This window comes from Saccostrea echinata, unplaced genomic scaffold (assembly GCF_033153115.1).
Source record: "Saccostrea echinata isolate AGI-Se365-2 ecotype Australia unplaced genomic scaffold, CSIRO_AGI_Sech_v1 ptg000009l, whole genome shotgun sequence".
In the NCBI taxonomy this organism is placed as follows: domain Eukaryota; kingdom Metazoa; phylum Mollusca; class Bivalvia; order Ostreida; family Ostreidae; genus Saccostrea; species Saccostrea echinata.
The window spans coordinates 25,355,549-25,477,728 of NW_026889758.1; the positions used below are offsets into that span (position 1 = coordinate 25,355,549).

General features: G+C 33.6%; 6 protein-coding genes and 2 long non-coding RNA genes across 14 annotated transcripts; 2 read left to right on the top strand and 6 right to left on the bottom strand.

The window, feature by feature from the left end:
• The first annotated feature begins 8,534 nt into the window (after window positions 1–8,534).
• LOC133183505 (uncharacterized) lies at window positions 8,535–23,847 on the top strand. 2 transcript variants are annotated; one of them, XM_061318458.1, is made up of 5 exons: window positions 8,535–8,675; window positions 12,208–12,266; window positions 13,218–13,443; window positions 13,601–13,666; window positions 23,725–23,847. In XM_061318458.1, the coding sequence occupies exons 1-5, from the start codon at window positions 8,618–8,620 to the stop codon at window positions 23,811–23,813; spliced, it is 498 nt and encodes a 165-aa protein (XP_061174442.1). In that variant the 5' UTR covers window positions 8,535–8,617; the 3' UTR covers window positions 23,814–23,847. The 2 variants fall into 2 exon arrangements, with proteins under 2 accessions (XP_061174442.1, XP_061174443.1); XM_061318459.1 differs by having other exon boundaries at window positions 13,317–13,443.
• A 3,815-nt stretch (window positions 23,848–27,662) lies between these two features.
• On the bottom strand, window positions 27,663–28,597 carry LOC133183506 (uncharacterized). Its single transcript, XR_009720656.1, has 2 exons — window positions 28,484–28,597; window positions 27,663–27,951 (listed from the first exon to the last, which is right to left on the bottom strand). It is a non-coding gene; the product is annotated as an uncharacterized LOC133183506 (long non-coding RNA).
• A 1,083-nt stretch (window positions 28,598–29,680) lies between these two features.
• LOC133183507 (uncharacterized) lies at window positions 29,681–33,996 on the bottom strand. The gene is made up of 3 exons (XR_009720657.1): window positions 33,904–33,996; window positions 33,520–33,644; window positions 29,681–29,892 (listed from the first exon to the last, which is right to left on the bottom strand). It is a non-coding gene; the product is annotated as an uncharacterized LOC133183507 (long non-coding RNA).
• Window positions 33,997–35,934: 1,938 nt separating this feature from the next.
• LOC133182586 (uncharacterized) lies at window positions 35,935–49,022 on the bottom strand. Its single transcript, XM_061317434.1, has 6 exons — window positions 48,920–49,022; window positions 39,827–40,054; window positions 39,125–39,376; window positions 37,795–37,923; window positions 37,334–37,471; window positions 35,935–36,107 (listed from the first exon to the last, which is right to left on the bottom strand). Exons 1-6 carry the CDS (start codon window positions 49,020–49,022, stop codon window positions 35,962–35,964), a joined length of 996 nt encoding a protein of 331 aa, XP_061173418.1. The 3' UTR covers window positions 35,935–35,961.
• A 4,552-nt stretch (window positions 49,023–53,574) lies between these two features.
• On the top strand, window positions 53,575–72,373 carry LOC133182098 (nuclear cap-binding protein subunit 1-like). The gene is made up of 23 exons (XM_061316821.1): window positions 53,575–53,664; window positions 54,967–55,058; window positions 56,273–56,373; window positions 56,556–56,640; window positions 56,871–56,942; window positions 59,357–59,464; window positions 60,201–60,248; window positions 60,818–60,891; window positions 62,367–62,436; window positions 63,114–63,329; window positions 63,565–63,662; window positions 64,567–64,630; window positions 64,920–65,030; window positions 65,224–65,288; window positions 65,452–65,589; window positions 66,909–67,132; window positions 67,765–67,864; window positions 68,003–68,096; window positions 68,339–68,442; window positions 68,722–68,836; window positions 69,610–69,735; window positions 69,972–70,085; window positions 70,919–72,373. Exons 1-23 carry the CDS (start codon window positions 53,625–53,627, stop codon window positions 71,030–71,032), a joined length of 2,373 nt encoding a protein of 790 aa, XP_061172805.1. The 5' UTR covers window positions 53,575–53,624; the 3' UTR covers window positions 71,033–72,373.
• On the bottom strand, window positions 72,220–75,011 carry LOC133182099 (succinate dehydrogenase assembly factor 4, mitochondrial-like). The gene is made up of 2 exons (XM_061316822.1): window positions 74,908–75,011; window positions 72,220–73,067 (listed from the first exon to the last, which is right to left on the bottom strand). Exons 1-2 carry the CDS (start codon window positions 74,945–74,947, stop codon window positions 72,775–72,777), a joined length of 333 nt encoding a protein of 110 aa, XP_061172806.1. The 5' UTR covers window positions 74,948–75,011; the 3' UTR covers window positions 72,220–72,774.
• Window positions 75,012–76,008: 997 nt separating this feature from the next.
• LOC133182100 (coiled-coil domain-containing protein 171-like) lies at window positions 76,009–97,130 on the bottom strand. Of its 5 annotated transcripts, none has more exons than XM_061316824.1 (31): window positions 95,633–95,752; window positions 95,181–95,228; window positions 92,603–92,771; window positions 92,159–92,238; window positions 91,813–91,987; window positions 91,585–91,697; window positions 90,877–90,965; window positions 90,681–90,721; window positions 90,454–90,548; window positions 90,195–90,287; window positions 89,782–90,081; window positions 86,653–86,767; window positions 86,370–86,473; window positions 86,126–86,215; window positions 85,874–86,035; window positions 85,727–85,765; window positions 85,243–85,410; window positions 84,948–85,136; window positions 84,303–84,816; window positions 83,881–84,021; window positions 83,555–83,769; window positions 83,248–83,427; window positions 82,782–82,973; window positions 82,361–82,506; window positions 79,946–80,000; window positions 79,728–79,850; window positions 79,351–79,497; window positions 78,978–79,048; window positions 78,737–78,823; window positions 77,113–77,128; window positions 76,009–76,772 (listed from the first exon to the last, which is right to left on the bottom strand). In XM_061316824.1, the coding sequence occupies exons 1-31, from the start codon at window positions 95,750–95,752 to the stop codon at window positions 76,716–76,718; spliced, it is 4,134 nt and encodes a 1,377-aa protein (XP_061172808.1). In that variant the 3' UTR covers window positions 76,009–76,715. The 5 variants fall into 5 exon arrangements, with proteins under 5 accessions (XP_061172808.1, XP_061172807.1, XP_061172811.1 ...); XM_061316825.1 differs by lacking the exon at window positions 77,113–77,128 and adding an exon at window positions 77,350–77,394 and having other exon boundaries at window positions 76,695–76,772; XM_061316823.1 differs by lacking the exon at window positions 77,113–77,128.
• A 17,136-nt stretch (window positions 97,131–114,266) lies between these two features.
• LOC133183508 (L-threonine ammonia-lyase-like) lies at window positions 114,267–119,537 on the bottom strand. 2 transcript variants are annotated; one of them, XM_061318460.1, is made up of 9 exons: window positions 119,399–119,537; window positions 119,160–119,297; window positions 118,523–118,656; window positions 117,432–117,590; window positions 117,229–117,296; window positions 117,028–117,142; window positions 116,803–116,928; window positions 114,746–114,847; window positions 114,267–114,579 (listed from the first exon to the last, which is right to left on the bottom strand). In XM_061318460.1, exons 2-9 carry the CDS (start codon window positions 119,287–119,289, stop codon window positions 114,436–114,438), a joined length of 978 nt encoding a protein of 325 aa, XP_061174444.1. In that variant the 5' UTR covers window positions 119,290–119,297; window positions 119,399–119,537; the 3' UTR covers window positions 114,267–114,435. The 2 variants fall into 2 exon arrangements, with proteins under 2 accessions (XP_061174444.1, XP_061174445.1); XM_061318461.1 differs by lacking the exon at window positions 119,399–119,537 and having other exon boundaries at window positions 119,160–119,302.
• Window positions 119,538–122,180: the final 2,643 nt, after the last annotated feature.

Genomic DNA, 122,180 nt, shown 5'->3' on the forward strand with positions numbered 1-122,180 from the left:
TTTATGGGGTCAGGCCCATGGAAAGCAATTTAAATGTGGGGGGGGGGGGGGTTTCAAACATTTTCAGTTCAAGCTTGACATGCCCCCCCCCCCAAAGGATCATAGCGTTTATATTTATCATATTAATTAGACAAACTTTGTTGTCAAACCTCATCCTACGATGGGACTGATAAAAACTTCCGAGTATTCAAGATATCAAGTATAAAATATCGTACTTCAAGAGTATTCAAGTGGTGGGGACTTCCAAATCAGGCCAAAATAAAATTATTGTTTGTTTGGAATTGCCTCCCGCCTCATTGAAATGACCCCTCCTGGAAAAATTTTATTAACCAAAACAAGAAGATTTTTTTTATTCAATCAATTCTTGGCCTGTTATCACATGTGCCACCCAGTCACTTAAAGTAAGTGTCGGATTTTTAGCAAAAAAGGGTTTCTTGCTGATGGGAAATACCCTTTACAAAAAAAAAAAAAAATGTGTTCACTACTTATTGAAATTTTTATCATAAATTTTTAATTTAAATTTAATTTTGAAAAAAAAAATAATAATTTCCCTCCCAGGCGGCAATTCCAAACAAACAATTTTTTAAGGATGGCCTCACTTTGATATGAGATATCAGTGTTCAAGACACAAAGTTTCATAATTTACAACTTCTGCCTTGCAAATTAAATTCATACTGTGAAAATTGTTATAAAACTTGAATTACAAGTTAAAAAAAAATAACAAATCTCATAAAGATATCAAATCTCATATTACTTAAATCTTAAATTAGTGAAATTAGAGGGTAAAACCACACAACATACTATGTTATTTGTAATTCTATTTGAACTGTTTTCGGCATTTTAAGTATATTTGAAAAATATTCCAAGAGGTAAATGAATTGTCTATCCTATATTTATTAAGATTATCTTACAGATATTCAGACTGAAGAAGAAATGAAAGTAAAATGCTCAGTGCTGCAACTTGCAGGTGTCTATGGTTTGAATGTCAACTGGTACAAAAGAAAAGTCATATGACTCGTATTGGACATAATAAACATGAAGCCGAGGTGAGAAACAACATCTATGAATGGATTAGAAAGTGAGTATTTTTCTCTCCATTATATCACTAACAATTCTATTTGTGTCTGGCTCATCAAGTGATCACTACTGGGCAAACTATCTAGTCATCTTTGGTTTAGACTATTCTTTGGGCCTGAAAAAGATGACAATAATACACATATTAACATATAAACTGTCATGAAGATTCTGGTGACTGAAAAAAAAGAACTTTAAAGCCTCTGTAAAGTGAAATTAAGGAATAATGAAAATTCAAATGATTTCATTTGTACATGTATCATGTTAACATGAATTCTTTCTGTACATATGAAAATACGTGATGATTTTTCATTTCAGATACCAGGCCAAGTATACACTTCAGAAATGAAAAAAGACATTTTCTCTTATATTCATATATGTACTTACTGCCCAGACCATCCAGAAGAATGTCCTGAAACTTGTTCATGTATATGTTTCATCCAGATGAACTCCAAACACTTTATTCTGAAAATTTGAGTGGATTGTCCTTTATGTGCATGTGCGCCTTCTCATCTTGATGTCTGCTAATCATAACAATGTATTCCAATTAATTAATACCTTCAAAATATTTTTTTTAATTAATAAAGACATAACAAGGTAAATTTTGCTTCTTTATTACAATTCTTTAATCAATTATTAGGCCTTCAAATGGAATAAACTGAAAAAGGGACACAAACCAGATCAGTGATGTGCCCATTTACAATTTAAATGATCTCTGATTTTTTACCTTTATTATGTTAGTGTTTTGAATTGACCTTTTATTTATTGTGCTAGAATACTGTTCATAGTTAATTACATGAATGATGAACTTTTGCACATGTATGAATTTTTGCTTTATTTTCTTTTTGCACATAAATTTGGGTGTTTGAACAAAATGAGTCTACTATGGGGGATGTAAGTAATAAAGCTAATAACTTTTTTTAAAAAATCTACCAAGGGTACATAAATAGACATCTCAAGGGTTGTATGTCGGGTAAACTTGCATTATATTTCGACAACAAAAAATTTCTTGAAATAAAAAAGTCATTTTTTGAAAAGTTATAAAAGTAGAAAAATTAATTATTATACATTAAATTGAACATACATGTAATCACAGAATTGAAAGTGAATTACATGTATATATAAAATTGTAAACACTGAGAGACAAAAAAATCACACATGAGAGAATTTGAATAATGTGAGACATGAATTGTGTTAAAGATTCATTCACTGACTGATTGTCCTTTATTTAAAAGTTAAAGGATATTTTGAGGGTAATGGACATCAATAATAATAACAAAGTTTATCAAATAGTGGAAAAAGATTCTGTGGATTATGTCAAATAAAGATAAATAAATGCATTGTTTATTTAGCTAGGACTTTTTTTACTCGACATTTTTAAAATGAGAAATACTGCATTCAGTGCATTTAATGTATAACCTTAAGCCCCCCCCCCCCCCCCCCCAAAAAAACCCAGCTGTAAAACAGATAATGTGAATCTCCAATATATGCAATTAATGTTACAAATTTATATTTTTTATAGCATGTTTTAAATGCAATATAATACAAATAATCCTTATATGGTATTTACCATATGCACTTGTGCCTAGGTGAAATATTGCATCTTGACTTTCATGCAATTTTATCAATGCAAGTATTTTAGTGGATAATTATGTTGTCATTTTCTTCCATCATATTTTCATCTTGGGCCAAGCATGCAGTAGATAAGTAACTCTTGAAATATAGTTAAATCTGGACTGCATCAGTCAACATGTAACATTTATTTAGTTTGGGTCGTAGATATCGATCGGCCTGGGTAGCTCAATCGGTAAAGAACCTGATTAGTGATACAGGGGCCCCGGGTTCGATTCCCGGTCCCGCCATACATTTTCTGGTCTCCTGTTACAGGTTTATACCCCTAGCAATATCTGAATTTATACACCTAGCAATATCTGATAGTTCTGTATGTTAAAACACAAAAGACCCTTAGAACTTAGTCCTGTAAAATTAAACTAAAAAGTTCAGAAAAAATCTTGAGTGTCCATGTATAAAACAAACTGTATAGTGATTCGTCAAGGTGCTGACACTTCACATAAATGTAAAATTTTTATGGATCATGTAGGTAGTGACTGCCAAATGCATGAAGTGTTCAAAGTGAAAGTAGATCGACCTACAATGCTACATGATCATACATTTAAATGAATAAATAAAAATCTACCAGCTTCTAATAAAAGAAAAAGAGTCATTGTCATTATAATTAAAAGGTGTATTTGTACGTTTTCTTTTTTCCTAATAGTTTTATGATTTGAAATAAGTTGATAAAAATGTCTTCGTTTTTTTTTTTCTTTCTTGGACATGTAACATCATAATTATGGGGCACTTATGCGCACTTTTTGACTTATTCTTAGCATTTGAAATAGTTCTTTCTCGAGTGTATGTTGGTGTGAAATAAAGAAAAGGACAACAACTTACCATCTTGCTACGTTTTCAACAGATGAAGCTGTAAGTAACACGCACCAGACCATATATCAACATCCGTTTCTAGAGGAAATGCGTGACCTCAATATCCACAAATTGTACTGCATTGAGTTCGGATTATTTTCTCTCATTTTATGAGAAAACTCGTCAAAAATATATTTGAATGCAAAACAATACTTATATTATTTACCAAATCACACTGAATTACTTTCGTTGAATTTTTAAGATTTTTTGTAATTTTAATTTGGCAAGAACGACTACTCCCTCGATAAACTGGTTTTCTGCCCCGTGATCTTGATGCTAATGGACGAGTTTACCATGTTAAATCCCCGTAGACTTTAAATTTGCCGCCGTGTCAATACACCGGTTGAACTCGAGGGTTCGAATAAATGCAGGAAGTTTGGGAAAAAAAATGATCTATCGATCGAACCTAGCTTGAAGGCCAAGGTATTTATACATTTTGAGATATGAGGCGAAAAGTGAGGTCCTTGGTACCGGGGGACAGACTTATGGTAATACAATACACAATGTACAAAAATATTAAATTTAAAAGAAACAAACGTGAAAGAGGGAAGAACTGCACATGCACAATAGATCCATTCTTAACTCTTTATCTAAGTCCACACCCTCCCCATTTTGAGAAATGGCGTCGTCCCAGCCCTATAACGATGTAACCGACAATAATGTACAGATCAATCCATGTTTGTAAAACCTTCCACAGCAATATTACAAGTAACACAATGCTATTAACAGTGTTAATAAAATTATTACACAGAAGTTTCCTCAGTTAATGCTCTTCAACTTGTCATGGTGTTAAACATCACAGAAATTGCTTTGAAAGAAATACTGAGGGAAAACTGCACACGAATTTACTTAGATTATTTACGTTTTATACACAAGCTTTTTGACGAGTTATAGATTTTGGAGAGTTGCTCTTAACGTTCAGAAGTATAAATTTGCTTCAAAATCTACTTGTTTTATTCTTTTTATTGAAATTTTAACGCATACCGGTATTAAAGTTCATTTTTTGATGTTATTGTGTATCCTCGGAGACCTATGGTTGATTTAGATCTGATTGTATTCCTACTGTGGAATATACGTAGTACTGTCATATCGTATATAATAATTACGTGTTTCGTTTGTCTAGCTGGTGAAAACTTTTGCCCTAGAATGTTGATTGATTGATTGTTGTTGTTTTACCTCCCTTGCGAGAATTTTTAATCCAACGGAGACGTCACCAATACCTGTGAAGGGCATATACTCGGCACTCAGGACGATTGGGCAGTGAGATTCTTTATCATACCAACGCCTTCCGTGACACACGCCCTACCACTAGGCTACCGCGACCGATCACTAGAAAGTTTAGAAAATTATAAAAGACCCCGCAGTATATTCATATCAATAATTTCTACATTATGAATTTTCAAAAATTAAATTCAGGCCGTAAGCGTTTCATGATAAATATTGGAGGCTTGAAGCGTTGTAGTTCACGTACCTCACGGATTTTCAAAAATAAAATTCCTATCTTATATCTACAATATTTACTTAATGAATAGCCCCAAATAGTCATGCGTTTTTTGAAAAAAAAGGTTGCACTATATTTTTGACGTCATGGAGATATCTATGCGAGTTCACGAGGAAATGAATTGCGTCCGTTAATCTGTTTGTTTGTCTTTAAACAATTTTAATAAAACCAATCCCCCTTCTCAATAAGAATTTTCATGGCAGCGAAAAATAAAAGTTCATTTCCAGTACCTTTACAAAATCACATCATTACATTCAAAGTTTTAATCTTCCGTCAAATTTCTTGTCTTCAATGAAATACTTCAAAGTACATTTTATGTTTAAAATTAACGACAACCATGCCTCCTAGCCCCCACCCCGCCCCTTTCTTAATGCCCAAATTGTGTCTGCTGGAAATCTTGAAAAACACGTGATCCATTGAAAGGTGTAAACGCACTTGCACAGCATTTCTCAAGAACTTGACACGAGGTTGGCTTACGAGGTTTAATTTGCTGCCTTTATGGATTATTAAAAGCACGCAAGATAAAGGTAAACAGTATCTTGTATAGAGATCATATTAATATAAAATTATTTATTTAGTGATTTATTTTTATCATTTCAATATATTAATGATACTTGATTTCTTAACAAAAGGAAATCGCATGCTTGCACAGGCACTTGACGTTTTAATTTTTCTCTTCATATATAAAAAAGATCTCGATATTATAATACTATTGAGAATTGTTAAAATTGTTTTCATGTAATTAACCTGATATATAACCTTAACTGAACATAATATTCATTTCTTTTTTTTAAATTTTCACACTTTTTTTTTGTTACTACATAAAGCAAAGAAGTAAAATGCAACGTATATGTTAACAGCTGAGAACATGTTGTTTAATATTATGTATTTGATAGAGACTCAAAGTAAACGTGGTTTATCTTTCCTGTATAAATAGATCACGTCAACACCAGTTTTTTGACTCACTAGAGAACAAAAAATATAGGTTACATGTACATACCTATTTAAGCTTCTCCCTATCTCTGCAAGTTGAAAAATTGTATATCTGAAAAATTGCAACTTAAACAAAGAGTCGACAACATCTGTGAAATAAATAATTGTTAGTCATGTATTGTTATCTCAAGACCCAATGAATAAAAGAAATTGCAGATTTGGATTCTAACTCATTCTTAAGACACAACTCATTTTGACCTTTTCAAACGCAACAATATATCTTTTGAAAAAATCTTACTATTTGACAGAAATTGACGCTAGTATATCGTTTCTCTATAATAACTCCACTATCATGGCTTACACTGTAAGAGAAACACTATGATGAGTAAATCAGTGGCTGTACTAAAGTTATACAATACACAATGTACAAAAATATTAAATTTAAAAGAAACAAGCGTGAGAGAGGGAAGAACTGCGCACGACACAATATATCCATTCTTTCAATTTCTCGTGTGTTTATACATCTTTACATAATCAATGTAGTAAAGAAACGCGTCTATCAGAGTGCGGTTATACTTATAGCGCTCTACTTGTCCTTTACCAGAGGGTCTTTTAAAGGACTTATTGCATGTTTCTAAATTATTTGAAATTAAAAGCATAAAACGTTCCTTATGACCACAGTTTAAAATTTTGTGTTTTTACTGCAGATAAATCGCGGTAGTTAATCAATTATTAACTCAAATGAAAACCCCTGATTTAAAAATCCAAGTTAATTAGATAGCGATCACGTGACCCTGTGACGTCAAAGGCGACAATGGCTGATCAGCTCCACGTTAATCTTACGAAAATATACGCGATACAACCTGAATTTTCTGCGTTGTGGATGACCAAATCGCTTATTTTATCGATATGAAATTGAATATCCAACCTTATATGTTAGAATTGCAGCAAGAAAAATCTGTTTACATTGTATTTAAATAGCATCGACGATAGCGAGGAAGACGAAGAAACTCGCCATCAGAATACGATTTGATTTGTCATCTTATCACACGTATTTACTTATTTGATTCACAAATTTAACACTATATAACTTTGTTGTTCTTTATTTTTAACATAATATTAATTTATGCAAGTCTTCATATGTTTTTTTAAAGGATGGCGATCTTGAAAGATAATTTCCCGATCACGAAACATTGCCGTAATCAAAGCTACAGTTTCTAAATGTTTGGAATAAAAAAACGAAAATTTCTCAGAAGCCTTATACCATAGAACTAGTTAATGTTTCTATAGTAATTGAGAAGCACGTTAGGCATTAATTTTTTCAGCATTTTTCGTAATTAAGCTGCATTTGTTGTTGATAACTCCGTAATTAGTGTGCATATTCTCATCTCTCTATCACTGAATTGTCGCCTATGACGTCAGAGCAGTATTTCGCCGAAATCCGACTGAAATATGCATATTGCCATATTTGAATTTCAACTCCTAATATCTCTTAAAATATGCTTTCAACAACGTTTATTCTATTCAGTATTTTAATAAACAAGGTTGTATATAATATTTTTCATAAAATTACGATTTTTGAAAGATCATGCGATAAGTCCTTTAAAAGGAGTTAGGCGTGTGTCCCTAACATGTCGTAAACCTTAAGGCCAATACACTCGGTGATTTCTATTATAAAACTTACTTACAAAATCTTATTGTGTGTACACTCTTAATACAGTGTATCATAAGATTTTTCGAATCTTATAAAATTTTGATAAAGAAATGTTCTATTTCTAAATACAAAACTAAGCTGACCTTTTATCCTAACCAATCAGATGGTTCTTTATGTATAGCTGGTCATGTATTAAGCATACTATTTTATTATATTACCTGTTGCTTTGACTAAAAAAAATTCTAATTAAAAAGTTTGCTAGGAACTGATTCCCATAATTTTAAAGAATATTATAATATATACCAGAAACTTCTTTCTCTTATTTAAGTGAGTTAGATAAATGCAAAAATACCAAATTTTATGCTTTTATGGTAGAGAACTGAAAAAAAATATAAAGGAATTTATAACAAAAAATGGTTCAAACATCACCGAAATTGTTTTGAGAGAAATATTGAGGGAAAACAGCACATGACTTTATCTACGTTTATTTACAATCTTATAAAATTTGTATTAGCGTCTGTACAGAAAGTACTGTACTACAAAAGTATTATAATACTTGTATTATAATTCAAATCTACGGGCCTTTACGGTGAAGCTAATTTTCGAAATTACGGCCCTGGTCCTTAGCTATCTCAGAGTGATGTCCAAACCTTAATGATAGAAAGTTGTTAAAAGTAGTAATTCAGTGGGATGCTAGGCATGGGAAATACATGGGGGGATTTTTGTCTCGTGTCTATTATCTGTATGAGAGGAATTACACTTTCACAAAAAAGAGGAAAAACATGAATGCTAGTACGTGACATGCTCTTTACTTATATAATGAGCTCTTCCTGTTTGAAACTACAGTAGTTTCAAACTACTGTTTCCCGCGAGTAATTCAGGGAAAACAAGTATCAAGTAAATATAAACTGCTTATAAAACTCACTTCACATTTGTATGACAATAATTGAACTTTTTTCTAACTTGATAAAGGGATGGTCTTCACAGAATGTTTGATTGTTTTATGGATCTGTACGAACACACAAGCTGTAGGTATGTATACATACATTTTATATATACACAACGAAGGAAGAAGTGAACAAACTGACAATTCTATATTTTTTCAAGTAAACTCTAAATTTAACTGCACTTAGTCTTGTGTAAACAGTGCATAGCATCTTCAGATTCAAATAATTTTCGTACATTGCAACTCATTGGATTAATTCACTTTTTAGGTATGTAAGGTTGAATCTTTATTCAATAAGTTATCCCTAATTAAAATGGTATGTTAAAAAAAGAGGAAAATCAGAAAACTCATCATGTAAGTTGCTGAATTTCCATCAAAATATCAACTTCTTTTTCCATGTGATTCTTGTAAAATGATACCATAGATATCAAATTTATTTGCATACAATTATACATGTAAATGTATTTGTCAATATAGAATCGAATGAGACGAGATTTCTTGAAAAATCATGTCACCCACATTTTGTAATCGGTATCTTCTTTTGATTCTACAATTTACGATTCAACAAAGCACTCGATATTCTTATGATGTCTTTTTTTAAAGGTTAAATCTTATGAAAGAACATGAAGGGGAAAATATCTTTTGGGGGATAAAAGATAAATTACAAGTGTCATGAAACAAGCAAATCAACAGAAAGAGTGCAACTGTGAAACAAACTTACCACAAACATTTGTATATTATTTTGGAAAAAAGTTTTTTTTAATATCTTGGTGCTTTTGTTTTCTTGAAAAATTATCTCGATTTATTATGCAATTCTTCATCAAAATGTTTCTCAGCAGAAAGTTTAAAAGTGAACAGTCTGAAAAAGCATGAGAATTATCAATTTCCTTTTTTCAGTCGAGCACTTCAGACAATCATCATTTTGCTTGTCAGTATAGTAATAACGAGGGCTGTTCGATATGTAATGTGTATAGCACCTTGCACGATTTAGTGGATGATGATAAGCTTGCTCTATTCAATACCTTTCCAACGTCCCATCCGACGGACATGTCCGTCGGAAGGGGCGTTAAATGGTGCCCCCTGTCAAGGATGACAACCCCCTTCGCACCCAAATGTTCGTTTCTCTGGTTTATGAAAAAGAGTAGGCTCACTGAGGGCCGCCAGTGAAACCAAAAATACTTTCAACCCGGAACGTAAACTTTAACCACCGAAATATGGCTGAAATATTGCCGACTCGGCGTTAAACAATCCAGCGGTATAAATACCCTTCAGCGCCACATACTTTTAAGCTTATAGTCATTTCATTAGAGCCAGTCGTTGATCACTGTCGGAAAAAATGCTTGAGAAATGGGTTGAGAATATTGAAGAAATTAGAGCTTATATGAAAGTTCGCACAAAACTCGGTCATTCGGTCATGCAGATTTTTACTGAATTGGAGGAAGTTTATGGGTCTGATAAGGTATCTTATGAGACAGTTCGTGTGTTGAGAAAAATTTCTGACTGGCACAGAGTTCGTCAAAGATGCAGCAAAATCTGGCCGACCTTTGACTGTAACAGGCAAGGCAAATGTCTCAAAAGTCAGAGAAATGATTGAAAGTGATTGCAGATACATGATTCGTGATATTGCCAAAGCTGTTGGCATATCGGCATCCCGGGTGCATTTTATTTTGAAGCGTATTTTGAAAGTACGAAAGATTTATGCCAAATGGATACCGCGTATATTGACAGATGACCAAAAACGGGTACGAGTACAAACCGCTAAGCAATTGCTCAAAATATTTACCAAATTCAATCAAATTAAAGACAATTTGCAAACATTGTTACTGGTGACGAAACGGTTCACTATTTCGGACCAATCAGAAAAATTGGATACAAAATACGGCTAACTAAACACGGCAGAAGACCTGTAGTTGCCAAAAGAACCATAGGCACAACGGAGGTTCTTCTCATGTGATGGTATAGCCGTACAATTTCCGGTGCGGAAGGGAAAATGTGTAACAGGTCGGTATTACCGAGAAGTTATAATAAAAAAGCTCAAGAAATATTATCATAAACGACGCCCTTTGTCAGGTTTTATTCATGTTCGTCTACTTCATGATAATGCTCTACCGCATACATCTGAGCTTGCGAAGCAATTTTTGAAGTTGCGATCAGGAAAGGTTAGTTACCGTCTTGCCACACCCTCCATATTCTCCTAGTTTAGCCCCATGCGACTGTTCCTTTTCCCAAAACTTAAAAAGTTCTTATCTGGTCGTCGTTACAAGTCTTGACAAGCCCTTGGCTCAGCCATCAGTCAGTGCCTCAGAGGTCTACTTGAATCAGCGTGCCACGACGCATTTCAGAAATGGATTCAGAGATGAAAATTAATTTAAATTATGTATTTCAAACCTCGGAGAATGCTTTGAATGGACGTAATGTTCATTTCACTATTCGAGTCGAATGCCGAAGAGATATCATGCAATACACATTACATATCAAACAACCCTCGTAGGTCTTTACATCTTCTGGTGGGAAGACCTCTTGATATTGTTCTGAAGATTTATACACCCGTAATCAAAGACCTTGGACTTATTGACCTACTTTTGAAAAACTTTAACTTAAGCCATAACTTTTTTATGCCCCCGTAATCGACCATTCATGGGCATATAGTTTTAAGTCTATCCTTTCGTCTATTCGTTTGTTTGTTTGTCTGTAAAAACTTTAACATTGCCCTTAACTTTTGATTGGCTTTCATATTTCACGTGTATTTCTTTAACAAGACCTTTCTCCGGGTACCAACATACTTGACCTTGGAGTTGACTTACTTTTCCAAAATTTTACCAAAGTTTAACCTTGGCTATAACTTTTGAACGGATTGCTAGGACTTTCAAACTTCACATGTGTATTCCTTATGATAAGACCTTTCTTTGGGTGCAAAATGTTTTTTGCCTTTTTCCTTGACCTTGGGCTATGACCAACTTTTATAAAAACTTGAACCTTGGCTGTAAGTTTTGAATGATTATAGCTATTCACATGTGAGTACACTTGCGTACCACTTATTGTGACCTTTTGACCTACTTTTGAAATACTTTATCCTTGGCCATAATATTTGAACGGTTGGTGCTATGTATGTCATATTTCATTGGTGTATTTCTTGTGACAAGACATTTTCTTAAGTACCAATATTTTTTACCTCATGAAGTAAAGATCGAAGTTTGACCTACTTCATTTTGAAAACTTTAGTCTTGACCATAATTTCTCAGTGGTAACTGCAAGGAATTTCATATGTCACAGGTGATTTCTTGTGACAAGACCTTTCTTAGGGTACCAACATTTTTTTTATCTTTTGATCCTGATGTTGGAGTTTGATTTGAATTTAAGAAACTTTTGAGTTAGAGAAACCTTCGCCATGAGTTGCCATGTGGGGGGGGGGGGGATCAGTGTTTCATAAACACATCTTGTTTCTTTCTACTTTCTATAATTCTTTTAAGTATATCGAAAAATATTATTTTGTTGAAGAGATCCTAAGAAAATATGAAGACATTTGACCAAACATTTTTCAACCATAACCCATTTCAGAAAAATCCTATCCTCAACTCTATGTTCATTTTTTTCTCTTTTAACTCCCTTTTTCTTCAGAATACCAAATCGGAGACACCATTAAACTTCAATGCAATCTTCCAGCCTCATTTACTCAGGTAAAAAGCTATATATATATATATATATATATATATATATATATATATATATATATATATATATATATATATATATATATATATATATATATATATATATATATATATATATATATATTAGGGATGGCAATCGATTACAGAATTGCTAATCGGTTAACCGCAAGACGTTCCGACCGATTAACCGGTTAATCGTATCAAAATGCACGTTTTCTTGACAATTTTTTTCAAGTAGCTCTGTCCATATACACAAATAGACCCAAATAAGACGATAGAAGTTAAAACATTCCATTAGTCTTGATTCTGGATCAGAAAACTAAGGGTGCATATTTTTTATTCAGATTTCAGTAGACAAGAAAACATTGTGAAAAACCATGAAAAAAGCCAAAGAAATCTTTGATAATTTTCCAGAGCAGATGTCACAAAACTTCTTTCAGAATCTACATTTTCACATGATAATCAAAACTACATGTGAACTCTATAGCCCTTAATTTACAATGTTTGTTTAATGATTAAATTGGATGGAAAACTGAAAACGACAAACACGCCCATTCAAAATTCTCAAAGATTCAATTATTATCTTTAAAGAATTACAGGACAGTCGGGGTAACGACATGGTGTTTTCACAGTAATTAACACTATAAACTTACCAATTACGCTACGGTCTCAATCTGGAGCTTCATAATTACATGTACGTCCAAATTAGATCCGTTAAATCTTAAATGACCATCCTTTGTGCAGAGATTTCTTTTTATTAAAACAAATTTTTAAAAAATGTGTTCAATATAACAAATATTTTATTTTTTTCCGATTAAACGATTACAGATTTTCTAATCGATTGCCATCGTTCCGACCGAGTAATCGGTTAACCGGTTACAAATTGCCATCCCTAATATATATATATATATATATATATATATATATATATATATATATATATATATATATATATAGTTCTCATGGACAAGGTCGGGGACACTTTTAGCAGAATATAATAATGTGACCGGTGAATTATTTGTCAGCAAGGATAGTAGAGTAGAGATCACTCTTCAGAAAGATGGCAATTTGGGAAAGTTGATCATCAAGGAAATCACAAGCCACGACACAGGAAACTATACCTGCACCGCCTACGTTTCTAACGGACCATCAATCCACACGCTACTTAAAGTCACTGTTGTCGGTAATGTTTATCATTACCCTTGATATTGGTAGATTTATTCAATATTTAAAATACAACAATACCATATTTTCTCCTTGAGGAACTATTATTCACATCAAGCATTATAATGTTCCTATTTGAGAGGAAAAATCATTCTTGGATAATTTTTGGTTTTCAGAGTCAACGAGTACAAAATTAACCACCGTTGGGACAACTTCTTTCAAAATGACAACGAAAGAAAAAGGTAATTAAAAAAAATAACCCTCAATAGAGAATTAATTTCTGATCTATCTTTGTATTGTTTAAGTTTAATCTATAATAAGTTAATAACACAAGAAATGGTCTAGATCCTTCCTTTTCCCTGAAGCAAAGGGATCACAGATATTGCTCAGAGTAGTTTGACACGAACTTTGACCACGAGACCTCAAAATCTGTATTGGTAATCTCCTTTGGGGGGAGGGGGGCAGTTAATTTAACTTGATGACTGTCAAGCAAAGGATACTCAAGTATTATCGGACAACAGTTGATAAACCGATCGACGAAAGATGAACCAGTATGACCCCCTTTTTTCAAAAGGGGGCATGACTTTATTACTGACACAAGGGCCCCATCGGCTATTACGCTTACCTAAATCACATTGGCCATGCTGATTTTGAGGAAAGGATTTTATCCTCCTATATTCCTATAAAAAAAAAATTGGACCCCATATTGTGACCCACCCTCCCCCTTAAGGCAATGATTTGAACAAACTTAAATCGGTACCGATCCCACCGATGCTTGTATATATATACCAATAATCATGCCTTGGTAGTTCTGGAGAGAATATTTTTCTCCTATATGTTCCAATGCAAGAAAACAGCCAAGCTTTATGATAATCGTGATGACTTCAATTTTTCAATCGTCAACTTTTCTTATGTAGCAATATACCCTTATAACCTGCATGTGGGTTTTTGTCTCTCAGTTGATTCGATACGTAAAAGCATGCTCTATGAATGAATAAATTCTAAAACGAGGCAAGCTATTGACAAACAAGTTGATGAAACAGGGATATCAACAGTCTCGTTTGAAGTCATCATTTCACAAGTTTTATGGTCGATACAATGACCAAATACAACCTATCATTAACTAAAATGTTGACTGACATTTTTCATAATAATTGTTAGCCCACTATGTACACACTGAAATGTCTACGGATTTTTTCCCATTTTTTCCCGATCATCACAAGGAACATACGGCGGGTGTTACCGGTCGGCAGGTGATGCTCACTCCTTCATGGCACCTGATCCCATCTCTGATGTTTTTGGAGGTCCGTGTTTGATCTGCTCCCGATTTGTATTGTTTCAATGGACTTAGCTTTAATACTGTTTGTTATCTGCATATTTCACCTTGTCATACGTGACACTCTTTTTTCTCATAAAACCATCTGAAAGCTGACCTGGACATTAGCAAATGGAAACAATAAAAGCCAGATAGATCACATTATCATCAACAGTAATTGCAGGCATTCTCAGCAGGACGTGGGGACATTGTGCCTAGCAACTATCGGTAGTAACCACAACTTCGTGATTATAGCAAAGATTAGTCTCAAGCTTAGAAAGTAAAGATCGGAACTAGTAAGCGCAGAAAGAGATTCCATGTTACCAGGCTGAAAAACCCGAGCGTCAGAGAAGAAATCAATAGCACGCTCAGGAACTGATACAGTACACTCCAAGATGAAACAGCTATCACTATCGACCGATTTCACAATACCATGAATGATGCTGCTGCAGAAGTCATAGGCTACAAGAGATGAGTCAAGACAGAATGGTTATCCCAAGACACATTGTCAATCATAGGAGAGAGAAACAACTAAAAAAAACTCGTACCAAGCAACCAAGATGTAAAGAAAAGGAAGCCACTTTTACAGAGAGAAAGATAAAGAAAAGTGAAAGTAACGAACAGTGATCGATCTCAGAAAAAAAATCTACAAACAATACTTATCTGTGAACGGGACATAAAACACGGACCCCCGGAAATTCCAAAGGTGGGATCAGGTGCCTAGGAGAAGTAAGTATCCCCTGTTGACCGATCACACCCGCCGTGAGCCCTATGTATTGATCAGGTAGTCAAAACATTCCGTAGTCATACTTGGTATAAAATATTTGTTGTTTAACGTCCCTCTCGAGAATTTTTCACTCATATGGAGACGCCACCACTTGCCGGTTGGGGGATGCAAATTTTGAACTGTACTCGGCACTCAGGGCCACTGAGCAGTGAGGGATCTTTTTTGTGACAGCACCCACCGCGACACGGAACCTCGGTTTATACGGTCTCATCCGAAGGATCGATCTCTACGTCGCGCAGTTGTTTCGAAACCGCGACGTAAGGATCAATTCCCCACGCCGCTACGCAAGAGCAAACGCTCTAACCACTACGCCACGCAGGCGACCTTAGTATAAAACAAAGGCTTAACAATTGGTATGAAACTCGTCAGCCAAAAAACGACCAAGTGATAGGTAATATTTGTTTACAAGGTCATTATAAAGACCATAAAATTTACGAAATGTTGGCTTTAAACAAGGTTGTTAAAATCTTTACTCAAAGTTTACGCTGTCCCTTTGAAAGTTTTAAATGGCCTATTTGAAGGGGTCAAGGAAAGTCCATAATTGGATTCTTCGACACCAGAATACAGGCTAGGATCTGTGATTATGGATATTGCAAATTTTAGGCTTTTTAAACCGCCATGTTTTGCGGAAGAGAATGCTGCTCAAACAACCTTTGTTCCTTAAATTTTTTTTGTCAACTAAGGAATTGACGCAATAAATATTAATAATACATGTTTTTCTTGTACAAAAAGTATGCAGTCTTGTATTCAACCATATTTCACTTCAAGTTGAAGTCCATTAATGTTACAAATATACATCGAATTTTGCTTTCAAACCTTTTAATTACAAAAAGAAAACTAGTGACAATCTTTTATTTTTATGTTTTTCTTCTTCACCCTACAACTATTGTCCTTCTGGACACGACATTACTGGTGGCGTAAAAATGATTACCTTAAATAATTTATTTTAACCAAAATTTAGGGACCCAGATTTTTCATTTGGTCATTCGAACAATTTTAGCATAGCTTGTGGGGCAAAATGAGACAAAAAAAGTCATTTTATGAAGGAATAATAGACGTTTATCCCATTAAGAGTTACCTCTCTTATCAGAATATCAATGAATCTTATCAGCATTAGTCAGTATTCCAGACTTGTCCTGGTAGCCTAGTGGTAGGGCGTTCGCTTCGTGATCGGGAGGCCCGGGTTTTGATTCTCGTTCGCAGCGCCGCGTCAAACCTTAGATGTAAACATAGGTAGTGACTGTTCCTTTGCCAATCTCGCGGCACTAGAAGTGAAAGTCGTCTTTTGGATGAGACCTAAAACAAGAGGCCCAAGAGGCCCAAGGGCCTTGAATCGCTCTTCTGATAAACTTTACAACCTATCACTTCCATTTGAAGCCTCTAAGTATCCTGTATATTTAGATAAACCCTTGAAATTCCAAAGGTAGGTCATCATGACCTACATTTTAGATGAAACACTCTGAGAACCCAAGATTATTCTATGCCAATAAGAACCGGAGAGTAGGTCATGGTGACCTACTTATCACTTGTCATTCTCTGAGGACCCAAGATGCATCAACTAAGTTTGATGATTCTAAGCCATTTAATACCTAAAATATTTTTAAAATTATAACCATAAAATTTCAAAAGAAGGTCAAAGTGATCTACTTTTCAGCCGACTAACTCTGCGGACCTAAGATGCATCAACTGACAAAGTTTGATGATTCTAAGCCAATTAGTACCTGAAATATTTAAATAAAGCCATAAATTTTCACGGTGACCTACTTTTCAGTCGAAGTACTACGAAGACCCAAGATGCATCAACTGACAAAGTTTGATGATTCTAACCCAATTAGTACCCGAAATATTTAATTATATATATAAATTGAAAAGTAGGTCACGGTGACCTACTTTTCAGTCGACCTACTTCGACGACCCACGATGCATCAACTGACAGATTTTGATGATTCTAAGCCAAATAGTACCCGAAAATATTAAATACAGCCATAAAATTTAACAAGAGGCCCAAGGGCCTTAACGGTCACCTGAGTATAATACAACAATTTAGAGGATCCATAGAGTATAAAATGAACTGAAGGTGAAGCTTTATTGCCCAAAAGCAAGAAAAATAGGGTGATCATGATCAACAAAATAATTAGTCTAGTATTCATTAACAGTTCATAAATGAGGTTCTAGCCTGTTCCAAATTTATCACCTATTACCACACAAGATATTAACAAACTATCAGTGCTTCTGTACTATTTTAATTCCTTGTTGAAATCTCCTACATTGGCCTCTCTTGGTCTTTGATTAACATTTAATATAAAGACAAGTTATTTTTGTCTCATTTTTATTTATCTATTACTTACAAGTCTACCTGATCATTAAAACTTTGAAAGTATTTTTTGTATTATACAATAAAAATTCTTACATAATTCTTTTATTCTATTAACCTTTCAAGTACATTATTTACAGTGATTAATTATCAAAAGTAAATGACAAAGGGGAATAACTCCTCTCAGTAGAATACAAATTAATAGAGCCCTGGCCAGGACCAGAACACTTGACCAAATGGTCCAGATGTTCAAAAATCCGGTAAAAATACCCTGTTTATTTTAAAAAAAAAACTTTTACTCTTTTTGCCTCTGATATGCCCAAGTGCAGAGAAGATTTTCAAAGAAATAATGCATTTTTGCTACAGATTCACTATATTATCAATAGAGCCCCCCCCCCTTCCCCACCGAGAAACACCAGAGCCTCTCACCCTGGGACCAGAAGTTTGCTCATCATAAGAAATCACTTTGTTTATCTCATAAAACTAAGGAGCAGACAGGAATATTTAATAGAATTAATGCATTTTCACTATATTATCAAGAGCCCCACCCTTACACCAGCAAATCTGACCCATCTAGGGGTCATGCAATTCACTACTCTAGAAGAAGCACTCTTGCTCATCATAACTATACACTTAATTCTTTGCTTTTTAACTAGAAGCAGATAGGAATATTATCAAAGAAATTTTGCCTTTTCACTATATAAACAATAGAGCCCCCCCCCCCTTTTTCACAAGAACCCTTGACCCTGGGGCTATGAAATTCATCATTTTGGAAGAGGCATCCTTGCATATCATAACAATGTACTTAGTTTGTTTAAATAATATCCAGGGGCAGAAAAGATTTTCAAAGAAATAATTCACCTTCACTAAAGGATCTATATAGCCCCGCCCTAGCACCAGAACCCCTGACCCTGGGCTATGAATTTCACAATTTTGGTAGAGTCACTCTTTCTTATCATAACTTTGTATTTAATTTGTTTAAATAATACCCAGGTGTAGAGAAGAAGATTTTCAAAGAAATAATGCACTTTCACTAAATAATCTATATAGCCCCGCCCTAGCACCAGAACCCCTGACCCTGGGGCTATGAATTTCACAATTTTGGTAGAGTTACTCTTTCTTATCATAACTATGTATTTAAATTGTTTAAATAATACCCAGGAGTAGAGAAGAAGATTTTCAAAGAGATAATGCACTTTCACTATATGATCTATACAGTCCCGCCCTAGCACCAGAACCCCTGACCCTGGGGCTATGAATTTCACAATTTTGGTTGAGTCACTCTTTCTTATCATAACTATGTATTTAATTCGTTTAAATAATACCCAGGAGCAGAGAAGAAGATTTTCAAAGAAATAATGCACTTTCACTATATAATCTATTTCGTAAGTTCTATGGTCGATACAATGACCTTGTCAGCAAATACAATTTATCATTGAGTCAAATGCTGACTGACGTTTTTCATACTAATTGTTAGGCCACTATTTACACACTGAATTGTCGACGGATTTTTCCGTTATTTCCCGATCATGACAAGGAGCACACGGCGGGTGTGACCGGTCGGCAGGGGATGCTCACTCCTCCATGGCACCTGATCCCACATCTGATGTTTGGAGGTCCGTGTTTGCTCTGCTCCTATTTTGTATTGTATAATGGAATTTTGAGCTTGAATACTGTTCGTTATCTCCATATATTTCATGTAGCCCCGCCCTAGCACCAGAACCCCTGACACTGGGGCCATGAATTTCACAATTTTGGTAGAGGGCTCAATGCTTATTACAATCATGCCAACAGTTTGACTGCTTGATGTCCAGGAGTAAAGAAGAAGATTTTTAAAGATTGCATTAATTTTGATGGTTTTACCCCCACCCCTCAGGCCCCAGAGGGGCAGGGACCATGAAATTCACAAATTTTGTTCCCCTTCACACATAGATGCCATATGCTAAAATTGGCTGAAATTGGTTCAGCAGTTTCAGAGAAGAAGCTGAAAATGTTCAAATGTTAACACACGACGGACGACTGACGACGGACGACGACGGACGAAAACAGATAGCAATAGGTCACCTGAGTGACTCAGGTGACCTAAAAAGTAGGTCAGGGTGACCTACTTTTCAGTTGTCGTACTCCAAGGACCCAAGATGCATCAACTGACAAAGTTTGATGATTCTAAGCCAATTAGTTCCTGAAATGTTTAATTAAAGCCATAAATTTTCCAAAATAGGTCACGGTGACCTACTTTTCAGTCGACCTACTCCGAAGACCCAAGATGCATCAACTGACAAAGTTTGATGATTCTAAGCCAATTAGTACCTGAAATATTTAATTATAGTCATATAAATTGAAAAGTAGGTCACGGTGACCTACTTTTCAGTTGACGTTTTTTGAGGACCAAGATGCATCAACTTACAAAGTTTTATGATCAAAGGCCTTAAAATGTCGAAATTATGCCTCTAAAACGCTTTGAAATCGTATGCCTTCAATTAAAGTTCAAAAAGTAGGTCACTGTAACCTTATTTTTAATAAATATGTTTTATGGCCCCAAGATGCATCATCTTACAAGATTTAATGATTCTAAACCTCTCAGTATTCGAATTAGTAACCTTATTTGTTTTGAAAAAGAGTAGCCATAAAATTCAAAAAGTAGGTCAATGTGACCTACTTTTTAGTCGACGTACTTTGAAGACCCAAGATACATCAACTGACAAAGTTTGATGATCATAGGCCTTAAACTGTTCAAAATATGCCTCTAAATCATTTTGACCTACTTTTGAGTCAACATGATATGAGGTCCTTAGATGCATCAACTGACAAGATTTGATGATCCTAGTCCTTATAGTAAGTAAAATATCAACATTTAATAAAATGTAATTTTGATCAATTTTGAAGTGACCTTGAGACCATGCCCTTTGTCCAAAGGGTAAATCCCCGTGCAAATTCTACAACATATCCTCATCCTTTTATGTAAGTTTGGTGATAATCTGCCCAGTGGTTTTTGAGAAGAAGATTTTTTAGCAACCAGTACCTTTGTTTCTATTTTCCTAATTATCTCCCCTTGTTTAAGGGTCACAACCCTAGTTTTAGTATACACAGGAGTCCTTGGGCCAAGAATACCCTGTGGCAAATTTGACAATAATTGGCCAAGGGGTTCTTGAGTTATTCTAAAAAGTTTACGCAGAACTGCACAAATGGCCTTAGCATTAGCTCTTTGGGCCTTTGGCTCAGAGGAGCTAAAAACGAGGTTCCATGACACGGTAGGAAGAACCCTCACTGTACAATGGTACTGAGTTGCGAGTATAGGTCTAAATTAGAAGCCCTTCACCGGTATATGATGAAGTCCCTATATGAGTGAAAAATTCTCGAATTGGACGTTAAGCAACATCCAATCAATCAGTTACCAATGTTAAAATTTCGGTCCCTTATAAGGCTCCATCTTACCATCTAATCAAAAGGGCTATGATTTAAAGAAAGTTCACTTTGTTCAACTGTTTAACTTAGCAAGCTATTGTGAAAAATTAAATGCACATTTTTGAAAGAAATGTAATGCTTTTAAACGAAGAAACAAATAAAGGATATGAATTTTGCAAAATTATAATAGTGTTTAAATTTATAATTGATATTTTTGCTTTTTAGTACTTAGTTGCTCCAGCTTGCGCACAAATAAGAGCCTTAGGATTACAGCATGTTATGAGTTAAGTTTTCGGAGACTGTTTTTGTTTGGAATTAAGTACTATTCTCACTGATGTACATGTACCTTCCACATATATTTTTTAGTCAACGACATGTTCTTTGCAAGGACCTTCTTTACTCGACCCTCGACCCCAAATGTTTCACATGGGTTACTCTGTTCCTTCGACGTCATTGGCGCCTTTTTCAGCTCTTCCAAGTCTTTTTTTACTTAAATATTTTGGATTTCCAACGTCTCGGCTTGGGCATCACTGAAGAGACATAATTTGTCGAAATGCGCATCTGGTGCATCAAAATTGGTACCGTATATGATTTACATTTTGACCCCTGGGTCGAGGCCTCTGCTGGTGGACTGTTTGTTCCCGAGGGTCTCTACAGCCCAGTATTCTAGTACTTCGGTACTAGCTTGAAAATACGGATATATATTTAATTGCTGTGGTAAAATTTATAAATTTATTTCAAAATTAAGGATTATCTCCCTCATGCACAGCTCTGATCCTTCGACGTATTTGGCTCCAGTCTTTGGCACCTTTTTCAGCTCTTCCAAGTTTTTTTTTATGCCCTCATATCGAAGATTCGGGGTTATATAGTTTTTGCCCTGTCCGTCTGTCTGTCTGTCTCTCTGCAAAAACTTTAACCTTGCCCATAACTTTTGATTGGTTAAAGCTATGCCTTTCATATTTCACATGTGTATTCCTTGTGACAAGACCTTTCTTTGGGTACCAACATATTTGACCTTTTGACGTTGACCTTGGAGTTTGACCCACTTTTGCAAAATTTTAAGAGACTTTAACCTTGGCCATAACTTTTGAACAGTTGGTGCTTGGGGTTTCAAAGTTCACATATTTTTTTCTTGTGACAAGACTTTCTTTGGATACCAACAACTTTGACCTTTTGACCCTGACCTTGGAGTTTGACCTACATTTGAAATCTTTAACCTTGGTCATAACTTTTGAACGGTTTGTGCTAGGGCTTTCATATTTAGTATGTCTAATCCTTGAATTGTGACAAGACCTTCCTTTAGATACCAACAACTTTGATCTTTTGACCTTGACCTAAGAGTTTGACCTACTTTTGAAAAACTTAACCTTGGCTATAACGTTTGAATGGTTGGTACTAAGGCTTTCATACTTCACATATGTAATTCTTGTGACAAGACCTTCCTTTGGATACCAACCACTTTGACCCTTTAACCTTGACCTAGAAGTTTGACTTACTTTCGAAAAACTCTAACCTTGGCCGTAACTTTTGAATGGTTGGTGCTAGGGCTTTCATACTTCACATATGTGATCTATGTGACAAGACCTTCCTTTGGATACCAACATCTTTGACCCTTTGACCTTGGAGTTTGACCTACTTTTGAAAAAATTTAATCTTGGCCATATCTTTTATATATTTGGTGCTACGTCTTTCATACTTCACATGTGCATTCCTTGGGACAAGACTTTCCTTTGGATACCAACAATTTTGGCATTGACCTTGGAGTTTGACCTACTTCTAAAAAAACTTTAACTTTGGCCATAACATGTGATCGTTTGGTTCTAGGGCTTTCACATTTCACGAACATGTGTATCACTTGTGACAAGACCTTTCCTTGGGGCCCCATTGGACCTTGACCTTGACGTTTTTACTTACTTTTAAAAAAACTTTAACCTTCGCCATAATTTTTGAACAGTTGGAGCTGGGGCTTTCAAATTTCACAGGTATATTCCTTGAAAAAAGACCTTTCTTTGAGTACCAACATCTTTGATTTTTCGACCTGGAGTTTGACTTGCATTTGAGAAACTTTAACCTTCGCCATAAGCTGCATTACGGGGGCATCAGTGTTTCACAAACACATCTTGTTTTATTTAAATATTTTGGATTTCTAACGTTTCGGCTTGAGCATCAATAAAGAGACATCATTTGTCGAAATGCGCATCTGCTGCATCAAAATTGGAACCGTATATGATTTACTTTAAACCAGGGCTTTTCCTGGCCAAGGAAGTGTAGAAATGCAATGTGTTAGAGAAACATTCTTTCGTTTTTTTTTTTTTTCAGTTATGGCACAATATCAATAATGAAAAATGAAAATATCACAGTATCGAGTTGAATTTAATTGAACTATTTTAAAATTCATTAGTTTAAACTCTTTGTGAGGGTGTGTGTGTGTGTGTGTTATTTAGCAGATCTGTAATAAACCATTTTTTTGTAATTTAAGGTCCGACTACAGATTACCGGAACAGTGCAGCGTCCTCATCTTTTCCTGTTATGCTGTTTTTGTGTTGTTATGTTATGAACATTTTTTGAAATGAAAATGTCAATAAATAAATTTGAAGTCATATTCTTCGCATTTGTATAAATGTGTTTGTTGAGTTCAAATTTCATTTCACATGAACGTTGAACTTTTTTTTTACAAGTGCTCTGAAAGTTATCGTTAGAATATTAATTATCGGACAGATTCTGGTATTAGTTTTTCTGCACAGAGAATGTTGAATATTGTTGAACAGAATGTCAGATGTATGACTGGAAAACCCAAAGAAAACAAGCATTCTGAGAGTACTGAATAAGCAATACAAGTCCCCTACTGTCAAGTGTAATCTGGTTCCCCTTAAAAATTAAAAATACTGCAATTCCTTTAAAAGTCATTGAGGCGGAACGAAATGCAACTTGATCTGTAACTCATCAAGATATACCCACATAACAAAAATCAGCTCAATATCTGCAAGCTTTAGAAAAAGTGCGGAAAACCAAATAGGACAGACTGACAACAGTCGAGGAGGGAAACTATAGAACCCTCTGTTTCACTGGTTTGGGTATAATAAGAAATAAAAGTAATAAATAGCTACCTTAATAATTTATACTATTATTGGATCGCTTCTTGGACGAGCCGTCCATAAGTTCACGTCCCCTTGTCACAAAATGTGTTGGTCCAGTTTTCTCTATGATATCCCTATAGATCTGAGAAATGCTAGCACAGTAGTTTCTTAAAACGACTGTAATGAAAACAAGAGGCACTGGGGCCTTAACGGTCACCTGAGTATAATACAACACGGTAAAGGGTCCTTAGAAGTATAACTAAAACAAAATAAACAGATAGATGAAGTATTTTGGCCAAAGAGCAAGAGGATAATTAAGGTTCAAGAAAATGATTAGTCTAGTATCCAGTAAAAAATCTTAAAGTATATACTTGCCCCCATTTGTCACTATCACTATGCAATCAAAACAAAATAATGCATGAGCACTATTATTGAACCCATCTCATTCCCTCTCACAATGGCTTCTCTTGTTCCTTCTATATATATATTATTTACAAGTCTATATGGCCGCTAAAAACAATGAAAGTACTTTTTGTATTATAAATTATAAAAAAAAATCCAAAGAATCACAATTCTACGATGGCCGACAGCGGCCGCCACTTTCTGATTAAGAATATCTTACTTTTAACCATGGTTACATATTTATGATTATGATACACAACTTCTGAAAAGGTAAAAATCAGTTTTCTTTAATGGTGCTTTAGCAATTCTTTCTAGTGTATATAGTCTTATGAAGACTATGTCTTCCAACAAACTGTTGGAATTTTGATGGGCACTGTTTTCCTTTATTAGCCGACCTGTTTTTATATTCCTTTGAAGCAGAATTTATTAAAAAACTTCTACATGAGAAGGAAACTCTTGCTGTGGCCTTCTACTCGACATTCAGATATATCGACGACGTTTTATCAATTAACAATAGTAACTTCTACTTTGTCTGCTTGATATATCCAAGTGATCTCGAAATAAAAGACAACGTAGAGTCTGCCACATCTGTTTCATATTTGGATGTTTCACTTACATTAGACGATAAGGGCCAGCTAGCAACTAAATGGTATGACAAACGAGATGACTTCAGCATTTCCATCGTGAACTTTCCTTATGTATGTACATGTAGTAAGATTCCACTATCACCTGCCTATGGTGTTTATATCTCCCAACTTACTCTATAGCTAGACTCAATAGCTCTGAATATAATAATTTTTTTAACCGAGGTCGGCTACTGGCAAACAAATCTGAACTGCAAATCAACTAATGTACCCTTTGTGGGCTTATTTATGTCGGTAAAACCAAGGTTTTACAAAATAGAAGAATATCAGGACAGCAGTAATAGCGGCTATACAGAACTTTTGTTTTTTGAACAATGGGAGGGATAATGTGATACCCTTAGAGGATGACACATTGTGGGGTAAGGTGATACCCTTATAAGATGACACATTGAGGGGTAATGTGATACCCTAATAAGATGACATATTGTGGGGTAAGGTGATACCCTTATAAAATGACACATTGAGGGGTAATGTGATACCCTAATAAGACGACATATTGTGGGGTAAGGTGATACCCTTATAAGATGACACATTGAGGGGTAATGTGATACCCTTATAAGAAAACACATTGAGGGGTAAGGTGATACCCTTAGAAGATGACACAATGAGGGGTAAAGTGATACCCTTAGAAGATGACACAATGACGGGTAAGGTGATGCCCTTTAAAGATGACACAATGAGGGGTAAGGTGATACCCTTAGAAGATGACACAATTATGGGTCAGGTGATACCCTTATAACATGACACAATGTGGGGTAAGGTGATACCCTTATAAGATGACACATTGAGGGGTAAGGTGATACCCTTATAACATGACACACTGATGGGTCAGGTGATACCCTTATAACATGACACAATGTGGGGTAAGGTGATACCCTTATAAGATGACACATTGAGGGGTAAGGTGATACCCTTATAACATGACACATTGAGGGGTAAGGTGATACCCTTATAACATGACACATTGTGGGGTAAGGTTATATCTTTATAAGATGACACAATGAGGGGTAAGGTGATACCCGTATAACATGACACACTGAGGGGTCAGGTGTTACCCTTATAAGATGACACATTGTGGGGTAATGTGATACCCTTATAAGATGACACATTGCGGGGTAATGTGATACCCTTATAAGATGACACAATGAGGGGTAAGGTGATACCCTTTAAAGATGACACAATGAGGGGTAAGGTGATACCCTGAGAAGATGACACAATGAGGGGTAAGGTGATACCCTGAGAAGATGACACAACGAGGGGTAAGGTGATACCCTTATAACATGACACATTGTGGGGTAAGTTGATACCCTTATAAGATGACACATTGAGGGGTAAGGTGATACCCTTATAAGAAAACACATTGAGGGGTAAGGTGATACCCTTAGAAGATGACACAATGAGGGGTAAGGTGATACCCTTAGAAGATGACACATTGTGGGGTAAGGTGATACCCTTTGAAGATGACACAATGAGGGGTAAGGTGATACCCTTATAACATGACACACTGAGGGGTCAGGTGATACCCTTATAACATGACACATTGAGGGGTAAGGTGATATCCTTATAAGATGACACATTGTGGGGTAAGGTGATACCCTTATAAGATATGGTTATTGTTATACTTCCGGTTATTTAACAATATGGGGAGTGATCTGGTACAACTTGGGGGGGGGGGGGAGGTATCAATGGAGGTAGAATGACCTTCAATCAGTAACAGTGTACTTTCCGAGTGTCCACACATATATACCGGGAAGGGAATGGGGGTTAAACAATGGGTGACCTAACTTGTGATTTCACATAATCAGAGTATACTGGGGTAAACAATGGATGTCCCAGTTTACGCAACTATCTTGATTTCACGTGGTGGTCGATATAAATCGACCTAGGATATGTGAGTGGCCTTACACAGCAAATTTACCTTTGAATGAATACAATGATAATTTTATTACTTTACTGACATCAGAAAATACTCTTGTGCGATGGCGGTATAGATAGTTGAACTCCGATATTTTTTTATGCATTGAGTTTTACAACTGTGGTGACAATGTATCAATAAATGGTTAAGTTATTTTAAACAATTGAATTTCACCACGGGATCTGTGGACAGACGACTTGATACAAAAATGTTCATTTATTACGAGATGGTTTGTGCAGTGGTTGTGGGTTTGACCATATACGGTCTCGATACGAAAGCAATACCTTTACAATTACAACTGTCGGGCTGGACACTGTGCGACAATATTTAATTTAATTGAAAAAAGAAAATAATTCAATTAAAAAAAAGAAAATACTGGAACAATATAACATTTTTTAATTGTCATCTTCTGGTTGAAGGCATTCAAAAATATATTTTAAAAATATAAATTAAAATAACAAATGTTTCAGTAGAAAAGAAGCACGCACGTGCGGAGTACGTGCACTCCATCGAACTGTTCCCTAAATTCTGCATTTTCTAACACACAAAAACTGATGCTGCATCTCAAACAGTATAAAATCTATAACTAGTCATAACATGGAATAAAATGAATTTTTTTGTCCCAACACCCTTCTACTCTGTCCTTCTCTTCCTACTCTGCCCTGGGCCTTAAAAAAAACATATTTAACATTTTGTTAATAATTCAGATACCTTTAAATGATTAGAAAAGCAGGAAAAAGGAATATTATATTATAATATATAGTCCCTAATATTTAAAAAGAAATTTTAATTTAAGAATATATGTTCTTAAAGCTATAAATATCTGAGCTAAAAAATAAAAATACGAGATTGAGTGTAAATTAACATTATATTTGTTATTGACGTTCAAATTAAATTGAACTTGAATAACCCCACATTTCTATAGTTAAATTGATTTTAAACTGTTTCTGATATTTAAATGCGGAGTCAGTAAATAAATCGATTATTGTTTTAAATTTCTAATATCTATGAAACGCGATTGATTTAAATTGTACAATTTACAGGAAAGTCTTTATATAAAGTAATAAAAAATAGAAAAATCTTTTTAATTTTAGTTAGTCTGAACTTATCAAAATGATCCATATATGACTTTAATATCCTCATATATGACACATATATCAGAGAGAGAGAGAGAGAGAGAGTTTGAAACATTTGAGTTACCTCTTTGCGGCGCGTTGATTGTCGAGTGGACGCCTGGGAGGTACCCGTGGTATCCCCGTGACTCGGGGAGCGGGTGTCATCTCCATTGTCCGGGGAGGTATAGGCGTCACCCCCCCCCCCCCGGTAGGGTGGGAGGGGGGGGGGGCACAGGTGTCATCTCCATCTATGTATGAAACAAAGATATTATGTAAGAATAAATCTATGCTATAAAAATATACACTTGTGAGATATTTACGCAATATGTTTTTGATGTGACACACGGTGAATAATTTCGCATTTAAATACTGTTAAAAGCAAAACATAGTCTCTTTCTAATTCCATTAACATGGTGGTCCCCCTCCTCACATGGGTGCGACATCTCAACTTTAAAATTTTGTGCAGGAGGAGGACCAGGTAGAGAGTTCCAACACTCAGGTCAAAAGCGTCTCTTGCTGAATTTTTTTTTTAAAAATGACAAATTTACATGTAATTTGATCTCTTTTTTAAAACCAATACATGACGCATTTAAAGATTATAAGTATTTGAATCCACTATTTCGTTTTAAAGGGTTTTTTTCAAGTTCTGCAGTTACTTATATGCATAAGAATTACTTCACTGGGTATTATTATTTCAGGCAAGAACAAGATAAAATATTGGGGAATTTATAAAATTGGAACTTGATGTGATTAATGGGAAGGATAAATCATTCGCAGTTCGATTTATCACAGAGATTAAAATTTGTATTTGTGCAAAACCATGAACCAGTCTTTCTTTAAGTCGTCCGTTAAACAAGGCAAAATATTCACATCCGGTCCGATTTTGATAATATTGCAATCCTGGTAAATGTATGAATTTAAATTAATGCTAAATAAAGTTACCTCAAATGTCGTTGAAGGGCAGGAATTTGTAACATCTCTGACCATCTCTCTATCCAGAGTTGTCGTGCCCGCTTCCTTCCCACATACACCTCTGTCAATGCTCGATGTACAAGATTCTTGTGCAAATTTTAAGCAGCAAATATTTAAAGATAAAACTGTAATTTTAATTGTAATTATTGATAAAGTCGATATCATTTATTATCAATCTATAACCCCTCAAACGATTTATTTCTTATGTTTTCCATTGAACTATTTTGGGGAGGGAAAATTAAAACATTTTGTGGGGGGTAATATTTCTAATAAATCATATTTTCTGTGAAAAAAAAAATTAATTGAAAAAGATGGTGAATACAATTTATCATCATTTATAAAATTTCAAAGAAAATTAAATTCATTAAAGTCATCCGCTGGTCGAATGCAAATTATGTTTTAGAAGTTCCCAATTTAGGTGTTTGGGGACTTTGCGACTTCACCCCTTGGGAACGTCCTCCACTCATACATTAGCTGGAGGTCCCTCCTTTCTGTGTTATTTACACGTGCCATCTCCTCAATCTGCAAATATTTAAAAAAAATGATAAAGGCTTCAGTTATTTTTTATTTAAGACATTTGTAAGAATGATGAGTTTATTATTTAATTTCTAATTAATTAATAAATATCTAAATGCCTTGTTTTCTATTTGTATATATATTATTTCAGGGTGTAAGTAAAATGATCACTCATGTGTAACATGCATTGCTTCCCTGTTTTTGCCTTAAGGTTCATAATTAAGGTTCTGGCCATAAGTTCTATAAGTTCTTTGTTTCTATTGGGTTTTAGTTTTGTGTTCTTGTGTTTTATTGGTTTGCCAAATTCCCTCCAAATATCCTTGTTTTTTCTGGTCACTCTTTGTTCAGATATTTTGCAGAGAGGTCATATAGATTTTGTATCTGACAAATTTGACCAAATGACTGTGACAATATCTTCATCTTATGGTAAGCTAATATTTATTTACTAACTTTGTCATATCTATAATATATTTTAATCAATTGTGAAACCTATAATTTTAGCAATATTAATTTCCATAGCGCAGTTAGAAAGATATTTTGGAAATCAGATTTTTATTAGCTATTAGCATTAAAGCTAGTGTATTTTACGGTCCAGAAAATATGTACATGTGTTTTATGATAATATAATATAAAGTCTATGATAATTTATATAGTCATCATTTGGACTCCCAGTCATGATGAAGATGATTTTTATGCGGGAGATTGCCTATTCCCTCAGAATGGTATGCTATTTTTTTTTTTATGATCTATTGTTTATTCACAAAAGGTATATAATGTTTATGAAGCTATTATAAGCTTAAATAGTAATACATATTTTGTTGTATTTTTTATTCTATGCACAAAGTGTAATTCATATAGGGAGTATTTGAAAATTGAAACTTTTTATTTTACTAAAGCCCCAAACATGGGGTATGTTAGTACAATGAAAGATTACCAATTGAACAAATCAACACGTGAACAGCTAACGTAATGAATTATATATATACAAAAAGATCTATGATATGGACAGTACCTGACAGTTGATAAAAAATCATTTAATGTCTACATTGTAGGAAGTTCAGGTATGAAAAAATATAAGAACAGTTTTACAAAACTAAGCTCACCCTACCATTAGTTTATATATATCAGAAGTATATTCATGAAATGATAAAACGATATTTTGTTTGGGTTCATATGAATACCGCTAGGTATAAATTTCTGTCTTTCATTCTTCAAAAAAGGACACTTAAATAAATAATGAAACTCATCACCAAGTTCATTGTTATTGCAGAGGTTACAATGTCTCTCAGATCTATCAATACTATAAAATCTACCAGCTTCAATTGGCAAGTTATGACTGACACAACGAAATTTACACAAATATAATCTAAGATCAGTTGGTAACATGTTTAGATAATTTTCGAAACAAAAATCACACTTTTACATTCTATAATTAAGGCATTTTGAAGAATTTACTACATTTACATTCCAGCCTTGGATAAAATTATCTCTTAATGTATTCTTAATCAACATACCAATTGTGCATGGTTTATCAACATGCTGAGCATTCCACATTAAATCCAAATTACATTCGTGTAAAATATTCTTTATTTCCACGAGCCATTTTGAATGGTGAAAAGCTTTTGAACTCAACTGATATAAAATTGAGTACAATGTGAAAATTTTCTCATTTTTACAATAAAAAATCCTCTTTAAGAAACCATCTTTTCGGACTACTGGTATACAAAGTGGTATTCTACCCAGCTTTCCATAAACAATACAGTGAGGTACGTGTAGTCTTTTTAATTTTCACTTTTTTTTTTTAACAAAATTCCATATAAAAAGATTCCAAAATGCTGCAGTTTTCAAAACCTCATACTTCTACACCATACAACAAAACAGGAACAACCATGGTGTCAAAAAGTTGCAGTTGCATATCAATAGGTAAATTTAATTTCCTGGATTTTCTAAAAACAATATACATAGGTTTTCTGGCTTGTGGTATCAGATGTGACTTTGCATCATTAAAAGTACCTTTACTAGATGAAAACTGGAGATAACGAACAGTATTCAAGCTCAAAGTCTATTAAAACAATACAAATCGGGAATGAGCATCCCCTGCCAACCGGTCACACCCGCCATGTGCTCCTTGTCATGATCGGTAAATAACGGAAAAATCCGTCGACAATTCAGTGGGTAAATAATGGCCTAACAATTACTATGAGAAACGTTAGTCAGCAGAGGACTTAATGATAGATTGTATTTGCTGAAAAGGTCATTGTATCGACCATAGAACTTACGAAATGATGACTTTAAACGAGACTGTTGATATTCTTTCATCAACTTGTTTGTCAATTCTTTACCTCGTTTTAGAAATTGTTCTTACATAGAGCATGCTCTTGCGTATAGAATCAACTGAGAGAGATACACACCATATGCAGGTGATAAGGGTATATTGCTACATAAGTAAGGGAAATTGATTGAAAAGTTAGTCATCACGTTTCTCATAAAGCTTTGTTGTAAGATTACCATTGACGTCTTATTCTAGTAAAATATCCATATATGAAATAGATGTGTCAGACTCTGTTGTATCTTTTATTTCAAGCTCATTGGGATACTAGCATATCATGTCGACATATGAATGGAAATAACTATTGTTAATTGATAATACGTCGTCGATGTATCTAAATATCGAGTTGAAGGCCACAGCAAGAGATTTCTTTTTCTCATGGATATTATTTTGAATAAATTCTGCTTCATATGAATACAAAAATAGGTCTGCTAACAACGGGGCGCAGTTGATACCCATGAGAATTCCAACAGATTGTTCGAAGACCTGGTCTCCAAAAACCACATAGATATTGTCAATCAGAAACTCAAGCATCTTTTTAATATCAACTTCAGAGTACTTGTGTGTACAATCAGAATGTTTTAATTGAATATTTTTGTAAATGACCAATGACAAGGAAAGTAAATTTACGAGTTCCATTTGTATTGAAAAATCAGCTGTTAATGATGTCAAAAAGCCTGGACTTTACGTTATCGTGGGGAATGGTTGTATACAAATTTGAAAAGTCGGAAGATTTTATGTTATTGATTTTGGTAAAATTTTGTGATTTCAAATTTTCCAAAAGTTCCTTGGAATTTTTAAGTATCCACTTCTCGAATGTATTGTTGCACAGTACTCCTGAAGTTTCTCTTTCACTGCTGTTAATATCTTAATGAGGAGTAAAGAAAGAAGCTTGGTAGGAAATTATTTCAAGATAGTGAAAATTTTTAACAATTTTTAGTTATTTGATTATATTTAATGAATGTAAGAGTTATCTCCCTTTATGCAGTATTGTGTATAGTATTTGATTGTGCATTAATGATTTTCTGATATCCTCAATGTTATTGTTATATATTTTAGGGCAATTATTATTTAACTGTATAATACAGAAGTCAATATTACGAACCCTAACAGGTGTTTAATTCATTCAACATCATATGCAGAAACCCTGTTACAAATACATTGTAGCCGAGGTACATACGCCACTATTTTTATGGGGAAAAGGGGGGACACAAAAAATATGAAGAAAAAATGTTTCGAGGTCCCTGACTCCAAGTGTCTTTTGAGAACAATAAAAATAGGAACTTAATCAGAAATGAACTGACTTGGGTCACCTCCACCGGTCCTAAGGAGTTCCGGACATTGTCGTCATAAACAGAATGTACATTCTACAAAATTTCTGTACAGCCTGCCTTCTTTCTTCACTTATTGTAGAGCTCGTGTCCATGATCTAAAGTAACAAAAATTCTTTTTACACGTTCCATTTACATATTATAACAATTTATAAACAAGTATTCAAAATAAATGGCATTTTGTAATGACACAATGATGTGCGTTGAAGGTCTGAGCTTTTTATTGATAGTCAATTTTTACATTCTTTAGAAAGTCACAGTGCTTAATGAACCGGCCACTTTCTTCATGTAACGTTATTAATTATGTAATGTTATTTGTTTGTGCGTTGTGTGTCCATCGTTTACTCGTAGACTTACCTCTGTCAACTAGACCAACATTCGGCAGATAGCATCTGTGCATGAAACCTGTTGATTATATTGGCCATTGAGCGAATGTGCATTTACTATTTAATTATAAATGTATCTTTCCATTTTAATTTTTTAGAGTTCACTTAATTAGAAATGGTTATAATATGCATTTTAAGGAATACGAATAATACAGGCATATACTTATGTGCTTGATATAAACATTTGAAAAATTAAATGTACAATAATTGTAACGTGTACATGTATACCACGCAGCTCTGTTAAGGCTGCATAAAGGGGGCGGGGCCTAATTTATACGGGAAAAGTTTACTGTGACATCACACAAATATAGCAATTCCTCATTATAACAGAAAATGAAATAATCTGCGAATCTAAACTGCATAAGAGTAATGAACTACATCAAAACTTACCACTGCATTCATTTTTGTCGCTAGTTAAATCCTACACAGCAAGATATAAACTAGTCACTGATCGCTATGCACTTGTCGACATGACGTCATCATGGTAAAGTTTGACGCATTTTATGTGCAGTGAGAGGCGGATCAAGTGATTTTTTCACAGTGAAAAATGCATTTTATTATGAAACAGAATATTATTTGCAAATCTTAGGTAGACTATTAATACAAATCTGAAACCTTTGTTTAGTGCCATTATCTAAAAAATATCGAGAGAATGTATTGAATTAATTCTACCGTGTTTTTGTCTTCAGGGTGTGCATGTTTCACGCCGAGGTGCCTCATTAAATCGCCTTTTCGCAAGGGCATACACTTAATAGATCTTGACCATTTTTTGAATACACATAATTGACATATTCCTTAACTTGAAAAGTGCTGCTGCTTTCCTGAAATCGATAGCATAACTTAATAAATACATAAAATACTTGGTAAAGGTCACACATATTTCGACATTAGCAAGATAACTTGAAATTTAAACTAATAAAATGCGAATTCTATCTAAAGCAGCAGCACTTTCCATAAACTACAAGTTATATAGAAACAATCTATTACTTTAATTTTTAATTTTAACTAGGGTATGCCCTTGCGATATTGAAATGTGTTTGTGACCTACATACAGTACACATTACATGCATTTATCACGTGACTGTCAAATAACGTGACCAAACCAAATTCAGTACAGAGTGGGGTATACAATGTTATTTCAAAGAATGTTAAAGTCATAAGATAATATAAAACCTTTACAAAATTAAAATTCATTTTAAAAATGTATGTATTTATGCAAGTTTATATTGTGTTGATTTCTTCGAAGTACGCCTTAACACTGCTGCGCAGAAAATAGATGCACGTATCGACTCTTCAAGCAGCATGTTATTGTTGATGAACATACCAATCCTGGTGCCACCATTTTCACTGCAACACATCTTGTTAATGTAAAAAAGCATTTTGTACATGTTAACAATGATGTGAATATGATTATACAACAACCCGAAAAGTGAAAACTTTTCTACACATTATTTAAAATTTATGTAATCGTTATCAATACAATAACGCTACTGTAAATATATACTTGCAGTTCTGCTTCACTATCCTCTTCACTTCGCTTCAAAACAGTCCTGTGACATTTCGCGTATTTTGTTTTTTGTTTTGTTTGTTTGTTTTTGCTTGTTTGTTGTTGTTTTTTTTTTTTTTTTTTTTTTTTTTTTTTTTTTTTTTTTTTTTTTTTGCCTGTTTATTTAATGTTCTTGTGTTTGTAAATTATGAAATGAAAACAAGAAGAACAAATTTCAGTCAATCCGTATTTTGTTACTCTTCTTTCAATGTGAAAGAAAGTATACGCTTTGGTTGAATATAAATAAATAGATTTTAAATTTTTTAAAGACATATTGCTGATGATATGTTGAGAACTACAATACAAACCATAGAATCAATCTGACATTTTTACATTTTACACACATTTCATATTGATTTAAAGTCCAAATGGTATACTGATACTCTCAAAATGGATATAAAACTGCTATTTTATTTACAGCCTTGTTTACATATTGATAAAATTGTATTCATAATGACGACTTTGGCGCTTGATATTTTTCTATCACCTACCTGAAATACATAGTTCTCCTTGATAACCAGCAGCACACCCAGTTAAACACTCCCCATCAATATAAGAACACAGGTATAAGTCAAGGCAATGTCCACATGAATTGATGCAGCCCAAACCATATAATCCTCTGTCGCAAGCTTAGAAAATAAAACAAGAGGCACATGGGCCACATCGCTCACCTGAGTACTTTGGCTAGGAGTTCAACCTATCCCTAAGGGGAGGGGGCATAATTTGAACAAACTTGAATCTACACTAACTGAGGATGCTACCATATTCCTTTGACAAATCATGGCTTTAGAGGTGTTTAAAAAAATTTCCCATAAGTTGTATCTTCTATTGTGGCCCCACCCTACCCCCAAGGGTCCTAATTTGAAGAAATTTGAATTTACACTACCTGAGGATGCCTTCTGTATAAGTATGACCAATCATGGCTTTGCTGTTCTTGAGAAGAAGATTTCTAAAGATTTTTCCTAGTATGTATATCTATGTAAACCTTTGATCGTCCATTGTGACCTCACCTATACCAGGGGGTCATGATTTGAACAAACTTGAATCTACACTACCTGAGGATGTTTCCTATAAACATGTCCAATCATGGCTTTGTTGTTCTTGAGAAGATTTTTAAAGATTTTTCCTGTATTCCTATGTAAATCTTTGATTGTCCATTGCGGCCCCGCCCTACCCCCGGGGGTCATGATTTGAATAAACTTGAAAACACACTACCTAAGGATTGTTTCACATACGTTTCATTTTTCCTGGCCCAGTGGTTCTGGAGAAGAATATTTTAAAAGATTTTTCCTAAGTATTGCTATGCAAATCTTTGATGTACATTGCGGCCCTGCCCTACCCCGGGGGTCATAATTTGAACAAACTTGAATCTACACTACCTGCTACCTGAGGATGTTTCAATATAAGTTTCATCTTTCCTGGCCCAGTGGTTCTGGAGAAGATGATTTTTAAAAGATGACATTAATTTTTTACTAATTTCTAATTATCCTCCCTTGGAAGAAGGATTGGCCCTTCATTTGAACAAACTTGACCCCCCTCCCTTTACCCAAAGATACTTTGTGGCCAGCTTGGTTGAAATTGGCCCAGTGGTTCTTGAGAAGAAGTCGAAAATGTTAAAAGTTTACAGATGGACGGACGACGGACAAAATGTGATCAGAAATACCCACTTAAGCTTTCAGCTCAGGTGAGCCAAAAACCGCGTAACGCGTTTCCTTACAAAATGGTGTAAACGTTCAAACCACGAGAAAACTCACTGAATTATTGAAAACTCGTATCAGAATTTAATCATATTTGATTTGTGTAGTCAGACATTCTTACTTAATCTCTAAACCTGTAAACATTGTACAGTACTCACGTGTTTTACACAAGTCGCCCTGGTAACCAGCATCACATCCAGTTAAACACGTCCCGTTGACATGGAAACACTGGTCTACGTCACGACAATGTCCACATGTTTCACTGCATCCATTACCATAAAGACCTTGCTCACATTCTTGGATAAAACATACAAATGTTTCAACAACCTCGTGCAACTGCAACTTGTATTGCATCCATACATTTGTCAACCTGTCTTTATTACATGAATAAACCTGGCTCAGAACACTATTTTGTTACGACAGTTGTAAACATCTGTAGACTTAAAATTGTTCTTTAATCATTGGGTTATTCAATGTATATAAAGTGCAATTTTTTTAAGTTTTAAATGTTTTAGTAATAATGTAAAACACGTCAAACTTCATTCAAAACAAAAAAAAAATGTACATACCCAACACATACAATAAAAATGTTACATGTTACGTAAGGCTTTTGTGTTACCTAGCTCACATCGACGACCTCTGTAGCCAGGTTCACACCCCTGACAGGTGCCCGTCTCTATGTGACAGTACTGACAGTTGACATCTGGACAACAGTCTGATCCGTTATAATAACCCGATGTCGGACACCCTAAATATAATTATAATAGGTATAAAATCGGTCTAATTTTACAAAACGTCCGCTTTAATAATCACTGTGTGGCATCATTAAGATACATATAAAAATAAGTATTAAAACTAATTAATAATTAATCCATAATAATGATTATTTTTGTAATTTTTGGCAGTATTTCGGGCAAAACATATTGCTATTCACATACGACGCGTAATCAATTTTTATATATGTCAGAATCAAAAGCATTTGCAGTTTCCTCATAATCAATTTTTAATTTTTTTTTTTTTTTTGAATCAGTTGCATTTGCCGTTCCCTTATTTTATTAAAGATATGTCGCTCAACTTTTTATTTAGATATTGCAAATTTAAAAAATAATCAGATCAGTTATTTGGCAATCAAATCTTAAACATAACACTTTAATAATTTTCGGAAAATAAATGTGTCCCATGTATTTGAATTAATGTGAAATATGGAGATAACGGACAGTATTCAAGCTCTAAGTCCATTAAAACAATACAAATCGGGAGCAGAGCAAACACGGACTTCCAGAAACATCAGAGGTGGGATCAGGTGCCATGGAGGAGTGAGCTTCCCCTGCCAACCGGTCACTCCCGCCGTGTGCTACTTGTCATGACTGGGAAATAACAGAAAAATCCGTCGACAATTCAGTGTGTAAATAATGGATTAACAATTAGTATGAAAAATGTCAGTCCGCATATGACTTAATGATACATATAGATTGCATTTGCTGACAAGGTCATTGTATCGACCATAGAACTTACGAAATGATGACTTAAAACGAGACTGTTGATAGTCTTGTTTCATCAACTTGTTTAATTGTCAATAAATTACCTCGTTTCAGAAATTGTTCATACGTAGAGCATGCTCTTGCGTATCGAATCAACTAAGAGATATACACCCCAATGTACGTACGGTAATAAGATAATCATAAAATTAAATACAAGTAATATAAAAGTTGAATTTAACTGAATTTAACGCATAGTTAGACAATTAAATATATATTGACATAACCTGAAATACATATTAATATGTCTTTTCAGATCCAATATATTGGTTTCAAAATATAAAAATATTAAATCAATATATATATATATATATATATATATATATATATATATATATATATATATATATATATATATATATATATATATATATATATATATAACATGAATTTTTTTTGTAAATCACTCACCATACACCTCAACTTCACAGAGATCACTGTTAACGTCATCAGAGTAATAGTCAGGGTAGGTTACTCCTGGTCTTCTCTCGTTGTAGAAGATGACATATTGTCCACATACAGGACAGGTGGTGGTGAAGACAGCAGGTAAGGTGTCTACTGTAAAGTGGTCGTCCTTGTAACACAGGGTTCCCTGTAGTTTGAATGTTGTATTGGAGACATACACAGAGAATCCAAGATAGCCAAATTTTTCTTGATAGGAATCTGTAAACAATTTGTTCTCTATTTAAGTTTATACAAGTGCACGACATCATTGTAACCTGTCATTAATTTGTCAGAAATTTACACGGGTCAGAAATATAATTTGCAAAAATATCAATTGGCTTTTGAGTCCCGCTTTGCATTTGATTAACTTTAAACAACCAATAACAAAACACTATCATAATGCTAAAGAAATATGACAAAGTTGCAGGCTGTTGCTTCCATCTGCTAATTTAAAAGAGATAGATGCCAAACATACGCGAATATTTTAGAAAAAAGCTTCGTTTTTACTGGAGATTGGGAAATAATCACGATAGTTTTAATTTGACTGTGTTCGCGATTTATGATTTTTCGGCGAAATAAAACCCATCATGATTAATACCACTGTAAAGTATCAGGTGCAGTGCGTTTTACGCAATTAAATAGAGCGAAACATAATGACTTTAACCATACCCCATTGTATATTGTCCGTCTTGAAGTAGATGGTGATGTGATGGATGCTGTGTGCATTGGTCAGGTTCACCCACCAGGTGGCGTTTTGATCGTTATATGATATTGCACACTGACCTCCATTATAAAACAGGTCAGACTTACGTCCGTCTACAGCATTACTGGCGTCATACGTGTCGTTATCCAGTACAGGATTCAGTTGGTGTGCTGGTTTGTTGAGTGCGATATTGACTGTCAATAAAACAGTTACTAAATTCACATTGTGTATATCGGATCATTTTATTATCCCCTGCGCAAATAACTGCGAAGAGGATACAGCATAGCTAGTGTGGTGTATTAGTGTGTAGGTATGTGCGTGTGTGTGTGTCCACATCTCAAAGGCAAAATTCCTGTCGCGAGGGGATGCTCCGCTTAGCGGTGTTCTTGTTATTAAGGACATGATACAAACTTTTTTCAAAAATCATGAAATTAACAACTTAATGTTTACGTTTATATTAATTCAAGGGGCCTGGACACAGTTGCAGTGTTTACATTTTAAATTTCTATGCTTATTCAAAAAATAAAATCAGTCAATTGAATTGAAGTTACATGAATATTCTAAGAATTCAATGAAAATAAACAGGGCACGAGCTCTGTTATTGTTAATGTTTACGTTTCACCGAGTATGTTCAACTTGTTAAACTCTTTACACATCACTGAGCTCGGAATGACAATACTGGTGAATTGGTTTTGCTTTCTCACATTTCTAATATGAATTTTCTGGATTATAGTTTTGATAGTTTTAATTCATTCACAACGAAATTTCTACTTTTCTTAAGTATTTTAAAAGGATAAAGTTTACTTTGTGAAAGTGCAAGGCTGTGTCAATCAAACGCGTCCCGAAATTAGTAGATTCAATAATTCCCAGATAAAAGAAGTTTCTGAACACGCTTTTATTATATTTCCGTGTGAAATGCTATAGCAACATATAAGTCATGATATTATACAGAAAATTTGAGAAAATATTAACATCAAATCTGTGTCCAGGCCCCTTTAATAAAATGAATAATTATAACCGCAAAGATTTCAACTTTTCATTCAAAATTTCACATTAATGTCGCATAAAGTGAAAAAAAAAATATACATAGATTTATACAGAAAACCGGAGAAAAGTGGAATTTTAAACATCATGCATGCACAGAAGGTCTACAATTTCCTAATATTTTATAAATTTGTTATTTGAACAATTTACAATGAAAACATGTCAAAAAATATATATCAACCCGTGTATCGAATTTTTTTTTTTGGGGGGGGGGTGTTATCATCTGTCCTTAAGGTGTCCCGAAAATATTAAGAAATTCAGAAAACAATAATAAATTAAACTGGGTATACAAAGCACCATTGTGCGGACATCTTTTTTTATACCGCCTTTTCATATTTTATTACATATTTTAATATCTTATCAACGACTTAATAGTCTCGTAAGTTAATGTTTTCTTTGGATAGAAACTTTCTTTTTTAAACAAGCATTCTTCCAAAACGATTAATTTAAGGGGTTTTTTTTAATATCAAATGCATACCTAGTGGCAAAAATTAAATGTTTTAATAAGATTTTATGATAACTTTTATAAAAGAACAAAAAGAAAAACAGTGCTGAGAATATATAGAATAGTGTATAACATTTAGCATGTAGCAATATACCCTAACCACCTGTATATTGAGTTTTTGACTCTCAGGTGATTCAATACGCAAGAGTAAGCTCTACGTATGAATAATTTCTAAAACGAGGCAAGCTACTGACAAACAAATTGTTGAAACGAGAATACCAACAGTAACGTTTACAGTCATCATTTCGCAAATTTTATATTGGATACAATCGCCTTGTCAGGAAACATAATCTTGCATAAAGTCGAATGCTTACTGACATTTTTCATTTTTTTCCGTTTTCTCATCTATGGCACCTGATACTGCCTCTAATTAGAGGTCCGTGTTTGCCCTGTTCCAGATCTGTATTGTTTCTTTGCATTTTTTAGCTTTTTACTGTTCGTTATCGCCATTTTTTTTTAAAGTAAAAGGCAAGAGAATGGTCTATTATTGAATCAAAAGAAACAGATTCATCATCTTTTTGCGAGCTAAATCAGCTAATCTAGGTCCTTTTAGGAAAAAAAATGATCGAGCTGACAAACGTGTTCACGCTGTTTTGCAGTAATAATATCCTGATTAAATTTAGAATTTATTAAAGTCCAAAAATACAGAATAAACAAAACTTCATTTTACAAAGAAATCTGAAGTGTTTTCTAGACAAACTCACGCACGTCTCATATTCGACCACTCCTTCCCCTTTTCCATAAATGAGCCAATGAAACAAGTTTAAAGACAGTACTTAGCAAAATTAGGGAAAGATCAATAACAATATAAAGGACACAGCAGGAGTAAGCAAAACAAAATCAAAGAAATACCAGTCTAAGATCCGACCATAAATCAGTTAATAACAGAGAGCGAATAGCATATACTGTCAGCGTGTGTTGGGGAGAGAGATGAAATTACAAACACGTGCGATAATGCTTTTCTCTTAAGATCAAGCCAAATAAATAATTTCAATTATAAATTTCCAACAAGATTACCAAAAAAAAGGAATGTATATATTTAGATAATGCTCAAATCATTATAATTACATATAAAAAAAAAAAAAATTAAATTGTCTTTATCAATAATACATACGCATGTATATAGCACAAAAGTAAATAAGCGTGCGCAAGACTCACCTTATATTATGTTTTACTTGTTAGAATTTTTTTTTCGTAAAACGTCGAAAAATAAAGAATCGGGTACAAGGAATCTTAAACATTGTTTTACTCACCATAGGCATTTGATACCAATATATTTCCCGAGACTAAATACAAAACGTATAAGTAGTACAAAGGTGAATAAAACAAAACAGGTGACATCCTAATTAACGCGTGTGTTATCGTCCTTGTTTTCTTTTTAAATTTAGTTTTAAACTATGTCTAACAAGACTGCTCTTTGAAAAACAATTGTAATCAGGGCAACTATGATGTTCTGAGTATCTACTTACGCGTGCTTATACATATATGAATCTTCAATAGATTAGCAAAATGTGTTTCTTAAAATGTCTTCACTACACTTAGAAACCATTGATACTACTTCTTTCATATAAACACCCTCTCATATACCACTTTAAACATACTTCCTTATTTGTGAATTTTATAGGATTGTTGCAATATCTAACACTAATAGAGCAATTAAGGTTGATGCTGTCTTTTCAAAATATTGGTCAATCATACATTTCTTTCAATTAGATAGTTTAATTTTTTTCTGCGGAAATGATGCGTACAATTTTCCAGACATTTACTATTGTTATTGTCTGTTAACTTGCTTTATAATCAACACCCTCACCAGCCCTGTAAAGTGGGTAAATCCACGTCCAGATCAAGAGCCGTCATTTTTAAATATAAATTAAGCTTATTCACTCATAGAATTAAAAAAAAAATGACCAAACACATATTTATCAACCTGCACTAAAAGTACAGGTAATGAGAATATATTTCTGTTTCAGCGTATGTCTTTAGATAGTGTCTAAATACCTGCCAAATATCTCTGAAAATCTGTGAAATAAATAATAATGGTTTATGGCGGAAATAAAGACTTTCCTGATAATATTCAAAGTATTAAGCTTTAAATGTAAACTGTAGCAACTTTTGTTTGACCAAGTTGTGGTCATGGCCTATGTTGAAAAAAAATGTTATACCATGTCAGGAGTGCAACAAAAAAAATGTAGTGTTGTCAAAAAAACATCGATTTTAAAGATCTGTAAGACAATTAAGCCAAAAAAGAATTTTTAAAGTGTAAAACATTAACTGATATACAATTTAAAACTAAAAAATATTATATAAATCACAAGCAGCATTAATGAGAGTCAAGTATCTGTGCATACCCAATAATGTCAGGAGGGCAACATTTGATGTTTTGTTCCCCAGCGTGAAAAACTTTTATCAGTATATGATTCTCTGATTTTTATTTTGGAAAATAAAGACACAAAGAACATTTTTACCAAATAGATTTATCAATCACAGAGTCTTTCTGTGTTTCAGATCTTTATTTCTATGGTCAGGAGTGCAATGCATTTTTAAAGATTCAGGACATGTGATGAAAAGACTTCTATTCATGCTAAGAAATAGTTTTTAATTAATAATGATCTATTTGAATAATCTAGTACTAAATTATTGACAGTTTTATTATTAAGATCCTTCTTTTTTTCAATTTTGTCAATTCAGATGTGTTTTATCTTTTCTTTGATTTTTTTTTATGAATGTAAAAAACAAACACTGAAAAAATTGTTATAAAATTCAATTAATTCCACCTCAAATTCACTGAAACAACAGAACAGTTCTGGTGTAATTTTCGCTTCACAGTTCTATTTTAAAGACTGCAATGCTCTTCGTCAGGAGTGCAGCAAATATGTTAGACTTATTGCTGATCAAATATGAATAAATATAAAGAAAGAACTGATGAGTAGAAGGCGTCTAGTTGACCTCAGTTGTTTGCAGTGTTTGTCCTGTGAAGGAAAATATACTACATGTATAAAATATATTTTATCTCCTTAACATACATTTTACTAGTTTTAGGAATAGGGAATAACTCAAGATATAAAGCCAAGTTTAAATACTTTAATGTGTTTTAATTATGAAATATTGGACTATAAATATTGCACACTTTCGTTATCATTTGATGTTGCCAACACTTTATTAATTTTTGTGTACTATGGTTTTAATTTTCAATTTTTAATGCAGTCAGGAGTGCAACAAAACTGTTTTATAATTATCAATGATCTTCATCTATCTTGTTCAAAACATTATGTCTATCAACTAATTACAGACATTTTACAGTCAATTCAGAGAATAGTTTTCATCACCGAACACATATTTTTAAATACAATATAAATATATTACACATTGCAAATAATCATGTTTTGAAGTGAAAATATGAAAAACTTGCCGTAAATGATCAAAAATATCAAAACGACGAACTGATTTACAAACTAAGAATGGGTTATTTTGTGTTATAAGCTTTAAACAATATTAAATAATTAAAATACATATCAGATGTCAGGAGTGCAATACAATAATGTAAAACAGAGTCATTTCAAGATCTAGTATTTTTTGTAAGAAAACTTGTATATCAAAATTCTCTTTTGGCTTAGATTTAAAGAATCGACTTAAATGGACATAAAAATGATTTTGTGGGATTTTCATATTTCTTTCATATTGAAACTTATCAAACCAGAATTGAAAAAATGATGTACAAAAAGCTATTTTTACCAGAGGGGAAACTCAATCAAGGTTTAGATCTCATCATTTATACATGTATACCTGGTACCATTTTGAAGCATAAAAAACTGATTTCTTTTGATTATGTATTTTAGAAAGTCTTGATATTTTCTTTTTTCAAACACAGTTTTACTACTAAAAATTCTGAAACTTTTTTATCCAATTGTCTATATATTCTATTTCAACTTCAGGAATTTTAAATAGAATGCATGTACAATATGATGTTATGAGTGAAAAATATGTTATAGGTAGTTGATTTTTTTTTAATTCAATTTGGTGGTCATTATTTTTAATTCATCCAAATCTAGGTATCCGAAAACTATTATAAGTTTGCGAGATTTTTTACATTTTTTTTCAATATCACACCATAAGAAAACTCTCAGCCAGAATTTATACAACTATTATTCTAATATTTTATTGAACTATGCATCAAAACAAATCATGTCATGATTTATTTGGAAATCAGTGATATTCATTTTATCGGAAATATTTTTAAAATACTCAATGTTTAACAAATTATTATTTTGCCATATTTCATTGACGAAATTGACAGTAAACAGCATAAAAGGGAGACTATATAAAACAATATAATTTTTTCTTTCTTTACAATACTTAGTGAGATATCATAGCAAACGGTAAACACATTTTATCAGCCTAGTGCGTGGTAACCTCCTGAAAATAAATGCAATCTCAACAACAAGTTATTCTTAGCAAAGTAGTAAAACAAAATCTTACCTTAACAATTCAAAAAAAAAAAAAAAAAAAAAAATCTTATCATCACTTCTCTACGGGAGAATTTCGATTCACAGATCGTAGAACTACGTTACCTTCTGTACAAAACACATTTTTTGGACAGTTTATCAGAAGAGCGTTTCTAGAACCCTGGGCCTCTTGTTAATATGTGAAATTAGCTTTATTTATTTTCCGAGGGTTGGAATGAACTTCTATCCTAACATGTTCACCCTTATCCCAAACGTACCAGACCCTCCAAAACAGAATGATTTGAAAAACAAATAAAATTGTCTTAAAACATCAATGTCGTCCAAAATGTCTCGTTTTACTAAATGCAAATCAAACATTTTTTTTCTACTTCAGAACATCAAAGTTTTCATTATTGAGGAGCCCGAATCAAGGATATTACCGTCCAGGTATACGGAAAGTGGAAAAACAACATTCTGCTAGGCGACAAGGTCCGTACTAGCTGCAGAACTGTAGAGGTATGGTTTTATATACGAGTATTAGTCTTTAACCATTAACGCTACAGATCGCGTAATGCAAATGAGGTGCAATTTTGTCGGATGGCATAAAATTCAAAACAAGTGAGTTTATTGGTCTATAGGGTTGGGGTGGAAAAATATACAGGTTGATTCAAAAATGTGTCTAGAATGAGGGGATGAAAGGTAGTTGATTGACCAATGCTGGAAAGTGAAGAAATTCTCCCCAAAAGTGCGCAGAAAATCTTGCGCCGTAAATTGCACCTCATCTGTAGCGTTATGGTCAAAGACTAAACATATAAAACTATAACGCTACAGTTCTGCAGCTAGGTCTGTACAATCAGTACTTTTATCAAACTTAAAGGCAGCAAACTTGCGGGTTCTCAGCAACCCAACATACGGACTAGAGTTAAAGGCCGAGGCAGTTGTAAGTTTCCCTCCTCCTCCTCCAAAATTAATATCTATCTAATTTTTTTTGTTAAAAAATACAATGATGTGCATTAAATGGGTATTTTTTTGTTCGATAGAATATTTAACTTTGTATTAACGCCAGTCATTACACAAAAATACGCCCAATTTCTTTGTAAAGAAGAAAAACAGTATTCGTGTCAATGCTGTAAGAACTACCTTTTTAATATCAACCACGTGGGTTTTGCTTCAATGAGGTCTCATTCTTTTTTCCCTCTTTAATTATCAATTATAATTTGCAAAGAAGTTTCACGCAACTATAATAATTCATACAATAGATTATAATATTATTATTTCATTTCCCTAGAATTAAACGTTTAACTTGCAATTACACGTGCCTTCAAAGAAATTTCAGCTAGTGATTTCAGGAGATGTTACAGACCGCAATGCAGAAAATATCGATTGATATACAATTGATATTGTGTACACTTTACAAGATATTTTTTTTTATAAATTGATCACTTACATATACGGGTGTGCACTTAATTCGTAAAATGCATATGCATGTTTTTGGATCAATTTATTTCATTAAAGTGATTGATTATGTATTTTTTATATTCTTAAACAAATTATATTTTCCACTTAGCTAATACCGGGTAGTAAACGTGTCTTACAAAATCGTTAGTCGTCATGAGAAAGAGAGAGAGAGTGAGAGGGTGGGGGGGAGTCCCCTTCAGAACCTACGTGTTTGTCACATGAAGAAGGTGACCGATTCCTTAAGCATTGTGACTTTCTAAAGAATGTAAAAATTGACTATCAATAAAAGGTTTTGCTTAGACCTTCAACGCACATCATTGTACCATAATTGCAGATGCATAAAAAATTCGATTTATTTTGAATATTTGTTTATAATTTGTTATAATATGAAAATGGAACATGTAAACATTTTTCTAAATTTAGATATGGACACAAGTTCTACAATAAGCGAAGAAGGAAGGAAGGTTGTCCAGAAATTCTGTAGACTGGACATTCTGTCTATAACGACAATGTCCGGATCTCCTTAGGACCAGTGGAGGTGATCCAATTAAGTCAGTTTATTTCTGATTAAGTTCCTAGTTTTATTGTTATCAAAAGACACTTGAGTCAGGGACCTCGGAACATTTTTTCTCCACATTTTTTTTTCTTTTTTTTTCCTTTTCCCATAAAAATGGTTGCGTCTGTACCTCAGCTATACAATGTATGTCTTAAATCAAAAATAGCTGAAGCCTTTATCAGTTTTTTTTTTTTAAATATTTGCAAATTGGGGAGATGACACGCGTAAATAACACAGAAAGGAGGGACCTCCAGCTAATGCATGAGTGGAGGACGGCCCCCCAGCGGATGACATTAATGAATTTAATTTTCTTTGAAAATTTATAAATGATGAAAAATTGTATTCACCATCTTTTTCAATTAATTTTTTTAACAGAAAATATTATTTATTTGAAACATTACCCCCAAAAAATGTTTTAATTTTCCCTTCGCAAAATAGTTCATTGGAAAAGGTAAGAAATACATGTAAATCGTTTGAGGTGTTATAGATTGATAATGAATGATGTCGACTTTATCAATAATTACAATTAAAATTACAGATTTATCTTTAAATACTTGCTGCTTAAAATTTGCATATAAGAATCTTTTACATCGAGCATTGACAGAGGTGTATGTGGGAGGGAAGCAGGTACGACAACTCTGGATAGAGAGATGGACAGAGATGTTACAATTCCTGCCCTTTGACGACATTTGAAGTAACTTAATTTAGCATTAATTTAAATTCATACATTTACCAGGATTGCAAATATTTTAAAATCGGACTGGATGTGAATATTTTGCCTTGTTTAACAGACGACTTAAAGAAAGACTGGTTCATGGTTTTTGTCAAATACAAATTTTAATCTCTGTGATAAATCGAACTGCAAATGATTGATCCTTCCCATTAATCACATCATGTTCTAATTTTATAACTTTCCCATTATATTTTATCTTGTTCTTGCATGGAATAATAATACACAGTGAAGTAAATCTTCAAAAAAGAAAAGAAGAGATCAAATTACATGTTAATTTGTCATTTTTTTAAAAAATATTTTTCAGCAAGTGACGCTTTTGACCTGAGTGTTGGAACTCTACCTGGTCCTCTTCCCGGGGTAGACCATTAGACGCGTGGTAAAATTTTTTGAGATGTCGCACCCCAGTGAGGAGGGGGACCACCATGTTAAAGGAATTGGAAAGAGCCTATGTATGTGCAGTTTTGCTTTATACAGTACTTAACTGTTAAAATATTCACCTGCTTTTCTAATCATTTATAGGTATCTGAATTATTAACAAAACGTTAAGTATGTTTTCGTTAAGGCCCAGGACAGAGTAGGAAGAGTAGAAGGATGTGGGGACAAAGAGACTCATTTTTTTTCCATGTTTACGTTATGACTAGTTATAGATTTTATACTATTTGAGATGCAGCATCAATTTCTGTGTCTTAGAACATACAGAATATAGGCAACAGTTCGACAGAGTGCACTTAATCCGCACGTGCATGCTTATTTCCTACTGAAACATTTGTTATTTTTATATTTTTAAATATAATTTTTGAATGCCTTCAACTAGAAGTTGGCAATTAAAATTTTTATTTTGTTCCAATATTTTCTTCTTTGTTTTTTATTAAATTGAATTAAATACCACAGTATTGTTGCAGAATGTCCCGCCCGACAGTTGTAAATTGTAATGGTATTGCTTTCATATCAAGACCGTATATGGTCAAACCTACTATCACTGTACAAACCTTCCCGTATTAAATGAACATTTTTGTATCAAGTCTGTCCACAGATCCCGTGGTGAAATTCAATTGTTTAAATAACTTAACCATTTATTGATACATTGTCACCACAATTGTAAAACTCAATGCATAAAAAGATATCGGAGTTCAACTGTCTATAGCGCCATCGCACAAGAGTATTTTCTGATGTCAGTAAAGTAATAAAATTATCATTGTGTTCATTCGAAGGTAAATTTGCTGCGTAAGGCTACTCACATATCCTAGGTCGATTTATATCAACCACTACATGAAATCAAGATAGTTGCGTAAACTGGGACATCCATTGTTTACCCCGGTATAGTCTGATGTATGTGAAATCACAAGTTAGGTCACCCATTGTTTAACCCCCATCCCCTTCGCGGTATATATGTGTTGACACTCGGAAAGGTACACTGTTGCTAAGTGAAGGTCATTCTACCTCCATTGATACCCCCCCCCCCCAAGCCGTATAAGATTACTCACAATTGTTAAATATCTGGAAGTATAACAATCACCACGTCTTATAAGGGTATACCCTACCACTCAATGTGTCATCTTATAAGGGTATCACCTTGCCCCTCAATATGTCATCTTATAAGGGTATCACATTACCCCTCAATGTGTCATCTTATAAGGGTATCACATTACCCCTCAATGTGTCATCTTATAAGGGTATCACCTTACCCCTCAATGTGTCATTTTATAAGGGTATCACATTACCCCTCAATGTAACATCTTATAAGGGTATCACCTTGCCCCTCAATGTGTCATCTTAAAAGGGTATCACATTACCCCTCAATGTGACATCTTATAAGGGTATCACGTTATCCCTCAATGTGACATCTTATAAGGGTATCACATTACCCCTCAATGTGTCATTTTACAAGGGTATCACATTATCCCTCAATGTGACATCTTATAAGGATATCACATTACCCCTCAATGTGTCATCTTATAAGGGTATCACCTTGCCCCTCAATGTGTCATCTTATAAGGGTATCACCTTGCCCCTCAATGTGTCATCTTATAAGGGTATCACCTTACCCCTCAATGTGTCATCTTATTAAGGTATCACCTTACCCCTCAATGTGTCATCTTATAAGGGTATCACATTACCCCTCAATGTGACATCTTATAGGGGTATCACCTTGCCCCTCAATGTGTCATCTTATAAGGGTATCACCTTGCCCCTCAATGTGACATCTTATAAGAGTATCACTTTGCCCCTCAATGTGTCATCTTAAAAGCGTATCACATTACCCCTCAATGTGACATCTTATAAGGGTATCACATTACCCCCTCAATGTGACATCTTATAAGGGTATCACCTTGCCCCTCAATGTGTCATCTTAAAAGGGTATCACATTACCCCTCAATGTGTCATCTTATTAAGGTATCACCTTACCCCTCATTGTGTCATCTTATAAGGGTATCACCTTGCCCCTCAATGTGTCATCTTATAAGCGTATCTCACATTACCCCTTCCATAGTTCAAATCAGTGGCGGATTCAGGGGGGTTTGTTGGGTTCGGGAAACCCCCGCCCAATCAATTTTTTTTACAAGTGTCATTTTAACAATATATTTCATAAATGAGAAATATACAGCCACCACGAGAAACCCCTCTCCGCTTGAGCGCACACAATACACTAGTCCGAAATATTTTTTTTTTATAAATATCTGACGTTTTTCCTGGCTTTTTTACTATTTTTATATTTTACGTGCCAGGAAAACGTAAATCGGCGCCTTTACGAAAACTGGGAATTCGCCGCCTCCAACCAGAGGCGGCATTCTCGGGTTGATTTTCGATACTTGCAAATCGAATGTAATGTCAAACTCACAATTTATCAATAGAACAATGCTTTTAGTACTCTCCAACTTCGTTTTTATGGTTTGTTTATAAAATATACAATCCGATGAAAACATTTTATCTGACTGTCGAGATTTGTTTTCATTTCGTGCATTTTAAAATCTATCAAGTCCTGTATCGAAATGATGAGTGATGTTTTCTTTTCATCGATATTGTCGATTACTAGAAGCATTGTGCTATTGATAAATTGTGAAAGGGGCATTTAATTCGGTTCCCAGGTATCGAAAATTAACTCCGATTGGAGACGGCGAAATTTCCCGTTTTCGTAATGGCGCTGGTTCTGACGCTTTCCTGGCACGTAAAATATCAAAATCGTAAAAAAAAGCCTGGAAAACGTCAGATATTTCGGACTAACAATACACAGGTAATCTCATGATAGTCCGTGCAGCTAGTGATGACACAAGGTCATATACTAACAACCAAGACTGCAAATAGTTCACGGTATTGTTTTGGTATTGCTAAATTAATATTCTTTCAAGAATTTTCTTCTTTCTTCGACAATTGAATGTCACTTGAATAAACTGTGATTATTATTATTATTTAGAAAAAAAATACATCAGGGACGTATATACTAGTTGTTTACGTTGTGACCTTTACCAAAAAGCACATTGGAAGTGTTCCTTTTGTAGATGGAAGTTATGTACAATGCAATTTTAAAAAGCAAAAGATCTGCAAATATTCTTTTTGAATTACAGTTGAATGATATTTAATTAAACCCAACTAACGGTTACAACTTTGTATAATGAATTGTGGTAAAACTGATATGTATAAAGTTGAGGTCCTGTCAAAACAAGAATTGGCCACTTTTTTATCAATTGTTTTTCAAGACTTTTTTCCCAAACATTTGGCTGGTAAGTGGGTAAAATAGAATAAAAGAGTGCATTTATGTTAGAATTATAATTATGCCCCCACCCTCCAAATGAATAAGCAATAATTCCAACAATTTCCCCAAATAATTTAATATATTTATTCTTCAATATGAAATATCATTATTTGTTTACATTGCAAATTATATGAACAGTATAGTCAAGTAGTTAAAAAGAGTAATTAGGGTTTCTACACAGAATCCAAATTTTGTAAGTGTTGGGAAATTGCACATCAGTTGTATTTTGGTATAGTCAGAGCTTCACATGCGACACATTGGACGTGCATTTTAAAACGAAGAATTGGATATTATATGTATCAAATGGCGATATTTCTAATTTTATCAGATTTTACATTTAATTTTTTTTTCTTTATAAAAGTCTCATTTTTCATCCTTACATGGAAGTTAAAAATAATCCCAAAATTTTAATTTTTTGTTCAAATTCTTGAAAATTTGGGTAGGTCGGTCTTGAAAATCAACTAGAAAAAAAGTGGCCAAAAACTAACTAATTCAATCTAAAATGCTGGAAAATGCACCATTTGGAGCCATTTTTAAAGGAAATTTCTCAGGGGAGGCCGAACCCCCACCCATGGGAGGGGGACATCCCTCCCATGCCCCCCCTTCGGCCCTACGGGCCTCAACCCCCACCCCCATGAACTTCTGGATCCGCCACTGCAAATAACAATAGCTTTATTGACAAATACTCCTTGTATAGCCGCTATTACTACTCGGGACGTACAATTCAAATCAACAACAGGGCAAGCAGCTTCTCTACAAGCACTTTAATTTACGGTCTGACTATATCTTACTTTGTCAAAATGAAAGTTTAAATTCAGTAAAAGATTTATCACCAAACTAATACCCGTCATTGAGTACATCTTTCCTTTGAAAAAAATGTTCAAAGACAATGAAACACTGATGAACAGAAATCACAGTTGCTTACTTTAAAAGTGGGCAAAATACCTCATTCAGATGAAGTGTTCAATATATATTCATCTTGGCCTTCTAAAATGCTACGAATGCTTGATTTGATCACAAATTAAAAAATAAACTGTACATTTCAATTTATTTCATTCTAGATCAACGGGCAGATTTCCCTATCTACATAAAAATACCATAAAATCAGAATTCTTTAGGCTCTATTAAAGTCTTAAAAATAATCCTCCAGTGGATGAATGTTTTATCGATCGGGCTCGACATCTCGAGAATACCAAATCACCCAAACTGTGGAAAAGCGTTGTCCGACTTGCAACTTGCCGGGGATTTTTTCTACCAATATTTTATTCACTGAGAATGTCTCGTCGTCGAAGAGATTCAAGTGACGAAGAAGATGGTAATTTTTCTTTTACATTGTCTGTTAATATATTTATACTAAAGCATTCGGCGAGGAAATTAAAATCGAAACAATGATTTCAAAGAGGAAATTCTGAACTCAAAAATTTAACAACTTATACAGATATTTGATATTTTAAAGATATGTCAAACCTACTATAATAAATTAACATTTAAAATATCTATACTTTGTTCTCGTATATGTATATATATATATATATATATATATATATATATATATATATATATATATATATATATATATATATATATATTGCTAAACTGTATTTAGAAAAATGTCAGGAATCTGTTAACCTGATAACTGTAATTGCATGATTTGTATTATGCTGTTATGTACAGCACACTGCTACATGTTGTCTTACTAGGTTCCCCTTTTGGGTAAAAAGAATTAATCTTACATTTAAAAACAGCTGTTAGTAAAGGAACTATGAATTGAAGTAAATTGTAAGTTATTACATTGGTGTGCGGTACCAGTAGTTGCATTCAATATTTAAAACCTACTGGTAACCCATTAAAACAATTTTGCATTCCCTTGAATTTCTTGGTGATAACAAGTGTGGATAGCAATAAATATGTTGAGTCAATTTCTAAGTATTTAGTTTTGTCATCATTTATCTTAATCTCGGTGGAGATTCGGCTGGGCTAGATATTTGTTCTGACGCCCACCGAATCTCGGGACAGTCCTTCATAATTCATGTCTGGGAATTCAGCCCCAACTTCGGCCGGCTATAGCAAGAATTATTCACCTAGGCGACACTGTCGTTCGCTTCAATTAAGTCATTTAGTAGTTTAATTAACTCTCTGTCACAATTATTTCTACCTTGCTTACCGTCTAGGCATGTAAATCCCAACATAAAAACATTCACTGAAATATCCGTTCAAAATATGGCTCCCCTGACGTAATTGTTTATCTCCTCGCACTAAAGAGTTCCTCTATGGTCTGTTTTCATTTCTATCAAAAATACTTAAAAGCCACAGTAGAGGTTCAGTATCACATAAAAGAAAACAGACTGTAGGAACTTTTTAGTGCGAGGAGATAAATAATTACGTCAGGGGAGCCATATTTTGAACGCCTAGGTGAATAATTCTTGCTATAGCCGGCCAAAGTTGGGGCTGAATTCCCAGACATGAATTATGAAGGACTGTCCCGAGATTCGGTGGGCGTCAGAACAAATATCTAGCCCAGCCGAATCTCCACCGAGATTACATTTATCTTGGAAAGTAATCTTGAAAAGGAGTCAATATAGATTAGTCATACAGTAAAGAATAATATTTGTTTTAGTGGGACATTCTGCAAGAAAACGCAGACGAGGTTCAGAAAATATTGACATTGAGGAAAGACTGGAATCCCTCATTACCAGAGTTGGTGAAAAGGTAAATATTTATATCTTTTATATATATATGACAAGAGAAAAATATTACATATCTGCAAACCCTCTCATTCTTTGTAGGACATGTAGGAGAAACCCTCCTATTCTATGTAGGGAACCTGGAGTCAATTAAACTAACTCGGAGTTTTGTTATCTCCATAGACACCATATTTCGTGTTACTCAAAACTTTATATGAAATATAATTTTATTACCTCTTGTATAATATTATATTTTATACAATCAATCCAAATGTACAAACATATTTTTACATTGTGATGTCAGAAGTATATTGAAACAGTCTGAACTGCCACAAGGATTACAAAACTGAAGAATAACAATCCACAGAACTTATGAACTATTTTATTAATCATAAAACATAAATATTTCATTTATTTCCTGTATCTCATGTCATAAAAGCTTCAGAGACAACGTAAACTGAATATATATTGTATAAAATATCGTTGTTAAGTAGATCCTCATATGTACAAAACCTTCCACATTTTATTTTGTTTATAGCAACATCATCTGCATTTTTTACTTCAATAGATAAATTTACATGCTTAATTGTTCTGATGATGACCATCCCTGGTCGCAAACCAGTCAACAAAATAAATCTGCTGCATTCTCATGAAGTGTTGGTGATCTGTTTTATATCTTTAAGTTTACAACTTTAGGTACAGAACCTATTGATTACTGTTTGGTATCCACACGTGGGAATCTTACACATTTTCAACCGGACGATGTTTGGTCTCCAGTTTTTCTTTGTTTCAGATAATATAAATATTAAATAAAAAATGTTAAGAATGAATTAAAAAATTTATATTAACATAGAAAGTAAAGTACATATTCATTATTGTAACACATTTTTAATTGATTTCAGAATTTGGTTGGAAAAATTAAAACTAAATCTGTGTGCATGGATTATTATATTTATTGTGTACTTTTAAAGACAATAGATTAATGAAGAATAATGTTTATAAGCAATATATCAATATATCAAATTCTCCTCCGTGCTCCTTAGACAAAGGGAAGGGTTTCCCACATACACAAGCAGTTCTAGGTTGTCAAAATCCTTTTAGTTCAAATAATAAATGAAAGTTGTAGCAAATTGATATACAAATGAAAGTTGTAGCAAATTGATATCATTAATTTTTGTAACTAATCAATATTTGAAGTTTTGTGAAATTATTATCACAAGTTTTGTGACTTTTGTTAAGAGCACATCCTCCTTGGAAAGTAACTTGGAAGGACTTGCGAGTGTGCTGGAGGCAGATCTGGGGAACTACAAAACCAAAATAATGAGAATTCTGTGTTCCTGGTGAGTACTGCAGCAATAATGTACCCCTCTTCAATTGGGGGGGGGGGGGGGAGGGGGAGAAGCATCTATAGGTACATGCATAATTTGTTTATATGGACACAATTATATTTTTCATTACTATACAACATTCATATTAGGCTAAACGCTATTTAAATCTAATAGCTGTTCTTTGTTATCTTTAGTGTTGTTAAACTCCCAGAGAAAATGGCTGTGTACACCACTCTGATTGGTCTACTAAATGCTAAGAATTACAACTGTGGGGGAGAGGTAAGGTACCCTACTGAAAGTAGATCAGTTATCCTTTTGATAAATACATACGTGATCCTTTTAATAAATACATACGTGTATGATATAAAGACTCCTGTTGCCATTCTAATATAAAACCAATATCTCTTGTATGGTTGCTTAGTTTTAATTGTTTCTTAGGAATATTTTCAGAAACTTAACATTCTTACCTTGTTAGGTTCAAGCATATTAGTTCTATACTTTTTTTTCAGTTTGTTGAAATGCTTGTTAGAAATCTAAAGGAGGCTCTGAAGACTGGGGAGTATGAAAATGCTAAGTTACAAGTAAGAAAATATTAATGTATTCACATTTATTGTATTGAAGGTCAGACGGCACATTCCTCAAAAATATATAATTTTTCCCAAGAATTTGTCATTGAAGTATTGCTACTTAAACAAGTTTCCTCACCAAAAATTGAGGTACCTTACTATGCATTTGGGCAAGATACCAGAGGGTGATTATTCTTATATAATCCTTATGGGTAATGTTTTGAATTGCCAATGTAACAATTTTTGGTGTACTTATTTTTTAAAACATATTTAAAAAAAAAAATTAGAAATCACAATAGAATGACAATTATGAACAATTTTTGATATAATATCAAGGTATGTTAAATATATATTCGAGGAACGTGTTGTCTGACCTTAAGATATTGGATTGAAATGCCTGTTATTTCAGTTTTCAGCTCACCTGAGCCAAAGGCTCTAGTGAGCTTTTCTGATCAAAACATTCTGGTGGCTGTCTTTCTATTTGTGTTATCAGTAAACTTTCACATTTTGAACTTCATCTGCAGAACCACTGGTAGAACGAGGCTGAGTATAATTGTATTTCTACCCCAGATATTGTGGTAAATTTTCTTGAATGAATTTTTACTATTAATTATTTTATCAAAGATTAAATAAGGAATGTTTACCATCCTGATTTATTAAAAGGCCATCTCAAAAGTTGTCAAATTTTACTATTGGACCCCTTGAGAATTTGTTGAAAAGTGACAAATTATCACATTTTTCCATATTTTTGGTATTTCTGCCCCAGTGATTTCTTTTTCAGTCAAATACATAAAAGTTACCAGTATTTTAAAAGTCATCAAATTGTGAAATTTCAAAAAAAGTCAAGCATCTGGGTTGAACTAGGAATTATTTCAAAGTCTGTTTTTTTTTTTTTCCAATGCCCAATACCTCTCAATTTGCCATATTGTGATATGTATATTGGTGCAAATGAATTATTTTGGTAAAAAATAACAATTGAAGATTTGTAGTATGTTTCTTTTGATGTTATGTCAACAGTTTTTATAAAATTTCCATGGACATCTTGAAAACACAAGCAAGTCATGTGTCAATCTTTAGCATCATGCATTGCTTAGAAAACCGGAAAACAGTGATGTTGTTAGAGCCATTTCAGCATTTTTTTCCTAATTAAAAGCACAATTTCAGACCCAGAGATATAACAGATAATGTTAATTTTGTATTAAAATTGCAATATTTAGGAAAGTTGCAATGTCGCACCTACGACTGCATGAAATTAAAAAGCTGCACAAAGTCATGTGCACTCGAAATAGACTTGGCCTTGTTAATTTCAACTAAATCTGCCTTAAAGCAATCCTCGGGTGAAGGAGATTCGGTTTTGTATAATTGAAGGACTACACCCTCTGTTGAGTGGAAGTAATTGAAATACAGGGAAGAATTTTATTGCGTCTTTTAAAAATGTTTACAATAACCACTGGGACAGAAAAAACAAAATTTATGAAAGCTGCCTTAACAAATGTTGATTAAGCTTTGTTTTAATCATGGCCCCTCAATGGTAGCGTGGGGCCTTAAAAGATCAAAGTTTTCATGAGGATGTATAGGAAAAAAATCTTTAAAGATCTTCTTCTTAAGAGCAGTGGGTAATGAATAGTAATATTAATAAGCAAGCATCTTCAGAAAGTGCAGATTCAGATTTGTTTAAATCATGACCCTGGGGGCAGGCAGAGGCCACAATAGGTGATCCAAATTTTACATGGAAATATTTACCAAAAATATCTTAGTCTTCTTCACAAGAAAAGCAGGGCCATTATAAGTCACAATGTCATATTAATGAAATGCAAGCATCTTCAGGTAGTGAAGATTCATATTTGGTAACCCCCCCCCCCTTCCACTGGGTATGGGTCCACAATTAATATTGAAGAATACCCATGTTGTGTGATATAAGTTTCATTAAGTTATGATCCCTTGGACTAGGTGGGGTTACATAATTGAGTCAATTTTTTTCATTAGAATAAAGAGGGGGGAAAATCTTTTGAAAATTTTCTGAAGAACAACAGGGTCTAGGTTACTCAGTTGAGCATTGTGGCCCAAGGGCCTTTTGTTTGAATTTTTTTTGGAAAGAAGTAAAATTCTTCTGCTGACATTTGCCATTTGTCATTGCATATTGTACTTTTTTTTGAATTGTAATTTGGAAGGCGAGGAAAAACTTTTGATGTACACATTTGTTTCTTTGAAAAAATATTTTACCCAAGGTAACTTAAAATTTTTGCTAGTTAAAAAAAGACAAATGGTTATTTAATGCCATACATGCAAATACAAATATCAAATGAATAGGACTTTAAATAATATTAAACATGAAAGTAGTGTATCAAACTCTGGATGTAATACCTCTGTCAGTCCCACTGAAGATTTTCTGTAGTAGAACTGATCACTGTACTCTCCTCTGGTTCCAGGTTCGATTCCTTGCTGACTGTGTCAATTGTCATGTGATCGTGGCTGGGTCACTGTTGGCTTTGTTTGACAATTTTATTGAAGTGACACTGGAAGACAACATTCCACAGGTAAAAACCAGTGTTATCTCAGAGATTGATTTCCTTCATTGACTTTTTTTTATTTAATTATTTCTTCCTTAAAGGAAGACATTTTACCCTGAATACATCTCATTGTTCTTCTCATGCAGTCATATCCATCTGTCTGTGTAAACCTATTTATGCCATAACTTTGTAATGGAGGTACAGGTACTCAGAAAGCTTATACTGGACTCAGAGATTGTCTTGATTGTGATCCATTGTCATTTGTAAAAGTTCAAGGTCACTGGTCTGGTTCCTAACTTAATACATTTAACATAGAAAAATTTGAAACTTGTACAAGAGACAAAGATTGCTTTTGGACTGAAGGGTTGTCTGGACCTCAGGATATTTGGATGAGTTCAAGGCCTCTGGCAGAAAAAAAAATTCTGCAATATCCTTGCAATGGAAAACATGGAAGCTCATGGTGACAGAAAATTTTTCAATTATGGTGTGCCATGACCTTGACTGGCAGAAAATATGTTAGATTTGTGTTTGGTCTTATCTTTGTTACTAGGAAACATTTGAAGCACATACTTAACACAAAGATTGCTATCTCTACACATATTTACCATGTTTATATAAAAAAAAATATCACTGAAAAAAATTCAGTTTTAAAATGCACCCGTATAGATTAATTTTTGTCTTAAAAACATTATCTGTTGGAGATTGTAAATGAGTAAATTATTCAGTTTACATAGAACATAAAGCTTTCTTGTAATATGTTCAGGTGCGCTCAGACTGGTACGTTTATGCAGTGCTGTCTGCTCTGCCTTGGGTAAGTATAATTATACAATTTCATATTCGATCATTTCTAATTATATTACATGTGTATTAGATTGGTAAGAAGTTGAATCTCATCATGGATGAAAATTTTCAAGGATGAGAAATGATGTCTTTTGACTGTTATAGGTTTGATGAATATAATATGCAGAATCTATGGTATTATTGATGAAGGGAAACATTATATAAGATCAAATGATATACAAAAGCTGTCTAAGGCCTAAAACAAAATATGTATGTGACTTAAGTGTTTCCAGCTTATAAAAAAGAGGGAAGATCGGTAGAATTTTTCTTTATGAATATATTAGATATATTTACATATATTTATGGAAGGCTCGATTGTGAAGCTCTAAGCTCGGATTCTTTCTATAGCCTTATTCAAGATATTGGTAAAATTTTCCTTCGTTTGCACTCTTTGTTGAAAACATATACATGTACTATGTTACAAGTAGGTACTGGAACATGATTTACTATAGTTAAATTACCATGCATGAAGAAGCTTCACAGTATTTTACATATGTTGTTTTCTAAAAGATCACTTTTCTTAGCTTGTTTATATTGCAGGTTGCAAGAGAATTGCATGAAAAGAAAGAGTCCGAGTTCAACAAACTTTTATCAACTATTGACAACTACATTAGGTTAGAACACCAATTAGGAAAAACAGAGACTTTTTAACATTTGAATACATATCTTGTGACATTTAAATACATATTTCTTGATCAAAGTACATTTAGCTTGTTGATCATTTACATAAATAATGCAAGCATTTGAGATAATATACTGTATGTGTACATAAATTAACATTCAAAATTTAGCGCAGTCACCGAGTATGGAGTGGTTGGCATAGTCATGAATTAGCGCTACAGATGTAGCGCTAAAAATAAAAATTAAAAAATACCTATTGTCTCTCAGTTTAAGTAAAATTTTAATATCTTACTCTAAATAATTTTTAAACATCGTATTAGATTATTGCTGTTCAATAAGCGTGTCCACCTGGCTGAAAATCAGATAGCCTTAAGGTATTTATTGTGCAGTCATAGATTGGTTGTTGAGCATTTAATTACCGTTTACTTTAATTAAAAACAATTAACTTAAGATTTCCTGGTCCAGGATGATCAGTAATATGTAATTATGTTAGAGTAGTATTGTGTAACTAATACCGCACGTACATATACATTGTCGAGGTTCACATATAGAGTATGCGGGTCAACACAGTTGAACTGAATGGTCCAAGTGACAAGTGCCTATAACCCATTTTATATTAAAATTGATGCTAAAAAGTGAATTTGGAAAAAAAAAATCACTTTAAACATGGATATATATTTACATACATTTATATAGGCCTATTGCCTGTTGAAATAGATAATGATTAAATCTGGCTCGGTGTTCGAGGCCTGATAAAATGGTAGATCGAAGCAAGTATTTGAAGTAAATGAAAAACATATTGTATTCATTTATTAACGGTAATCATGAATTAGCGCATCGCTGTCTGTGCCAAAGCCACTGAAATATGAAGCCCGCTATTTTAAGTACACATGCAGTATATTGCTTTCAATTTTTTTTGGGCATTCTATAAAATAAGTGAAAATTGGAAAAGGGGCGACAATGCCAGGGGTAGATACACATGTGATGGTGACAAGAAAAGACTGGGGGGATGACTTAAGGAAGCTCTAAACACTGCTCACTGAAGAGTACTAATTCCAGGGCAGTTTTATGTAGTTAAAGTGATCTGCCCTTTGATGAAAAAGAGAATAAGCTGGAATCTACAGTAAAAAACACAATGTGTACTAGATAATAGTATTCTTAACTTTATATTAGACCAAGATAAAGTAATTGAATGAATTATTTGCATGTATCTTCCCAATGTAAGTAAACAGCAGTAATTTCTGTTCAATAAGACTTCATTGTCTTTGGATTTTTTTTTGGGGGGGGGGATATTGTAGGTACCTTATGTTGAAGTGAACTAGATAAACTTAATATGTACACCTTTATATGACATTATTTTCTGGTAGTCCAAGTTTTTTCACCAAGTGTTTAGAGCTTCCTTAAGTGCTGTCATATAATTTTGCCGATCAGTGTCACAGTAATGAATAAAAAAGCTTCCTTGTTTTAGCAAGAGACAGAAGATACATGTTCCAGCCTTGAGAGTGTGGGTGTCTGATTTTCCCCATCCTCAAGAAGAGGTAAAATAAAATGACCTGCATGATAGATACATGTATTTGTAAATGGAAGTTAATTACATTTGTTAATAGCAAAATGGTATGATTAAAGGAATCTCAATACATGTTATGTATTGTGAAATTACATGTAATTGTCACCTCATTGCACATTCATGAATTTTTTGAAGTATAATTTCACACTTTGTATATAATAATGCATCATTTATTTGGTTTGTCAAATTGATAAAAGATATAAAAACTATAGTCCAGAAAAGTCAAGAAAAAAATGAAACAAAGCAAAACTAACACACTAGTGTTTTTAGTTTGTGGTCAGTTATGTGAGCATTGCAAATCAAACACACCTGATAAAATGTAAACAGTAACAGATCTCGTGCCAATATTTGCAAACACGGGTGTTTGGTGTAAGGTTGTGAAGAATGCTGTTGTCATTGAGTATTAAAATTTTTTGTCTAAGTTCAAGTCATCAAACTGAAGCTGTTTTTCAAATAAAAATAGAAATTTAAAATTGTAAACAAAACCGCACTGCAAGTGTATCAATGCCCCTTTAAAGTGTCTGAAATACCTTGTTAATGGATGACTTTAATTTTGTCTTCATAGAATTTTTTTTGGGTATCTATACTGATTTGAGATACTTGCAGAATAATTAATAAATAAACTTTTCTTGATAACTTTTTTAAAAGTACTTAGACTGCCTTTGGGCCCAGATTAAGAATATGAAGTCCAACAAATGGTCAGAGAAGCAGATCATGAGGCCTTATCTGGCATTTGATGGAGTGTTGTGTGAGGCACTACAACACACTCTACCCCAGATAATCCCTCCCTCACACAATGAAGAGAGTACATATCCCCTCCCCAAAGTCATCTTCAGGATGTTTGACTACACAGATGTGCCAGAGGTAAGCAGTTATGAAGAACTAGCGATAGAATTAATTGTAATCTTTACACTCAGAATATTATTGGAATATCTGACATACTGGGTATGAATAAAGTAAAATCCAGTGAACCTTTATTAATATGTTGTACATATGGTGATTAAATATGCATTGACTAGTTCTGTATTTTTTTTATTCAATGAGACAGATTTAAATGAATAACATCAGGTTTTTAAGAACAGAATGGTTGTCTTAACAGGGCCCTGTATTACCTGGTAGTCACTCCATAGAGAGGTACCTAATAGAGGAACAGATTGACAGAATAATCAGTACATATTACGTGGAGCGCAAAGACTGGTAAATAATATCAACTGTAAATATGTATAATCTCTAGTTCTGATGACACGTTCCTCAAATATCTGTTTTGTTTCTCCTTGTAAAATACAAGAAAAATTCAGAGTATTAACATTATCTTGTGATTTCTAAACTGTTTTCAAAATGTCTTAGAAAATATATAAAACAAAAATTGTGATATTGACAATTCAAGTGATTTCAGACAGGAATATATAGGAAATGCCACCCTCTTGTATCTTGTACAAATGCCTGGTAAGGTACCTCAATTTTTTTTTAGGAAACTTGTTAAAGTAGCAGTACGCCAGTACTTCAATGAAAAATTCTTGGGAAAAATTATATATTATTGAGGAATGTGTTGTCTGACCTTAAAACATGTATGATCTATTGAGAATTTAATTATAAGGCTTCATCAGAATGATGAATATAAAATTATCCAAGAACACAGAGAGTCCCATTATTGATTGATTGGATTTAAGTCTACAGTGCACAAGCTCCCGTACAATTGGGTAACAACAGAATTTTAAAAATTCTCATAAAAAAGTGTTTGAAATGTTCCCGACAAGGTTTCTTATATAAAGTGCACACAACACAAGATTAACAAACACCCACCAAAAATCAGAGCACTGTGATTTCTTTCAGTAAAAACTGTACATTCTCATTATGTGATTGTGACACCAAATTAGTAGTTTTAAAATATATGGTTATGCTCATATCAAATAATTCAAAACTAAAGGTCTCCAGTCCTTCTTTTGAATTTTATAAACCTATAAATAAGATGTAAAATAAAAAAGGACAGTTTTAATGGTTACTGATTCTGTATGTAGATGTATTCTGTAGTTCAGCCATAAAAAAAAATAGGATATACAGGTACAGGTACATATTTTATTACCATTTTTTCTTCTTCCAGTGCTGCAGCTTTACTAAGCTTTCCTTCCAAAAATAAGATCCCCCTCAATTACATGATAGTGGAGGTAAGATTTACATTTACATGTATTTCCAGGCTGATCCCACTAAAAGTTGATTGTGTGAAATTTTTCTTATCAATGATATACTTAACAGTGTCTTTGTAATCTTTGTACAGTAAAACACGGTTAGATTGAACATGCTTATAATGAATTCATGCTTACAGCGAAGTGATTTTCATTTCCTGCAGTTTTTAATCATATTATGAACTAAATGGACACAGTGAATTATGTTTATAACCAATCACTTTGCTATAAATAAGCATGTTTTATTGTATTGTTTGATTTTGTATTTAAGGTGGTGTTTTCTCAGCTGTTTCGACTGCCAGTACCCCCCTCCTTGGAAATTTTCTATGGGTCTTTACTGATAGAGCTATGTAAGCTGCAACCAGGCTCCATGCCACAAGTTGTATCCTTGCTTGACAAAGTTGTGTTATTTTCTGAATGTCAATATAACATTAACAATACAAGATTGTATTTACTTTATACTTTACCCCTGAAGGATATTTTTTAGGTTCATACATATATCACAGTGTGATATGATATAAAAAAGATATTTTAAGATTTCCGACAGGATGCTGTAATTTTCCTTAACCTTGTAGTTAGCACAAGCCACTGAAATGCTGTATGAAAGAATTGACACTATGAATGTTACCTGTATTGAAAGGTTTGTCAAATGAAGTGGTGATTTTATCCTAGTATTTAGTACACATATTTATCTGCATTAGAATGAGTCTTGTGAAGTAAATGTACCATATGTGCTGTAAATTCACAAAATAGCAAAGGAATTTTATTTCCCTCATTACATATAATTACGTAATATTTTACAGATTTGCCAACTGGTTTGCTTATCATTTGAGTAATTTCCAATTCCGCTGGAGCTGGGATGATTGGTCCACCTGTTGTCAGATGGACCCTGAATTACCCAAACCCAAATTTGTCAAAGAGGTCCTTCTAAAATCTTTAAGGTATAGTGTCCGGCATTTTTATGGGATATTAAAAGAAAAAGAATTACATGTACTAGGGGTTATTAAAAAGTTCGTGGACTGGCACCATAAAATTAAAACCACTTTATGTACATCAATGGATTTTTATAAATTTAATAAGCATCATCTTTTCTATCCGTGAAATAAACTATAAATTATAAGTTTTATTTTTTAGTGAATCGTAAATGTTTTTGTAAGCAATGGTATGTCCAGGCGGCGCAACCTTGAACATGACATATTTTCTACCTGACTGTAACTGAGAAAAACTCTTCTAATATGAGCATTTGTCATCCAAAAATCCCATTAATTCACTCATGTGATATGACACAATTTTCCTATAAAAGTTGCATTTTTTACCTCATTCTGTACATTCTGTGAAATTTTATCGCAGATTTTATATTGATTGTCCAAATAATAAAGGGGTTAAAAATGACATGGAAAGGGGGTCGGGTGTCATTTTACATCATTCTATAAAGTTTCAGCCTTTGGAAAACCTGGCATAGACTTAATTAGAAAATGTTTAAAAAGGCTACAGAGAAATAAAATACATCCAGAGTACTTGTTTTAAATACCAAAACAGATTCAGCAGGAAAAGAGACACACAGTTAATGTCGATTTGTAGTCAGGTTGTACAAAGTCAGTCGCATCGAAAAGTGAAGTTGATCATTGGTAGACATTGAACTCCGACAAGAAAATTATGATGGCAAAATCAAGCGAGGATCTTTTCCTATGTATAGATCTAATATTTACAATATTAATGCATTGAAATCAGGTGTTCATGACATTGTTAAGTCATATAAACAAGACAGGTTTAGGTCTTTACTTTACTCCAGTGAATCTCATCAAGATAAGTGTATTGAGGCAGAAGGAGCAGGCATTGAGAAATGATAACGTTGTCAGACGTCATGAAACTTAATGGCGACAGCGCCGGGTGATCATATAATACCCTTTTTATTAAATTACTAAGCTGAATTTTTCAACACTTCTCAAACTTTTGGTGTTTATGTTTCCTATAAATTTTGTAATCAACGACTACATAGTATTAATTTTATCGCATCAGTCCACACACTTTTTGATAACCCCTTGTACATGGATATGAAATAAACTAACAGAATTGGACAAGTTTTGGATCACTTAAGATTTAATTGTAAGTTAATTTTCCAAGATTTATTAGTACTGTACTGTTGTAAGAAGGTACCAGTATTGCCTTTAATTTGTGCTATACATTTATTGTTTCAGGGACTTTTTTTTCGAAAGAAATTATAATTTTGCTTCAATTTGTTTGTTTCTTTGTTTTGCAGATTATCGTACCACCAGCGAATAGCAGAAAATGTCCCTGAAAGCTTTGAAGCACTAATCCCTGAGAAACCCCACCCTCACTTCAAATATGAGAAGGAGGGAGCAGGTTCAATGCCTGGTACTATGGTGGCCCACCAACTGATGGCTGCAATCAAGTCCAAGTGTACCCCAGAGGAAGCTATGGTATTGCTGAAAGATCTGCCGAACCCACTCAGCGAGGAGGAGAGTAAGTTCATCTATTTATAGTCAGTGGATTACCTAATCCAAATCAGATGTAAACTGTAACATATGTAGAAAAAAAAAGAGTTAATTCAAAAAAGTAATGTTGTCTAGAAATCAGTTTGTAAATATCTTTACCTCAATAAAATAACATAGATACATGTATCTTTACCGCAGTGAAACAACATATGTATACATGTACTACTAGTAGAAATAAGAAATACAAAACTGCATAAATGTCATACAGGTCTTATTCACCTACATTTTCTTGTACTGTTAATATGGCAAATATTGACTACATCAAAATGTCAGACAAAATTATTGCATAAATTATGGTTTTGTGACATGTGATTTTTAACTTATTTTAATTTCTGTCACCAGCTGAAAATTTTCAGTCATTTGCAAAAGTATTTCGTAACTGTACACCCTAATAAGTGTGGCACATTAAGAAAAATGACAATTTCCTTAAAATTTGCATTATTTCGTAAAATACTGGGTTCATAAGAATTGATGTACAGTACTGCTTTGGTCATGACCTGAAATAATAATCAAGTCATCTGATCACTTCTTTATCAAACAATCTTAGCTATGAATTGGATTGTGTACATGTAAAATCAGATTAATATTTTTTTATTACAGGTGACCCTACGTATCACCCTCTCAGAATAGATGTCTTTGTCTCAGTTTTACTTTACCTTGGCAGCAAGTCATTCAGTCATTCATTTGCTGCTATAGCTAAGTAAGTACACACTGGTTGTCATCCTCAATTATATGTACGGAAATTCACCCCAAAACACTGTATACTGGAGTAAAGTGTATACATTAAGTTTAGATAAGAAAACATTTTCAGTCATAATGTGTATAATTTGTTTTGTAGATTTCATCATATTTTAAAGCTTCTAGCTGACACAGAGGAGGGACAGATTTGGTTACTCCGCACAATGTTTGAAATCTGGAGCTCACATCAGCAGGTTAATAGATTTATAGGTCAATATTAGATGATAAAAAACATGTCATTCTGTAAATATTTTGTGGGAAACTACATGTATTTTAGCAGTTTCCTAACTGTCTTATACATGTGAAATGATGTGGTTACAGAACCTTCTAATATTACATGTGTGAAATGATGTGCTTACATAACTTTCTAATATTACATGTGTGAAATGGTGTGGTTACAGAACTTTCTAATTTATGTGAAATGATATGGTTACAGATGATGGTTGTTCTTGTTGACAAGTTACTGAAGACTCAGATTGTTGAACCCTCAGCTGTGGCTAATTGGTTGTTCTCAAGTGAAATGCAACCAGAGTTTACCAAGTCAGTACAGTTATGAATTTAAACATGATTTTTTAACTTTCCTCAGATGCTGGTATCCTCAATTACAAATGTTATTTTATACCAAGAATTTACTTTTCCTCTTTGTGAAAAGATTTAATGTTTGGTTAATAATGCATGTGACAAAAAGAAATATCTATAATTTAAAACCTTATTTTAATCTTTCCTCAGATGAATTATTGTAAACATTGTAATATGGAAACTGTTATCCTTGCTTCTGGATTACAGATGAATTTAATTATCTTCTTTGTTTGTGAACAGATTTTATGTTTGGGAAATAATGCATGCGACAATAAGAAAGATGAGTAAACAAGTGGACAAACTACAGCAGGATGTGGAGGACTCAAAGGACAAACTGGAGGCAGCAAAAAGAAAGGTCAATAGAATATGATGGTTTTATTAAAATTGAACTGATTTTAAAGCATGCACATTTATCAGTCAGGAGCATAATGCAAACAGGTTATTAGAAAAATAGCTTACATAAGTTATTTTACACACACAAAATGTTTTTTAATGATAACCTATATAAGTTACTTTTATATCTTACCTGGACATAGATTTCTTGGGGGATTTGAATTTCCTGCCAATATGCATTGCATTTTGGGATTCCATTATGTAATAAAAGATGGAGTGCTCAGACTCCAATGGAGAATTGGTGAGAAGGTGGAGATAAATAGCATTTTACTTCTTATTTTGAAGTGTTATTTATATGGTTTGGATCAAGTTTTTATCATTAAATTAACAATTTTTCCTAATTTTCCCAAGACTTTGAACAATTTTTCTGGATTGTATTACTTACTTACTGCCCTTGGTGCCTTTGGCGTATAGGGCAGTTTTTCTGGATTGTGCAAGGTTTAAATTTTAATCAAACATTTGTTTTTGTCTTGGTGCACGAGCAAAAACCTTTGGTGCACGGAGTCTGAAGTTAGGGAGGAATGACACAAAATAACTTAAACAATTTATCATTTTTTTGAAACTGTTTTGGAAAGATAACTTGAGTTACTAATGCTAGGGAAAAGTAGGACAGAAGCAAAGGGAGGTAACTCATTGTGACAAAAAAAATAACTCATTTGAGTTATTTTTGACAATTTTTAAACTTGTTTGCATTATACCCCTGACTGTTTATCAACAGCTTTTTCATTGTTTTAGCAAGCAGATGGTTTGATGGAGGATGAAGATGAAGAAGTGCCAACAGACGAAATTATCGAAAGAATGGAGGAAAGGCTGGAAGCTGCTCAGAACCAACAGAAACGACTCTTTCTGATTATTTTCCAGGTATCAGTGCTCCTTCAGAAGACAGTGACCTATCTCTAAAATTAGTTATTCAAGTGTACTTGATATGTGTGCGAAAATCATAAGAAACCATACATGGTTTAGATTGTCTTTAAAGTGCTTTTGTGAAATTATTTGGGCAAGTTCATTTTACTGCAGAACATCCTTTTCTAGGTTCACTTTCCTTCCTTTTTCTCAGTTGAAGTACATATAATAGAGAAAAGTTATGTATTTTACAGCGATTTATTATGATCCTGACTGACCATTTAGCAAAGTGTGAAGGAAATGGGATTGATTACAATACACCATGGTACAAGTGGGTTATTGAACGATTACAACAAATATTTTTGCTGGTAAGCTACATATACCTTGGTTTTGAAAAAAAACTCTATACCATTAATTTATTCCATTTACTTCTGTGTTACATTTTGAATTACTGGTTGTAAAATATTGGTTCATTTGATTTCTTGGAATTGTATAGTTTACTTGGAAATTTTTACACTATTAAATGTTATTTACAAGTATTATGTAAATGTTTGAACATTTTAAATCTGTAAACATTGCATTTTGCAGGGTAATGTATGCATGTTTTAAATTATTAGTTTTCAAATACACCTATCCATGATGAGACTAAATTAAAACTGAACATGAATCATAAATATCCATACTCCATATTATTTTTCCTATCTCCAATATCAGCTCTGGGGTATACCCTTCGATTTTGCTACACCATATTACTTTCTAGCCGCTGTACCTGGCATGATGTGTGTTGATCTTACATTGCCGTTTTAAAATACTGCATTCACATGCATTTATATTTGTTTGTATTACTCCGACCTCTGCAGTTGTTGTAATTTTTGTTAATTTTTCCCATAACATGACAGCAGCATATAGTAGTTATTTTTGGTGCTACCAAGTAGGCCTATTTCACAATGGCAATGAAGGATACATCCATACAGGTGAAATCTGAAAAGCATATTACACTGAACTGTGTCCAAGTGAAAGGCTTATATAGGGGCTCTAGAAATAAAAATGAACAAAGAGAAATATGGCAGACAAAAATAAATCTCCTCCTTGTAGGAGTCATGTTCAGCCTTTGAGAAAATGTCCCACAATACATACATGTACACTGTTACGGTATATATTTAAAAGGAGTTGCTAAAAGTCATTTTTCTCTTCTTTTCAGCACCATGAGCTGGTCTTCAGGTATATCAGTACTCTGGAGTCTCTACTGTTCACAAGTGACATTGACTTTCACATCCTGGAAGTATTCCAACAGTTTTGTGCTCTTCGTTCATAGCTCCATCTTCATTAACTTCATAAAGGCTTTTGGCTTCATTCATTTATGTTCAATGGAATTGAAATATTCAATGAGATTGAATCATCAATAAATATCTCAACTGCAAAGATTTCACTGAATGTCCTGAAGTTCAACACATCACTTCTACATGTTGTATGAACAATTTATTGTGTTTATAAAAGGTAAAAAAAAAAAAAATCTAAATGTATAATTTTTAGGGATGTCAAATCAGTCAATATAGGTCACTCGGACGATTTTCTGATCGAGAACCCAGGTACTTGGTAAAAACGTAACTGCAAGTGTGTATTAGTGTTAATTTTCCTGAGACCAGTTAAGCCCTGTTTAACCCCAAAAATGTTTTTTTTTATTACGTTTCTAATGCATGTATATAAACATCAAGCCCAACTGAAAATGATTTTTGGGGGGTACTAAATTTATTTATCAAATGAGCACAAGACATCCATTAACACTAATAATTACAATTTACAGTTCATGTTTAGGAAGACAATTCGATCAATACAAGAGGAGGAAAATTTGTTACACAGCTTTGTAATGATTAGACTAGTGAAAGAAAATATATATCTTTAAAAAAACGCACATTTTTGGGATCGGTAGTTGTATATTATTTTATCTGTTGGTTGTTTACCCTGTATTTGCTAAATTCACTCATGATAGCTGACTTTTAACATTTTTTGAATCTTAGTTATTTCTAAATATTTCTTCACTTCTGAAGTGGGTTGAGGCATCTCTGTGTATGTCCAATTTCACGACCGTATACTAACTAAATAATTTAAAAATAATAGAACATAAATAAACGATGTTCATTGAAAACATCCAAAAATTAATTGACAGAACAGCTATGTACCAGGTGATTGTGCACGTTAATTACTGTATGTACACAGCCACAGGTGATAACGGATATTTAGTGGTGTAGGTGACAGCACGCTAATTACTGTATAGATAATGGACAATGCATATTTTAGTGGGTTTTTTTTGATGTTTTTGATAAATATATGCACTTTGAAATATGAAAAAATATACATCCGAGTAACTGAGCACCAATTTTAGTATTTGATACTCAAACGTTCGATCGAGTACCGGTAAACTGGGTACTCTATGTTGACATCCCTAATAATTTTGTCTTTCGGACAATCAATGTAGGTAATTTTGAGTTTTTTGATAAAGAATGACATTTCTTATTTTTTTATTTTATGAGAATAAAATCACATTGTACATGTATCTGGGTCAAAACTCAACTTGAAACAATAGATTACATTTTCTGTAATGGACTTAAGCAACATTGTGAAGTGCTCATAAATAAAGATTTTTTTAAACATGGAACTGTAGTAATTTGTTCTAATTAAGTTTTCTTATAAAACTTGGCAAGTGGAGCAAGATTTCTGCTAGAACAAGAACACATAATGAAGAAAACTTTAAAGAAGGCAGACAATATTAAACTCAAGAATTCTTCGTGTGATCAACTTAAACAAATCCATGTATTGATCTTGTAAACTTGGAGGTTATTGAACAGTATCTTATTTATCTCATAGTAACAAACAATTCCATCGAACATTCAAGTGCTTTCATGTTATATTAACAATAAAATTCAATAACTGGCTACAAACTGGATCTGTCCTTCAGAAGAATCAGATTAATGCAAACACATACAAATCACCTGAGATTAAACTCATGGCCACAAATGAAAGACATGCATGTAAACAAAAGCAGATTTTGAGATCCCATCAGAAGTCTGTCACACGACCTTTCCTCTCCCAGTCTCCATAACGAGTGGGCTCTGGTCCTCTGGGGCCTCCTATCTCGCCAGTGACTGGATTTGTGTCATTAGGAAACCTCTCCAGAGGTTCCTGTTCAACAGTCATATTCACCACTTCTTCTGTTTCTAATTCTTGTCGAGGATCATCAAATTTTCCAGCTGGGGTTTTCCCCTTTTTGCGATGACCCTTTCCTTCCTCTGAATGATTACGAAAACCTGTCAACACTGCTGTGTATGTAGATCTTCCTGGATTCAAAATGCCTAGAAAATCAAAGTATTTAATAATTTTGTATATTTCTCAGATAAGTTTTATGAAAACAGGATAGAAAGTGTCAGTACCAAAATATGAATGTGATAGCAAATTCTCCCCCTGGGGAAAGTTCTGCTATATGACAAAGTTTTTAACATAGGTAATGAAAGATTACAGAGCTCACCCCAACAAATGTTATCTTTACGTATGGTCAAGTCCCACACTAAAACTAATAATTTAGTAGAGTGCATCACAAGATGCAACATTTATGCAAATTTGGTCTGGTAGGCCTTGGGAATGGACTTGTTCTAAAAACTTAAGTCACTCATCCAGGAAATGTAAGTCAAATCCAGCATCTGTAGCAAGTTTGAAAGTTCATCCTTTGATGCATCATCCATGCATGTTCAGTTTGTGAAGGGCTTGAAGTGACACTCGAATGAGTCTGCTCCAAAAACTTAAACCTGGTCACTCATTTGGAAAATGTAGGTCAAATCCAGCATCTGAAGCAACTCCTTATGATGCCTCATGCATGCAAGTTTGGTTCAGGTAGGCCTCATAGTTTCTTGAAAATGAACCTGCTACAAAAACTTTGAACTTGGTCACTCATCCTGAAAATAAAGGTCAAATCCGGCTTCTGAAGCAAGTTGGGTAGTGTGCATCCTTAGATGCATCATCTATGCTAGTTTGGTCAACATAGGGTTTATAGTTACTTTAGAATGAACTATAATCTGGACACTCATCTGAAAAATGTAGGTCAGATCCAGCATCCAAGGCAAGGCTGGTAATGTGCATCCTTAGATGTATCATTCTTGCAAGTTTGGTCAATATGAGCTTTATGGTTAAATGGTTCTCGTTACGTAAACAAGCCTACAAGGGCTAGCGCCTCATGTTTGTTGATAAATAAAATGGTGACTGAGTATATATAATTAATTTTCATATTTTCAACACAGTGACTGCTAAGAAACACGAAGAATTGTTTTATTGTGGGAATTTTAATTTATACGATTGGAATTGAAATTTTCTACACATAATTCATGTTATACATATGTATAACTTTTGTATTTTAAATTATTGTCCCCCGCTTTCACCAAAGCGAGAAGACATTAAATCTCATCCGTCTGTCTGTCAGTCCATCCGTCTGTCTGTCACAAAAACCTTAACCTTGGTCATAACTTTGAATGAGAAGAGATAGGGCTTTCCTATTTCATATGTACATTACCTGTGACAAAACCTTTCCAAATATACATGTGCTATGATTTTTTACCCTGACCTTGAAGTTTGACCTACTTTTCAAAAGGTTCATCTTAGTTGTCATGTAATTTCTAAGATAAATTTTAATTAGGTATTGTTAATTTTTTTTTTATATTTAAACAGTAACAAATCATGAATAAGGATAGAGTTTGTTTGGCTTTATAATTTTTTTTTGGGGGGGGGGGGGCAATGATAAAAAGAATTACTGAGTAAAATTATCATTTTTGAGTGTATATTTGTTCACTAAGAATAAACATATTTAATTAACAATTTTAACTACGAAAATCAGACACCGACATCTGGACATGCCACGCTGAATTATTGCATACATCTTCCCTGGGGATTTTCTAAAAGGGAGATCTTTTGCTTCAGAACAACGGTTCGATTTGATCGAGCCCATTGAGAGTATGTTCAATAGATAGAACATTCTATCGTTAAAAAGATATTGTCCTACAGAGCCGGGAGGGCTTGTCCCGAGAAACAGATTATTTTTAATGTTTCTTAATGTACACCGTAATCACCATACATAATGTATACCATTTCTGTTGGAAGTCTTCTAACAAATCAATCAGCATCGATAGTTATGCAAAATAAACTTACCATAAATGCGATTAGATACAACTCTGGTCACAGAAGTCATTATACTGCAATTTTGGCCTTACACAAAACAATCGGATGCTTGTTGGTTTTTCGCAGCTTATGAAATTCGTCAAAGTGAAACCGAAAGTAAAATTAGTAATTCATACTTTATATATTTCGCTAACAAGAAACGGTCAACTCTTTTCAGACAATGATTCAGAAATGTTTTATCATATATATATATATATATATATATATATATATATATATATATATATTATATATATATATATATATATATATATATATATATATATATATATATATATATATATATAATTGTCCCTGATTTGTTTATTTGATCATTCTAAATAAATGTAAATTTTATAAATTTTTAATTACACCCAAAATATCTAAATTTTCAATTGTCAAGGAGTAGAAAACAAAGAACAATTATTTCAGATAAATTATATTTTATTCTACATTAATACATTTGCATAATTTGAATTGAAAATGCTATGAATCCTGGAAAACATTTGGTAGTAAACTAAACCAAACAATTAACAAAAAATTTATTTTTAATACAATATACATATATCTTGACTTGCAAAACAAGATTGTTTCAAAATATTAAAGTTGATACTGATTTTTGAGTCAAAATATCTGTTACAGTTAGGTTTTTGTTTTTTCAAAATATCAGCTTAACTGCACTGTTTAAAACATCAAAATTTCACCTTTAACTTGGCTTCAGGTATATGTATGCACCTGTCAACCTTTTCTCATGTCTTTTTTCTCCACAGAAAACATTTACTAGGATAATACATTGTATTCATTATTAGATACAGAAATGAACATTAGAGAGTAAGAGCTGGTCAAAATTCAAGAAAATGTTTCTCAAACATCGATAAAACTTGGCCTATAGTTGTGTTAAGAGCACATGTAAGTCATTTCATTATAGTTGCCAGGTTTTAAAAGTTTTACAGTACATGTAGGCAATTTTTCATAAGAATCAAATAAAAAAAAACTTAAGGAGTGTGTACAACAATAGTTTTTCATATAAAAAGATGGTAACAAAAATAAAAAAAAAAATACACATAAAAAAACATGTTTTATAAATAAATTAGGACGGATATTACAAAAAATTGTGTAAATGCATAATTACTGCATAAAATCAAAGTGAAAATGTGTTCATATAAGAATGTTTGTAATAAAAATGCACAGTTTTGATACTTACTGAAATGACTGTTGGACAATAAATAATATTAAAAGTACTGACCTATATTGTAGATTATAAATTATACAAGCTTTGGTGGTCATGGAAATTGAAACTGCATATCATATTTATAACATAGTTAAGTAATTACGATTTTGCTAAAACCTTACTAAAATGAATAAATCAAGTTTTGAAGTAAACTGGAAGTACACGACTGTACTTTCTAACCATAATGCATAATTTTCCATTTATTTTTAAAATCAAAATGCCATCTGTTGAAAGCATAACAAATTCCTATACAAACTTCTACACACTCAATCAGATACAGACTTACAATGGAACAATATCATCTTTTAGTTACAATAGCACCTCAAGCACAGTCATACATAAAAATCATCTGTCTTCCGAATCGGTTTCATCAGGTGGGTATGTATACCACATACTCTGACTAAATGACTGTTAAATGTTTGGTGGCTTTTGATTGGAATCATGTGGCCAGAAGAAATGAGTGAGTATATTTAGTTTGTGTAGATATATCACAGTTGACGGTATGGAATGCTAACCCTGTAAGTTGTCCCCCTTTACGTTCTGCTACCTCCCGTGTGGCTCAAAAGCTTTAGGGCGTATATTGGTCGATCGACTGGATCTGACAGGAGTCTGGAACTTTGGGGACCTGTAAAATGTAATGTTCTGTTTTACTTAAACAATTAACTGGTGACATTAATCATCTACTATTAATAAACACATCTATCAAAAGTATAGCATTAATTTTTATGGAAAATAAAATAATTCTTTGAAATATGCTGAAATTAACAGACCTAAAAACAAAAACATGATGATTAAAATAAATGTCTCATTTAGAAATAGGCATTAGTGGCACAATTTTTGTGTCAAAGATATAACAGAAACATCAACTCATAAAAATATAAAATTTCAGTAATTTGTTAAATATCAATGGACTCAAAAATCAACATATTTAAATAAACAGAATAATTTCAATACAAAAATGATACCTCTACTTTCCCAACACTAAATACATGTATAAAAAATAAAATAAAGAATTTGGAAGTAATAATCATAAAAAGAAACAATACAATCACTATAGGTCTTCTGTTTGGACAGCAGACCTAATTACACAATTCTGGGGAAAGTAAGAGGATAAGGCTACATCAAGTGTAGCCTCTAGAGTCAATTTTACTTGTATAATTTATAGAGAAAGTACTTGTGGCTTGACTCTGGTCTATACTCACTACTGGAGATCACAGGGTGCCGGTAATCGTACTAAATCTTCAGGACTAGTCATTAAATTTTAAACGAGACATCATATACTTAACTAATTGAGAATACATGTTATAAATTAGTATTCTAGGCATTGACAATGTAGTATGTTCATGTATCAAGTCTTAATTGAATGATATGCACTTGTAAAACACACAAGAACAAAAATATATTGACAACTAAGAAATAATTCCCATGTTGGAGGAATTGTTGGAGAAATACCCAAATAGTCTAGATATTTTGTTGGCAAATAAAAATTGAGCCTGAAAGGCAAGGTTTTAATTTGCCAACAAAATCTCGAGACTGAGGGGTATATTTTCCAACAATTCTGATGATGAGGGAATTATTTCTATTCTGCGATGATGAATATTTAAACTTCTATGTAGAGAAATGCAAAAGCTTGATTTGGACGTCATCAGAAGAGTCTTATCACAACTGAATGCATTAGAAAAACTGTGACGTATTCTGAACCCAAAGTAAATTTTTTCCACCAATTTGCGTCACAATCAATCAATATCTCTATCCTTTTCCTAGTGAACACAGACAAAATTAGAGGAAACTGATTTAAATTCATTGATAATTGTTTGTGATTTATTTGAGAATAATGATTGTGGTATCTCTTTGTGATAACTGTAGTAAAACTGAAAATAAACCCTTTATGTTGATTAGAACGTAAATGTACAAGTACATGCACATTTTAGGAATATCATTGATATTAGATCATACATTTAAGTTTTAATTGCACTCCTTAGTGTAGAGAATAATTTTACAAAAAATTTATCCCAAAATTAGTTAATACTTCTTTTTATTATTAGATAACACTCATCTATGTCTAATGTAAGATATTGTTATCAAACATAACACAATGTAAAGCTTATACCATTTCTGAATGAAACGCTTGGCATCACTAAAAATAAATTTTAATATATACAGTTTCATGTTTGATACAAAGAGTACAACAGCAGGGAATCCTGGGATTTGCATGTATCTGATTGGCAATGCTAAATTGATTAATAAAGACTTTAAACCAGCTTTCATTTTATTTATTCATTTATAGCAAAAATTTCATAACCATTTTTGCTTGTATCCCTTTTACTGCAGTATTAACATGTAAAATGAAAATAATAATAAAAGAAAAAAAAATTGATGCTGATGTCATGTACATACGACTGAATTATGATACTGCACAGGTATCAGGTAAAAGTTAAAAATAACTCAGCTTTTTGACACTTGATTTTTTTCTACCAGATTAATAATTGGAAACAAATTGAGGTTATAACCAATTAGCAACTCTGCATCTGAGAACCATAATGAAGAGTATCCCAAAGCTCCAAACATAAAGCAGATTATTTTTAGTACCTCTCTGATCTCCTAAGAGATGAATCCAGCTTCTTGGACTTGGGTGTGGCTGTCTTAGGCATACCAAAGGAGATTTCTGAGTCCTCCCTAAAGTGGGATAGAAACAAAATCATACACTACCCTTAACTTCAACAGAAACAACATTTACACTGTAGTACAATACAGGTGTGAAATCAAAGGTACAATCTGAAAGATCTGAAAAAATAGCACAAAAACTTTCAACATCGTTATCAGCTGGTACCTGATTGGCAAGAAACTCTCTGACTGAGTCATATCCATGTCTTTATTGTGGTCACGTGTGGGAATCTCAGCCTAAAAAATAATACATTACATACATAAAAAAAGAGTGTCTAAAACCCATAATACAATATATATGTAAATATAATTAATGTCTACATACTTAGACTGAATATTGTTTTATCCTCACAAATTATTATCTGGCAATAATGTCTCTAGATTGCACATTCTACAATTGTATTGAACTGATTGTATTGAACAATTGAATTGTGTAAGAGTTAGAATCAAAACAAATCCACAAAGTTCATACCCCTGCAACATCAAGAAAAACCTAACACTTGACATGTTTACATGTTTTAGACAATGATAATACTGACACTCTCGTCATACTCCCGGCGGACGGCATCGCTGAGCTCCCGTTTCAGTGTGTTGATGTGTTGTTGGTGTGTATCTATCTCCTCCTCCAGGGACTTGATCTTACTGATTGCCTGGTTCTGAGTCTCAACAAATGCTCCAACCAAATTCTGACAAATTTCAAAGCCATTGTAATACATTGCAAGCATGGAATAATTTTGGTATAAACAGAAAATGTTTATTTGTTCATTAACTTAGCTCTAAAGACAAGTGACTCAATAAGGTGTAAAGCGGACATTAATTTTTCAAAGTACTGTATATAATGTGTATAAAAATCAAGAGTGCTTTTATTTTCTTCACTAAACTCACATGATGACTTTCTTTATTTAAAGGTACTAACCTGTGCAGCAATAAGCTCTGGTCCAGCTTTCCCAACATCACTTGGAATGAAGTCAGCATTCAGTAACCTTTTAGTCCAGGAGAAGTCTGTGATACCCTTAGCCAGGGTCAATTCTTTCTTAGCCTGTGAACAAGGCATGTGTTTTATAGCAGAAAGATGTTACTTTAAAGTGAAAAGTATGTAAATACTGAGTCCACTTAGTAAAAGCTAATGCTTACCTGCTCCAATGCTATGGTAACAGCTTTGAGATACTGGGCCAATGTTTCCTTATCTCTAAAATTTTTATTAATTATTATTAATAATTATTAGTACATGTACATGTAGTTATTTAAAAAATGAAACACACACAAACATGCATAAATTTTTCCAAACAGTAGTCCAAGCTTTTTACAGAATGATAAGTTCATTTGTGTTAGTAACTTTTTTGAGAATTTGATTGATTCAAGTTACTTTCCTACATGTATTTCCACAAATTGCAATCCCTCATACAGTAACTAAAACAAGAGGTCCATGGGCCACATCGCTCACCTGAGCACATTGGCTAGGCAAAAGCACAAATCAGTTCAGTATTGAAAAGGTTACGGGGGGGGGGGGGGGGGGGGGATGATGATGCTTCCATGTCAATATAACAAATGGCTTTGTTGTACTTGAGTAGATTTAAAAAAAAATTTCCTATATATTCCTTTGTAAAAATTTGATCCCCCATTGTGGCTCCTCCCTATCCAAGAGGTCATTATTTGAACAAACTTGAATCTACACTACCTCAGGGTGCTTCCATATCAATATGACTAAACATAGCTTTTCTGTTCTTGAGAAGAAATATTTTTTCTGTATGTTCTTATGTAAAACTTTTGATCCCCCATTGGGCCCCACCCTACCTGGGGGTCATCATTTGAACAAAATTGAATTTACACTATCTGAGGATGCTTCCATATCAAAATGACTAAACATGATTTTCAGTTCTTCAGAAGAAGATATTTTCCTATATGTTCCTATGTAAAATTTTCAATACCCTGTTGTGGTCCATCCCTATCCCCGGTGGGCCTCATTTTAACAAACTTGAATCTACACTACCTGAGGATGCTTCCATATCAAAATGAGTAATCATGGCTATGCAGTTTTCTTCAGAAGATATTTTCCTATAAATTTCTATATAAGACTTTGATTGTGGCCCCACCCTACCCCAGGGGGTCATGATTTGAACAAACTTGAATTTAAACTACTTGACGACACTTCCACATAAATATGATCAATCAGGGCTTTGCTGATCCTGAGAAGAAGTTTTTTTTTAAATTTTTCCTATATATTTCTATGTAAAACTTTGATCCTCCATTGTGGCCCCGCCCTACCCCCAGGGGTCATGATTTGAACAAATTTGAATCTTCACTACCTGAGGATGCTTCCATATATAAATATAACTCATCATGGCTTTGTTGTTCTTGTGAAGAAGATTTTTAAAGTTGTTCTTGAGAAGATTTTTAAAGTTTTTTCCAATATTTTTTTATGTAAAACTTTGATCCTCCATTGTGGCCCCACCCTACCCCTGGGGGTCATGATTTGTACAAACTTGAATCTACACTACCTGAGGATGCTTTCATATAAATATGATCAATTAGGGCTTTGTTGTTCTTGAGAAGAAGATTTTTAAAGATTTTTCCTATATATTTCTATTTAGAACTTTCATCCTCCATTGTGGCCCCGCCCTACCCCCAGGGGTCATGATTTGAACAATTTTGAATCTTCACTACCTGAGGATGTTTCCATATATAAATATAACTCATCATGGCTTTGTTGTTCTTGAGAAGAAGATTTTTAAAGTTTTTTCCTATATATTGCTATTTAAAACTTTGATCCTCCATTGTGGCCCCACCCTACCCCTGGGGGTCATGATTTGTACAAACTTGAATCTACACTACCTGAGGATGCTTTCATATAAATATGATCAATTAGGGCTTTGTTGTTCTTGAGAAGAAGATTTTTAAAGATTTTTCCTATATATTTCTATGTAAAACTTTGATCCTCCATTGTGGCACCGCCCTACCCCCGGGGGTCATGATTTGAACAAACTTGAATCTACACTACCTGAGGATGCTTTCATATAAATATGACTCATCATGGCTTTGCTGTTCATGAGAAGAAGATTTTTAAAGATTTTTCCTATATATTGCTATTTAAAACTTTGATCCTCCATTGTGGCCCCGCCCTACCCCCCGGGGGTCATGATTTGAACAAATTTGAATCTACACTACCTGAGGATGCTTCCATATGAGTTTCATCTTCCCTGGCTCTGTGGTTCTTGAGAAGAAGATTTTTAAAAGACGCTATTAATTTTTCACTAATTCTTTATTATCTCCCCTTGAAAGAAGGTATGGCCCTTCATTTGAACAAACTTGAATCCCCTTCACCCAAGGATACTTTGTGGCAAGTTTGGTTGAAATTGGCACAGTGGTTCTTGAGAAGAAGTCGAAAATGTGAAAAGTTTACAGACGGACGGACAGACAGACGGACAGACGGACTACAGACAAAATGTGATCAGAAAAGCTCACTTGAGCCTTCGGCTCAGGTGAGCTAAAAAGAAAAGAAAAAGTCTCTGTTTTCCACGAAATCTTTGCTATTTGGTAGGACTTACACACCTGGCAACAGTCCTCAATGCTTTCTCGGCATCTGCTACATTGGTAAGGAGTGCCTTTTTCTCCCCCTCCAGAGATATCACTTGTCTGTTCAGCTGCCTCAATGTCTGCTCTTTCCTCTTCAGTTCACCTTTAGTCTCTGTCAACCCCTAAAAAGAAAACCAAGTTGTTTTTATTTCACATTTACTATTTGTTTAACACGGAGCCTGAACAGTATCAAATATTTTCATGAGAAATGACTTGGTATATCTTTCAACTATAGCAATCACACTTGTGAATCCCTTCTCTTTAACCTCTCACACCAATTGTTTAGAAACATTGAAGTTTGATTCACTCCCTAGGTGCTGAACAACTTCAAGGATCTCATTTACTTATCAACTGCCCATCTGCATATCTCTTACCCCATTCAACCCTAGTAACTTACATGTACAGCCTCTGAGAGTGTCTGTTCTTTCTCCATGCCCTCTGTTGTGTAGAGATCCAGCCTCATTGTGATCTCCTCCAATTGATGACTCTGTTCTACCAACAGCTGCTGGGCCTGCTGTTCTCGCTGTAGAGCATTGTTCAGTTCCTGACACACACTCTCAAACTTATCAATGGAGACAACATCAAGGTCCTGCATGTATGAAAAATAGAAATTCAGGTGGTGGTCTCATTTTCAAAATGTGTAAGTATTGCTGCACATGAATGTATTTTTTCTGATAAGTCTTCATATTCGTTCAGGTTTCTTCAGATTAATGGGTAACTAAAAATCATACTCTACATGACTCTTCAAACTCTATATGAAATCAAAACAACTTTCCTATGTAGCGTCAGCGAAATTGTTAAAAAAAAAAAAACTAAATCGTTATGTGGAGATTCCACAGATTTCTACACTGTTTTTGTTGTACCTGGCCCTTGATGGTGCTGAGTTGGTCCTGGAGCCGCTCTATGTCCTCTTTTTGTGGGAGGTCAGCACACTCGTCCTTCATACGACCCAGTTCTAGGACCAGCTGTCTCCTCTCCACCTCTACTGTGTGGAGCCTCTGTGTAAAATCCAGAATGTGGGTCTGTAGCGCCCCTAATAACTCCTGTACAAAATCAAACACCTCCAAATTTAAAGGCTAACAGAAAATAACACATCAAAATTTATTCAGTCAGAAGTACAAGTTGTAATCAAGTTCTATTAAAAACTGATCATCTTTTTCACTACTGTACCTGAGCTGGGACCATCTGTCCTTTCTGGTCCACTGATTTTCCAACACATATTTTGCTAAGACCTCTCCCAAGAACCCTGATAAGAGAATTACGGTCTCTTCCACCTAAACCAGGATGAGGAGCAATTCCCTCAAACTGTCGACAAAGTTTGTCCACCAGCTTGGTAAAGGAATTCCTGGCAGCATTTACAACAGCTCTCATCTCCACTGCTGATGCTGCAAAACAGAGTTATAGATTGATTTTCAGTTTTTGAACAAAGGATCAAAGCTTAAAATTTTTGACACACTCTCTACATGAAATTTTTAAATTTTGGAATTTATGATGACCTTTCTCTTTGCCCTTGATCTGATCAGTGACCTCTAAAAGCTCAGACATAGAGGTGGTGGCAGTATTTAACAGCTCTGCACTAGACAACCACTGTAGAATGGAACTGTGCATTTCTCCTGTGTTTCTTTCTTCTGTATCTCCTGTAAAATATACATGCCTTTGTATAGCATACATCCATTTGTATTTATAGCGAAACTTGTCTAATCTGGGAGCATGTTATAATTCCTGCATACTAGAAAGCAGCTTCAGGGAAGGAATGATCACATGCTTCAATGTTGGTTATTACCTCATAAACACCAAAAACAGACATATGCCTTTACTAATTTAAGATAGAATACTTCATTTCTTAAATATGTACATACTTATGTTTCAATAAAAATTAATCACTCACAGTATACTTAAGAAAATGAGACAGCTATACCTGGGAAAGCCTTTAATGTTGACTTCACTCCACCTGTACATACAACTATTCCATTCATATTGGAAATCACTGTGTCATAAGTCACAAACATCCTATTACAGTTCTGTCCAAAAAATCTTAGCCTATTAGCAGCAAGAACAGCCACTACTCCAACTCTGAAGGTCAGCAGGGGGTGCCTTTTGGCTGGTTTCTCAAGCTTGCTTGGTTCCCCAGCTGCAGCCTTCATCTCTGCACTGAGGGTGGTAACCAGAAGCTCCATTCTCTCTCTACAAAACTCCCAGTTTGACATTTGCTCCTCCAGCATGTTCCTCTGGATTGCCAGCAGAGAGGATCTGGAAAATGTGGGGTATAGGGCACCTGCCAGGAGACTGCAGGTAGCCAGCAAGGCACGGTTTTGTTTCTGGGCTTCAGCTAAGTGATTTCTCAGATCAGAACACTCAGTCTCTAACCCCTGTTGGACAGTGCCAGTCATTCTTATCTTCTCCCAAGCCTGATCAGCCATTGACTGACTCTTCTACATGACAAAAATATTAGTAAAAATAATAAAATATACCAGGAAAAAGAAAAAATCAATCTTACATCCAAAATTAACATACAGTGTACATGTACCCATAACTTCCATTTCATAAGCTTTGAAAAACTTACTTTGGATCGAGACTGAATTTCATTCAGCAGTTGTGAGTAGTGAGCCTCAATTTCCTCTTTCTGTTTGTTCCAGGCAATCTCTCGTTCTTTGGTCAATGCGGTCAGTTTGTTAAGCTGATCTTCATGAGCTTTCTGCATGTCATCCAAAGCATCCTCTTTCATCCTAACAGCCTCTTCAAGATGTCTTATCTGTAATATTGAAATCATATACTAAATGTATATCTGGCTCTATTTTTCTCTAAAGCCACAGCTTTTCTTAGCACAACAAAAATTAAAATATACACAGATTTCTGACCTTTTCATCAGTTCTCTGAGCAGTGGTCACTAAGTTACACATCTGTTCATATACCAGACTAGTGAGGTCAGCCCATGTGAACTGATGAATAGACGTGTCCTTGGGAGGCACCATAACGCGGCCAGCCAATAGGCGCTGGTACATACCATGTAGGAAAGCCAGCTTCTCCTGAAAGAGAATACAACGGCATATATACTTGTAAGACCTGGATACTATATGTATGTTTACACCAGGTTTGAAATACTCAGATCTTATTTACTTCTCTGAAATTTTTGTTGGTACATGTATTACTATGGAACTTAAAATTTGGTAGACCCACTCAACCTTCCACTCAGTAATGAAATAACTACCCCACCCTAAAGAATTACATCCCCCCTTCAACAATGAAAACTAATTTCTACCCCCTTATTTAATTTTTAATGGAATAGCCATTGCAGTATAGAAATAAGATAATCCTGTATACGTAAATAGAGTTTTCCTTTACCTCATCATCTGCTTTATGTCTTTTAACCAATTTCATAATCTGGAAAATAAAATGACATTCGTGTTATATTTTCAAAGACTAACAACAAGGAAATATATTTCATTTTTGTGGTGATTTTGATTAGGACTCCTTTATCATATTTCTGACCTCCTCTGAGAGTTCCTGCACTCGTTTTCGGTCCTTAGTGGAGTTACTACTGGAGCTCTGTAGAGTAATTCTCATCTTGGCCATGCTGTTCTCCATCTCAGAGTACTCTGATCTCACTCGATTCAACTCCTTAGCTGTCCTAGTGTAGTTTTTCTGAGCATCCTGTACATATATACATGATTCATAAGCCCTACTGGAAATTCTTTAAACCAGCTGTTTTTCTTGATTGTTTCGATTCACAACAGCCCTTACCTCCAAAGCTTTGTCCTTTGCCCAGATCATCTCCTTACATTGGTCAATCTCTTTATGAAGAGCATCACTGGATTTCTTCATTTTTCCAAGCTTTAATAGAAATAGATTTCTTGTGAGTGACACTAAGTTTTAAGGAACTTTTACTGATTTCATTTTATATATATATTTCTATTTATGATAGTACATCGTACATGTATGACAAAGATTCCTTCTTGTACACAACGCTTATATTGAAGTAACTTACTTCCTCAGTGGTGTCATCCAGGCGTTTCTTGTACTCAGTCAGAGTCACGCGTAGAGTCTCCAGGACGGAAGAAGGGGCTGTACTTTTACTATCTTTTTTACTCTCTGAAATAAAACACAACTTCATTAAATTCCCTCATGTCACTACATTCCCTATAAAACTTTATATAATTAAATTTCTTATCAAAGAAGGAAATTGTTTGACAAATGTGCATCTGATGTTTCATCAGAACGGATTTGATACTGTGTGTCCATGTTTAAGAACTATCATTAAAGTTTCTTACTAGAGGTGGAAACCCGTTTTGGTTTTTCATCCACCTGGAAGTTGTTCAGTAGCAGCTCCAACTCTCTCATACTTCCTCCATATGTCTCCTCCAGGTAAATCTGTCTCTTCTTGGCCTAAAATCAAAATGTAAATCATACAGTAGGCATTTCCTTTGTCAATCTGGAAATAAATACTGATTTTCTCATGTCTATGTTTTAAAATAAAATTGAAGTAAAAACAATATGCATGCAATACAAGTGATCCAAGAGGCTGAAAGTTTTTTATCCTTCTGAAAACTTTGTATTTCTAAATAAGTTTAAAATTCCCTGTTACTGTAGATTCTTAAATAAAAGGAAGAACTTTATTACTGTGTACATATACATGTAATTTTGTGAGAAGCATCACTCACAAAAGAATGGGTGGACTTAACTGGCCAGAAAAAATGCCGTAAATTAAAGTTTCGTAAAATGTTTATTTCTTTCCATCATATAAATCCCGATATCTTAACCGTGTATTCATGGTACAGATGTGAATTTAAAACGCTCTTTAGGAGGTAAACTAAATAAATATCGAAGGCATGGTGCCTGAAGATTTCTTGAATATCAATAGATAATTAGGGTCACACTTTTTTCATCGTCTGAATACATAGTCAGCGCATGTTTGTTGGCTGTTCTTAAGAAAACTGTAGTTGTATATTGAACACAAGAGGCCCATGGGCCACATCGCTCACCTGAGCACATTGGCTAGGAAAAAAAAGCAAAAATCAGTTCAGCATTGAAAAGTTTATGGGGGGGGGGGGTGAATTTTAAACTACCTAATGATGCTTTCATATCAATATAACAAATGGCTTTGCTGTTCTTGAGCAGCAGATTTTTTTCCCATATATTCATTTGTAAAACTTTGATCCCCCATAGTGGCCCTACCCTATAATAGCTACCCCCAGGGGTCATGATTTGAACAAACTTGAATCTACACTACATGAGGATGCTTCCATGAAAATATGACCAATTATGGCTTTACTGTTCTTAAGAGGAAAAATTTTAAAGATATTTTCCTATATATTTCTATGTAAAACTTTGATCCCCCATTTTGGCCCCACCCTACCCCTGGGTGTCATGATTTGAACAGATATGAATCTACACTACCAGAGGATGCTACCATATAAATATGACCAATCATGGCTTTGCTGTTCTTAAGAAGAAGATTTTTAAAGATATTTTCCTATAGATATATTTCTTTGAAAAACTTTGATTCCCCATTGTGGCCCCACCCTACCCCCGGGGGTCATGATTTGAACAAACTTGAATCTGCACTACCTGAGGATGCTTCCATATAAATATGATCAAGCATGGCTTTGCTGTTCTTAAGAAGAAGATTTTTAAAGATATTTTCCTATATATTTCTATGTAAAAATTTGATCCCCCATTGTGGCCCCACCCTACCCCCAGGGGTCATGATTTGAACAAACTTCAATCTACACTACCTGAGGATGCTTCCATATAAATATGATCAAGCATGGCTTTCCTGTTCTTAAGAAGAAGATTTTTAAAGATATTTTCCTATATATTTCTATGTAAAAGTTTGATCCCCCATTGTGGCGCCATCCTACCCCCGGGGGTCATGATTTGAACAAACTTCAATCTACACTACCTGAGGATGCTTCCATATAAATATGACCAATCATGGCTTTGCTGTTCTTAAGAAGAAGATTTTTAAAGATATTTTCCTACATATTTCTATGTAAAACTTTGATCCCCCACTGTGGCCCCACCCTACCCCCGGGGGTCATGATTTGAACAAACTTCAATCTACACGACCTGAGGATGCTTCAATATAAATATGACCGATCATGGCTTTGCTGTTCTTAAGAAGAAGATTTTTAAAGATATTTTCCTATATATTCCTATGTAAAACTTTGATCCCCCATTGTGGCCCCACCCTACCCCCGGGGGTCATGATTTGAACAAACTTGAATCTACACTACCTGAGGATGTTTCCACATAAGTTTCATCTTTCCTGGCCCAGTGGTTCTTGAGAAGAAGATTTTTAAATGATGCCATTATTTTTTCACTAATTCCTAATTATCTCCCCTTGAAAGAGGGCGTGGCCCCTCATTTGAACAAACTTGAATCCCCTTTACCCAAGGATGCTTCATGGCAAGTTTGGTTGAAATTGGCCCAGTGGTTCTGGAGAAGAAGTCAAAAATGTGAAAAGTTTACAGACGGACGGACAGACAGACAGACAGACGGACAGACGGACGACGGACAAAATGTGATCAGAAAAGCTCACTTGAGCTTTCAGCTCAGGTGAGCTAAAAATAATGTCATATTAAATGGAGAATAGCCGACAAATGTGCGCTCACACTTAAATTAACAAAAAACATGTTCAAAACAAACTTCTCGTTTCCATTGTTATGACTGAGTTAACCTTGATTTGACTTCGATTGACCTGTTAAATATTACAATTCACCACGTGATGTCCACCTGCGAGTGTACTCATGAAAACAGTTACATTGTATTCTTCAACCTGACCTCGTTCTAAATCACGTCTTTGAGCGTGTTTGGTTGCCGTTTTCAGAATTTAGCAAATTAAATGTAACAGTTGTTTTAATTTTGCGTGTCCACACATTTTTTTTTTTAAATTTCATATTGACACCGCTGTAATATGCCATACACATATTCGAATTTCTATAGAGAGAGGGAGAGAGAGAGAGAGATGTCAACAATGATGCCGATCGATAGCCCAACCTTCTATTAATATTGATTACTTGACCTAAAAACCACTCCGGGTACATGCCAAATTCCGGAAGACGACACTAATGTATCGTTGCTTCAATTTTGACTCATGGCAACAGGGCATTGCTTTTTTACAAATGTTCTACCTAATATAACCATGTATACGTAACTCTTTCTATTGCTTGTAATATGGTTTGGATTCACTTCATTTACAGCTTGGTAGAGTAGTCGCAAAAAGATCCAAAATAGGGCGTTAAGTCCACCCATTCTTTATTTTTATTTGTTAAAATTCATGTGAAAACTCTTGAACAGCAGTCAGGATTCTCAGGATTTGTTATTTATGAGTTCTTTCATGATATTAAGTACTCACATAAAATAAAAAATCTAAAGTACTATGATTCACCAACACTGACCTTGGATAGTTCCTCTTTGAGCTCATTAAAGTTTTTCTGATGGACTTCCAGTTCCTTAGATAAGTTTAAGATGACATTTTTCTTATTCTCCACCTCTGATGTCAGCTGCCGCTTCACAGAACTGTACTCCTTCTCCACTTTATCCAGCTTTGTGTTCGTGTCCTTATTGTTCCTCCGCTCCTCTTCATACGAATGCTCCAGTTCTCGGATCTGTTTAGTGAGTCTGTCTATCGCTTTGTTAGCTTCATCATTGGCAGACTTCTCTACCTCTAAAGCCCCCTCCAAGTCCCTTACTCGAAGCTGACAGTAATGAAATCAATAGTAAATAAATGTCTAGGATGGGGTACCCTATAATGTTATACATTACTAACAGCGCTAATTAGTTTCAGTAGGGATATATTACTTTTGAGTACCTGTATGATTTCTGAATTGAACTTTGTTTCTAGATGTGCTGCCCTCTCAGCTTCGATGTTTTCCTCCACAGTACGAAGCCTCTGTAGGGACATCTAAACAGCAAATAATAAAGTCATGAATAGAAAGTCTGACAAGTAAACTTACCTTGATTTAAGGATACATGTTTATCTTTACCATTCAATATACATGTACATGTATTACAACTCTGACGAACTGTTTAAAATATCTATTCATACGAGAACCACATTTTTATGATACCTCTAAATCCTTCTTCAGCCTATCTTCTCTTTCCTTTGCATATTCAATTTCTGTTAAAGTTCTTCTAAGATTTTCTGTTTGATTTTTCCTTTCACCTAAGACATCAAAACAGTAAATTACAGTACTTTTAAGTAGATTATCAATACTATTACTACTTTGTACAATTCTTCACTTTCATTTTGTAATGAATTTACTTCTTCTTATTAGAAATGCACTGAAACACTTACTTTCTAGTTCCTGTATTTTCTCTGAGAACTCAGATATGGCACTGAAATAGATAGCAAATACATATACTGTTGACAGATTTCTTTCAGTGTGGGATATATTTATGTTATGTAAGCAGTCATAGAGATAAAATGGTTGAATTATACTGATACAGAATGATAGTAAGAAGCTATAATACAGTCTCAGTGTAGTATTTACCTTTCATGTTGTAAAACAAGGGAATCCAGTTTGTCTCTTTCTGCTCTCAGTATATCCAGCTCTGTGTGACATTTTGACACTGAATGGTTCTGAAAAAAAAAAAGAAAGCCACATTCACATTCCTTTTTTTGGAATCAAATTTCTTCTGAATCTTCTAAATCATATGTATGACCTTTCTGCAAATATTTACTATATGAATGAAACTCTGAATTGGTCCACAACATACACTTTTAGTACACCAGAATCTCACTCTCTCCTCATTGTACACCAAAATCTAAATCTCTCCTCAATGAACAGCAAAATTTCACTCTCTCCTCAATGTTCATCAAAAATTTACTCATTATTCTCTCCTTAATGCTCACCAGAATCTTTTTACTCTCTCCTCATTGTTCATCAAATCTAATTCTCTCCTCAGTGTTCATCAAAATCTTACTCTCTCCTCAGCGTTCATCAAAATCTAACTCTCTCCTCATTGTTCACCAAAATCTAACTCTCTCCTCATTGTCCACCAAAATCTAACTCTCTTCTCATTTTTCCACCAAAATCTAACTCTCTCCTCAGTGTTCATCAAAATCTTGTTCATCAAAATCTTACTCTCTCATCATTGTTCACAAAATCTTACTATCTCCTCAGTGTTCACCAAAATCTTACTCTCTCATCATTGTTCACAAAATCTTACTATCTCCTCAGTGTTCATCAAAATCTTACTCTCTCCTCAATGCTCATCTTGAGCTGAGCCTCTGTTTCCTTTGATCCCTGTTTTTCAATCTCTAACTGATGCTGGGCATCCTGCAAGTCCCTTGTCAATTCCGAAATTTTAGCTACAAAATAATCAGTCAACTTAAAATAGATTCTGAAGACATTTAGTTTTAAACCTTCCACAATATCAGTAGTTTCTTAGGCTGTTCATTTAATCAAGAATTTCATATGACCCACCTTGTAATTGGTCTTTGACATCAGTAAGCTTTGTTTCTTTCTCATAGGATGAACTCCTTTGGTGGTTGATTTCTCGTTGACATTTTGTGAGCTCAAACTCTAGGTTTTGTCGAGTGGCCTCCCCTTTCTCCAGTTGTGACCTCAATTTGGCAACCTGACTCTCCAACTCAGAAATCTGGAAATATACATCATAACACACTCTTAATTACTCTATATTTTTAATACCAGTGATACCACTTGTACTGTAGAGATTGGTGTAGTTTATGTTATTTTGTAACCGAAGTGATTCGTAACACATAAATGTGCATACTGAAAAGCATATATATAAATATATATATATACACACCTCTGCATTTGAACGAGTGGCTGCTTCAAGTCTTTCTTTTTCAACTGCATTTAATCTTCTGCGCACTTGAGACAAGGACTCTATAATATTCAATATTAGTATGCTTTAATGCTAGTAAAAACTTATGCATAAAGCATTTTCTCAAAACTATACATCATCAGAAATGCTTTTTGATAGAAATCAATTTGACAATATAAGAAACTGCAATGTTTGTATTTTTAATGTTTTTAACACAAAAAACATTATTCTTTGCTTTTTTTTTTCTATAAAAATTTTTATGATAGTAACATCTAAATAGATCCAATTAAAATAATAAATAAAATGCTTGGTTCACTATCTTTTGATAAATTTTCTTTTTTGAAATAAATAAAAATATGTAAAGTTCAGAATTCCATATAATTATCCTCTTTCATGTATTAAGGCAGTTCAATTCAAACAGCTGACCTTGTTCAGACTGAAGGTCAAGATTGAGTTGTTTGACCTGTAGGCGGAGCTGATTGTTCTCCAGTCTGTATTTATTGATGTCATCGTTCTGTTTTGGAGATCGGGAGAGTGACATCTTCCAGTCTGCAGTCACGTTCCTGTAATTATTGGAGGTGTCCTCTGGCTTTGGCTACAAGAAAATAAGCCACATCAACTACAATTAGGTTAGCTTAGAGAAGATAATTTAGTAATTACTTTCAATCATCTCACAAGAAGGTGCTTTTGTTTCCATAAATCTTTTCTGTTTTCCATCACTTCTACTGTTCCCAAATACCAGTAACTAAAGAATCTTGCAAAATATCTTATTTAAATGACCAAGTTTAAATTAACTACACATCATCACAAAATCATGCAGAATGTCTTTATTTGTTTAACTTCAAATGGTTTACGTCAACTACCTGTATTAAGATGACTATTTGTACATTTTAGTATCCCATAGATCTGTTTATTATTTATCAATAACTTTTTGTAAAGTTTTAATCTTATAAGATTACAAAATAAATATTTCAAGGTGTCAATAGAAAAGCATATCAGCTGTTTCTTATCTTGTTTATAAAATAACAACAAAAGTTTTCACACCTGTACAGTAACTTTATCATCATTAATCACAGAATGTCTGACACAATATTTTCTCCTTCTTTGCCCACAAACCCCAAACACTAGTTTTTAGATTGTTATTTGTGCAGAGAACAAGCAATGCCAATGCTGTTTGATTGAGTCCAAAAATGATAGATAGATAGATAGATAGATAGATAGATAGATAGATAGATAGATAGATAGATTAGATAGATAGATAGATAGATAGATAGATAGATAGATAGATAGATAGATAGATAGATAGATATACAAAAAGAAAAATGTAGATAAAATGCAGATGACAAAACAAAATCATTTTTTTTTCATTAGTTTATAAAGCTCAAACAAAATTTCAAAGAGATCCATGAAGTAATTTTTGCTAGGGTTAAATGCACAAATTTATAAAAATGAACATGCATATTATTTTCTGTTTCAAGCAGTCAGATGTGGATATTTTCATGCAAATTAAAAAACCCAAACAAAGCAATAAGAATGAAAGAAACAGTAATAACAGCTATATATATATATATATATATATATATATATATATATATATATATATATATATATATATATATATATATATATATATATATCTATCTTATCTGAAATCATAATCATATTTTCTATAAAAGCTTAAATTATTCTTGGTCTTGAACTGATTTTTAAGAGGATTGATTGGTCATTGAAAAATTGTCATTTTTCTCTGATGAAAATTACAGTGGCTGTGTACAGCTAATTAGGTACATTAAAAAGAGAAATTCTCCTTACCACATCCAACCCACTGATGATGTACTGAAGGTGTATGTGTGTAATATACAGTTAGAGAAAGTGGACATTATCATAATTACTGTCCACATATGAAATTTAATTATTGTTCATGAAGGACTACCTGGGTAATGCAGTAATGTTATCTGCCCCAAAAATTACTTTAATGGAAAAAATCTATTATGTTCTTAATGTAGGGAATATTTTTAGAAATCATTGTAAGATATGACATTAAGGTTCATTGATACTCTGATAAGAGAGGTAACTCTTTATGGGGTATTTTTTTATATCCCTTCATAAACTTGTTAAATTGAAATGTCATTTTTGATGAATTTTGCCTCGCAAGCAATGCTAAAATTGTTTGCACTCAACTTAAAAAAAATTATTTTGGAAAATCATAAGCATTAAAACAACATTTTATATGACTGTACAGACTCAACAGAGGGTTTAAGAACCTTAAAAAATACTACATTAATTCCAAATTTCAATGATTTGGAGAGAAGTTATTTATCACAAGGTACATATTTAAAGATGGGAAATACAGAGCACAGGTCTGCCCAGACTACTTCTTTTGATAAAATGTTTAGACCCAAATATAAATAAGAAGAACTAATAAGTTATTTAATAACTTGTTTCCAATCCTTTTGATCTAATCAATGAAATATGTTCAAAACAATATAAATATAATATCAATGACATGTGAATATAGAACTTGGACAAGCTTTCACTTTCTGAATTCTAAAGTCAAAATTAAACAAATTTTGTACATTTCAATCTCATAAAAATTACAGGAAATCCAAATACACTTTATGACATCATGGAGACAAAAATTGTCAATTAATTTTTCCAATAAAGAATGATTTTTGTAAATTGCCAGTTCTTCTAAACAGCATATGCACATACACATTTTGATTTTGAAAATTTGACCACTATGGAGTACAAAAGAATGATTTACAGTCCGTTACGATTCAATATGTTCATAATAGACACATAACAAATTCATGCTTCCAGAAAAAAGTGTATTTTTGTTTACTGGTAATTTGGTAAATATTTCATAAATTATAACTCACATTTTATATACATGTGTAAGACAATCATCAAAATGATGCCGACTGTAGAATCAGAGGTCTAAAGATACAATGTACCATAAGCCACACATATGATTTTACAACACTAAAATAAATACATGACTTACCCTACACTTGTAAAAACTACTTGATGGTGGAAAAAGGCCTCCAAAATACTGTCCAAATATGTCATAATACATGTATAATTTTTTCAATTAAATAAAACAGTCAAATCACATTGAATGATTGAGTTCATTTCTTCTTAAGCATAATGATCCAAGATTTTAGTCAATAACTGAAAAGACTCATTTTACCATATTATGATTTGATTTGAATGTATTTGTTGTAAATTGTACTGAATACATTCAAATCCAATCCTTTTGTCTTTGCTGTACATCAAGTTCAGACAAAACCTACCATATTGGGGATAAAGATGAGGTTAAAGGTTTAGCCAAGATACAATAAAACTATGTCTTAATATAAAATGGAAGATACACCTTCTCAAGCCAACAATAAGAAATGGAGAAAAGTGTTGGTCAGTTAAGGACTTAACAATCCCTGTTAATAATTCATAACCTACCAACTGCTCATTGGAACTTGGGAATTCTTCTTCCTCAGCATTTGTGCTTCCCTGTGAGTCCTGTCCTTCCATATCTCCCAAAAGTTCAAACTCATTTGTGGGGCTTTGAATTTCCTCCATTTTTACTAATAAATGCAAGATGGGTGTTTGTTTATTTATTTATCCTTTTAAATTATTGATTGTTCATTAGAGTGCATTTTGAACATAATTGAAATGTTTTGGACAAGTAGCTTTTTCATTCTTGCAAAATTATAACAGTAGTGGTAAATATTCAACTAGCATTCTAATCTTCAGTCAGAGGCTGATGTTTCCCTAATGATTTTTACATTATGTAGCATTAACTGCAAGCAAACAGCGCAAGATATAGATCTATATTCAGACATTCATTGAAAATTCCAACAGGTTGTGATGAATTGCCTAAATGGTTTATAATGGCCAATTTGGAAAATAATTTCCCAGATTGGAAATATAATTCTATGACTTGCAAAAAAGATCTACATTAAATTCAGCAACTTTTGCCTGCAAGCACATTTTTCTCTTGATAGAACATACTATTGTTAAAATGATATTGTTCTACAGACCCTGTTTAATGATAAATTTTCTTCCTTGTGTTGACATTGTAGCAAAATGAACAGGGGGAGCCACAGGTTTACTAAGAATAATCCAGAAAGTTCTGCACGTCAACATGGCATGTAAATTCGAAGCTAGAACAAGCGTTGAAAGAATGAATTGGATTTTCACCTTTATATGGATTATTTTCTAGGATAAAAAGCATAAACAAGCTCAGAAAGGTTTGTTATGATTAATTTGCCAGTTATTTTCAGTGTTCAACTCCTTTTGTATTCTTCAAAATCGTTTTGGAGAGAATCTGAATCAAAAACTATAGAAGGCTTCTCATTTCCATTGATCATATGCCAGAAATGGTGATTCAAAATACCTATACAGATACAAACACATATCTGATCCAATTTGCTACATTGCATATATATGGGATGTATTCTGACTCTGGTGAGGGCTTTTCCTGAGACACAATTAGATTATTCTAACTAACTTTTCTATAGCCCTACAATTTTCAACATTGATCACTAAGAAGTGCTGGATTTTCTGCAGGATGAATGCCCTGAAGTAGTTGCAGAAAAAGTTGCTGCTTTTCATGCATTTCCATGCAAATTTACAATAGTTTAATTCTATTAAAATAAATATTTTTCATTATTTACACTGTTAATCTATATTTCAAATAGGATATCATATCCAAAAATGACTATTATAACCCCTTTCGGCATATTTTGGTTTCAACCTGTTCAAAGCTTCGAACGTTAGTATAATTTGTAAATAAGCATTCATTTGTATACACATGCACAGTATAAATGACTCAACACTAAAAATGAAAACTGTACTAAGTTAATTAAAGTAAACATAAGATGAAATGTGAGAAAATAAGACCTTGTTGATGTTAAAACTTATTTCTGTAGCCTCCTGATCGCCATATTGTTTACAACTGCAGATACGGACAGATAAGAATAATGACTGTTGATTGGATAAAATTCAAAATCTGCATTCGCCGCGAAAACAAGTTCAAACAGCTGTAGGAAGTTGCTTTAACCAAACACCTATATATACTACAGTATATAGGTCCCTGCTTTAACTGTTCAAACCAGTATTGAATTTAAAAATTCCTCCAGAGATATAACTGTTCAGATACATTAAAAACATCGATCTTATTTATGCCTCAGTTTCACTGGTGTTTTTTTCTCCTCGAAAAAAAAAATCAAAAAAGTTAGTTATTTATAAATATATGCACTGTGCGAATCTGATTAATGAAAAACATGTCATCTGCATATATATCTGGTTTTTGAAGTCTATTTTCAAAGTTTTTATCAACTGCTGTATGTATAAATTAAGATTTAAAATAGTTTATAAATTTGTTATCTTTAACTGCATATATAGTTAGTTGAGTCAGTTTTTTTCCCTGCCCTTTTAAAAATCATTTACTCGTTTCCAATATTGTTTGGGATCATTTATGCAGTCTATATATATACTATTAATAATGTCGCTTTTAAATTTTCAGTACATGCATATCATTTTCCTTACTATTTTTTTTTTATTAGTACTTAACTATATTATTGTAATAGTGATAGTTTTATGTTGTTTTAATTATTATGATATTCAAATGTATAATTTATTAATTATACATTTATGAATATGCCACAACTGATTTTAAACTCTGAAGTGCATGTATTAATCTGTGTGTCAATCATTATTGACAAAGACAAATAATTTAAAATCAAATATCAATAATATTTAATAAAATAATTTATCAAATAAAATAATTAAATAAATTAAATAAAACAAACTAATTGAAATAAAATAAACAATCAGCTAAAACCTTAGATCCACTCCTTGTTTTATCCCTACACCTGTAATAAGCTACCTGAGTAGAATTCAACTTTCTTTAATCCTATTGGTCAAAACTTTTACCTCCAAATTCTGGACATGAGACAAAGACATTATTCAGATTGCTTTCAGACTGAGAAGACATGATTCTCATATATAAATTATAACTTTTACTGTGAACTGGCAACCAGATCCTAATATTACATACAATGATAAAGTGCCAGTAATTGTTGTTAAAACAAAAGTACCTGATGAGGCACTCTGTTCCATAAACAGGGTATTATTATCCATGGTATTATCTACAGATATTATCATCTACATTAACAAATAAAATCACCATCAACGAACCCGCAGGTGTCTTGGTTATATTTAACATCTTTACCTGACCCCTGTAACAAAAATGGCGCCCACGTTGGGACTGGTGAAACTGGTAATACTGGGACATCGATGGAAAAAAAGTGGATTGACTCAATGACTTTGCCTAGAAGAGTTGACCGAACTTGGTGGAAAATACTGTGATCATCATGATTGTGCATCTTTCTTCTGACTGAAAATCTCTTCAATATAATAGTTTGGCGTATACGCAAGTATTTAGTTATATGTGCACATTTTATTATTTGTTTTATAGAATATAGCATGCTTTAGTGTTTACAAATACCAGACAGTATTTTTTTTTGAATTTTTTTTGGGGCACTTCTTTATTTTGTTCTGAATTTAATATTTTTATTTTTGGTTTCAATTTGAAATATTTAAATACAGGCAAGAAAGTCAGAGTGAAATGAACCATTAATTGCTAACAAACTTATTTCAAATCATTCCTGAGACTTTACTAAACTCTGTTCTGTACTGTCATAGACTATTGATATACAGGTAGTGACAAAGTTTGACTATTGACATATTGACAACTTTTAAAAAAAAAAAAAGCAAATAAATAAGAATTAAATTTAAAAGTCCATAAATATCAACCTTAAAATTATCTTATGATTTCATGAGTTTTCACAAATTAGAAAAATTTGTAAGTAACCCTACTTGTCTTCAAGGTTTAAAATCTAAACAACCAATCCTAGTGTCCGACAGTAAAGGGTTTACAATTAAAAATAATTACCAAGGTAAATTTCCATTGGAACTTTGGTGTCACCCAGGTGCTAAAACTAAGTTTTTAGTTGACCAAATAGAAACTCATATTGAGTCAGCTTTGAGATATCACAGAAATATTGTATACTTTTTATGGTCAGGTACCTGTGATATTACACAAAAGACAGGCAAGTTTGTAAATTTGAAAAATCCAGACACTGAACAAGTTGTCAGTGACTTGGTTGACCAATATAAACGTGCATATGAGATTGTGAATCGCTATAGCCCTTGGGCTACACTGAAAATTATAGACTGTCCGTTATTATCAATCAGTCAATGGAATGAATTTAAGGGGCACACAAATCCTGATCAATTTAAGGATGAAGATAAACAAGCCACTGAACAGATTATTTTGTTGAACACTGAAATTCAAAAACTCAATTCAGAAAATTCTCAAAATACCATCAGAGTCAGTAAGTTCTATTTTCGATCACGTAAAGTAAAAGGCAAAAATTCGAGACATTCTGTAAATTTGGCACTAAATTATGATGGAATTCATCCAGGTAATCTGTTGAGTTTGGCCATCATTAAGGAAATGTTGGAAACTGTTCAGAAAGATTGCTATAATGTGACTGATTAAATTTTCTGTATATACAGTGAGTGTCTGTAAGTTCATGTTATAGACGTGGTCAGGCGTTTGAATTTCTGATTGGAATTTTCCGTTCGTCAAGTTTAATTTATGTAAAACTTGTAAATTTTCTTGTCGTATATATTATGTCTAAAGTTCAACCCGTATTGGCTCGGTATTAATTAGGTGTGTTAATCTCATCAATTAAGAAAAGTCAATCTCCATGTTTATTGATCTTACCAATAATTAGGTGAGTAAATCTCATCAGTTATCAAAGGGTCAATAACTCTGTATGTCATAAAATATCCAAGTTCTTTTGGTTACTTTGTATGAAGTATATTTCAATACGGTACAACCTTCCTGCTTATCTATTTTTATGTGATTACGTTTACAAGTGCACACAGATATTGTGTATTTCGTGCAATTTCGTGCAATTTTACGCGTGCATTTTTTTGTCGATCGAATTACAATATTGCATGCAATCGTGCGGTTTCTTTTACATTGTGCGTTATATTATTTTTTTTTTTGATAGTTACTGTAGAATTATAGAACAATAGAGTGTATATATATTTTGTTCAGTCAAAAATGGCTGCAAAAGATACTGAGAAAGAAACAGAAAAAATTGTCAAGGAAGAACAAGTAGAACCAGTAGTCACACAAGCTGACATAAAAACCATGGTACAGTTTTTAAAACAAAATACTAAATACAAAATCTTGACACAAGAAGAGTATGAAAACCTCACACATTCTCAAGCAGAATTAGAGGATGAACAAGGCATCCCCAGATCCTCCACACCAAAGCCTTACAGTATGTCTAATGTCCCTAGGGTAGATTCTTTTCCCATGTTTAGCAATTCACTACCTAGCAATACTATTTCTTTATCACATCCAAAGATACCAGTATTTTCGGGGGAAGAAAAGTCTGAAACATCTTTTGAAGTGTGGAAATTTGAGGTTAGATGTATTCTTAAAGAGAGAAATTTCTCTATGCCAATAATATTACAGGCAATTAGGAATTCTCTGAAAGGAAAAGCTAGGGGATTACTACTATCTTTATCAGAGGAGGCAACTCCTGCAAACATTATTGAAAAATTGGAAGGTGTATTTGGCAATGTCTATGATAGTGAAACAATCATGCAAAATTTTTATATGCAACGGCAAGAAGCCAATCAATCTGTAGCAGAATATGGAATTAAATTAGAGTCAATATTACAGTCAGCTGTAGAAAAAGGTCATATTAGCAAAGATGCCAGAAATGATATGTTAAGAACAAAATTTTGGTCAGGATTGAGAGATTCAGAATTGAAAAATGCTAGCAGATATAAATATGAAACTGTAAAAGATTTTGATGTTTTGAGAAAAGAGATTCGAGCAATAGAGTTAGAAATCTCAAATTCCAAAGCCAATAGCAACACAGAAAGTTCTTCAAAAACAAATCTAGCTCATAATCCTTTGACTGCTACAACAGATCCTACCAACAAAATGTTAGAAAACATACTTAAGAAAATTGAGAGGATGGACCAGAAGATGAATACTTTTGAAAATACTTTGTCTGGTATGAGTAGATCAGGGGGAGATAATTCTACCAGAGGAGGAAGGAGTCATGGTAGATTTCAGCATACCAGAGGTGCTAATAACTACACCCGAGGTAGATTTTACCAACAACAGAAAAATCAATCACAACAGCCCAATGAATATGATAGACCATCACCAAGAGATTCAACAAATTACAACAGAGGATTTTCTTACAGAAGCAGACCATTCAGAGGCAACAGAGGTTTCAGCGGAGGTTATCCCAACAGAGGAATCCCATCTCCTGTTAGTTACAATACAGAAAATCGAAAAAACTAGAAGATGTCTGTATTGCGGAGCAAATAACAGACATAGATGCTGAAACACAACAAAGCTCCAATTTTTCTGATGAATGTTTTAAAGAAATAAAATGTGAAATATGCAATCAATTTGGTCATTCTGATTTACATTGTAGAGTTAGGAAAGATCATCTAAGATCCTATCACAAAAGGCCTCAAAATATTACAAATCATAGACAAACTAACAGAACATGTACTCTAGTAGGTACAACCAATGAAGTCTCTGTTGGTATTAATAGTATCATTACAACAGCACTTGTTGATACAGGTTCTGCTATTTCAACAATTTGTCAAAGTTTTTATGAAGAACATTTATACCATTTGCCTTTGAAACCTGTGACAGATATTCTGCACATTGAATGTGCAGATGGTCAAACTTTACCATATTCAGGTTATATACAATGTCCTTTGAAAATCAATGGCATAGGTAATGAACAAGTGTCAATAGATGGTTTGTTTCTTATTGTACCTACAACATCTTATAACAACAGTGTTCCTGTCTTAATAGGTACAAATATTATCTCTGAATTAATGAACATAGTCAAAGAATCCCATGGTCCTAGATACTTACAGGAAGCAAACTTGTTTGCCCCATGGTATCTTGCATTTAGATGCATCTCTTTAAGAGAAAAAGAGTTACAAAGACACAAAAATGTTCTCGCTTTAGTACGATTAGCGGAACCATCTAAAGTTACCATCCCCCCAAATACAGATATTGTATTACAAGGTTACCTTCAAAAGGAACTTCCTTACCACCCAGTCTGTGCATTATTACAACCTACACCTAAGTCAAAAATACCAAATGACATAGACATTTCTCCTGTGCTTATACCATACAAACACCAACATAATGGTGTAGTACCAGTACATATAAGCAATATTACAACAAGAACAGTAACTCTCTCTCCACATGCTTTACTTTGTGAAGCTCAGCCTGTAAATGTGGAAGATATTGCTTGTCATGTCCAAAAGTTCAATGAATCCTTAGATATTGATATTATAGATCTTATTAATATACCAAAAGATGAACTATCAGAGGAAAATTTCCAGAATCTATCTAGGTTGATTCATGATTTTAATGATATATTTTCAAAAGGTGACACAGATGTTGGTTTTACAAAATGTGTTAAACATCAGATAAAATTGTCAAATGAAGTCCCTTTTAAACAACGGTATAGGAGAATACCTCCATCAATGTTTGATGAGGTTAGAAATCATCTTCAACAATTGTTAAGTGCAGGCATTATTCGACAGTCACATTCTCCTTTTGCGTCAAATGTTGTTCTTGTAAAAAAGAAAACAGGAGAACTACGTCTTTGCATTGATTTTAGAGAACTTAATCAAAGAACAATTAAAGACAGTTACTCCTTACCAAGAATTGATGAAATTTTAGATTCTCTATCTGGAAATAAATATTTTTCAATACTAGATATGAAATCTGGATATCATCAAATTGAAATTGAAGAAAAACATAAAGAGCGCACTGCATTTACAGTTGGCCCTCTCGGTTTTTATGAATACAATAGAATGGCCTTTGGGCTAGCTAATGCCCCCGCCACTTATCAAAGGCTAATGGAACAATGTTTAGGAGATTTACATTTAAAAATTTGTTTCATCTATTTAGATGATATTATTATATTTTCGAACACTTACGAAGAACACTTAGAACGATTAAGTCTAGTGTTTCATAAACTACGTGACGCAGGAATAAAACTGTCACCAAAGAAATGTTCTTTACTTAAGACTCGTGTTCGATACGTTGGACATATCGTATCAGAGAAAGGCATTGAGCCTGATGAAGAGAAAATTAAAAAGGTTCAAGAATGGCCTCGTCCCAAAACTCGTGAAGAAGTCCGTCAATTTTTGGGATTTGTAGGTTACTATAGAAAATTTGTTAAAAATTTTTCAAAAATTGCAAAACCTTTATTAAATCTCATGCCTACTCCCACAAAGAAAAGTCGCGGTAAAAATAAAATGTCCAACAAACAATTACCAGAATTTAAATGGGAAGAAGAACAAGAACATGCTTTTAATTTTCTGAAAAATCAATTATCTTCTTATCCCATATTGGCCTACCCTGATTATTCAAAACCATTTGAGTTACATACTGACGCATCTTTGCATGGGTTAGGTGCAGTTCTTTATCAACAAAAAGATGATGGACTTAAACATGTTATAGCTTATGCAAGCAGAAGTCTTAGCAAAGCTGAACGGAATTACCCAGCGCACAAATTAGAATTTCTTGCACTAAAATGGTCCGTCACAGAAAAATTTAAAGATTATTTATATGGACATAGTTTTACTGTTTTTACGGATAATAATCCTTTAACTTATGTCCTAACAACTGCCCAGCTCGATGCTACCGGCCATAGATGGCTTGCAGCCTTGTCTGCCTATAATTTTGACTTGAAGTATAGACCAGGCAACACAAATGCAGATGCAGATGCACTATCTCGTCTACCTGGTTTGTTACAAAAACAGAACTGTACTACTGTTACATCAGATTCTGTTAGTGCCATATGTAATATGACAAATATTGTTCCTTTTATTGAAACTCTTCCAGTGTCTGAAGAAGTTCTCAATATGAACATCAATGCTATACATGATGGAAGCCTACAAAGTGTTGATATTGTCCAAGAACAAATTCAAGACCCTGATATATCATACTGGTTTGATCAAGTCTTTAATAAATACAAACCACATAAAGATGAAATACCACCAACTCCTTATAGTAATGCATTATTTCAATGCTTTGATAAGCTTACAATTATTGATGATAAGTTGTACAGAGATGTAAAAACAGACACAGGTATTGTACATCAACTTGTTATTCCTCTGTCACTTGTCAATCTAGTTTTGTTTCATCTTCATGATAAGATGGGTCACCAAGGTAGAGATAGAACCCTTTCACTTGCTAAAGATCGATTTTATTGGTACGGTATGACCCGTGACATAGAAAACCATATTCAGAATTGTGGTAGATGTATAAGGAGAAAAACTCCAACAAATATGAAAGCTCCATTAGTAAACATCTCAACTACTCAACCATTAGAACTTGTTTGCCTTGATTTTTTAACTCTTGAACGTTCAAAAGGTGGTTTTGAGTATGTTTTAGTCATTACTGATCATTTTTCGAGGTTTGCTATGGCAATTCCTACAAGAAATATGACAGCTAAAACCACAGCTGAGACATTTTATCAGAATTTTATTGTTTACTACGGTACACCACTTAAGATCCACTCCGATCAAGGAGCTAACTTTGAAAGTAAAGTCATTAAAGAATTATGTTCCTTACTTGGTATGCAAAAATCAAGAACAACTCCATACCATCCAATGGGTAATGGTCAGTGCGAAAGATTTAATCGTACCTTAATATCAATGTTAGGAACTTTAAATCCAGATGAAAAACGAGACTGGAAGTCTTACATTAAGCCAATTGTACAGGCATACAATAGTACCAAGCAAGACAGTACATCATTTTCTCCATACTTTTTGATGTTTGGAAGGGAACCACATCTCCCTATAGATATAATGTTTAACAGTATCACAAATGGCAAAAATATGTCCAAGTCAAAATATATTGAGTCTTTAAGAGACAGACTCAAATTTTCCTATGATCTTGCTTTGAAACACATACAAGCTTCACAAGAAAAGCAAAAGAAAAACTATGATGTTAAAATAAAAAGTAGTGTTTTAAAGCCAGGTGATCTGGTATTAGTCAAAATTGTAGCTTTTGACGGCAGACATAAATTGTCAGACAAGTGGGAAAATGACCCCTATGTTGTTGTGTCACAACCAAATACTGACATTCCTGTCTATAAAGTGAAAAAACAAAATGGTGATGGAAAAACTAGAGTTTTACATAGGAATTTGCTTCTACCAATATGTACATCACTTGATAGTGATAAACCAAAACCAGTCCCTAGAAAAAGGAAACCAGTTCCTAAAACAAGAAAACTGACATATTCAGACTCTTCTCAGAACAAAGATAGTTCAAATAAAGTTGATACTTATAGTATAGAATCAACTAGTGATTCAGAAAATGAATCATTTACTTTGTATATTGCAAAAACTCAAGATAACGAACCAGTAGTAGTTGATAAAACAATCAACGAATCTGCAGCTACTGAGTTAACAGAGAATATTTCAGTAGATCCAAATAATAATTTACACAGAGCTGAAAATGTACAGCCAGATGTAGGTTCAAATATTCATTCTGAAATTGAATTAAATACATCTACAGGTTTACACCAAACAAATATGTTTGATGAAATGATACCTGAAAGGTCACATGATTCAGTTGAATCTAATGGTACACTTTCTGAAAGGGAGATAACTACCCAATCTCCAGAAAGGTCAGATAATGAACAAGGTTCTTTTGTTCCAAGAAGGTCTGCTAGAGTCAAATCAAAACCTCAGTGGATGAAAAACAATGAATATGTCTTTTCACAAGTTAAAATACCTGACTGGAAATCCAGAGCAGAGTATTTACAATCTTTAATGACCACAACAGTTTTTAAAGATGTGGACAACAGAGTTATCTCAGATGCTCTGATTAAAATTGTCACTGAATCAGCTGAATAATTATTTTATTTGTTTTATGACAAAATACCAAATATTTATTCTGTTTTTTAGCAATATTTTATGCCATGAATTATTTTCAGCATTATTGTTGCCCATGAATAGATGAGCAATATATTTAATATGAATTGCTGAGAATATTTGAATTGAATTTGAATTTTCTGTTGAGTAAGTATATAAATCTTATTCAACTTGTAAGATAAATGTTTGGATTCTATATAATTTTTTTCCCATAGTTCCATAGTGAATGACGAGGACGTCATTTGCTAACGGGGGGAAATGTGTAATAGTGATAGTTTTATGTTGTTTTAATTATTATGATATTCAAATGTATAATTTATTAATTATACATTTATGAATATGCCACAACTGATTTTAAACTCTGAAGTGCATGTATTAATCTGTGTGTCAATCATTATTGACAAAGACAAATAATTTAAAATCAAATATCAATAATATTTAATAAAATAATTTATCAAATAAAATAATTAAATAAATTAAATAAAACAAACTAATTGAAATAAAATAAACAATCAGCTAAAACCTTAGATCCACTCCTTGTTTTATCCCTACACCTGTAATAAGCTACCTGAGTAGAATTCAACTTTCTTTAATCCTATTGGTCAAAACTTTTACCTCCAAATTCTGGACATGAGACAAAGACATTATTCAGATTGCTTTCAGACTGAGAAGACATGATTCTCATATATAAATTATAACTTTTACTGTGAACTGGCAACCAGATCCTAATATTACATACAATGATAAAGTGCCAGTAATTGTTGTTAAAACAAAAGTACCTGATGAGGCACTCTGTTCCATAAACAGGGTATTATTATCCATGGTATTATCTACAGATATTATCATCTACATTAACAAATAAAATCACCATCAACGAACCCGCAGGTGTCTTGGTTATATTTAACATCTTTACCTGACCCCTGTAACATTATTATTTTTAACTCTTTGTATAATTTATAAAAAATGTCATGTGGTAAAAGGGTCCTTGAAGAATTTACAATAAAGATATTACCCTGAGCAACAACTCTTGCTCGTAATTTACTCAAGTCAGTATCAATCCGTTTCTTGTTTTAATTTTTGTTATTTTTATCCTCACTAAGTCTTGTTAGTTTTTAAGAGATAAGTCAGCTGGAACTTAAACATGGAAGCGGTTGATAAGGGAATATAGGTACATGAATGTAATATACTGACAATACTGTAAATGTACTCAAAGTCGGATCAAGGATTTCCGAATATATATTTCCAAGGGAGTCTATACCCACTTAAAAACAATTAAATAATCAACTTGGAACTTTGTTGAGACATAAATTTAGAAATGACAGGTATACGTCCGTGTATATAAAAATGAAAGAGGGGGGCATGGCTTGATTGTTTTTTTTTTTTTTTCGATTACTTCACGATGCTCTGAAAATTAACGGGGGGGGGGGGGGCGAACTGCCTTACCATTCAACTTTTAGAACATTTAAAAATTAATTGGATTCATTATCATCATTTTTTGTTGCAAAAATGTTTGTAAAAAAAAGGGGGGTGGGGGATATATTGACAAAAATTAATTTTTTTTTAAAAAAGTAAAAAAATCGAGCCATTTGTCCCCCACTTGGTTTGTATACATTGCTTAAGCTATTTGCAATATTGCTCATGATTGGACGGTTTCCATAACTGAAGGTTCACCGGAAACATCTACGCTACATGATCTATCACTTTGTGTGTGTTGGGGGGGGGGGGATTAATATACATTGTAGATTGAATAAGATGTTTTATATTCGTATTACAGACAAACAAACAGGTATAACTATAAAGATATCTGTATAATATTAAAATGTAGGGAGACCAAAACTTCCAATGTACTTTCTTTCAATTCAATTAGTGGCAGCTTGAACATTGACCAGTCTATTATTTTGTATCCTTAAGCTTTTACTGCATTTCATCAAGCCCTGCTTTGAAAAATATCAAACAAGTATCCAGTATATATACTGCGGCTAGCATACTAGCAATCAATTTTATTCTGAGTATACCTGGTTCTTATTCATATAGTTTTGAAAATCAAAATGTCAATCAAAATTAAAGTTATTAAAGAATAAAATATAACAGTCTCTCTCTCTCTCTCTCTCTCTCTCTCTCTCATTTTTTTAAATAATGAAAATATACTGGTTTGATAAAATTAATCTAAAAAATATTTTACTTTCTCTTTCAACATGATTTTTCTTTCTTTCTTTTTTTTTTCTATTGTATGTAAGTGCAATTTTTCTATTGTATGTAAGTGTAATTGTATTCCATATGATTTACTGTGAAAGGCGGGAAAATGTTTCAGGTTGTATTTTTACAATTATATACATGTATGAATCAAACAAGAAAATCAGAATAAGGTAAAACAAAGCTTTATTTATTATTGTCATCCCTTTTCGCTGCATGCTGCAATACGAATATATACTTTTGTCGTAATTTTATTGCTTTACAAAATAGTAACTCAAAAAAACCCAAACAAACAAACAAAAAACAAAACAAAACAAAAACAAAAAAACATTTGCTGAATTTAGTAAATTGTAGATTTAAATTCTCAAATCACACAAATATGGAGCTCATCCACACCTTATCAAACAGATCATGCCAGTGGTTCCAGTTGTGAGTGTCTTTATATTTTGGAGTCAATGGAAAGGCTTTCATAACATGACTCTACCCCGAAGTATCGTCAAACGACTCGGACATATTAAAATAGAAAAAAGTTATTCTTCTTCACAAAATATTTTAGAATAAAATTACTTTATTTATTTTTATTTATTTGATCATTCAATATCAAACAATCGAAACTTTATGCATAATTAGAGGAGAAAACGTCGAAAATGAAAAGTGCGTTAAAAGTGCGTGATTGCGGGATAAAGGTATATGCGTTAAAATGCGTGACTGCGGGGTAACGGTATATGCGAAAAAAATGCGTGACTGCGGGGAAGGTTGTTAATAAGATATTTATAATTTTTGGTGTTCTATTGGTAGTGTGTGCATGTATTATTTTACTTTTTAGCTCATTGCCAATTCCATATTTAATTTAAATAAAGAACCATAAAGAAAACTTTACTTTTGTTGTTACAAATATATATATATATATATATATATATATATATATATATATATATATATATATATATATATATATATATATATATATATATATATATATATATATAACATGATGCATTTAAATCGTAAAGGCTAAGGGCTATTCCTTCTTTAAGAATCTACCAATTTTAAGATAGTTTATAATACATCTTTAGAATAATAATTCTTTACATTAAATAATTCTCTCTTTCTCTCTCTCTTGTGTTTGCAAATTTACTAAAAGAAAATGTTCTTCATCTTCAATTTGAATTAGTGTACAAAGGATGACTGCACTTAAGGACATGCCAAAACTGCGACAAAATAAACTTTCAAAACAAACATTTTTCTTTTAATTGCAGAAACGGTCAACATCTAATCTACAACTTTATGTAATCATATTAAATAAAAGTATGTATTTACGAAGTACGAAGCTGTTTTCAAAGGCGGGGGTCATCACAATTTCTTGAATCTCCATACGATAATGAGGACGCCCACTTTTCACTGACTTTATACATAGTCAGCGCATGTTTGTCTATTGTTCTCCGTTTAATAGTTGTATATTTGCATTAATAATGATGTGTCAAAGTTAGATTAATAGACAAACATGCGCTCATAGTTTAAAAGAGAAAAAAACTGTTTCTTCTTACATTCGCCCTCTCTGTTGTAACCTAGGGTAATGGCATGTGGAATATTATAATTCCCCACGTGATTTCTTAACTTAGGTAACTCTGTGAATACTAAATTCCGTCACGTGACTTGTAAGGTAGCATGTTTTGTGCTAACTAGGACACTGTGTTCGAACACGTTGAATTGTCAGGCATCGATTCAAAGTATTCTTTCCTTACATGGACGTGCTGATATTGTTAATTTCGTTTTGAAACCTTAGTAATAATAGTGTAGTTGTGGCATACAGAATAAAGGGGAGATGGGAAAAAATAATCTCGTATTTTTTATACATGTTATTGTTATTTATCTAGTCTAATTTTAGAGCCATTCTTACAATGTTAGCTCCACCCCTCATGCATACCTAATGTTTAATCAAGGGCAGGTAAGTGTAAATTCTCTATACTTGGAAAACAGTAAGGACAAAAAACATAGAATTATTTTATTGTATCACAGTCTAAAATCATTTTAACATTTAAATTTTGGTTCCAAATTGACAGAATTCTTAAGTAAATATACAAGAGGCCCAAGGGCCTTAACGGTCATCTGAGTATAATACAACAATTTAGAGGATCCATAGAGTATAAAATGAACTGAAAGGTGAAACTTTGTTGCCCAAGAGCAAGAAAAATAGGGTGATCAGGATCAACAAAATAATTAGTCTAGTGTTCATTAACAGTACATAAATTAGGTTCTAATCTGTTCCCCATTTATCATTCTCACCAGACAGTATATAAACAAACTTATAATCAGTGCTTCTGTACTCTTTTAATTCCTTGTTGAAATCTCTTACATTGGCCTCTCCTGGTCTTTGATGAACATTTAATAGGACAAGTTATTTTTGTCTCATTTTTATTTATCTATTACTTACAAGTCTACTTGATCATTAAAACTATGAGAGTACTTTTTGTATTATACAATAAAAATTCTTGCATAATTCTCTTATTCTATTAACTTTTCAAGTACATTATTTACAGTGATTAATTATCACAAGTAAATGGCAAAGGGGAATAACTCCTCTCCTTAGAATACAAATTAATAGAGCCCTGGCCTGGACCAGAACACTTGACCAAATGGTTCTGATGTTCAAAAATCTGGTAAAAATACCCTTCCTTATTAAAACTTTTACTCTTTTTGCCTCTGATATGCCCAGGTGCAGAGAAGATTTTTAAAGCATTAATGCATTTTCACTATATAATAAATAGAGCCCTGCCCTAACAGCAGAACCTCTGATCCAGGGGTCATGAAATTCACAATTTTGGAAGAGACATCCTTGCTTATCATAACCATGAGAAGATTTTCAAAGAAATAATGCACTTTCACTATATGATCTACATATGTATATAGCCCCGCCCTAGCACCAGAACCCCTGACCCTGGGGCTATGAATTTCACAATTTTGGTAGAGTCACCCTTGCTTATCATAACTATGTATTCAATTTGTTTGAATAATACCCAGGAGTAGAGAAGAAGATTTTCAAAGAAATAATGCACTTTCATTATATGATCTATATAGCCCCACCCTAGCACCAGAACCCCTGACCCTGGGGCCATGAATTTCACAATTTTGGTAAAGTCACTCTTGCTTATCATTACTATATATTTAATTTGTTTAAATAATACCCAGGAGTAGAAAAGAAGATTTTCAAGGAAATAATGCACTTTCACTATATGATCTATACAGCCCCGCCCTAGCACCAGAACCCCTGACCCTGGGGCTATGAATTTCACAATTTTGGCAGAGTCACTCTTGCTTATCATAACTATGTATTCAATTTGTTTCCATAATACTCAGGAGTAGAGAAAAAGATTTTCAAAGAAATAATGCACTTTCACTATATGATCTATAAAGCCCCGCCCTAGCACCAGAACCCCTGACCCTGGGGCTGTGATTTCACAATTTTGGCAGAGTCACTCTTGCTTATCATAACTATGTATTCAATTTGTTTCCATAATACTCAGGAGTAGAGAAAAAGATTTTCAAAGAAATAATGCACTTTCACTATATGATCTACATATGTATATAGCCCCGCCCTAGCACCAGAACCCCTGACCCTGGGGTCATGAATTTCACAATTTTGGAAGAGTCACCCTTGCTTATCATAACTATGTATTCAATTTGTTTGAATAATACCCAGGAGTAGAGAAGAAGATTTTCAAAGAAATAATGCACTTTCACTATATGATCTATATAGCCCCACCCTAGCACCAGAACCCCTGACCCTGGGGCCATGAATTTCAAAATTTTGGTAGAGGGCTCAATGCTTATTACAATCATGCCAACAGTTTGACTACTTGATGTCCAGGAGTAAAGAAGAAGATTTTTAAAGATTGCATTAATTTTGATGGTTTTGGCCCCACCCCTCAGGCCCCAGGGGGGCAGGGGCCACGAATTTCACATTTTTGTTCCCCTTCACCCATAGATGCTATATGCCAAAATTGGTTGAAATTGGTTTGCTGGTTCCAGAGAAGAAGCTGAAAATGTTCAAAAGTTTACGACCGACGCACGACGACGGACAAAGAGATAGCAATAGGTCACCTGAGTGACTCAGGTGACCTAACAAAAGTGAAATAAGGTTAAGATATAAAAACAACAGAAGCGACGAAAAAAGACCCAAAACCCAGCGTTAAGTGCACATTCTTTGTGTCCTAGGTATGTTATTATTTATATCTGTCCATTTCTTTGAAGAGTATGTGTACAAATATCTGGTCTACAGATTGAATTTCTATATTAATGTTTTAATATACAGTAGTTAGATATCTTCCTAGTCTGAAGTTGGTCTTCAAAAATAAAAACAAGAGACAAGGTTACCACCTTTTAGTGTTTCATTTGAGTACATGTACTTCCAATCCATTGAGTATTTTTGACCAGGCCCCACAGCTCGAGAACAGATTTAAGTCAAAATTTCAAATGAATATAGCTTCTAAAACAATTTTGATAATCACATTTTGATAATTAAAAATAAAATTTTCATCATGTGTTTATACCATGTATTTGAATTTCTTTCAAACACACATTTTTGAAACACAAATGTGAAATTAAAAAAAAAAACATACTCAAACCATTCTCAGTTTATGGCCACGGGGCCAGACATTGTTTTGAGAGAGATTAAATGACAAAGTGTTTCGAATATCAAAAAACTTGTCAATACATTTTCTTCGGAGGAATACCAGGGTGTTTTTTTTTTTTTTGGGGGGGGGGGGGGGTTAAAGTTTACACGTGTAAAAAAAGAGTTAGTTTGTCGACAGGGGCGGATCCAGGACTTTTACCAAAGAGATGGGGGTAACTTAACTGAAACAAATGTCAGGCTCGGAAAAAAAACACAAAAAATTGCCCAATCCTAATGGAGATCCCAGGTCATTTTTTCCTTACTTTTACATAGAAATTTCATAACTCTGAACAAAACCCCCAGATCCCTCTCTAGATCCGCCCATGGTCAAACAACTGACACGAAATGATAAAAGTATAGAAAATCATTAACGTATCTGTGTAGCCATGCAGTGGTAGAAAAAATTCAAGACAGGTCTGGCAGGTTTCGATTTTCTATAATGAAATATGGAGATAACGAACAGTATTCAAGCTCAAAGTCCATTAAAACAATACAAATCGGGAGCAGAGCAAACACGGGCCTCCAAAACATCAGAGGTGGGATCAGGTGCCATGGAGGAGTGAGCATCCCTTGCCGACCGGTCACACCCGCCGTGTGCTCCTTGTCATGATTGGGAAATAACGGGAAAATCCGTCGACAATTCCGTGTGCAAATAAAGGCCTAATGATGACTTTAGACTGTTGATATTCTTGTTTCATCAACTTGTCTGTCAATAACTTACCTCGTTTTAAAAATTGTTCATACGTAGAGCATGCTTTTGCGTATCGAATCAACTGAGAGATACACACCCCATATGCCGGTGATAAAGGTGTATTGCTGCATAAGTAAGGAAAGTCGAAATTTATAAAAAGAAATTGATAAACAACGAACCTGATTAATCATGATTTCACTTACTGAAAGAAAGTGAAATATAAGATACATTTTAAAGTCATGTGACAGACTGTTCAAGTGTCTACAGCTGTATGCATGTACACTGTAAATAACATACAACATTTACACCTACTCTTTCATACCACAAAATCGCATACACTGAAATTGTGCAATTAACATTTATTTTTATAATTAATGAACACAGTTCTGGTTCTGTATCACAGGTAAACGATCAACTTTTTTTGTTTACAAATCAGAATTAAGATTTTAGAGGGTCCGGATTGCATCTATTATATACCAAATTTAACCAATCACAATCTGCCAATATACTCTATTTCTCTAACTGACTGGCTACTCTTTGTGGTGCAATTTTCCATGCATTTCAATTAGCCCATTGTTGAGGTTCAGTTGCATTGGCATATGCCTATCTTTATAAATACCGTACATGTTTGAAGAAATTTATATATAAACCAACTGAACTCATTGTTTATTTTTTTTTCTATGTATACATAGACATCACTTGTTTCAGAGTATGTATTCCAATGTTTGCACCACATGCAACTACAACAACACGTTTCCCCGAAAATCTTCCAGGATTCTTCATAAAAGCACCCAGAGTCATACCAGCTGCCCCCTCAATCACCTGTACAGCGAGTCAATAAATTACATAAATGTATTTTTAAAAAAATACGTGAACTGCCCATTAAAAATTATGCTACAAAAGTTCAAAACTGTAATGTCATCAGCTTAATTGTGTTCATGTGTAATGTTTAATGATTGAAAAGAGTTGACTGAGCACACTATACGACCTTTTGATGATTCTGTAACATGTACACAATGGCTTTCCCAATTTCCTCCTCCGTGACCATTATCCAATCATCAACATATTGAGCACACAGTGGGAATGTTATCTGAAAATAAAGAAATGGAGCTAAAACCAAACAAAAAATCATAATTATAATTGTGGATAAAAAAAAAATACAAAATATTTACATAAAATGGCTTAAAACATTTTTGTGGCTTTACTTTTTGTTAAACCTGGTCCGGTCAATTTCTTATTGTCCTGCACTCCGTCCAATAAGGTGCCTAATAAGATTCAACTTATTGGACAGCTACAGGTAACATTGAAACGAAAACAAAGGGCAACGCTGATTAGATAAACAGCACTGAAAAAGCTTTAATAAATCGGACAATCTAATATTGTAAATTATAAATATTTCACAAGATAATCCTATTGGAATTTGCATGTATACTCAGTAATCCACAGTGAAACTGAATGTAGAGGAATCCGTGGCACCAATCTTAAATTTCACTAATTCACCATTCATTTCAAATTTCACATTCACACAGAATCTTGTGAACACAAAAGAAGAATCAAATGCATGTGTTTCCTTCCACCCATCCTTGGGCTTTTTTCCTGCCTTAACCTGTATTTCCGTTAGATGTGATCATTTGCCCTTCTAGTTCCGCGTTGTTTGAGCGATTGTCTGTCGTTGCTTTTAATGAGAGGCTGGAGCAAAATCCTTCAAAAAACCTGCGCAGAATCGAGAAACTGTTTGTTGCAGATTAAAAAAAACACTGGAAATAACCTTCCAATTTCACTCTAGAAAAAAAAAATCAAGCTTCAAGAGTGGTTGGAGTAAAATGCTTCAAATCCTGTTGTTTTGCAGTAAACTCCGAAATATAAGGATATCTCCGGATTTCACGGTAGAAAACTTCAGCTTGCATTTTGATGTTCTTCATGACTTTGATTAGAATACCTAATCTGAAGAAGTGTTGTTTTAAAACGTCCTCATCCGTATAGTGTTGCGTTGTAAAATGAATAAATTGTCAAGCTAACTTTTACGCATGCGTAGTAAAATGTCATGCGGATAAATAAGACTAAATAAAGTTAATGTTCATATATTTCCATTTCTATTTGTTTTCTCTGTGATAACTCTTTGAAAGTTAGGAGAGTTGATTTCTTCATCATTCTAAAGGAATGCAAATTTTGCCAAGCGAAAGGTCAGTCCTAATATGCATGTAATTCTCGTGCGGCTGTCTTTGTGTTTGACGTCAGTGGGCGGGGACTATTGAAATTGACATGTGAGGCCTCGTGTAATTTAAATCTATTAGTCTACATTTTTGAAATCTAAATTTACATTTTTATTTCAAAATGAAATGGAAATATAAGGAATCACTGTCTAGTTAGTAGAGTATGCCAGGGACATCAACGATAGTTGGAAACGTGGGATAATTTATGCATAACGGGCTTCGCCCGTTATGCAAATTATCCCACGTTTCCAACTATCGTTGATGCCCTGGCATACTCTACTAACTAGACAGTGATTCCTTAAATTTATATAAAACATTGACTAGATGATTCTTACTAATGAAAATTCAAAAACTTGTTTTCTTTGGCTTAACTTAATGGACAGTGCCAGATAAAGTCACAAAAGCAGATCGAGACCAGTATATCTGCAGGTGTCCAATAAGTTAACAATGGGAGTGTTCGTCATTAGTGAAATGTTTTAAGTATAAGTTATAAGCCTCAATCTGACCATTATGCCAGATATTAGACTCTCCTCGGTGCTAACGCGCCTTGAACCGTCTAATATCTGACATAATGGACAGTTTTCGTATTATATGTCTAAATTAATATATTTTACAATGATAATCTGTTTAACAATTTAGATAATTTTAAAAGTATTATGTGATTAAAGAATATAAATCTGTAAGAATTGCTTCACTTTATTGAATACAAGTGTCACAAATGTGCATGCAAGTGTTCGTAATCAAAAGACACACAACTGGGTAGTGCTCGTGCGTTTAGAATCACAGTAAATAACCATTGTTCAATGCTTATAATTTTATAACGAAACCCTACCGAGTTTTCTTCCACTCCCCCTGCCGTGCCCTCAGACAGAGTGTCCATTGATTCCTCGAACACGATCCTCCCTGCTTTCACACTCTCGTACATAACCTTGGAGTTCTGTGGCTGGCAACCGATGATCTGTATGACCCCAAATTTTTTTTAAATCAAGAAAGGACAAACAATAAGAAATATAAATGATTAAAAACTAATTAAATAATATGTACAATTTATTAATACCTCCACAGATGGCTTGACCTGCTTGATGTACCTGGCTATTCCACCTATCAATCCCCCTCCCCCGACTGGGACCAAAACGCTGTCCACATCAGGGAAGTCCTCCAGAATCTCTATTCTGCAAGTAACCGTGAATTCTAACTAACGAAAGGTTCAACATACAAATGTTCGATGATAAGATGGTAAACTCTACCTACAACTCACCCAATAGTTCCTTGCCCTGCAACGATGTCAAGGTCATTGTATGGAGAGACATATTCTGTATCTTGCCTCTGGATGGAAGAAAAAAACATATATATCAATAATACCCCCCCCCCCCAATTCTCAGAAATACTAAGTATGGTTGTATGTTGTATACATTTATATTCTACTTCAATTCAATAATTCTAAAAAAAAAAAGTGATTACTTTTGCGCTAGATCTAGCCTCGTTTTCGGCTTCCACACAATCATTCCCGTGCAGCACGACACGCACTCCTCTGTCTAGTAAAGCGGTCTTCTTGTGTTCACTAACATCCTTATAGCAGTATACGGTCACTGGAATCCCCAATTTCATCCCCGCCTCAACCTTTTAATATAATTTACTTCGACGCTCATTTTTGCTACTGAACCAAGGGTTATACGATTCGCTCCTCTCCATGAAAATGAGAGGAGCAGCGGATCGTAACCCTTGGCTATAGCTGTAGCAAAGATGTTTAAATTCAAGTTGTTTAACATCACTTCCAGTGTATTAAACGCATAGTATTATAACGCAAACTTCAAATTCGTATTAAATGCCCAACCGATGATATAACTTTTGACAGACAATACGGCAATGCAAAACATCTAATAATATATAATTATAATCATGATAAAATTTGCAGTCTACAATAGTTTTCAAAGGGTCAGCAAGCCTCTTTATATTACAAATGACTTTGAGGAGGTGAGCAAATCCCAATTAATTAAAGAAATTAGAAACTTAGCTTGGTCATCTGTCCTTTCAAGTAGGTTAAATCAGAGACATCGACTTTTTGTGTCTCTGGTGAGACGCAGAAGATTAAATTACTTTTTAAACCTTTTATTTTCAAATTAATAAGATGTTGAGTGAGAAAATTAATTTGGAAGGTTGTATATATTCAAAACTAAACTTAACTCAAGGAAATTGCCAGTAAAATTAAAAAAAAAAGTAGATTTCAAGAGAGAAGGGTCTCGGATTCGGACCATTAGATAGAACGTTCTATCGTTAAAATGATATTGTCCTATTGTCCTACGGACCCGGTGGTGAGGGCTTGTCCCGAGACACAGTTAGATTATTCTAACTATCGGACCATGAACTCAGATCAGCTAATTAAAATACATCTATTTAATATGGTGTACGTAGCATTTTAACCCCTCACTCCCTTGTGCTGTTGCCCGCCTAGAATGAATCACTTTCTTGCCATAACGACGAGGAGACGAGGGGCTGAGTATAGAGCCCTATCACAGTGCTAGATAATGTTCTGTTCACTACTAAATAATTACACAGGCCATTCCATGATTTCCAGAGGATGCTGTGATTATTCCCCTTTCCTTTATTACGTCACCATCAGACGACATCTTCAACAACTTGTTGAAAGCACCACGTACTTTGAATGACCCCGTTAACTGTTCGTTTTCTGAAAGAATTTAAAAAGGAAGAAGAACATTAAAGATGTAATTATAAACACAAATTAAAATAAAAAGTCTGATGTGAATATTAGCTAGCTTTACCATCGATTGATTTGTAAATATATATCACAGGCACTTTTTTTTCGTATGTACGGGGCATCCCTACTTATTTTTACCACAAATAAGTCAGTAGGGGTGCCCCATTTACAAAAAAGTGCCTGTGATAAATTGTATTTTAAAATTCGTGTGAAAGATAGTTAATAGTCATGTGAATTCGAGAATGATCATATATGTAGGGGTATTTGTTTTAAAACCTATTCATCTAAGCGATTTTATTTTATACATTTATCCAATCTACCAGATAAATTACTGAAAATATGTTACACTGGCGCTCCATAGTTCAAAATAACACAGCTATAGACGGCTTAGTTTGTACGTAACCTTTCCCTGACTTAAGTATGTCATTTTTTTAGCTTAAGCCTCTCATAAAGTCTTACTTGTTAGTACGTACCAAGTTTAATTTTTACTTTGCAATCACTAGCTAATTTGCTGAGTGGGTTTGAAAACATCAGGGGTGTTTTGTAAACATATTGCTTGATCCGCCAATGTGCTTCCAACGTTTTCTGTACCAGATCCTCCATCGTCTTCACTAAAAACGTGAGCAAAGAGCGCTTTGACAATATGCGATAAATATTTGAATAATATATATAAGTAGTTTGAATTTGCTTTACACACTCATGCATTACTCACCTTTAAAGAATTTTATCTGTGCTGGCTGCTACACTTTGGACTTTGAAAAGGGTGGTCGAGTTCCAAAAAAAAAAAATGAAATTAAAATCAAATGTACGTTCTCTTTTGTTCGTATTTCGAATTTCCACAATCCAGGAAAAATCCGGCACTTCAACTAAGGGGCAAAGCTGGTGCATAAAATGTCGTCTACAGGTCAATACCCAAGTTGTAATCCCGTATTTTGTTACATACTAAAACTGAGCATTTTTAATTTTAAAATTGCATAAAACAATCGTTTCGCTAAAGAAAACAATTCAACTTTCCTAAATGCCCCGCGTCTCTCTGATTTTTTTTTCTTTTAAAAATATTTAATATTCATACTGTTTTGTTTTTTTTAGCTAAAAGAAATCATGTAAAGTACGTATGTATGTACGTCGTACGGTATATTACTTACGGTAGATTATCTAGTTCCAAGTCCGTGCATTTCCTACAGTTTAATTTCATTTTGTAATCTTCAAGCACAAAACATTTAATATACACACACCAGAACTGAATGAAAATGTTAATCAATAATTTTTTTTATGAACCATATACACATATATTGTATGTCGACGCATCAAGTGACAATTAAGCATTTTCAGTGAGGAGTGCCCAGCTCATTAATCAATACAGTGCATCTGTTTTACATTTTCAAGAGGAAAGAGTACAAGTATTTAGTACAATGAATAGAAGATTTAACAAATACATCATCACAGTACTCGTGGACAGGACACCCCCCCCCCCCCCAGCAACCCATTTTATACAACCCAACCCATATATATGGGAATTTTTTTTAAAATTTCTCTTTACATAAATTATTCTTGCAACAAACATTTATGAACACGTACCTGTTCAAAAATGAAAAAAAAAGTTGAATAAACGGTTCATCGACAAATTACGGAAGCCGGTTGGTGCCAGGTAGAAAAAATATTTTATTTGGCGACCGCCAGATAAGTTTCTGGCGGCCGCCAGATAATTATTTGGCGGCCGCCAAAAACTTATCAGGCGGCCGCCAGATAACTTTCTGGCGGCTGCCAGATAAGTTATCTGGCGGCCGCCAGAAAGTTATCTGGCGGCCGCCAAATATTTATCTGGCGGCCGCCAGAAACTTATCAGGCGGCCGCCAGAAATTATGTGGCGGCCGCCAGATAACTTTCTGGCGGCTGCCAGATAAGTTATCTGGTGGCCGCCAGAAAGTTATTTGGCGGCCACCAGATAAGTTTCTGGCGGCCGCCAGAAACTTATCTGGCGGCTGCCAGATAAAATATTTTTCTACCTGGCACCTACCGGCTTCCGTAACAAATCCTGTTCACGGAATCATAAAAATGATACGCGAACTCGATAAAAACGTTTATCAGGCTCCCGTAGGAAGCAAATTCAGTTGAGGGGGGGGGGGCACAGTCATACATTTTCAGTTGACAGTTGAGGGGGCACTACCAAAAAAAAAAAAATATTTTCACAAGCAAACAATGAGGTTTTATATACAGGGAGGAGGTTCCAAGTACACTATAATAGTGTTGTTGTTTTTTTTTTTTTTTTTTTTTTTTTTTTGTTTTGTTTTTTTAAGTGCTTTGTTTCTGAATTTCAGGTTTCCATATTTTATTTCTCATCTAAACTGTGCAAATAATCGTTCAACCTGCAACCAAATTTATAATTGTTTTTCAATTTATAATATTAGTAGACCTAGGTTTTCTTTTGTTTTAGTTTTTGTTTTTCATATTTCAAATGTAAATCTCCCTTATGACTTCAAACTCATCAAATTTCATTAAAAAAAGGTTATATCTCAATTCATCAAGTCAAAGTAATACATGTAATTGTCCAATAATGTTCTTGTGACACTAAATCATAAAACCACATAGCAATTTTAATAACATTGCATTCATGAGACCCATGGGCCACAATGCTCACCTGAGTCAACATGACTCTACTGTTCTTCATCAGCAGATTTTTTTTCTACTACAGTAACTGTATGTGTACTTAAAAAAGCGAGCTTTATATTTTAGCGGCTTTGGTGCGGACAACGATGCCCTAGCTAACTCATGAATACCGCTAAAAAATCGTTTGTTACTACTATACATGGCAGGACATTTGTAGCGCTAATTCATGATTTTGCCAACAACTCCACACCCAGTGATTGCGCTAAATTTTGAATACGCCAATTTATGTACACATACAATATATATTCCTATGTAAAACTTTGATCACCCATTGTGGCCCCAACCTATCCCCAATGGGGTCACGATTTGACCAAACCTGAATCTACACTTCCATAAGATGCTCCATATCAATGACTAACCATGGCATTGCTGTTCTTAAGAAGGAGATTTTTAAACTATACAGTGTGTATATATTCCTCTGAGAAAGTTTTATCCCCATTGTAGCCCTACCCTACTCCTGGAGGTCATGACTTGAACAATCTTGAATCTAATTATACTACCTGAGGATGCTTCCATATCAATATGACTAATCATTGTTTTGCTGTTCTTGAGAAGATTTTTTTTAAAGATTTTCCCCCATTTAATCCTATGTAAAACTTTGATCCCCCATTGTGACCCCACTACCCTTCAGGGGTCATGATTTGGAAAAACTGAGTCTACACCAGCTAAGGATGCTTCCATATCAATAAAACTAATCATGGCATTACTTTTCTTGAGAAGATTTTTAAACTATATATTATTATGTAAAAGTTTGATCTCCCACTGTGGCCTACCCAACCCCAAGGGGTCATGATCTGAACAAAATTGAATCTACAGTACGTACGTGA

Bases quoted from the DNA above. Each gene is read 5' to 3' on its own strand.
- LOC133183505 (XM_061318458.1), top strand. From the start codon at position 8,618: ATGGTCTTCACAGAATGTTTGATTGTTTTATGGATCTGTACGAACACA. The intron at 8,676-12,207 runs GTATGTATACAT...CTTTTTCTTCAG, and splicing joins TACGAACACACAAGCTGTAG to AATACCAAATCGGAGACACC. The intron at 12,267-13,217 runs GTAAAAAGCTAT...ATATATATATAG, and splicing joins TTCCAGCCTCATTTACTCAG to TTCTCATGGACAAGGTCGGG.
- LOC133182586 (XM_061317434.1), bottom strand. From the start codon at position 49,022: ATGGTGGTCCCCCTCCTCACTGGGGTGCGACATCTCAAAAAATTTTAC. The intron at 37,472-37,794 runs GTAACACAAAAG...GTTTTATCCAAG, and splicing joins AGGTCGTCGATGTGAGCTAG to AATGTGAGCAAGGTCTTTAT. The intron at 36,108-37,333 runs GTGAGTACTGTA...TTATTTTCTAAG, and splicing joins GGGCGACTTGTGTAAAACAC to CTTGCGACAGAGGATTATAT.
- LOC133182098 (XM_061316821.1), top strand. From the start codon at position 53,625: ATGTCTCGTCGTCGAAGAGATTCAAGTGACGAAGAAGATG. The intron at 60,892-62,366 runs GTTAGAACACCA...TCCTTGTTTTAG, and splicing joins ACTATTGACAACTACATTAG to CAAGAGACAGAAGATACATG. The intron at 62,437-63,113 runs GTAAAATAAAAT...CTTTTTTAAAAG, and splicing joins TTCCCCATCCTCAAGAAGAG to TACTTAGACTGCCTTTGGGC.
- LOC133182099 (XM_061316822.1), bottom strand. From the start codon at position 74,947: ATGACTTCTGTGACCAGAGTTGTATCTAATCGCATTTATG. The intron at 73,068-74,907 runs GTAAGTTTATTT...TTGATTTTCTAG, and splicing joins TGTATCTAATCGCATTTATG to GCATTTTGAATCCAGGAAGA.
- LOC133182100 (XM_061316823.1), bottom strand. From the start codon at position 95,752: ATGGAGGAAATTCAAAGCCCCACAAATGAGTTTGAACTTTTGGGAGAT. The intron at 86,216-86,369 runs GTAAGTTACTTC...TTTCTATTAAAG, and splicing joins TGGATGACACCACTGAGGAA to CTTGGAAAAATGAAGAAATC. The intron at 82,974-83,247 runs GTACAACAAAAA...TCATACATGCAG, and splicing joins TCAGCACCATCAAGGGCCAG to GACCTTGATGTTGTCTCCAT.
- LOC133183508 (XM_061318460.1), bottom strand. From the start codon at position 119,289: ATGGAGGATCTGGTACAGAAAACGTTGGAAGCACATTGGCGGATCAAG. The intron at 114,848-116,802 runs GTAGGGTTTCGT...CTTTATTTTCAG, and splicing joins GGGGAGTGGAAGAAAACTCG to ATAACATTCCCACTGTGTGC. The intron at 114,580-114,745 runs GTCGTATAGTGT...CTCGCTGTACAG, and splicing joins TGTTACAGAATCATCAAAAG to GTGATTGAGGGGGCAGCTGG.